Here is a 144,179-nt window from a genome sequence, read left to right on the forward strand (position 1 = left end):
TGGCTCCAACTGTAAGTAAGGATTCCTTTGAATAGTGGGTGTGGAGGGGGTCTTTAGTCAGTCAGCCACTCTGACTCTCCTTCTAAAATATTTTTCCAGACTCTTGCCCAGCTGGCATCCATTTTGTTTTATTTCAGGCCTGGCATGAATAAAGACAAGTGCCTTGCGCTTATGCTATATGAGGAAGGGTGTTTGTGATTTCATATCTATAAGCTGCCCCTCAGTGGGAGGAGGGGTCTAACTGCTAACACTAAAGACATTGGTTGGTGGTCTCAGAGAACCCCAGGCTACCTGAGGCCCAGTCCAAGAGGGTGCTCCGCAGGCCATACCAAGGAAAAATTTCTAAAACCTGGCTCTGTTCCAGGGCAAGGGAATCCATCTCTTCAGGCAAGGAAGCAGACTCCTCAGCTCAGTTACCTCTCCAACTGCCTGTGCCCCTTCTCCCCTCTATAAGCTCTCAGCAGAGAAGGCAGAGGGCTGAACTGGAAGCCAGCCAGGAACCTTGCAGTGTTAGGCCCCAAGCCAGGCTTCTGCCTCTTCACATGCTGAACAGCTGTCAGCTGAGAGGTAGAAACTGGGCACCTCGTGGGTGGTGGGTATGATTGAGACGCTTGTTTCAGCTCAGAGCTAAACTACAAGTGACGCCTGACACGGGTTGGACGCTCGTCAGCTTCCCTCAAGTTTTGATGGGAAATGTAGGCATCTTGGTCTTGCAGCCGTAATGGAGAGCCAAGCTGTAAAACAAGGATGCCTACATTTCCCATCAAAACTTGAGGGAAGCTGACGAGTGTCCAGCCTGTGTCAGGCGTCACGTGTAGCTCGGCTCTCAGTCCACCACAGCAACAGCATCCATTTCCCCTTGAAGTCTGCACTGGGAGCTGTCCCACATCTAGCACAAGTTGACCCAGATGTAGGATCTTGCCACCCAGTATGTGTCTGCAAGGGGGTGCCCTGGTTTTAACGGCCCCCTGCTGAGGGGAACTGCTTCTTTTTTAAAAGGGGGAGCTCAAACGAGCTCATTATGGCTCCACAGGGGGAAGAAAGGCTCCTGCCCTCCCCCCAGTGCTGTTTTCTTGCAGGAAAACCGCATGCAAGGGGAGGCGTTTCAGTTATTTTTCAGATCCACATGGAGAATCTATGCACAGATTCTCTACGTGGAGAAGCAAAGTCTGCAAAACACCCCCCCCACACACACACACGTGCTGTTTACATGCAGGGAAGTGGCTCGGGGGGAGGCAGGAGTGCTTCCTGCCCTTGGGGTGCCCTTCTGAGTTTGTTTGAGCTCTTTTATAAAAGAAGCAGTTCCTTTCAGATGATGTCTGACTGCATGGAGCATATTAAAACCAGTGCATGTCCCTGCGGAAATATATTGTGTAGTGAGACCCTCAGCTGAATACTTACTGCTGGATTCTCCTTGCAGGCCAACGTCTTCCCGGCCTTGCTGGGCACCTGGAAGAAGACCTATGGTGTGTTCTTCACAACGGTTCGGTTGACGGCGAAGTGTTTGCGACCAAAGATTACTTGATAGATATGATAACTAGTATTTTCCTAAGCAAAAATATCGTGGTAATGAAGGTTTCCAGGCACTGGCTAAACTGCTGTTTGATCAGGAAATTTTGCAAATGTTCTCAATACTTAAGACAATAAATCTCTCAACTACAGAATGGTTTCATACAATTCCATATTTATGGGGAAAATTGCGGTTCATTCACAAAGTCTCCAGGAAAAGTAGAAGAGGTGAGGACAGGCAGACGACTACGACAATGATGACGACGACAACTACTACTAATTTATATACTGCCCTTCAGGACAACTTAACATCCACTCAGAGCAGTTTACAAAGTACATTCTTATTATCCCCACAACAATCACCCTGTGAGGTGGGTGGGGCTGAGAGAGCTCTGGAAGAGCTGTGGCTGACCCAAGGCTTCAAGTGGAGGAATCAAACCCGATTCTCCAGATTAGAGTCCTGCTGCTCTTAACCACCACGCCAAACTGGCTCCCAGTCTGAGGAATGAAAATCTGGGTAAGAAGAGGTTCCAGCGAGTGATGAAACCAAGGGCTGGCATAGCTGAAGGGAAGAAACAGGAGAAGCAAAAGTTTGAAGATCTGAAGCCTGGAAGAAGGAGAGGCAGGAAATACAAAGGCTTGAAGATGAGAGCAGAAAAGATGAGAAATCTGAAGAAACGAAGAAAGGAAAAGAGCTGTAGAGAGAGCTGAAGGGCAGCTGACGAAGGCGGAAGAGACCAGCGAGATGGAAAGTCAGACTCAGCATCTGAGCGGTGAAAGAAAGCAGGCCTGATTGGGCTGGAAAACAGGGGCTCGAGTGGAAGGAAGGCGGAGTCCAGAAGAAAGTGGGAGAGGAACAAAGAGGGAGCCGCTGGACACTAAACGAGAGCAGCCCAAGAAGGCCTGTGAATTCCTTTAGGCACTTGAGGCACAAGGCCTCCTTCCTCAAATCAGCCCAACACAATCCCGCCAGAAATTTCCCCTGTGCAAGCTTCATTGAAATGTCCAGCAGCCCTGCAAGTGCACCGGGGAATGGGAAATCGCAGCCTAGGAAGTGTTTCACTCCAGGCATGAGCAGGGCTGGTTGGTTCCACGTACCTGACAATCAAACCCTCTGCATTAGATGCCTGCAGCAGCCCGCAAAGCATGGAAACAAACGACAATCTATCCAGAATATTTTTACCCTGCCTTTCTTCCCAAGAAGTGCAAGGCAGAACGCACGATTCTCCCTTCTCTGTTTTATCCTCATCTTAAATCTGCAAGAGAGTGACCAGACTCAGGGTACCCACTGGGGTTGGCGGTAGCGTGGAGACCTGAGCCTTGATGTCCCAGCTCCTCCTAGTCCATTACACCTCATTGGCAAGGGAGGGAAGAATGCTCTGCACCTCTCCAGATGCTGTCAGGAGCCCCAGGGCTGGATTTTAGCATGGAAGAGAGATGCTGGCGCTCAGCCTCAGCCCCGAGATCAAGTCCTGTTCCAAGTGGAAAGATGAACAGTCCCATCAACAAATCAGAACAAATATGCAAAGAAGCACAAAGATATTGGATAAAAATATGCATGAAGAGATGCAGAAGATTCTTAAATTCAGGTTTGAGTAGAACCTGAAAAATATGCTATTAAATATTTTACAGAATAATGTTACAAAAGAACAGGGAGATCTCTTCTGGTACATGGCAACAGCCACAAGAGTGCTATATGCAGCAAAATGGAAAACAGATTCATGCCCTGACATGCCTGAGTGGACAGACAAGATGTATGAATATGCACCAATGGCTAATTAACTTCCTATGTGCACAATAGACCAATATCGGAATTCTGGAAAAAATGGACAGATTTCTTCAATTATCTAGGTTAAAACTAAGATAAATTAAAGTAATTATATTATAGAGATAAAATGCAAAAGAGATGACTAATTAAAAATCACTGACATTAAAGTCTGGGTATAAGCAACTTAGGAGAGGGGAAGGTAGCTATCATATAACTTAGTTGTGCTGTTATATACTTTGAATATATATTTCTGTTAGTTTAAATCTCATTCAAATGTAGTGCTTGTGTAAGTTTTTATGCACTTTCTATTGTTATTATTTTTTCTTTTTAAATAAAAACTTTACTTAAAAAACAACAAACAGATATGCTGCTGTGGAAATTCCCTGGGCTAAACTGATGCAACACCATTGATGTGGCCCACAGGAGGGCAAAGGATCAAGTCAGCCAACCTCTGACAGCTCAGAAACAAGCTGTCTTTATTTGCTTCCACCCACTCCTCTCGATTAGCTGCCCTCTTTTACTGCACAGTTGGGGACTGGCAGCTGCTACGTGTGAACTGGTTCCATGGAGAAGCAGTATGCCGAGATGTGCGTTTAATGGCCCGCTGGCACATAGGCAGCAGTTGCGAAGTGACTGAAGATTTTCAGAGTTTAGTGTTTTAAGCATCAGGTCTTTGGCCTGAGAGAGGGAAAGCAATAATGAAGAGTGCGTGGGAGCATTTTTGGATGTAAGAACGAGAGCTTTCCACAGCACAGGATGTGTGGCTTTGGAGACTGGCATGAATTTCATCACCTTTTATTTTGAAAACCAATCACTGTAGGGCCTGACTCCTCCTTTCTTTCATTTTTTACAAAGTGCAACATATTGTTATTGGGAAAGACTAGCCCAGATCTGAGAAATGTAAATACTGTTGCAGTTTGTGATTTCGTTTAGAAAGTCTTCTGAGATTCCTTCCTTTAATGTACCGCCTTCTTTGTAGATATATTGGAAAAAGCGTGGCTGGATTTGTCTAATCAAAACAAGCCTGGCAAAGCTGCCCTTCCTCATCTCCTCAGGGATGGTGATAACATCCCAGCTGGGAAGGGTCTTGATAGAGATGTGCTTCTTTTGGAAAAGAGACTCTTTTTTTTTTTACTGATTTAAATTATAGGGAGCTAAATGGGAGCAGCCCAGGAAGGCAAGGGGGGGGGGGTGAGAATAGATCAGTCTCTAACAGAATATCTCTGAGAATAGAATAGATCATCTGAGACATATTGAAAGAAAAGCGGCACAGCCTGCAGCTGCTTGACATGCAGGCATCTCTGCACAGAGGATCAGGACCGTGGACAGCGACTGCCTGAAAAGTTACTTGGCTAGACTGAGGGCCTGAGAGCCAAGCTACAAGTGACGAGTGACACCTGAAGGGCAAGTGAACAGACTCACCTGTATTCCTCCCTGTTCACTTGTGCTCCACTTGCGCTCCACTACGTGATCAAGTGGAGTGCAAGTGAACAGGGAGGAATACAGGTGAGTCTGTTCACTTGCCCTTCAGTTGTCACTTGTCCCTTGTAGCTTGTCCCTAAGCTGCTTTAAGTCAGCTTCATTCATTTCATGGGTGCACACATGCAAGCATTAATGCACACACACCAGCCCAGCCAGTGCACACACACACAAAATTAGATCCTCTCCTTGTTAGGAGGAGCAAGACAAGGCACCATCTGTGCCAGTCGCTTCCTGTGCTGCTGTCGGCTGGAAACGGGTTGAGCCTTCCTCTTGGTGCTGCCGGAACTGTTCCTTAGGTGGCTTGGCTGGAGAACCGGCCCTGGCAAGCAGATGGGAAGCGCAACTTTGCCTTCCCTCCTAGCACGTCTGGGCAACTTGGGGAACTGGACACCTGGGGAGGGGGGGCAGGCTCCCCAGAGCTTTCAGAATTGCGAACACTTGGCATTTAGGGAGAGCCTTCAGGCAGTTCAAAATGCTGCCATCGGGGCACTAATAGTGTATCCAGTTTCAGGTGGGTGGTCCTGTTGATCTGCAGTAGATGAGCAAGAGTCGAGCCCAGGAGCACCTTGGGGGTGGTGGTGGAAAGTGCCTTCGAGCCAGAGCTGACTTATGGCGACCCCTGCTGGGGTTTTCAAGGCAAAAGACTAACAGAGGTGGTTTGCTATTGTCTGCCTCAGTGTAGCAACTCTAGTCCTAGTTGGAGGTTTTCTTCCAGTTACTAACTAGAGCTGACCCTGCTTAGCTTCCAAGATCTGATGAGATCGGGCTTGCCTGGGTGATCCAGGTCAGGGCCAGCAGCCCCTCCAGACCGACAACGAGTTTCCACGCGATATGCTTTGGAGAGTCAAGCTCCCTTTGTCAGATACTTTCCTACTTTCCTACCCCGCCCCTTGTTCCGATTGTGGCTATGGGGGAGCTCGCTTAAGAGCCTCTCCTGAGCTTGGACCGAACCCAGGACCTCCTCTTAGCCACTCACCAGACCACTGTACCTGCACTGCTCGCATTCCGTGGCCTCTGAGCAGGGGCAGCTGCCCCAGACACCATGCTGAGGAAGGGGGCTGAGGACACACACGGGGACACACACACACACAGCGTCCTGGGCTCCCACCAGCCTCACCACAGGCCAGCGGGGGGCTCGTGGGAGGGCGGCAGGACCCCAAGGCCTAGGGTTGCCAGTTCCAGGCTGGAAAATTCCTGGAGATTTGGCAGATGGAGCTGGAGAGAGCAGCGTTTGGGTAGAGGAGGAACCTTATTAGGATCTGATGCCCTCGAGTCCCCCCTCCAGAGCAGCCCTTTTCTCCAGAGGAAGCGATCTTTGTGGCCCGGCGATAAGTTGTCATTCCGGGAGATCTCCAGCTACCCCCTGGAGGCTGGCAATCCTACCGAGGCCGCCCCCGCCGCCTGCGAGGTCTGCCCAGTTGCATCCGCACAAAGGCACGAGAGCTCGAGCGGGGATCCGGGCCGGTTCGCCTCCGAGGCGCCTTCCTTGGGCCTGGGACGAATCCCAAGGCCCACAGCCGCCCCGGCCTCCCCAAGCGGCCGCCGCGCCCAGCCCAGCCCGGCCCGCCCCTTCACGTGCGCGCAGCTGCACACGCCTGCAGCACGCCGCGCGCCCGGCTCCCTCCCGGGGCTCCTGCCTGCTGCCTGCCTGCCTGCCTTTGTGCTGGGCGAGGGGAGGCGGCCGAGCGAGCGAGCGAAGGCAGGCGGCGGCTGCGTCACGCCGGAGGAGCTGCGCTGCTGCCAGTCGCGCCGCGCCCCGCGCCCCCCTTCGCCCTCTCCGCCTTTCGCGCTCGGGCAGCAGGAGCCGGGAGAGCCGGAGGCCAGGTGGGCGAGGGCGAGCAGGCCAGCCGGCCGCGCTCTTTCTGCCTCCGCGCGCGGGAGACGGGGGGCCGCCCGGGAGGCAGGGAGGCGGGCGGGCGGCTAGGCCCGGGAGGGGGCGAGGCGGAGGGGGCTTCGGCCGCCGCTCCAGCAGCTCCCTGCTCCCCTCGGGGAGCTGCTGGGCTGCTGACTCTGGGCTGGGAAGATCCGGAGGTGGCACCTTGGGAGGACCGGGGGGGGGGATGATGCCATGCGGCCCACCCTCCGAAGCAGCCATTTCCTCCAGGGGAAGCGGGCCCTGCAATTGTAATTCCCGGAGATCGCCAGGCTCCACCTGGAGGTTGGCAACCTCATCACCCCGCTTGCTTTGCGCCGGCAGCCCTGCTGCCGCCATCCGCGAGCCTGCCTGCCTGCGAGGAACGGGCTGGGCTGGGCTGAGCAGCCGCTTTTTGGCGCAGTGTGCCTGAGCCTGCCTCTGACCGGCCTTTGTCTGTCTTGCCTCCGTGCGCTCTCCAGGACGCCCTTTCGGCCGGGAGGACCCCCCGCCCCCCTCAACTCAACATGGTGAAGCTGGGCAATAATTTCAGCGAGAAGAGCACAAAGCAGCCCCTCTTGGAGGATGGATTCGACACCATCCCCTTGATCACGCCCCTGGATGTCAATCAGCTGCAGTTTCCGCCTCCAGACAAGGTAGGCTCCCTTCAGACAATCGCAGCCGCAGCTGGTGGCCGGCAACAAAAGAATCGGGGATTCCGGCACTCCCAGCTTGCCGGCTTAAGCCACCTCGGAAAATCCAGATTCTGTCATGCTAAAAGTTGGAGATAGATGGTGAAGGTAACAGTGAAAGGTACCTTCTACAGAGGTTGAAGGTAACAATTTGAATGCTTGTCTCAGAACATGACATTAATTTGTCTTTGTTGAGTCTCACGCAGGCCACAAAATACAGTGTATAGGTTTGGTTTTTCATCATATCATGTCTCAGTGGTTTATGAACTTCCAACCCCCATCTTAATTGACTGGAGCTTCAAGCCAGGCATCCCTGGGCTAGAATAATTAGCTGGTTCTGGGTGCTGCTTTCACACACACACCCCTTCTTTTCAGGGTGTGTTCAACCCCTGGGAAAAGTATGCTCTGGACACAAACAGTTCCTCTCACAGCTTCTCATTAGCTTTCTAGTCTAAGACAAAGAAGAGTCCCACAAGGGACTTCTGTGCTTCTTGCCTGGGGCTTCTGGGGAGGCTGTTTTCACAACCGACACTTGTGTTTGTACAATGCTTAGCCAAAAAAAACCCACATTGATTATGGTGTGAGAATTCTGTTTCAGTACCTGATAAACAACACTCAGAAGTGACACGTGTTTCTAGTGCCCAAAAGGCGTCCTTAGGACCTCTGTGCTGCAGATTTGACCTGATTTCTTAGATAGACCTATTCCCTGGGAACTGTATTTCACCCACAAAATGGAAGCAGGGGGGATCTAAGCTAGAGAAGGTTCAGCGCCCTTACTAAACTACAGATCTTAGGATCCTTTGGGGGAAACCACAACATATATAGCAAACTAAAACCTTTCTACATCTATATGTCACTCAGGTGGAAATCTAGAGTCTGTACAGGCCTTTTTGAACTAGCATGTTCAGAAATGTCAGACGATAGTGAGGAACAGAACTTTGGATGCTAATTTATCACATACAAACCCCAAACCCATGGATAGTAAGTTGGTGGTAGCAGTAGCTGTTGTGATGTAGGACCCACCTGGTCTTTGCTTCAGTGGCTTTTTGTGCTTTTGTTCATCGATGAATGTGACACTTGCCCACCCAGTGGTTGCCTTACCCACACTTACATGCTCACACCAGCTGCTCAAATTCTGCAGCTGTGGAATAGGCAAAAAGCTCCTCAAAAGACAAATGCTCCACAAACTCTATTAATTTCCTTATGAAATCCAGAATATGATAAGGGAATAGAAGTTATAGCAACATAGTAGGACATTTGTCTCGTTCCCTGAAGAGTGCTGCTATGCATGGGGGGCTCCTGAAGTCATTTTTATGCTCATTGTTTTTGTTGAACACTTCTTTTCCCCAACCCTGGAACCTGTAGATGGAACCTGTAGATGGAACCTGTAGATGGAACTCGCAGATGGGCATCTAGTATTCAAGAATCGGTGCCAGACTGGTTGTCTTTCATCACATGACTCAAATTATCTGAGAGTATACAAGTGTACATGACTAAAATTCTCACAGAATTGCATGTTTGTTTAAACCAGGATAATAATTTCAGGGTAACAGCAGTGAACTTCAGCTAACAGCAGGTGCCCTAAGACCGTTGATACTTATGCTCGGTTTTGCAAATGAGCCTGTAGCTCCACAGGCTCTAGATAAAGTTCTAGCTGAGTATTGCATGAACCAAACAACAGAAGGATCCTAACAGAAGTCAGGGATATTTGGCCACTCTTTTACTTTGCTTTCTGAAAATAATAACGGGCTTTTTTTTCACTCCCGTGAATGGCCACTTGCCTTTCCCTGTGACCTCTTTTCAAATTTATGGATTGGTGCTATGAATGACTTTCACTTTTCAGGGTATGCCTCTATGTTTTTTCCCCCTGTTTCTTTGTCTCAAAAAGAAAAGATGCCCAGCATCCACTGGGATCTAGAAGCATAGATCAAGTCCCAAGCTATTAATCTCTAATCTTTCTCAAGAATTTCATCCCTTTCTAGCATGAGCAGGAAACTGAGCCCAGGGTAGGGGCTGTGAAGTTCATGCCTGGTTTTTACAGCGCTGGGATCCAGGGGCAGCCAGCAGGATGAGCCGCTTAGCTTTGCAGTGCCCTTGAACGTTATTGCTTTATTCATACCTTACAAACGACTTGACCACTGCGGTTATCTTTGGAGGCCCTGCTGCAGGTGCCCATGCCTTCTGAGACTAGCCAGGTGGCAACTTGGGAAAGGGCCTTCTTGGTAGTGGCACCCAAACTTTGGAACTCTCTGCCTAATGAGATTTGTCTGTCCCCGTCTGTTGCCATCTTCTGGCAGCAGGTGAAGACTTTTTTTGTTTCCCTAGTATTCCCTCAATGATCCCTCCTGTCTGCCCAATGTTTCATTGTTACTTTTATGTTTTTGTATATATTTTACCTCTGATTTTAATTATTTTTGTTGGTTTTAATGGTTTGTTGGTTTTAATGGTTTTTATGATGTAATTTTAATGTATTTGTTAATTTGCAAGCTACCTGTGGTCCCTGTGATGGCAGAAAGCAGGGTATAGATTTTGTAAAATAAGTAAATAAATCAACTTGGTGTGGTGAACAAAACTATCATGGTGTGGACAAAACTTGTAATCCCTCCTCCTCCCTGAGAGAGTGTAGTTCGGTGTGCACCATCAGGTACCCCACAGGTGTGCAGTCCACACATACAGCTGTGGCCTGTTGAGATGATAGCCCTTTGGCTAGCATTTGTTACTGGCCTTGTAGAACACGAATGAGTTACACCAGTTCCTTCATTTTATGAGTGGGTGAAGTAAGAGGCGTGTGGGGTGGTCATGATGACAGAGTTTGGGGGTAAGAACTGAATTTGAAATTTCTTGCCCATCAAACTTGACAAGCCTTTTGCTGGTGTGTAATAACCAGAAATGTACCAGTCTTTAATTACAGGCTTCTTTGTCATTGGTGGTGCTGTAGTGTAGGAGTGACACATGAAGAATCACAAATGCCACACTTCAGAAGAATGCTTCAGCTAAATTCTGTCAGTTGGATGTAGTTTGAAAAAGTCTGAAGTTGTGCAAAGAACAACAATGAATTCTAAAAAAGTGTTTTAAAATAACTTGTGTTTGCCATTCACACCCATTGTAGGATTGTTTATTCAGATATTCAGATTTCTGAACGTGGCTGTGGTATTTGGAGGTGGTCAGCTAATGGTTAAAGAGGGGAGAGTCATGTGATTCAGGAAAAGAGCATTTTAATCTCTATATATAAAGACAAGTGTCCTGACTGACTCATCAACACCCAGCCCAAACCCCTGGACCTAGAAACATGAAATTTGGGGAGAACATTCCTTTCATGATATAAACACCCACTAAGAAGGGATTTTAAGAAATTCGCCCCCTAAGGGGGTAAAAAGGGATAAAATGTGTTTTCCCAAAGGGATACAGTTTCCCTGTGTGGATGGCAGGCTGCTGCTTGCTTGGGTCCCTGCCCACTGCCAGCTCAGTCACTCTTTCCTGATTGGGCCAGCCTTTCAAGGTTATTTGCATATGCAGCCTGATTGATCCTCACCCCCAACATCTAAACAGTATGCAGTTGCTTTTGACAGTCACTGAATGTATCCTGAGATAAAATGCACCTCCCAGTCTTCTCCTCAAATTTCCTGAGGGTTGCCAATCTTCCTGTGTGGCTGGCAGGCTCCTGCCTGCTTGCGCTCCCCTCTCTCTGATTGGTCAGCTGTGGAACTCTGTGTTCTGAGGTAAAAATCAGGTCAAGGAAACTGCAGACAGTTGAAGAAAGGTGGTCACTGGATTTAAAGTAGTTAAATACCGTAGTGAAGCATGGGTATCAATCTAGTGTTTAATAAAATTTACCTGTGAGGAGAGGGTAGGTGCATCAAGGTATTGCCTTGTTTTGGTTATGGGACATTTCTGACAAGATGCCCACTGTGCCTCTTTCTCATATGGTTGAGGGGGACTAATTCTGCTCAGTGCAGATGATTTGGTTAGGGAAATAATGAAATCTTGTAGGGCTACAACCCTGCTTATTAACAAAGCACTTCAGTCCTGTAACGTAGGCCAGTATTATTATCTTCCATATCAGAGATAGTGCTAGTGGCTAGGGGTGGGGGCAGGGAATTGAGCTGAGAGAAAACCTTTCCAAAGGCCACCAATAAGTTCATGATTGAGGTGATATTCGAAGCATGGATGGCTTGATCCATAGCGTAACTTCCTAATCGCTCTGCTTCAATAGCTGATGGATAACCTGCAATCTCCATCCAGCTTTCTGATGTTGGAAAATGGATTTCAATGCCATTTCCCACGAAATCTTAAAATGCAACAAGCCTGTAATAGCTTATTTAGGTGTCTTTTCCAGCTGAGCACATTCAAGTAATTAAAAAACAGTTTCTTTGCCCATGGAAATCTCCAAGCCAGACAGTTTACACTAACTGCATAGTAGAAGCATATCCCAGTACTAGTACAGTGGAGGTTGAAATATTAAGTCTTTTAGATCTTTCTGTGGTCAAACAATGCAACAGTTTAAGGGCTTTGATAGGTAAATACATCAGATTCCTCAGCTGCACAGTTTGAGATAGCTGGGAAATGAGATGGGATGGCTGTTGTGGGTTTTCCGGGCTGTATTGCCGTGGTCTTGGCATTGTAGTTCCTGACGTTTCGCCAGCAGCTGTGGCTGGCATCTTCAGAGGTGTAGCACCAAAAGACTTTTGGTGCTATACCTCTGAAGATGCCAGCCACAGCTGCTGGCGAAACGTCAGGAACTACAATGCCAAGACCACGGCAATACAGCCCGGAAAACCCACAACAACCGTCGTTCTCCGGCCGTGAAAACCTTCGACAATACAATGAGATGGGATCTTTGCAAGAGTATCTGTGGAAAGTTTCCTAAGGTTGTGGACTAGACTGATTAGTTATAAGTACAGATTAGTACATTTAGGATGGGGGCAAGCATCCTCCCTGTGGACATCCATCTATATATGCATCTAAAATGATTTAGGATTTGGGGGAGATTTGTGAACACTCCTGCAGATACGCTTTTAGTTCAACATGTCCAAATGCAACGACAGTAGGAAGTGCAGGTACTGTAACTGATTACACAAAACTGGTGGGAAGAACAGTGGCTCCATCTCCCAGGAACTTCTCCCAAGCAAACAGAAGAAAACTTCCTGGTAGAACCTGCACTTGGTTTTCATGCCCCACAGAAGTGGTTGAATGCTGATTTGGGCAGCTTCCTGGGTATGGGCTGATAACGCACATGTTGGATAATGCACTTTCAATGCACTTTATCAATCGTTTGAGGTGGATTTTTTGTTCCACACAAAAAAAAAATCTGTTCCAAATGATCTGTAAAGAGGATTGGAAGTGCATTATCCAATGTGTGCGGAATCAGCCATGATGTGAGATTCAGTGCACAGTGTAGCGCTTGGCTACTGCTGCCGGTGACAGATTGATGCGTTCTTCCACAACTAAGAATTTGGCTGCCATGATCTTGCTATTAATTTCTCTCTTGTTAATGTTCCTTGAAAAGGTGGTGGTCAAGACGAAAACAGAATATGAACCAGACCGCAAGAAAGGGAAATTCCGTGCTCCCAAAATAGCTGAGTTCACAATCAGCATCACTGAAGGTGTCTCAGAACGGTTTAAGGTAAGGCATAGTGGTATTCATTTTCCAGCGCAAGAGTACCAGATGTCATATTTGGTGTACATAACCAGCTTGCCAAGGCCCTCAAGGCATCTAAATGTAAACTGCGAGAGTCCTAGCAAAATGGGATGACTTCAGAATGAGGGACTGGAATCTTTAGTTCTCAGCGGAATGTTGGTCAGAATGTAATTGAACCGAGTTTGCTCCAAAGAAGAGCTCACAGAATTGGAGACAAAAATGTATGCTCTATTTGAATTATATGACGTGAGATTCCTCTTCAGTGGGTGCTTCCTCCTCCTCATCTGCCATCATGCTGTGCTCCTGTTGTTGGGGAGTCCTACGCCTCAGAAAGGAAGTGTGAGGTGGGTTGTAAAGTCACCCAGGATCCTTAGTCTGCCCTTGTAGTTTAGCTCTGGCCCCTCAGCACTCTCAACAGCAGCTCCGTGCTCCTCTTTGGCCTATTGTGGACGTACCTATTTATGCTTCCTCCCAGCCCCAATCCCTCTGCCCTGCCCCCAGGAGATGAGCTGCCACGTGGGCTCAGCCTAGAGGCAAGCCTCAGATGGGCCTTGCCAGAATTCCCGCTGGTCACGTCTCCACCCGGCTCTGCTCCTGCCTTGCCTGTGCATGGCCGGGACCAGCCAGCAGGGCTGGTTCCCTCCCCGCCACTTTCCCAGCCTCAGAGAAGTGAGAGTCGGCACGAGGGAAGCCGTGTTGCTGAGGCTGCGCCTGCTGCGATGTCCCATTCTCCCTCGGACTGCCACATCGCCTCTGTTGGGCGGGGGCCTGCAGGCATCAGCCACCACCTGTCACAATGGGCGTTAACACTGCCATGGGGTGTGGCCTCCTCTTTGTTTGGAGACAGCCTTGACCTGGCCTGGGTGCTGCACCCACTGTATCCTTCGATGCCTCGTTGTCATCGGCTGCTTCCCGCTGCTCTTCGCCCAGTGAGTGGGAGCTGCCAATGCCATAGTGGACGTTGATGGTCCCGAGGATTTGCTGGCGGTGGGCAGAAGGGCCAGCCTGGAGTCCTGCCCAAGTGCCAGGCATCTGACCTGTTTCTTTAAAGAAGGGATAAGTCCAGATGTTTGGGAGGAGTGCTAAAGAAAGTGGGAGGTGTCCACGAGCCCAAGCCCACTAATATCTCCAAGAGCATTACCTGTGTGAACTATGGGAAGGGTCTCATTTTCCCTAAGACAAACTGGTGCAGGTTTGGATACTGGTAAACCATACACATAACTTTAAGAGAAAGGGTCTGGACAGTTTATCAAATGAGTAGCAGCTCAACGGTTGTGTGTGTACAAACCTTTGATTGATACTGGAAAAAAAGAGATATGGTTGACTCTAAAGGATCCCTGCAGTAGAAATGTTGAAGATTATGACATTGTTGAGAAGTTGCTGTAGGTGTCTTCTCATCTAGTAAAATACTCTGGTGTTTATTTTTGTCAGTCAGAGCTGAAACAAAAATGGAGTAAACTGTGCAGGGTAGGTTATATCGGTGTACAGGAAGTCAAATTCAGTGTAAAAACTCAGGCAAAGATCTGAATCTCAAGAGATCTTATTTGAATGCTTAAGAAAGAGGGAGCTGCAGTTCAGTGGCACTTAGAAGGCTTCTGTTTTATTTAACACCTGGGCACTGCACAGGTCCTTAAAAGAAGGAACTCTAATGCCCTGCTAGTGGTGACAATATCTCCCTACAGATGTCACACCAAACTGAGGTTTGTGAAACTGTATAGCAGTTCGGTGTGATGGAATGGCAGAGTATAGTATGATCTTGTTGAATCTTGGTAGCCAAGCAGGGTCGGCATTTGGATGGGAGGCCACCATCCTTGGGGTGGTTCTGCAGAGGAAGTAGACCACCTTTGCTTCTCACCTGCCTTGAAAACCCCTTGCTGGGGTCACCCTAAGTTGGTTGTGACTTGATGGCACACACATACATATAGTAGTTTGGTGTGGTGTCAGAAGTGATGAACTATGAATATAGAAACTTGTTAGTTGATAACCAAGTGACACTGCATAATGATATTAAAGATATTTTGGGCCCTAGTATTTCAGTATATAAATATCTTCAGGCTAGAGGGTATCTATGAGAACTGATACAAAAAAGAGTTATATTGAGGCCTAAAACAGAATTTGAGGAACTGCTTTTAGCAAATGATAAGGGTATTATCTCTAGTATATATTCTTGCATATTAAGAACAATGCTCAAACCTGATCAAACCTTTTGAAGTAGATGGCAAAAAAATATAGGGAACATCTTAAAACGATTCAGCATGGATTCACTCAAAGCACTACCTTTACAGTTTGTCTCTCTTTTAGAGAAAACTTGTTGAAAATGATTTATATGTCGCATTTAACCCCTCTAAGGTTAGCAAGGATGTATAAGACCAATACAGACACATGCTGGCTTTGTAATGCAGACGAAGCAGATTTCCTTCATATGTGGTGGACATGTATATGGGCTTCCAGCTTTTGGAAGCAAGTAGCAAAAGTATATTAATTGGATTGGAGGTACAAATCCCTCAGAAACCAGAGGTATTACTGCTGAACTATCTGTCTAATTTACCTAGAGATCAGCAGATAATCGCCCTTCAAATGACTACAACTGCCAGAATGGTTTTTGCCAGATAATGGAAACAACCCGCCCCCCTAAACTACAAGATTGGTTGTTGAAAGTAAAAGAGATCTATACTTTAGTGAAATTAACCACAGATCAATAAAACAGAGATACCGGTAACATAGACCTTTTATGGTCAGGAGCAATACAAAGAATGGAATCTGTAATTCTGTAACTAGAGGAGGCATCGATATTATAAGTTGATGATGAGCGAGTTTGCAGATCGGTGAAGATGGGATAGAAGGTTTTGGATTAGTGATATGGTCAGTAGATGGTCGGTAGCAGTGTACTTATGTATATCCCGCATTTTATCGATGTGTACTTTTTTCCTTTTGTATATGTTACAGTCTGTTAATAAATTAATGTACACATTTTTTAAAAGTGACAAACTATGGGTTATCAGTCTGCACACCAAAATCAGTAATTATGGCATGAAACCGTTGCAAACCGTGGTTTGCAGTAGCGGGATTTGCCATGTCCAAATTGGCCAAATCCTGTTGGAGGTATTGTTTCCCTTCTGGAAGCTGCCGTGCTGGAGAGATGGATATGTTTGATGAGCAGAGAAGAAAAACATCCAAGTGGCTTTCCTTGAGTGGTTCTTTAAGCACTCCCTCCCTTCTTCAGCCCTTAATTTCACCCACAAGCAAGGCTACCTTTCTCTTTCCCTCCACAGCTGAGTTCTGAAGCAGTTCATAATACAAGACTGGAACACAAAGAAGTCTAGAATCTCTGAAGTAGTAAACTGTTTCTAACAAGAGGAAGAATGACAAGGGAATTAGGGATGCTGCGAATTTTGCCACAAACACACTTGACTGTCGAATTTATCATGTTCGAAGTTGGCAATCAGATATGAGCCGATCATATCTGTTTGGCTGTGCCAAGCAGCTATGCATGATTGCCAAATTGGTTTGTATTGGGTTTTCCCAAAACTGAGCATATGCAAAGATGTTGCTGATTCAGAATCAGCTGCCGATTCAGCAGCTGATAAGGACTATTTAAATGAACATCAAAGGGTAGGAGTCTATTGAAACACAACATTTATTGATTATCAGTTCATATAATTTGGGAGTGATCTGATTGTCTTTTTAAATGATCGCCTGCTCAGTGAATGAGTTATGCAGCAAGCGGAGGGGGTAGTAGAATTTCATTGGGCTGCGTGAAAAGCCCAGTGCACCGCACTGCATGTTTAGGAAGGAATACAGTGAAACAACCCACCAAACACCCACAAAACGATTGACAAACTATCAGATCGATGATTGAAAAGTCAGGACTCTGTCTGCAACTGGCATACAGAACGTGAGCTGAACCAGCATCCCTAAAGGCTATGTTTTCAGCTTCAACAAAATTCAAGTTTAACCCACTCATAGCTGCACTCTCACTTGCCCCCCCCCCCCCACAGGTCATCTGTGAAGCATGTGAAAATCACACGTCTTCTGACATGACAGTTACTGGTTTCAGTGCTGTGGCAACATTCTCAGAACTTCTCCAGCCAGTGAATGGCTGCAATCTGGGATTGTCCTCAGTTACACCACCAAGCTGAGCTTTGTCCTTAAAGGTAGAGTCATCTTAAGCATCCACTATGACTTTTAGTGCTTCTGCATGGCTGCCTCTGCTTTCCAAAAGGCTGTGGACTGACATGAAATCTCTGACCTGTGGATGAGCAACTATGTTTGGAAATGGTAAGTCACGTTTCTGAAATGAGGCCATCTTCAGCAGGCTATCTGAAGAGAAGATCAAGGGAACTGTACCAAAACCAGTGCTGGAGGAAGGCAGTCACTCCAAGAAACATTCAAGGAAGGGACCATTCCACCATGGAATGAGAGGAAAGCAATGCCCTTTTTTGGCACAGTGGCTTGCTTTTGGAGGATGAGATATAACCAGTAATACTGTGGAAAATGTAGACAACTGAACATTCATGGTTGAAATAATGAAAACATGCAACCAGCCACTCCAACAGTTCCTGTAACTCATTTGCAAGTGGCATCTTGGCTGCAGATGGCTGTCTTGATTCTGTGTACTCTTAGCAAACCCAGATGTTCTAGTCCAGTGTAGCACCAACCAACCAATCCCTGCACGCCGTCCTGTGCTTCAACAGACATCCTAGGCTTGCAGAAGTAGGTGCCGCCTGCCCAAAAGTTTCAGGGGCAGGTTACTGGATCAGCAATAGAAGCAGAAGCAGCTGGAATGGGAGAAAGGTGCCCGGGGATGACAGCAGTGCCTTTCTGTGGCAGCTGCTTGTCCTATCATCTGGCCAAGGAGGATGTTGAGCTTGAGGTTGGTCTGTAAGAGCGGCCCTGTGTGATGGGATACACGACTCACCCATAAACAGATGGGAGACAGAAATCTGTCCTGATCTGCTGGAGCCAGAGAAGAATGAGTCTGCTGCTTTTCGATTAAAGCTCCTTTGGAGAGTCATTCATTACATGCTGAGCTTTGAGCAACCTCGACATCAGCTTCTCACCACTCCATATTCAACAAAAAAGTACAGTCCCTTCCTTGGGAATCCATTGCTAGACACCCCACCTGCGTACCTCCCTCTGAGAGTGTGCATGCTATCCCTGGAACACTGGAATGTGCTGAAGAACTTCTTTCTGGAGCTCATGAGATCGCTCGCACCATGTGCCCCCCAAGTGCCCTGGTGATCCAACAGATCCAGACTGATTTAGGATGCAAAGACAATCATGTTTGCAAACAGAACACCGTGAGCGGTTTTTTCCAAAAATACGCATGTAATTGCAAAACCAACCTCCATCCATTCTGACCAGACTTCTAACTTGCAAAGAAAACTTTACTACTCCTCATGTGTAGTGTGCCTTAACCCCCAATGCTGTTTTCAGACTCCTCCCATTCCAGTACTGAGCTGCTACTGTGGTTACTTTTCTTTTTCTTTTTTTTTAAAAAAAATTTATTGGATGGGTTCACAAACATACACAGAAATCAATAACATTATCTACCCCATAACATTTTCCCCATCCTCCCCCCCCCCTTTTCTGGTGACTCCCAGCAGTTTTCCATACCCAACTTAATCTAAAAAGTATATCATATAGATTCTTAAAGTCTATACTATATATCTATGTTATGCATACTAATCAAATCTCTTTACTCATCTTAACTATCTACACTTACTATATTACTTATCTTAATTAAAAATATAAAAATTATGTAAGTACATAATAAGTACTACTAAATATACTAACTAAAAAAAAGATACATATATATGTGTAACATTCTGTTCCTTAAGTACCTATTACTATAACACTATAACTCCATACTAATCCAATAAAATACAATAAAATAAAATATACCCCTTTTTGACCTTAAGTAAGTTTCTATCTCCCCTTTAATTCTCCAAAGACCACAGTTTACTTTTCCTGTGAATCCAACACTTCCCTCCACCAACAACATTCACATTTTTTAAAAAAAATTTCATGCACAAGTAGATCTCTTGGAATATTAGAATTAGATAACATACTGCATGTGAAAGTAAAAGAACTGACTCAGAAAGAATACATCAAGAGAGTACGAAAAATTCTGAAGTCAGAATTAAATGGTGGAAATACAATCAAGGCCATAAGTACATGGGCGATTCCAGTGATCAGATATCCAGCTGGAATAATAGACTGGACTCAAAGTGATTTAGAAAAATTGGATCGAAAAACACAAAAATTAATGAACATGCATCACTCTTTACACCCGAAAAGTGATGTTAACAGGTTATATTTACCACGAAAAATTGGTGGAAGAGGATTGTTACAAGTACACCAGGCAGTGGAAGAAAAAAAGAGAGGACTGAATGATTACATCAGCAGAAGTACAGAAAAATTACTCCAGGCTGTGAAAACAGAAAATATATTAAAAACAACTGAAAGGCCGAATACAAGAAGAAACAGTTTGAGAATAGATTAAATGGCTGGAAGAACAAACTCTTACATGGGTAACATATAAAAAATGTTGAAGGAAAAAGTGACAACAGCCTAACTAGGGCATGATTGAAGATGGGAACAATCAAGAAAGAAACTGAAGGTTTGATCTTCGGAGCGCGAGAACAAGCATTGCAAATGAATGTTATGAAAGGCAAAATTCAGAAAATCAGCGAAAATCCAAAATGTTGACTTTGCCAGGAAAAAGATGAAACTGTGTCCCACATCTGTGAAAGCAGCAAAATTGCACAGACAGATTACAGAGCTAGACATGACAGGGTCGCAAAGCTGATTCATTGGTCATTGTGTAAAAAGTATAACTTGCCAGTACCAAAGAATTTATGGGAACATCAGGTGGAAAAGGTGCTAGAAAATGAACGTCAAGACCATGTGGGATTTCAGAATTCAAACTGATCGACACCTTGAACATAATACACCAGACATAACAGTCGTGGAAAATCAAAAAGTCTGGATAATCGACATTGCAATTCCGGGGGATGCCAGAGTCGAAGAAAAAGAATAAGAAAAAAATGATTAAATATAGAGATTTGGCAATAGAAACCACCGGACTATGGATGAAGCATACAACAGTAGTCCCCATTGTCATTGGGGCACTTGGAACCATCTCGAAAAACTTTGCAATTCATATGGGAAAACTGCAGCTTTCTGACATAACGCCTACAGAACTGCAAAAGACGGCGCTACTTGGAACAGCGTACATATTATGCCAATATCTGGTTGATTCTTAGGTCTCTGGTGGAAACTTGTATGAGCTTGGCAAGGGCAATCAATAATAACATGTGACCTCTGCTTATTGTTGATTGTATTTTGGATAATTTTACTACTACTACTACTACTACTACTACTACTACTACTACTACTACTTGACTACAGTGGTCCAAGCAATGGTCACCTCTAGACTGGACTACTGTAAAGCACTCTACGCTGGGCTTCCCTTGAGCCTGATCCGGTGGTTACAACTGGTGCAGAATGCAGCGGCGCGAGTTATTACCAGAACACCAATATGGGAACATATAACACTGATACTTCGGCAGCTGCATTGACTACCGGTGGAGTACCGAATCAGATTCAAGGTTTTGGTACTAACCTATACAGCCCTAAGTGGACTGGAACCGTTGTACCTGCGGGACCGCCTCTCCCCATATGAGCCCCAGAGGACCCTTCGCTCGAGCGACAAACATCTGTTAAAGATCCCTGGCCCTAGGGAGGCCTGCCTAGCATCGACCAGGGCCAGGGCGTTTTTGGCCCTGGCCCCAACCTGGTGGAACACTCTGTCTTGCGAGACCAGGGCCCGGCCGGACTTGTTATAATTTCGCCAGGCCTGCAAGACGGAGCTGTTTCGCCAGGCATATGGATGATGCTGGGCAGTGCCCCTCCCCCCTAGTGGGGGGGGGGTTGAGATTCTGTGCCCTCCCACCCAAAGTCATCTCACATCTTTATACGATCGCTGTAATCTGCTCTATAGACGGTGATAGGTGAATGTATAACGTGCTGCTATGTTTTTATTGTTGATAGCTGTATTTATATGGTGTTAATATATGTTTTAAATGAATGATATGTATTATTTATATTTTTAATGGCTACTGCTGATGAATTGTATAGTGTGTTTTAAATTGTTGTGATCCACCCTGAGCCCACTTGGTTGGGGAGGGCGGACTATAAATTTAAGTAAGTAAATAAATAAATAAATACTTCTAGACAGAGTAGTGCCTCACCCAGAGCGGTGAACAAAGTCAGTATTATTATTATCCCCACAATGCAGCTGGGGAGCTGGGGCTGAGAGGAGAGGCTGACCCAAGGCCACCTACTGAGCTCATGGCAGGAGTGGGATTCGAACCAGTAGAGTACTATCTCTAGAAGAGCCACCCCGAGATGTGCTTTCTCTCCCCCAAAAGAATCACTCTGAAGCATGCAGAGGGCTCTGAGCTTGACAAAGGAAAATCCGTGCAGGCCATATCAAGGGCTGGGGAACACAGGAGCTGGGCCCCGCAAGAATTCCATCAGGATGAACCAGAGGGTAGGAAAAATGGCAGCAGTCTCTGTCCATGTGAGCAGAAGAGCAACCGAGTCGTCAGGGGCTTCAGCCAGCCAAATCTGACCCCTTCCTCCAGCCCAAGGAGCTTTCCTCCAGTGGAGAAGGCCCTTCCATCAGAGGAAGACTCCAGGCTGGAGGGATGCTTCACGTGTGGCTTGGTGGAGTGGCAGGACACAAGCCGTTATATCCTGACATTGCAAAGTGATGCTGTCTTAGAAAGGAGAATGGAAAAACACTTGAAGTCTCTGGAAAGCCCCTGCATCAAGGTAAGGCACACAGTTGTATCTCTACAACCAATAGCTTATCCCCCTGTGTTCCTATCCAGGAGCCAGTGCTGCTAGACTCTTCCCCTGATGCACCTTTACAACCATCCTGACAGGTCCATCCTCCACTGCTCATGAATTGTTGCCAGCAACTCGATCAGCCTTGCCAGCACCTGATACAGGCCCATGTTGTCCTTGTATGGTGGAGGCCAGGTGCCCTTTCCACAGTGTAATGGTTCTGCAGGTTGGCAGTGCCAACAACCTCATCCCTTGCTAGGGGGCTTAAGATAGCGTTGTGTTTTATCAGGAATGTGTGTCCTACTTACACTTGTGTGTGTGGCTGGAAATGTTTGATTACAAGGGTTAAGAATGTCACCGAACAAGTAAGGTATTTCACCACGAAATGGCTAAATAGCTAGATTTATGCCAATCCGGCATAATCCAGTTACGCTGGATCACACTGGAGAATACTGGACGGGATCTGGGGATCTGGACTCTGATGGACTGGATTATTTAGTTTAATCTGGCAAACAGCTTCTCCAGGCTTTTTGTGTGTTCAGACATGGAGAGAAGTCAAGACCGTCTCCCTTGGCCCGTGCCCTTGCAGCTCTCTATGCTCATCATGACTGGCTCCCTTCCCATATCAGAAGGAGTTGTTTGCATCTACTCCGCCTTCCCCTCTCCTCCTCTATATCTGACCAGTTTCTTTTTTGCCCTCCATGCATCAGACGAAGAGAACTGTGATTCTCGAAAGCTTATGCTACAATAAAATTGGTTAGTCTTAAAGGTGCTACTGGACTCTTTTTGATTTTGCTACTACAGACTAACATGGCTAACTCCTCTGGATCTATTCCCAGCAATGGTTACCAATGGGAAAAGGGGGTGGGATGATCGTTCATTGAAAAGATCTGCAATTTTTTTGGAAAAGAGCAATAATACCCCGAGAAGAATTGATAGCAAAGATAATGGAAAATGCAGAAATGGACAAACTAACTTCATTAATGAAGGTCAAATAGAAGAAGATTTTGCAGCCCCATGGACACCATTTTATGAATGGACAAAAAACAAATACAGCGATTTGAATGTAGTAACTATATGAAGACACTACTGTAATGTATTATTAATAATCACAGTTAAATGTTTGATGAAGTGTTATGATGAAAGGATATAGATAAGTAGAATTCTAACTCGAGCAGGCTCTATGATATATATTGGATATTCCCTCCCTACCTCTCCCCCTGTCCTCCCTATTCCTATATGAGAAAACCAATAAAAGGCTATTTAAAAAAAAAGATCTGCAATTTAATTTTTTAAACCTTCAAAATTGCCTTAAACGTTTTGTATCTGCTTTGAAACTAAGCCTCAATAAACGTCCCAAGGGCAGGTTAAAAATACTTTCTAGGTAGGATCTCAGGAGGTTGACAATGCAAACCATCAGATGGGATTGATCTTCCAATGACTGTTATTTTTTTTACTGACATGCATTGGTGGGGGGTTGTAGTGGTGGAAGAGGAGCGGTGAGCAAATGCTTAACCCTTTCCCTTTGGGCACTTTTCCTGATCAAATCTTTCCTCTGCATTCGCGTTAGAGGATGGTAAAGGCAGCATGATGTCATTTTGCTAGCCGTTGGACCAGGCAGAGCAATCTGGGATGGCAGCCAGGGATTTTGCTAGAGGGTGAACAAGTGAGAGGATGGGAGAGTGGGAGGACAGGACTTTTCCTGGCAAGCTAAATCATGGTTTGGCATGACAAGTGAATGGAGCCAATGTTCTGTGCCCAGTTAAGAACTGTGTTCCAAGACTTTTTAGAATATTAATTGCCTCTCATGGTGCATCACAAAATAAGGGCTACCATGTTCTTACTATGCAAAAATAGGGCTTGGAATTAATTTGTGAATGAGAGCTTCATAGTTGCATTGGGCAAGATAGGATGCTGTGAATGTTGATGAAAAACAAACCAAGATTTGTGTGCGTGGAAAGACACAGTTGGGCTTCTTTGATACTGATACAAAGGAGGACCCAAGTGTGCCGAGTAACAAGTAAGTGGTGTCTAATTGGGAGAACTGATTGCATTGTGGTAACGGTTGATGTCAGATGAGAAATGAAATGTTGCTCAGATATTACTTTATGATTATCACTCTGGGATTAATTTCAGGCCATCGGGTTGTTGGGTTGTGCTGCTAAGTAACGGTTCATTGGAGAGAGGCTTCTGTTGGGTTTTGTGCCCCTAGGGAAGTGCTGGATGAATCGTGCTGTGGTGACGTACCTGGACTGTCGAAAAACCAAAAGGAAGGGAGGAGATCTGCATCTTGTCCAACTAAAGCCGTTTTCAGTATCAAACACAAATCCTAAAACGGCTCTTTAATTTTCTCATGATAGATTTTAAGATTCAGTTACAATCAGCCTTTTTGTAGTTTACGTGTTAACCCTCTCTGGCCTGAATTCTTCCTTTCTTCCTTATATTTTCCGTTACGACGAACACTACTTAAGACTCATAGGTTAGGAGAGTAGATTTTAAAAGAAAGAAAGAAAAGATTTAGTTACACTGCTTGTAGCGTTTTAGGAAGGTCTGCTGGTTCTGGTCGGTGACCTTCCCTCTAGTAAACAGTTCATGAATAAAGGATAACATCTCAGGGCCAAACTTCAAGTGACAAATGACACAGGTTGGACACTCGTCAGCTTCCCTCAAGTTTTGGCGGGAAATGTAGGCAGCTTGGCGGAATGTTGGACAAGTGACAGTTGAAAAGTCCATTGGACAGCAGTCGGAGAGCCAAGCTGCAAGACCAGGATGCCTACATTTCCCATCAAAACTTGAGGGAAGCTGACAAGTGTCCAACCTGTGTCATTCGTCACTTGTAGCTTGGTCCTCAGTCCCCTTTTTCTTTGAAGTACAAGAGGACTTTTCTCCTGGGTTCTTATTATTGACTTAACAACTACAATAATAACACACAAAAGGAAGCTTCTTAAAAGTTTTTTAAAAGTTTAAATAAATATTTAAATGTTTAAATATTTATTGTTGAGATGCTGTGGGTGCAATGCTGGCTTTTGTTGATATGTACACAAAAACAATTTTCAGTAATCCTTTGCTGTTGTATACCATGTGAGTGGTTTCTGGTTACTAAAATGTGTGCTGGTAGCTGACATGAAACAAAAGGATGGAGACCTGATTTGGCACAGCAGAATCAGCATCAGAAGGGATGCGTATAGTGGAAATGGGTGTGTTCCCTGTACCTCTTAGCAGACATATTTGGAGAAAGTCCGGCTTCTTTTTGTATCAGTAGCATGACTGAGAACTCTGGTGTAAAAGTACAGCTGCCCTCTCTGTCCAGGGAGACCCCTTTCTATTTGCAAATGCCAAAGGGCACTTGGGTTGGTGACTGTCTAGGTAGTTTAGAGTGGTTTGTTGCTAGGAAACCTTCCTAATGGGTAGGAGACACTCTCTCCAATGCAGTATGGTAATTTTTAATTTTTAGAGGATGGTCTTGTAGGAGTTTGCTATACATGCCAGAAAGGCTCATGGTAGATGGTGATGGCCCCTTTCCTGGAAAGCCCAGGAGAGCCTGATCTCATCAGATCTCATAAGGTCGGCCTTGGTTTGTAATTAGATGGGAAGTCTCCATCGAAGACCAGAGTTGCAGAGGCAGGCAATGGCAAAATGCCTCTGTTAGTCTCTTGCCATGAAATCCCCACCAGGGGTCACCATATGACTTAAGGGCACTCTCCACCATCACCAGCTGGTGATGGAGCCCCAGTATGTTAGTCTCATATTTGTGTATGTAACCAGGAGAGGTTTCCCCTCCCTGCCTGTCCTTTCACGCTGCTGCCCTTTAAATCCCCCCCCCCCCCGTGCCATTTTGTATGAATTTGCCATGACTTGGCTTGTGTCAGGGCACGTCTTGCAAAAGTGATTGAGTCCACCCAAACTAGAGAGAGTCACAGACAAGCGTACCAACAAACAGAGTTTTAACCATGACCGACTGACTAAAGTAATTTTAAAGATACAGTGTCATAAACAAATTCAAAAACACTTTTATCAAATTTATATAGTAATTCAAGAAAAACTCTAAGTGGTTATAAAGCTGGCAACAGTCAATTCAGAAAAGGTACAGTGCAAATGCGAGCTCACAGCGTACAAGGTGCAAAAGGCTAAATAATCAGTTTTGAAAGTGCAAGTGCTCACGACAAAGCAATAGTATCCACATATACCACAGAGTACAAAAAGGGAAATACAAAGTTAATAGTAGCTACAATCTTACAAAATAATTTTTTACATCAAATATATGGTTTTTTTGGAGGTGACAGACCAAAACTGTATAATAATAGCAGCTACGAGCTTGCATAACATAATCCAATGAGTAGTAACCGCAACGGGTTTGGTAGCAAGGAATCCCGTTTCTGGTATCCCCTTCTTCCTGGTAGTTACAACTGTGAAAAACAATATACATTTTGTAAATATTTCAACAAAAAAAAAAGTTTATAAGAACCACTGCTTCTCAAAGTATACTCACAAAGGTCAATCAAGGTAAGTCACACAAATTTTCATGCACAATGGCCGCTCGCTCAATGGCGTCTGCACAGCATAACTCCATGCTTCTCTTCAATAACACTAACTCAGAAAATAAATTTAAAGGGCCAGTATTCCCACAAAAAGTCCTCATAAATAAGCTGTTAAATCACAATTGATGTTAAGTCCATCAGGTTCTACTGCATGTAATCTGTGGATCCACCACGCCTCTCGTCTCAGCAGGTCTCTCCGTGCAAAAGAATCGTCCTTAAATTTGCTCACATATAGAACTGAATAGAGAAAGACATCTTCCTTGTGTCCCTTCTCCAGAAAATGAGACACCAAAGGGGCATCCTCCACTCTCCGGCGCAATCTGGAACGGTGTTCCTGTATCCGAGTCTTAATTACTCTGCTGGTGCATCCCACGTACAGTTTCTTACATATACAAGAAATAACATACACCACGTTCTGAGTATTACAATTGGAAAAAGCCTCACAATGCAGTCCCAGATCTTTAAATTGTTGTGGAGACATCACCAAATCACAGGTAGAACACCGTCCGCACTTAAAGTGACCCCTCGGCAATTCCCTGAGCGGTCTATGGACTGGTAAGTCTGTCTGTATTAAGTGGTCCCTAAAACTTCTGGTTCTGCCGAACGCTACCCTTGGCATGTCATTACACCCTGGAAGATCTTTCATCAACGGCCAGTATTTGAGTACCACCTGCCGTGTACATTTTGCCAGAGGAGTATAATCCAAAGCAAAAGTAAGCCTTTCCTCTGTCCTTTTATGTTGTTTCTTTAATAGCTCCTGTCTATTGCGTTGGAAAGCCCGGTCTCTACAGCCTTTTACAATATGTTCTGGATAGCCCTTCAAGGAAAACTGCCTCCCCAATTGCTCACTACTAACACGAAAATCCTGTAGTGATGTGGAATTTTGTCTAAGCTGCAGAAACTGACTAAAAGGTAAATTACAACGCAGATGTGGTGGGTGGAAAGACTGAAAATGTAAAAAAGCATTCCTATCAGTCGCCTTCCTAAATGGGCGAGCCCCCACCACATTGTCCTGAGTCCGGAAGACAGTAACATCAAGGTAATTAATAGAATTACTGTCAGCTGTCCAAGTGAATCGGATATTGCTGTTTATAGAATTCATCCAATCACAGAAGTTCTGGACTACCAAGCCATTGTCCAAAATCAAAAATAAATTGTCAATAAATCTCCTGTAAATCAAAATACCAGAAAAAAACGGATTCTGTTCTGTGTTTTGAAACACCATAACGGGCCATAAACAAATTTGCCACACTCGGCGCCGTGGAGCAGCCCATGGCCACTCCGCGGGTCTGTAGAAAAAACTGGTCCTGAATTTTAAAATAATTGTGACTAATCACTATATCCAAAAGTTCCATAAGAAAACCGGTAGGAGGGTCCCTGATATCACGTTGTTCCAAGAATTGCCTAATAGTATCCAGGGCTTCCTCATGGGGTATATTGGTGTAAAGAGAAACAACATCCAGTGTAACAAAAATAGACCGTTGGGGAATCACCAATCCTTCTACTGCATTGATAACGGCTCGTGTGTCCTGAATGTAGGAATCTGCTTGCTTAACAAAGGGTTGGAGAAAAGAATCTAAGTATTTAACTACTGGCTCTAAAATAGAATTGGACCCTGAGATTATAGGGTGGCCCGGTGGGGGGAATCCTGGTTTATGTATCTTTGGCAGTATATAAAGTATTGGCACTCTAGGAAATGGGTTGAGAAGTGCCCTATGCATCTGTTCAGTAATAATTCCCATAGCCAAAGCCTCATCCAGTGAATTTTTAATAATACCAGTAATATGTCTGGTAGGATCAGCACTAATAGTCTTGTAATTATTTTTATCAGACAGTTGACGCTCCACTTCCTTCACATAATCACTCTTATTTAAGATAACAATTACGCCCCCTTTATCTGCCTCCTTGATGACTATGGAGTTGTCGGATGTAAGTGTACGCAGAGCTTCATATTCATCTTGTTGAAGGTTACGTTTTCTCGGGCAGAAATCTTTTTCTAAGGCCTCGATGTCTCTCAGCACCATCGCTTCAAAGGTCTGTATCTTATGATTCATGCACACCGGGACAAAAGTTGAACGGGGACGCAAACTTAAGGGGACATGATGTGTTGTAGACGTGGCTCCCAAAAAATCTCTAAGTTTCAGCAATCTTACTAGTTTAAACATGTCCACCCGAGTTTGGAAGGAATTGTACGAGGGGGTGGGCACAAAGCCCAATCCCAGGTTAAGAACTCGTAATTCCAAGGGCGTAAGGCTTTTTGAAGGCAGATTGACAGCTAAGGCTTCCGCCCCCGACTCCTGGTGCCTCCGCGTTAAAAATTACTTATTCCCCTATTTCTACTAAGGTGACTAGATCTAACACTAGAAAGAGCACCTTCCTCAACAGAAGTATCGGTGTCCTCACCATCCGTGGTCTCCAGTTCAAGAAAATGGCCTTGTGTGCTTTGCACACTTTGCATGTTGCCTGCGATTGTGTGGTGTTCTCCGGTTGAGCAAAGCAGGGGGCCAAGCTGAAGCACGTTATGGCTGAACTTCCCAGTCCGCAGATGCCCAAGATGGCAGCTCAAGCAGTTCCACCAGTGGGGGTAAAAGGGAGATCTGGAAAGGTTTCTGTACCCGGCAGATTCCACCACCCCCCAGAAGCCAACTGCTGAGGCCAACAGCACTGCGAAGTGAGGACTGAAGTTCCCGTTGTTGTTCTGCTGGCCAGCCAGGTTGATGGGACTTCCCTCTGTTGAAACTTTCTGCCCCTCTTGGCTGCCCCTAGCTAGCTGATGGAGGGTCCAGTCTTGGAGCAGAGAGGCTGCCAGACATGCCTTTAGCTCCATGGCAGATGAGCACAGAGGCTGGGGGGCAGGAGGCAGGGCCCTGTCTCCTCTTTCTTTCCACTGCTTCCCCCTCTTCTCCTCCCCACTTCCTCTGTTCCCCTGCCCCTTTCTTTACTCGCTGATCTTCTTCTTTACTGCAGTCCCCAGAATGGCAGATCTCACAACATAGCATCACGAGGGCTTATTTATTTTTTTCTTTATAGGTGTGTGTCTAACCCCCCTCAAAAGTTTTCCAATGTATAGAAAAATCCCCCCTCTCTGTAGAAGTTGTATGGATTTTTTTGATCTGCCTGGTTCAGAATTGGATATAAAAATTAAACAAGGATACAAGATTACCATAGCAGATTGTGCTAATGATTCACTTGGAACCTTGCACCTGTAATGGTTGCTAGTCCCTGTGTTCTGCTTGCATAGGCGCCGTCAAGTTGTAAATGACTTACGGCAATCCCAGCAAGAGGCGTTCAAGGCAAGCAAGAAGCAGAGGTGGTTTTGCCATTGCTTTCCTCTGCAGTCTTCCTTCCTGACCCTGCTTAGCTTCCAGGATCTGATGAGATAGGGGCAGGGCTTTTTTTCAGCGGGAACATGGTGGAACAGAGTTCCGGCACCTCTTAAAAATGGTCACATGGCCGGTGGCCCCGCCCCCTGATCTCCAGACAGAGGGGAGTTTAGATTGCCCTCCGTGCTGCTCGGAGGTGCGGAGGGCAATCTAAACTCCCCTCTGGAGATCAAGGGGTGGGGCCACCGGCCATGTGACCATTTTCGCCGAGGGCGATTTAAACTTTTAAAAACTTCCCCCTTGTTCCAGCTGACCCAAAGTGATGTCATTGTGCGGTCCTGAGTTCCTCTACTGAGTTCCACCACCTCTTTCCCCAGAAATAAAGCCCTGGATAGGGCTATACCATGCTGGTTCCCTCCAAGAAGCTCAAAGGGATAAATATTTTCTGAGAGAAAAATTCAACAACCAGACCTCTTTCCCCCCATGGTTCTAACTTTTGAACACAAAGGTCATCTTTAACTTGTTGCACGTAACAGAGTAAAAACGCAGGCAAAAAACCCCCCTCTTCCATTCTCATTGAAGGAATATTGAAAGACCACAAGGTTTAGTAATATTTACTTCACGGGAAAATAAAAGGCCTTCCTTTATGTGGAGTGAAAACTTGCGGGATACTGGTTCACTTCTCTCTTCTTCGTTCAGGGAAATGTTCTCTTTAAACAATCGAAAGGATGGACTAAGCACTTGCTGTTTTAAATCGTTGCTCTTTTAACTAGTTGCTTTTTAAGTTAATAATTATACATGCAGGGCTTTTTTTCTGGGGAAAAGGTGGTGGAACTCAGGACCACACAATGACGCCACTTTGGGGGGAGTATTTTAAAGTTTAAATTGCCTTTGGTGAAAATGGTCACATGGTCAGTGGCCCCGCCCCCTGATCTCCAGACAGAGGGGAGTTTAGATTGCCCTCCGTGCCACTCCAGCACCACAGAGGGCAATCTAAACTCTCCTCTGTCTGAAGATCAGGGGGCAGGGCCACCGGCCATGTGACCATTTTCAAGCAGTGCCGGAACTCCGTTCCACTGTGTTCCCGCTGAAAAAAAGCCGTTACATGATATTTAATATAATTTTATATTTTGTCTATTATATAACTTTTATAAATTAATTGTAATTGTGGGAACTCTGTGCTTATAATTGTGTATTATATTATGTTGTAGATTCCCCTGAAGAAGACTTGTTGGCAAAATGTGCAGGGAATTTTAATCTGAATCAGTAAATATATTTTTCCTCTCTTACACGGTTGGCTTTTTTGCTTGCTTTTTTCCCTCTGTGATTGATGTGGCCGTCTTGTTTTTCTCCTGCACTTAATGGAGGATCATGGATTAAGTTCAGGAGAAAAACAAGAGGGAATAACTGTGGGCTTTACTCTGTTTGTGTCAGTTCTAGTCCATGGCAGTATCAGTCCATGGCAGATAGACCCCCAAACCCCTCACAGCAATCACTCCAGTGCATTGGTTGAAAAGGTCTTTATTCAGAGGTCCATTAAGTTCATGGGTACATCCATAGATAGGTAAGTTGGCAGGAATGGTTATACAAGCATATGCACATTTGATATATGGAGTACAATTCCTCCCTCCCTTTGAGCGGTAGCATTTATGCATGCAAATCCTACAAAAATCCATGAGAACACAATATCTTTGTCTGGACAGGTTTGGCAGAAGATTACAAGGAATCAAAACTCCCCCTTTTCCCTGTGAGAAGTTACAGTACCGCTGCAAGGTCAACAAACTTTTAGAGATAACAGGCTGGCTACATTCTCTCAGCATCAGTACTTTCGGTTTTAGGCAGGCCAAGGATGGCATGAGCATAATGGGTACATTATATGAGCACAGCATACAGTGGTCAGACCAATGTAGAGAGCCGAGCCCGAGAATACATGACTGGCATGGTTGAATGGCATTCAGACATGACAGTTTGTATTAAATTTAGATGGTAATTCAAACTAGAGTCACCAACTTCAAGCTGGGGCCTGGAGTTTTCTCTGAATTACAGTTGATATTCTGATTACAGAAATTAGTTCCCCTGGAAGAATCGGTGGACCCCCAAGACGTTTCGTCCCTGCTGAACGCCCTCCTGTCTCTAAGCTCTTGCCTTTCCTCCAGCCTCATCCCCAAATCGCCAGGAATTTCCAAAGCTGGAGTTGCAATCCCATTTAAAATAGCCTCTATTTAGAGCCATTTAACTACAATGGGAAAAGAAAATTATTATGAGTTTCAGTAAAATAAAATTTTGGTCTGACTAGAAACATCGGACCAATGTTTAAAGAAATCATGTTTGTTTCCCCCTTTTATATAGAGTTTTATTTAATAAAAAAAGGCAAAACAAAGATACAATTAGACAAAAACTAACCAAACAAAAATCAGCTAACAGACAACCAAAATAACAAAACATACAGACAGAACAAACAAACAAGAAAACACAGAAGGCAAAGAAAAACTATATAAACTAAAAGAAGACTTCCGATTTTCTCTGTGATAAATATAAGTATCATTTTCAAATTTTCTCTTACTCTTATGTAAAAGATAAAGGCTCTCTTTCCCCTAAAGTCCAAGTTCATAAACCCACAAATCATTGTCTATTTCATGTAAAAAGTCTGTAAGGGGTTTCCATTCGACAACAAAGTTACTGTCTTCTCTCTGATCAATGAAGTAAGTTTTGCTATCGTTGCAAATTCCAACACCTTTAGGAACCATTCTTCCCTAGCAAGCAGTGTTGTCTCTTCCAGTTTTGTGCATGTAATAGTCTTGCTGCCATAATCATATATAAAAACCAAGTTCCAAAGCTTCTTTCCAATGGAATATCCCATCATTTCCAATAAAAGGTTCTCTGGTTTCAGTTGTATTTTAATCTTTAAAATCTTCTGAATTAATAATTGTATATGTGACCAAAATGTTTTTGCTTTCTTAGAAGCCCATCACATACAATAAAATGATTCTTCATGTTGAGAACATTTCCAATATCAGTTCGACAAATCCTTATACATTCTAGCCAGTTTCTCAGGAGTCATATACCAACGATACATCAAATCTCTCTTGTTTCCCATTGGTTCAGTGAACAGTTGAATAAGTTGTTGGGTTGCTTAACATGAAGGCATTTTATAAAAGTGCCAGGTTTGTTTTACATTTAGGCAGAGGTTTGCTTGTCTTGGAAATGAGGACTGAAATTAACAGTGCAATCCTAAAAAGAGTTACTCCAGTCTAAGCCTATTGATATCAGTGAGCTTACACTGGAGTAATTCTTCTTAGGATTGCACTGTAAATGTGGGGAGGGGACTCCTGTGTATAACATAGCTGTGCCCTTGGCCTGTTAAGCTGGTTAGCCCCATCCAACATACAGTGGCAGCTTGTTGAGTTGCTAGGAGCAGGGCCAGCCTTACCCAGTAGGTGAGACAGCGTCACTCAGAGACAGATCAAAATGAAACCCTGCCCTCAAGTCATAGTTGAGGGCGATCTAAACTCCCCTCTGTCTGGAGATCAGGGGACAGGGCCACCAGCCATGTGACCATTTTCAAGAGGTTCCGGAACTCCGTTCCACCGCGTTCCTCCTGAAAAAGAGCCCTGGTTGATACTGATTTAAGTATACAACATGTTTTTGCAGTACTGTACTTACAGCAGTTCATATATGATGACCCAGTCCTGTTGGGTAAACATTCCACTGAAAATGTCAAATCCATAACAGGCACCTTTGCATACGGTTGACTGTTCTGACTATTGCTGTGAATTTCAGTGGGATCAACATAAATCCCTGGCGGGATTTTCATGGCAAGAGACTAACAGAGGTGGTTTGCCATTGCCTGCCTCTGCAACCCTGGTCTTCACGGGATGTCTCCCATCCAATTGCTAACCAAGGCTGACCCTGCTTAGCTTCTGAGATCAGGCTCTCGGGCTATCCAGAGTCAGATGGATTTCCTCACATCAGTCTCTCCTGATCTCTCAGCCAAGGGTTCTTCTGAATCGGCAGCTATGCATCAAAGGCAGTCTGTGAGGACAATCAGGTGTGCCTTTCGTAAGCTCCATCTTGCCAGAGGGCTGTGACCATGTGTTCATCATCTTGGTGCTGAACTACTGTAACAGTAGTTTACATGGGCCTGACCTTGAAGAGTATCCAGGGCCTTCACATCTCTGTGGACAGATGAGGCCTACACCTGATCCCACCTTTCTATAGAATTCCTGAAGTTGCTCAGCTCTGACCGCCTTGTTGGTCTAATGTGCATGAATGGTCACCGCACTGAAAATACTGCTCTGCTTTAACACCTCATCAGTTTGGCATCTATGCATTGTAACAAGTGGGAAGGAGGCAAGCAGCAGTTTCTGGAGGACCATTGAGCGCTTGCTGGTTGCCGGGATTCTTGTTGCTAAAAACTGACCTTGGGAAGGAGCAAATTCCTTTAAAAAGGAATTGGAGTTCCAGGAAATTACAAGGCAGTTATCCTAGAACCTGTTCTGGGTATGTGGATGGAAACATGTTAAAGAGAGAATTCTTAAGCATGTAGGGGAACAAACTTGATCGAGGAAGATCCATTTGCAGTCATGGGGTAAGAGGACGGATCCAGGGATTGGAAAGAGAGCAGAAAGGAAGAGTAAGTGGACACGGCTCTCAGTAGAAGGAAGGAAGTTGTGTCATTTCCCAGGAATCGGCATTAGGAACAATGCTGTTTCGTTCGTTCATAAATGATACGGAATGGAGGTCCAGAGAAATGGTCACGTTTGCAGATAATATCAAATCCTTCAGGGTGGTGAGGCTGCATCGGGAATATTATATACAGTTCTGGTTCGTTGACTTCAGTTGACTTAGGAGGACGTCACTCTGCTTAAGTTGGTACTATAAAATGCTCAAGGGAGTGGAGCCCCTCCAATACATGGGAAGTCTGGGGTGTTTTCATTTCAGAAAAAAAATTACTTAAGAGGACATGATAGAAGTTTATAAAATTATGGATGAAGTGGAGAAAGGGGATGGAGAGAAGTTTTTTCTCCAGCATACTAGAATTCTGTTAGGGAATCTTGGGGTGCTGTTTAGTTTTCTATATGTGACTCTTTGTGGTCTAAGTTGACTAAAGAACTTGTGAATTAAACTCTTTTTTCCCATGTGCTTATCAGTCCTCATTTCATCCTCTATTTTGGTTGTAATAACATGCAGGCCTTGCTGTATACAGTCAGTTTGCAATCTTGAGAACAAATGAAGGCTACGTATGTTTCCTTCCTGCCCTGTTCTCGGCCTTGGGTGTGTTCTTCTTCAGCAATGTAGAGATAACCACGGAGTCTTTCTGATAGTTTATGTTACGTGACCTGAAAGGAAACATAATCTCAACCGATCTATCAATCTATCATGTCCTGAACATCATGAGACATTCACTGGATTGTTTATATATTATTGTAATAATCCTCTGGGCTGTAAGCAATGGTTGTTTACTTGCATCATGCCTGTGTGATGGTATAAATGTTGGTGCCGCCTGATTGTTGACATGCACCCTGCTATGCATCAGGCTTGTTTGAGAACTTCTCATAATAAACATTTTATGGTTCTAAGATCACCAGGTTTGAAGCCTTGATTTATTATTCAGACGAGGAGAGGAAGGGGACCTTGTAATTGGCAACAGAGGTAATAAAAGTTTCCCCCAACAAATTTGTGGGCTGTCCATGAAGTTGATAGACAGTAGGTTCAGGACAAATAGAAGTATTTCTTCATTCAATGAGTCATTGCTTGGTGGAATTCAGTGCCACAGGACGTAATGATGGCCTTTAAAAGGGATTCATGGAGGATGGGCCATTCAGTGCCTTTTCACTGTGGTGACTGAATGGAACCACATTACATTTTATTTTGTCCTATGTATGCAGAGGCTAGAGCTAAACTTCTTGTTAATTTGTTAATGGGGCGCAGCTTTACCTCTGATACTGACAAATTGGTTTTTTTTGTTATCTGATACAGATTCATTTGTCACTAGCAGAGTATCCCTGTTTGATGGTTGTTGGGGGTTTTCCGGGCTGTATTGCCGTGGTCTTGGCATTGTAGTTCCTGACGTTTCGCCAGCAGCTGTGGCTGGCATCTTCAGAGGTGTAGCACCAAAAGACAGAGATCTCTCAGTGTCGCAGTTCTCCAGCCGTGAAAGCCTTCGACAATATATCCCTGTTTGCCTTAGCTGCAAAAAAGATCAGGGCCAAGATTGTTTCCTCAGAAAATTAACTTTCTTCATAACTGTCTAGTCTCATCTTAAATGTTTCTAATCGTACTGTATTTTAATACTGGTCTGAACAATTGGATTTACTAAGGTTCTATTTTAATTGTATTTTATTTTGTTATTCTAATAACTATATTTTATGCCTGTCCTTAACTTTGTATTGTGACGGCCTTTGGCCACATTCAATTAAACCCCTTGACTGACTGACTGACTGACTGACTGACTGACTGACTGAATGGAACCTCCAAGTTCAGGGGCGGTCTACCTCTGAATGCCAGTTGCTGGAGAACTACAATGGGGAGTGCTGTGTTGTAATAGCTGTAGCTTGTTTCATTGTTGTTATTTACAAGTTAGTCCCCCCATTGTCTGTTGCTGGGGAAACTAAACCCTTTGAAACAGGCAGAAAGGAGAAGGAAATGGAGAAAGCAGAATGGGGCTGTAAAGACAGAAGAAAAAATGTGTTAAGAATCCTGCCATGTGTTGTCTCTGTGCCTGCACCAAGCTACACAAGAGGGAGGCATTGGCCGCTGTATCACATGTTGAACAAGATAGACCATTGGTCTGATCCAGCAATGCTACCCTTATATTCTTAATGCTGGATTATATGTACCTTGATCTGATTCTGCAAATTACTTCTTAAGCAGCATTAGTTACTCTGAAGTATTAGGAGATTCTAAGTATTGTGAAGCCAGCCTTTCTTAGGAAGCACCCAGAACACAAACCTTGCAGATAGCTGCTGTTAAAATGCGCTGGTAATCATAGGAGATCAAGGGTAGAATACCCGTTTTGCCTACATGAACTCCTGAGTTCAGTTCTGGCATCTCCAGCTAGGAAGGATCTTGGTGAACCTTGGAGAGCTGGTGATTGTATGCTCAATGTGTGTGATTGTGGGAGCTCCTTCACTAGGCAGATCGGAGCACCAAGCTGCTAAATAGAGAAGAGCCCAGTAGCACCTTTAAGACTAACCAACTTTACTGTAGCATAAGCTTTCGAGAATCACGGTTCTCTTCGTCGGATGCATCGGGCGAAGAGAATGATTCTCGAAAGCTTCTGCTACAGTAAAGTTGGTTAGTCTTAAAGATGCTAGTGGACTCTTTTCTATTTTGCTACTACAGACTAACACGGCTAACTCCTCTGGATCAATGACCAAGCTGCTAAGTTTCTCATCTTGGTGTTAGGCACTATGTGGAATTAATAGCAAATTATAATTTTTTGTCTATTTGCAGGTAACTGTTTTGGTCCTTTTTGCCCTTGCCTTCCTTACCTGTGTTGTATTTCTGGTCGTCTACAAGGTTTACAAGTATGACCACACCTGTCCAGAAGGCTTTGTCTTCAAGGTAATGTATACAGATGGGCTTTTAAAAAAAATTACAGGTCTTCTGATTTCAGAAGAGCTTCAGCACACTTAAAAATATGAAAAGGGAAGGCTGAAGAGCTGGCCTGAAAAATAAACATGATTTGAAGGGTGTGTGTGGGGTGTGGGGTGGGGACATTAGGTGAGACAAACTGGAGCACACTATATCTCCCGTCTGCATCTGACGAAGAGAACTGTGATTCTCGAAAGCTTATGCTACAATAAAGTGGGTTAGTCTTAAAGGTGCTACTGGACTCTTTTTGATTTTGCTACTACAGACTAACATGGCTAACTCCTCTGGATCTAAATCTCCCGTGGATTTCTTGTGACTGGAAGTTGTGTAGGATCGAGGAGGAGAGGTTTTGTTGCTAGTGTTCTTGTAATCTGATGAAAATTCTCCGAGAAGCTGAAGTGAGCAGACTTGGGGAGAATTTTTATCTGCTAAGTTTTCTGGGCTTTGAATCAAATTGATATTTTAATAAACGTGTGTTCTGGACTCTGTGCTAATAGGAGCTTTCAAGAAGGAGAAGGAACTGTGAGAGTTTATTGAAGATGCATAATAATTAATGGCAGGACCACACCAATCCAGAGCTGAAATTCATGCTCCCTTTCTGTGCTTGAGCCTTGAGTCTTTATACTGCATTCAAAAATACCTTTCAAAACAGCCACCCCGTTCTGAAATCAGACATTGTAATTTCCTCTGGAAGTTCAGTTGCTGGGCCTTATCTGATGGTAGAACTGTGTCCTCGGACACCATTAGAAGGAAGTTGCAATTATATATAGTTAATTGGTTGTGTAAATAATGCCCTAGTTGAGTGGCTTAAACAAGAGAACAGCTGCTGACAGTATTTGGCAGTAAGCCAAGGGCTGAGTAGGCTCCAGAAATTCTGTACGAGCCACTCCAAATTCTATGCCACAATAAGTGGAATTCTGAAGCATGTAGAACAGATTGACTGTCTTGTTTTTTTTTTTTTTGCCATATCCTGCAATTCAGTCATTTTTGAATTATTTATTCCATTTTGGTGGCTAGACCAGGAGGTCTGTCGGAAGCCTGGCAGCTCCACTTAAGCCCCCTGGCAATGTTGCTTCTTCAGCTTCTGAGATTTCATCCGCATTGCCTACATCCTGTCATAAGGACCAAAAGCCTTTTAAGCAGCAAACTGGCTCTCAGCAACATGTGCTGCCTGCTGCTATCTCAAAAGATCATGTGTATCCATTGCACACATGCGCGTGCACAAACACACAGGATCGACCACGGGCTCTCTGTGGAGATGTCCAGCAAGAAGGCAGGGTGGCCCTTCCCTTGCTCCCAGACCACATTGTCTTTGTACCAGGTTTTGCAAGCACTTGTAGGAGAAACCACCATTGCTGCTCCACAGCAGCTTAGGGGGAGGGAGAGGTGGCAGTTTGGCAGTGGCAGAAGGGAGCTAACGGGATGGAAAACGTGAGATGTGGACGGTCTCTTGCAGCCCCACACTGGTTTGTTTCGGCCCCATTTTCTTCCTCCATGGGGCTTTGGGCACTATCTACGGCATTATCCCATCCACCCACCCCCAAGCCCTGAAGTAGAGTAGGCAGAATGACTGGTACAAGGTCACCTAGCAAACATCATGGCTGAGCAGACATGTGAACTTCCTGCTAGTCTGATCCATGCCACGTACCCTGGGTCCTAAAGCACAGTGGCTCTTTCTGGATAAAGAGAACTGAATTGAAATTCCTTGATGTCTACATTGTGCAGCGTGCCTGCTCTGGACAGCACAATTTAATTCTATAAATATCTTTACCAGAACTCCTAAAAGGCATATTTTCACAAGGTTATTTTAATGAAACCTCTTCAAAGTGAATGGTCTGCTTTGAAAGGCCCGTGTTAGTATCTGTTGCAGTCAGGAAAGGGGGGGGGAGTGGCTTTCCTTGCTGGGAACAAGCTTCCGCCAAGGTTTCCCTGGAAAGCGCCCCGGTAGTCACTTGCCACCACTCAGGTACCTCCTGAGAACAGCTACACTGATCACCTGGAAAGCCGCTCTTCCAGCTCAGTTCTAGCAAAATAATAAGTAACAAGGTGGAAACCGTGAAAAACTATCTTATAGCAAACTGAGTAGCACCGAAACGGCCTAGCACATAGGAAAAAGTCAGAGAAATATTCCAGAGAAATGTATCAAGGAAGCCAAAAACGCCTTTATAGAACGAAGGTTTATTATAAGAAGAAAAGAGAAAGGGTGGGTGAATTCAAAAGGGGTAGGAAGGAGGACAAAATACAAAATCCAGGGCAAAGCACACTATCACACACCACACAGTCTATCAAATAAAACTGTACTGTTGAGCTAACTCAGCTAAGCACACTTTACCTAAGTTGTAGAAGATTCCTCGGAGTATATACAGAGTTCCATGTAGTACCAAGATAGTGGAGGAGTCCTTAACCCCTGGCCCACTCGTCTTGGGAGTCTCCAGACGTTCCAAAGGTGGGGCCAGAGAAAAGTCCAGAGCTCTCAGATATTTATAGGCAATGGAGTCTGACCTAAGCCAGCCTCCTTGGTGAGATTGATTAGCAAATCTAACCAATCCCAAGCAGAACTCCATCTCTAATGTCAGAGACTATTTCCACCAATCAGAGAATTATTACACAATGGTCCTATCAATTCAATGGCTCTGCACTAACATGACAAAAAACCCAAACTGGTTGCTCTTTGTCAAAAAAGTTGGCCAGGTGACCGTAATGTGGGAATCTAAAGCGTTATTCTCATGTAAGCCCCAGGGGCCCAAGAACCCAGATGCTCTAAGTGGCACTCTTGAGTCATACTGAATCTTAGGGCTCCGTCACAGTATCATAGTAGAATATCTGGAATTTATGAAGGGCAGGGCACGGCTAAAGATAACGTCTAAATCTCATCGATCTGAACGAGAAACGTAAGCATCTGTTTCAGTCTCTCCTTATGGAAATTGGGGGTGTGGTTTAGAAGTGCTTCATTTTGGCTGGCTCATACATCGTGTTCGTCGTTCAAAATAATACAGGTAATTTTGTGGTTTGCTGATGGTTTAATCCAAGCGGTGGATTGTCTTTCAGAACAATCAGTGCATTCCGGCTGGATTAGAAAACTACTACTCTGAACAAGACTCTAGTGCTAGAGGGAAATTTTATACCGTTATAAACCACTACAACCTGGCCAAACAGACCATCACGCGCTCCGTGTCTCCCTGGATGACGGTCCTTTCGGAAGAAAAACTGTCTGAGCAAGAGACAGAAGCAGCGGAGAAGTCGGCTTAGAGTGATTGATCTTGGTGATCCGAAGGTACCGAGCGAGCTTTTCATGGAACGTCTCATTGTTACTGATAATTTAGAGGTTACTTCTATTTATGGTGTAATTGCTTCTGTTTGCTGATAACTGCTTTGCAAAAAGGAAAAATAAGAAAATGAATACTTGCTACAGATCATTAATGGGCTTAAAGCCAAGTGCATATCAGCATTGCTGTAGAGCTTTAACACCACCTTCTGCTAAGAAATCCAACTTTAGGTACCTTCTTCCAATTTAAAATTTTTGTTGGGATGGGCAGGGGTTTCGGCACAGGGAAGAATTGAGCATTTTACTGTATGTACTTTTTAAAAAAACCACACAAGGTTTTTGCTATCTGAATCCCCATTGCCATAACTAGAAAGGATGTGTTGCTTAGCTATGAAATGCACCTAAAATTGGCTTTCAGCTCCAGAAAGGGTACCGAGAAACAAAGAAAGCCTGTTTTTTGCTCAGTGTACCAGATTGTAAAAGTGGTAATTAAGTTTTTTGCAATGAGGCATGCTTAACTGTTGTTTTGTCATAGCTGTGAAAAGACTTTCACTGCGTTTCCACTGTGGCTAGAGAAACTTGTCAATGGGCGTACACCAGAACACAAGGAGATGTAGATTTTAATGATGGATAATAAAGGACAATGTCTGTGCAAGACCAGAAGGTGGTAAGACATTCTGAGGAGTGAGGGAGCCCTTATGGCCTGAACAGGCAGATGCCCTTCCCTGTAGATGGGAGCCCCCACTGTAATTTGACTGATAAGACAGAAGAAATAATTTGGTTAGAATTTTTTCTTTTGTACATTAAAATGTCTCTCTTTTCCCGTGTTGCAAGATGTTTCATGTTAGCAGCACCGTTTGCCATTCCCTAATCTTTAAATTGCGTTCACTACAACCCTAAGCAACCTTACTAAGAAATCAATTCCATTTAACTCAGTGGGACTACCCCGTAAAGATGCTTAGGTCTGGGTGAATGGAAGCAGTGTGGGGAGCGTGCATTAAATCTCTACCCGTGCCCATTGAAGTTTTGAGATGGCGTGTAGGGAGGGATAAAAAACCTGAGTCGTGCTTTCTTAAGGCAAGCAGGTGGGTGTGGGGAGAGGGGTCTTAGAGAAGCCTAGAATTGTAGGCGCACCTTTGGATTTGAAGTTTTATTGTGTTGGCAACATTTTTCAACTGTTTCTTGTTTGCTATTTGAAGACCCATCAAAATACATTACAAAGCTTCATTTGATTAACTTTCTAGTCAGCAAAAATGGCTAGACACTGCTGGCCAGCCTGTGGCACAAGCAGTGGGGTTTGTAGCATGCTTAGACCAAGACAAGGAGGACTTTATGGACCTGACTGGGTTAGCGTCAGGCTTGGACTTTTGCTCCACTTGTCCTCCAGTGCTGTGCTAGCGCATGCTTCCAGGAGCTGGGCTGCAAACTAGACGTCCAGCCCAAGCCCCCGGGGCAATCGGCCCCCCACAAACTGCCAGAATTGCTGGCCACCACTGAGCTTAAGCATTGAGTTAGTTGCTAATCGCCCTTTTTGTTCATGTTCTGAATGTGATCTTTCCCAGTGGACATGTCAAAAGTTTCATTGTTTTGGTAGGCTCACTGTACAAAAATGAGGAAGGGGGGGGGGGAGGCTTCTTCTGTCTGTAGTAGAACAAACATGGTCGGTTCCACTTCTGGCTTACCTTTTCTTCCAGTATATTTCAGCATTGCAGCCTGCTCAGAAACATCTATTGTTTTTCCATTTAGAAATTTTTTAAAACCAAGCATAGTTAAGTGTTGTAAAAGGCTTTTTTAGTAATGTTATCACTGCTGTGTGGAATGCATAAAAAGCAATAAACTATGTGCCAAAACTTTCTTTTGCATTAAAAAAAGAGTTCAATCCCATATAAACATGTTAAACTATACCATGTTTGTATTTCCTAGTAGACATGTACCTTATTGAATGTAAACTCACATGTAACTTTTGACATTTTCACTCTGTGTAAAATAAAGAACAAAAAATACGACGATGCCTCTTAAATTTAGTATGTTCATGTATATTACAGATTAAGACGACAAGCCCAAGGTCAGATCACTGCACTGTATTTACTACCCACCCTTCTTCGACTTCTGCTTTTCTGACTCTTGTTTCTGTTGATGATTACGGTGGAATGGAGACTATGGTTTACTAGTTCCTTGTGCTAAGGGTCTTTTTTCCCCTAAAAAAAGAGGAAAGAATTTGGCAGGGAGAGTTCCATTGATGTCAACGGTGATGGTGCCTATAAACCATTCCTTTTAGAAAGTTAAACGGTCAGGTTGGCACAATGCAAGCTAGGGCTGACTCTCTGCTCCCCTGAGGTCTGCCCATTTGGATCCTCAACTTTAAGCTCTGGTAGGCTGGTTCATATGTTGATACCAGGGCTTTTTTTCTGGGAACAGAGGTGGTGGAACTCAGTGGGTTGCCCTTGGAGAAAATGGTCACATGGCCGGTGGCCCCGTCCCCTGATCTCCAGACAGAGGGGAGTTTAGATCGCCCTCCACGCTGCAGCACAGAGGGCGATCTAAACTCCCCTCTGTCTGGAGATCAGGGGACGGGGCCACCGGCCATGTGACCATTTTCAAGAGGTTCCGGAACTCCGTTCCACCGTGTTCCTCCTGAAAAAAAGCCCTGGTTGATACTGATTTAAGTACACAACAAGTTTTTGCAGTACTGTACTTACAGCTGTTCATATATGACAACCCAGTCCTGTTGGGTAAACATTCCACTGAAAATGTCAAATCCCTAACAGGCACCTTTGCATACGGTTGACTGTTCTGACTATTGCTGTGAATTTCAGTGGGATCAACATAAAACAAAGGGAGCTGTGGACCACTGCCACAATGTGAGAGTGGCTAAAGAATTACTACCAGCCATCAGCCTGTGTAATTTTTTTAATTGAGTGGGGGACTGTGGAATTAAAAGCAGCTTTACGAGAATGTTGGGGGAAGTGATTTCTGTTTACACTTTGCCAACATTTTCCGTTGCAAACCCTCGAATCGTCTTCACAGCTGAACAAGGAAACAAGTTTTTGCAGGAACTGCCATTGCACTGGATGAGAATCTCCGGCTGGTTGCTCAGCTTCAGTCTGCTAGCTCAGTCACACGGTTGAACTTTTTAAAGGTGGTATTTCGTTTCAGCACATTCCTGAGTAGTGTAAAAACGAACGCGACCAAATTATTCCACGTGAGCGTGTACAAAAACACATGCCTCTGACAATATCTTTCCACCACAATGACGCATGAAGTACAGGATATCTTGGTTTGCAAAGAAAATTTCTTTGGCCAGTGGTCAGTCGAAGGGGGCCTCAGCAGACTTCAGTTGCGGTACACAAGGGCAGTAAATATGCCTGGGTTAGCTGCCGTACCAGTCCAAGAACAGCAAAGAAAAGGAACACATCACAAGGAAGAAGAGAATCCACACACGAAATCCAGCGTTATTCTTGATGGCCTGTAGAAAAATAATGCCTGTTACTTTCCCCCACAACATTCACATGCAGGCAAAGGCAGCATTCAGGCATTTTTGCCTAGTGAGGATGAACCTGTGTGATGTTCTCAAGTTCCCCCATCCTCTTGTCCACAGAACACAGCTGAAGGCATACTGCTTTCAGAAGCATCTGGTCGAATTCCAGTTTGCCATGACGTCCACTGGTGCGTGCCTGGGCAAACTGGCATGTATTTCTTCCCTGCAGTGCAGGATGGGAGGCTTCCAAAATCAGGAAATGGTGCAAGGGGAGGAGGAAGATCCCAGGCTCAGTCAAACCAACCTCAGTGCTGCCTATGGGTTGGGTCCTATATGGCGGATCTGTCCTCACTTTCCCCTTTGTTCAGCAGCCCCCCCCCCCCCCGAATAGCCAGGGTCAAGGGAGCCTTGCTGACAAAATGCCATGCAGCACAAGACAGGGAATCGGGCAATTTGCACTGAAAAATTTCCTCTGCTCCATCATTAGAGGGAGGGGTCAATTATCGTTCCTTTGCACTGCAGCCCCCCCGCCCCCCCTTGGCATTCTGGCCATGAAGCGCCAGCTTTTCAGGAGACCCAAGAGGCTGCTGGGGAAAGGGGGGGGGGAAAGACCGCTGTATGGGCACCTTTGTACTTGCCTTTCATAAGACCTGATTCAGAATCTTTTTTATTTTCAAACCTTGACCCATTTTGCTAAAGATGAGTAAAGTCAGGCCTTTAGATGCCTAATTATATGCAGGGCTTTTTTTCAGCAGGAACGCGGGGGAACAGAGTTCCAGAACCTCTTGAAAGTGGTCACATGGCTGGTGGCCCCGCCCCCTGATCTCCAGACAGAGGGGAGTTTAGATTGCCCTCTGCGCCACCGTGTGGACGGCAATCTAAACACCCCTCTGTCTGGAGATCGGGGCGGGGCCACCAGTCATGTGACCATTTTCTCCGAGGACAACCCACTGAGTTCCACCACCTCTTTTCCCGGAAAAAAAGCCCTGATTATATGTGAACATGTTGGGTAGCCATGATAAGTCTGTCTGTAGCAGTAGAAAAGAGCAAGAGTCCAGTAGCACCTATAAGACTTAAAAAAAATTGTGTTAGGTTATGAGCTTTCGTGAATTACAGCTCTGAAGAAGTGATCTGTGACTCACGAAAGCTTATAGCCTGCCACAAATTTTGTTAGTCTTATAGGTGCAATGGGACGCTTATTCTTTTCTATATGTGAACAGCATATTTTAAAGAACAGAATACACTAAAGCTAATGGGGATACCAGTTTAAATTGCCTTATCTTAAGTAGGATTCACTACATTTAGCTGAATATCTGACACAGAAAATTAAAGGTGGACACAGTCCCATTTTAAAACCCGTAAGGGAGGGTTTCTTTAGTAAAAAGTACCTTTTCTGAACAAAGGCAAACTTTGAAAAACAGTTTGCAAGTTTTCAGAGTGACCTATTTTAAATTGGAGGGGGAGCATTTGGCTGTGGAGGGTACCTGTTGGCTAGAATCTGTTACATTGCAGGTGTGTACATACACATACGGGAACTCAACACAAACAAATGCATGCTTCTATACTGCTTCAAGAGCACTCGTCAACTACTGTGCTTTGTCTCTCTATAAGTCTTTCAAATCATTTGCAAAACTCTGGGCTTGATCCAGTCTTGCTCTGGGCACAGGGCCTGCACAGTGATCCCTCATAAAGCATAACACATCCTCCTTGCCTCTCTCTCGCCAAAGAAATCTCTCTGCCTGGCTGTGACAAGGAGTGGGACATCTGTGCCCCCTTCCCCTAGCCAAGGAATACAAGCCTGTGGACTATCTTGCATTCCTTGACCAAGGGAAGGGGCAGATGGTAGCTACTGTAAGCTTGCAGGGACCCCACCCCCCCTTCCCCCAAGTACATCACGGCTGCTTGGCCAACTCGTGTGTGCTGAATGGGGAAGGAATAGAGAGCTCCCTTATATCCATTGGGAAGACAACTTTCTGGATCCAAGATGCAATAACAACAATATACAAAATGATTTGCAAGGAGAATGTTCATGTACCTGTTTATTATTTGGGGGGGGGGCACTTCCATGCTTTTGCCTTCTGTTGTAATAATTCTTTGCTCATTAAGCAAAGTTTCGTTTTACAACAAAGGACATATTCAGTTCTTTTGAAGTTCAACATGGGGAGGTTAGTCGTGGACTGATCCTTTCCCTTTTTTGTGTGTTTTAAAATGTAAGGTTTTTTTTAAAAAATAAAGTGAATAATGAATATATATATCCTGTCTGATTTTTTAAAAAAAAATATGGATATTTTTAAAGGGATGTAGAAGATGTATATGCTGCCTCTCCAGAGACCTCTTTGAGGCGGCTCCCAACTCAGAAAATAAAAGAACAGCATTACAAACAAGCCAAGGTCAGCCAGTCCAAAGTCAAAGGCTCCAGTAGCGTTCAGCTTGAAGGCCCAGCAGCACACCAGACCAGAGAGACCATGCCAGCTAAGATACAGCATGAAGAAGTTGTTTGCAGCCATGCCAGTCCCAAACCCAAAAGCACAATGCACACAATACCTTTTATTAGGACCGACCAGGGGACACACATGCAAGCTTTCAAGTTCTCCAGAGCTCTTTTTAAGGCTGGATGTTACAAAAAACAGAGCTCTGGAAAGGGAGGATGCCTCAGGACTTGACATTAAGTCCCGCTCTGCGTTAGACGCGGATGACTCAATACAAAGAAGAAGATGATTCAATACAGTAAGAAATACAAAGTCTGACAAATGTCTCTAATCTTTCTCTAAACCAGCAAATCCCCTTTTTTGAAAAGACCAGAAAATGGCCATTCCCTGCCAGAATCGAGTCTTGCATCTCCTGTAATTTGAAAGGCTTCATGGAAAGATAAGAAGCAAAGTCAAAACCCGTGTCTGTCTCAGCAGACCAAGATGGGGCACTTCAGCAAAAGATCTCGTCGAAGGTATAACGGGCAAGGTCACCAGAGTGCTCTCAAATCCCATTTTGGGCAGGCTGCTACGATGGGGCCTGTCAGACTTTAATCAAGAAACATTTGATTGAACACACAAAAATTGTTTACATTACCTCTCGTATGTCTTCATTGCCTTCCTTGATGTTCTCTGTTGCACCCACAACTAACTGATGGATATTGTCAATTTCAACTTCCTGAAATCAGATGTGTATATTGAAAAACTGCTCACAGTCAAGAATCTTGGATGAATATAAAAGACCAAACAGCACAGGAAAAAAAATCACTTTACATTCATCTGAAGGTATGGAGGCCAGAACTGGGCAGAAAGACGCCCCACATGGCTGCTATTGAAAGCAAGCTCTGCTCTGCATTTCCTCCTCTCCCACAGCATCATGGGATACTACTCAGCGAGTCAGGAGATGCCGTCATTTTACAAGGCTCCCTTGCCTGGCTCCCCTACATTAATCCACACGTGAGAGCATCACAGAGATAAACAGCAAAAAAAGCAAGCGAACAAATGCACCGTGAAAACCTTACTAACCAAGTGAAATAAACTCTATTGGTGTATGTACAGTGTATCAAGAAATAAATACAAAGAAACCGTCAATATTGCAAATCAAGTTCCTACCGCTACTGCGGTAGACATAGGAATCGTTATGGACATGTTCTTCTTTTTCATGGAGTAGCGGCTTTTGTGATAACTGCCAGAGGAAGGAATACAGAAACGGGAAGGAAATACTGGTACCCTCGTTGCAGTTACACCTCTACTACACCTCCACCATTGGAACATCTCCTCCTGGAAATGAATTGGACTCTGTCTCATTAAGACTTTGGTCTTACATAAATTTATATACTCAAGGCACTAGCACTTTAGCATTGTAAGCAGAGGTCACTTTAAATCTATGTTTATACACAGAGTCTGCTGTTTAGCTTGCCTTCCAAAGGACATGCGACCTTGCAGATACGTTATAATAAGATGCCTTAGAGTGGTGTTGCGCAGCCAGAAATTACTGTACATCAAAACTTGAATTAATTTGCAATATTGACTGTTTCTTTGTATTTATTTCTTGATACACTGTACATATACCAATAGAGTTTATTTTACTTTGTTAGTAAGGTTTTCACGGTGCATTTGTTCACTTGCTTTTTTGCTGGTTCCCCTTCATTGGCTGCCACTTGCATAGGAGGGCAAGCTCATAACCCAATTACATTACACTACCTGTTCAGCACACCCCAGATGTTACTGGGGAACGGAGAGGAGACACAAGACACAGACACCTTAGCATTTACTTCTGGCCTTATGGACTAAATTCACAAATCTTAGCAAAACTAGAGAGATTGCCAGTCCACTGCTATTGCGAACAGTCTCTCTACTTTCCTTGTTTACATCTGAATTTTACGTAATTACGTCTCATTCTGTATTTGTGTGTGTGTGTGTGTATAGATCCAGAGGAGTTAGCTGTGTTAGTCTGTAGTAGCAAAATCAAAAAGAGTCCAGTAGCACCTTTAAGACTAACCAACTTTATTGTAGCATAAGCTTTCGAGAATCACAGTTCTCTTCGTCAGATGCATGGAGGGCAAGAAGAAACTGGTCAGATATAGAGGAGGAGAGGGGAGGGAGGAGTAGATGCAAACAGAAAGCTACAGAAGCAAGTTGTAGAAGAAGCAGCTGTTTGCATCTACTCCTCCCTCCCCTCTCCTCCTCTATATCTGACCAGTTTCTTCTTGCCCTCCATGCATCTGACGAAGAGAACTGTGATTCTCGAAAGCTTATGCTACAATAAAGTTGGTTAGTCTTAAAGGTGCTACTGGACTCTTTGTGTGTGTATAAAATCATCATAATCCGTACAGGCAAGATCCAATCATAGCATCTGAAGAAGTGAGCTCTAGTCCAGTAAAGCTTATTCTAGAATAAAATCTGGTTTATCTTTAAAGTGCCACAAGATTCCTACATATACAGAATGAAAGATAAAGGAAGCACCTGGCAGGATGCTACTGAAATATGTCTGCCTGTGTCAGTGAAAGTTCAGGAAACAAAGAAAGCATTTAAGCAGAATTTCAGTACTTCTATAAATATCTGCCTGAACAATAGAAAAATATGGCACTGGGCTTTGAACAAAGGCCCACTTCTTCAATGTAATGCTTTCTTATAATTGAAGATAGTATAAGTTAACCAATAAACCCACAGGCACATCCATTAGCTCTGAGGACATGCATACAGGATGATTTCTTGAAGTGCTCTGTGCGACCCTCACACCTCTGTGATATTGTCAATGAATTCCATAAAGCTGATAGAAGTCTTTCTACAAGTTGCATTTGGCACTTCCTTCTTGCAGACTTTTCTACAACTCTAGAGATTTGCACTACGTCGTCACCAATATGTGGATGACACTATTATCTTGCACTTCCAGGGAGGCTGTGGAAACTGTAAGCAGGTGCCTGGAGGCAGTTTCAGGATGGATGGGGGCTAACAAGCTGAGACTTAATCCTGACAAAATGGGAGCTGCTACTGGTAGGGGGAATGGTTTGACCCTGTTGTGGATGGGGTTGCAGTCCCCCTAAAGAAGCAGGCTCATAGCTGAAGGTGCTGCTGGACCTGGGCCTTTTGTGAGGCCCAGGTCCAGCAACAGAGGCCAGGGTTGCCTTTCGCCATGTCCCACTGGTGAGCCAGCTGCAGCTCTTCCTAGGTGGGAAAGAGCTTGCCACTGTGGTGCATGCCCTGGTAACATTCAGATTAGATTACTTCAATGCACTCTATGCTGGGCTGCCCTTGAAGGCTGCCCAGAAACTACCGTTGATACAGAATGATGTAGCTGGAGTGTTGACTGGAGTTGGTCGTAGGGACTTGTATCACTCCAGTCTTGATCCATCCTCACTGGCTCCCAGTTTGCTTCCAGGCCTAATTCAAGGTGCTGGTACTGACCTTTAAAGCCCTATATGGCTTGGGACCAACTACCTTAAGGACTGCCTGCTCTCATATGCACCTACCCATCAACTCGGGTCAGCTCCAGAGGCCCTGCTTTATGTGCCCCTGCCCTCTCAAGCTAGACGGGTGGCAACACAAGAAAGAGCCTTCTCAGTCACGGCGCCAAAACTTTGGAATTCCCTTGCCAGGAAGATTCACCTGTCTCCCTCTGTCATAGACTTCCATAGACTTTTTTGTTTCATTTGGCATACCCCCCCCCAGTCAACTCCTATTGACCCTCCTCCCTGGTTGAGTATGCGTTTGCTTGTGTTTGTCTGTAAGCCCATATGTTTTTATTGTATTTATTATATATGTATTTTAAATGTTATTTTAATGTCTTATCTGTTGTTTGCCACCTTGGGAACCCTATTTTGGGTGGAAAGGTGGCATATAAATGTTTTAAATTAAATTTTTTAAAAAAACTCTGAGAGCTGCTCTGAACTGGGTCCCACCAAAGCCAAACAGGCACCCTAGAGGGAAAGGGGATTGAGAGTGAAAAGGCCAACAAATCACCCCCCCCCCCACACACGAGGTTTTACCTGTTTCAAGACATTTTCTGTGAATATCTCTTGAAGTCGAGATATTTCAACCACCTTGCCTTCAATTTGTCTACAAAACATAAAAGAAAGCCACACTATGGTAAGTGCAATTTCCTCCTCCCCATTTCTTGTAGTAAAATATCTATAGAATATGGTATATTTCTAATCAACTAAAGAACTGCAAATCAAACAAAGCAGGTTACCGAAAAGGTACTTTAAGTCAACAATTTCTGTAGGGATGGGCACGAACTGAAATACGAACCAAAGTTCATCACAAACTGGGCCATTTTTATTTTTATTTTGGTTTGCAATCCAGCGGTTCACTGGAGCTCATTTCTGATGAACTGCGATGAACCACTATGATTTTTGGGGTGGTTCATTTTTCGGTTCATCACTGCAGACAGCCTGGTGCTGATCAATCAATTCCCTAGGCAATGGCGGGTGGGGGTTGGACTTCTGCAGACCGTAAAATGGCCCCAAAAATGATGTAGAAATGAAGCAAATGAACCAGTTCGCGAACCAGGCAAGTTCATGGTGCTACATGAAGCGTGATGAACCACGAACCGCCATTTTCCTGGTTCATGCCCATCTCTAGTGAGGACTTACAATAGCTTATAGCACCTTCATACAACCAGACTACAGCAGTGTAGCTGGAATTAGTTCAATGACTTTGCCTAGGCATTTCTACAACCGATTTTTAATGCATGTTCAGGATTGATCTTGAGCTATTTATCCAAAAATATGGAATATGGAATGATGCAATTTTTTCATCAACCACTGTACTATCTTTTGAGACAGTTCAAGCCTTTGGTATATCCTAAGCATATCACACAAATAGCAACAATGGAAGAACGTGGAAGCTGTCAGGACATAACTATAAAATGAATCATTCCTGAGTCATTATGGTGGCATCAAAAGGACTGAGTTCCATCTTGGACAAGCTTGCTTATTACATGGGTATAATAGAAGTCTAAACCTTGTGTGTTAAGTCTCTTCTGACTTATGGTGACCCTATGAATTAATGGCCCTGACCAGTATAGCTCAGGCTAGCCTGATTTCATCAGCTCTCAGAAGCTAAGCAGGGTCAGCCTTAATATTTGAATGAGAGACCACCAAGGAAGTCTACGTAGAGGCAGACAACAGCAAACCACCTCTGAGCATCTCTTGCCTTGAAAACTCTATGATGTCACTATTAATTGGCTGTGACTTGATGGCAAAAAGAATTAATGGCCTCCCAAACATCCTATTATTAACAGCCTTGCTCAGGTCTTCCAAACTAAAGACTGTGGCTTCCTTTCTCAAGTCAATTCACCTCATTTGGGGTCTTCCTTTTTTCCAAGTGCCTTCCACCTTTCCTAGCACTATCGTCTTTTGCAAAGAGTCACATCTTCTCATGATGTGACCAAAGTACAATAGCCTCAGATTAGTCACCTTAGTTTCTAGGGATAATTCAGGCTTGATTTAATCAGGAACCCACTTATTTCTCTTTTTGGCGGTCCATGGGATCCTTACAACTCTTCTCCAACACTCCATTTCGAATGAATCAATTTTCTGCTTATTCATTGACCTGACTTTCACACCCATACATTGTCATGGGAATTAAACCTAAACCTAAATCTTAGAGCCCCCTCCCACCTCATTTCACAATTTTTAAAGGGAGGAGGACAGTAGTATAGCATCTGTTTTGTATGCAGAAGATGCTAGGTTCAATCCCCAGCTTCTGTAGTTTAAAGAGATCCAAGCAAAATATTCAGAGAAGAACACTAGTCTTCAATGGATGCACCAGAACTCACAGGCAGGGTCCTCTTTGACCAAAAGACGACCCAATAGCACTGCCATTGTCTCATTTGCTAGGGGTTTGTTTTGTTACACAAAAGAGGGGTAGGTGAAAGAGAGATAAAGGAAGACAATAAAAATTAAACAATGGCTCCCACTGTGTAGATTGGGGTGAAAAGAGGGTTCTGCATCTAAAAAAAGACAAGGTAGTCCAAGGCTCATCAGTACTCAAGTCGAGACAGCAGCAGCCACAAGACAACTCAGGTCCTAAAGTGAGGATTTGAGTCAGCTCCCCCCTGCCCCTGTGCAGCAGCACAACGAAAGGAAGAGGAGCGCTTTATGGTGAGTCACAGCAGTGCCCAGCGGAACAGCCACTGGGGCAGTATCAGAAGCAGCCAAGGGCTGGGAGCAGAGGCTCGTGTCGACACTCTTCTTGCTGATCCTACAACAGTATCACAGGAGGAGGCGTCTTCTTTTTGGTTTGTTTTACAAAGGCACTGTAAGCCACTCAGGGTGGCAACATGGGTTCAAAGGTGGACTATGGAAATTCCTTCCTTGATCATGCATGTAAACTCAAAATACCCAGTGACACTGAGCAGTTCCAGTTTTTAACCTCACTTGCTGGAAGCAGACTCCAGTCATACCAATACACACTTCCTGAACTGAACTGGTTGAATTGTCTATGTAGTATGGATGGACTGACAACTCCAGCAGCACACTCAAGTAAAGGTGTCCAATTAGAGAGAGGGACAGAAAGAGAGATCCCATGAATGTTTCCACATAAAGGGAGTGCATGCGCTGATTAGAACAACCCACAAGGGACAAGCAAATAGAAATGCATACCTGACTTCGTCAAACAGGCTGTTCATTTCCCCAACCAGGCGCTGGTTTTCTTGCTCAAACTAGAAGGAGAAAAAGGGGCACAAATATCTTAAAGAGAGATCTGTCATCCATCTTGGTTAAAGCAAAAAGGGAGGTGAGTAAAGATACCCCTCAAAATGTTGGCATGTTTCTTTGAGTCTGATTTATTAGAAGGGCAATATCGTGGTGTCCCGTTTCACGAGCATTTATGCCCTTGTGCTACTGAGGAGATCGAAACAATTGGACATGTACAGTGACCTCAGACACTCATTTATCCTGCCTATCCTCCAAAAAACCCCAGGAAGATCAGAGGAATGGTTCACCTCCTTTCTTCTAGCTGACTTTGAGCCTGGAATCTGGGACACAGTCATTAGATTCTCTGCAGCTGCCAGAGTCTACTGAGGTACAGTGCTGGTATAGTGAATTATATTTCCTTTTTTTATTGTATACATTGTATATATTTTCCTTGAATTGCTCTATTAATATATGTTTAATGTTGCTGGTCTTTGACTGTAATAAATTATTTGATTTGAGTCAAACGGCACCTATCCCATTTTTCAGCTCATCTTTCAAGGAATGGAGGATACAAAGAGTTTTCCGAGTTTATCCTCAGAACCAACAGAGCCCCATGGCGCAGAGTGGTAAGCTGCAGTACTGCAGCCCAAGCTCTGCTCACGACCTGAGTTCGATCCTGGCGGAAGCTGGGTCCAGGTAGCCGGCTCAAGGTTGACTCAACCTTGCCTTCCATCCTTCCGAGGTCAGTAAAATGAGTCCCCAGTTTCCTGGGGGTAAAGTGTAGATGACTGGGGAAGGCAATGGCAAACTACCCCGTAACAAAAAGTCTGCCAAGAAAACGTTGTGGTGCGACGTCCCCCCATGGGTCAGTAATGAACTCGGTGCTTGCACAGGGGACTCCCTTTACCTTTACCTATCCTCAGAACAGCCCTCTGAGGCAAGTTTAAATGCCACAGCCAGGCTGCGAAAACTCAAATTTTAATAACAAAATTAAAACACAGATTAAAATACACAAGCGACCAAATTTAAAACACATCTTGTATCTCCTGGAGCTTCTTCAAAGGCAGCCCCATGCACACCATTTGGAACTGAGGGGTGGGACAAGCAGGGCTTTTTTTCAGCTGGAACGCGGGGAACGGAGTTCCGGAACCGCTTGAAAATGGTCACATGGCTGGTAGCCCCGCCCCCTGATCTCCAGACAGAGGGGAGTTTAGATTGCCCTTCACACTGCCAGGCGGCGCGTAGGGCAATCTCAACTCCCCTCTGTCTGGAGATCAGGGGGTGGGGCCACCAGCCATGTGACCATTTTCTCCGAGGGCAACCCACTGAGTTCCACCTCTTTTCCCAGAAAAAAAAGCCCTGGGGACAAGATCACCTTTCTACATAGGAATATATCATCTGAGCTTATCTTGCCATAAAAAGGTGGTTATTCTTAATTTTCCCAGTGACCAGAGACTGAAAATGGCTGAAGTTGCTTAGTGGAGTGATCCTGAAATTCTGAGAACTTTTCCAGTGGCTAATGCAGAACAGAATGGAGTTGCTTTGGACAGAAAAAGTCTGTTGATTACAAAAACAAGGCTAAAATTCAAAGCTGACCAGAAATGCTCCCCTATTTACTTTCATTTATCCTATCAGAAAATGTTCAAACTGGCTAAATATGTTTTTTATTTAAGTTCCAAAATATTGACACTCTTTCATGTTATTTAGATGCAATGCGTTACCTTCTGCTGAGATGAAGGGCGGTTTTAGTAGAATTCCCCTGAGAAACGTTATTGTACTTATTGTAAGGATCAGGTCGACTCAGTTGCCCATATACTTTTTAGCTGCCCCCCATTAAAATTCACTTCACAAACAATATATTACTCCCTGGACTGAACATCTACCGAACATTTCTGAACAACAGAAACTAAAGATTTTAATATCAGGTAAGATTTTAAAAATGTGTACATGTGATCTAGCCGTATTTATCTATCCAGTAATAAATTACTTATAAAATACCTCAACGTATGGCTTGCAGGCTATTAAGTTACAGAGAAAGGAAAAGCAACCTGTGTGAGAAAAAATTGACTTTCTACAATTACACTGCCTGTGTCGCGCTTGTGGAAACCTCTTCACATTTTGTGGTAAAGAGAGACCCTTGTCACTGCCTCATCTTTTCAATAAAAAGGCCTATCAGCCTGTTGGATTGAAACAGACTATTCCACACTGTATTTCCCTCTGAAACAACAGAATGCCCCTTTCTTTGTACTTGCTGGATATTTAGCATCGACTCATTCAAAGGAACCACCACCTCAGCCTATTGGTATAGAATCTTTACAATCGATCTCCAGATATCCAGACAACATTGTAGATCAATGTTACATAAAACTTTGGCTGCTCTTCCACCACGATTTGCCCACAAACTGTCTTTACAAACATAGACATCTTCTCAACACTAAATATGAGAGTACACCCTGTAACATGTACGATGCACCCAGTATCTTGCCGTTCCCATGTTCTACACTTCTCTACTAGCAGCACCAGCTAATGTTGTTGAGTAAGGCCGGGGAGCTGTACTAAAGGCGGACATTGCCAAGAGGGGTCCGTGTGCTTACGAATACCAAAAAGGAGCAGGAATTCTCCAGCAACATGCCATATTGGAAAATGATCCATATATATAGTGAGCACAATGCCTTCAAGCACACCTTCAACCACTGTCCCCAAGCCCCCGACCACACAACAAGGCATGACTAGTGATGTGCACAGATGTAAAATTCCTGAGACTAAAACATCCATAAGTGCTCAGCAAAGAGGGGCTGTAGAGGCAAAGAGCGCACCCTAATTGGACTTCTCAATCTAACAGTTTCTTCCAAGGTTTCCACCTCTGAAACTCAAATCATTTCCATTCTGCCATACACAAGAAGTATGCCCTGATGATAATTGCTTATTATTTTATGAATATGAGTATTAGATTGGAAGAATCATATATGCTGATTTTATTTTACTTATTTTAGTATTTTACTGATTTGAAGTAGAGTGTTTCCCAATAACCTCGTGTTCTTAATGTCAGCAGGGAGTGGTCAAGATTTTCACCACTCAACTGCGGAGGACAAAGCTGCAAAAATCTACCCTGCTGAACTGCACAGCTTCTCCTCTCCCAACTTTTAAAGGCCACATATGGAAAGCACCCAAAACTTCACCTTCCCTTATAGGCGAGCCCGTTTTTCAACACTGCATTTTGCAGTCCTTGTGCCACTGAATAAGAGTGAGGTTGCAGAAAGAGCGCTACCTCTGCTGCTAATGGTGCTTCTCAGCATTTAATAACTCCAACAACAATAGCAAAAACAACAACATTCGATTGATATACCACCCTTCAGGACAACTTAACACCCACTCAGAGCGGTTTACAAAGTATGTTATTATTACCCCCACAACAATCACCCTGTGAGGTGGGTGGGGCTGAGAGAGCTCTGAAAGAGCTGTGACTGACCCAGGGTCACCCAGTGGGGAATCAAACCCAGTTCTCCAGATTAGAGCCCCACTGCTCTTAACCACTATACCAAACTGGCTCTGGTTTTGAAAGGGCAGAGTAGTCGAGTCAGTGACTGCCTAGAATTTCAAAAGACACCCATTTGCACGACCTCTGTTATGCAGTACAGGAGTCAAGAGAAGTTTACTAATCTTTCCAAACTGAAATTTGAAACAGCTAGCAAGTTAGAAGGAAAGGCATCATTGTTGTCAGCATTATCACAACGAATTATGCATGATGACAGATCCAGAGGAGTTAGCCGTGTTAGTCTGTAGTCGCAAAATAGTGAAGAGTCCAGTAGCACCTTTAAGACTAACCAACTTTATTGTAGCATAAGCTTCCGAGAACCACAGCTCTCTTCATCTGATGAAGAGAACTGTGGTTCTCGAAAGCTTATGCTACAATAAAGCTGGTTAGTCTTAAAGGTGCTACTGGACTCTACTCTTTTCTTTCTTGCCATGAACACCCAAAGGGGTTGCCATAAGTCAGCTATGACTTGATCGCATTTTACACACACACACACAGCATCTTCAAAGGCCTGGTCCCCTAAGAATCCCACCACACAACATCTGCAAAAGACAGCCGCTTCGGTTCAGAGGAATTCGCACACAACCAGCAACGTTCACAGTAAAAAAACCTGACAGAATCCCCCTGGATAGGAGATGGGTGCGAATCGGCCTGAGACATCTAAGCTGCCTTACGCCACCAGACCATTGTCCATTTGGCCCAGCATTGTTGGTTCTGATGGACAGCAGAGATCTGCTGTCTGAGATCCCATTTTCAACTGGTGACAACCAGGGCCCTGAGGCATCCAGAACATGCCATTTCCTGAGCAGAGCAGAACAAAACTGAGGGGGAAAGTGCTGCAGTGCCCTGCCAACAGGGATCAGGCCCACTGGACCACATTCGGACAGGGACACTCATCAGCGTCCGGCCTTCATCGGGTGGACACAGAAGTGCTGGGTGCCTGATCCCGTGTCATGAATGGTTACCAGCACCGCAATCTCACGCAGCATTCAAGAAGTGGCTGAAGGGCACACAGAAACCCGTTTCGGCATACCGTTCTCCCTCGGTTGACTGATGGGATACAAGGGGGGGGGGGAATAGATCCAGAGGAGTTCGCCGTGTTCGTCTGTAGTGGCAAAATCGAAAAGAGTCCAGTAGCACCTTTAAGACTAACCCACTTTACTGTAGCAACTTTACAGTACAACTTTACTTGTATCCCCCTTGGGATACAAGGGGGGGGGGGATGGATCGATGAAACCACTCCCCAAGAAAAGGCAGACTCTTGACCCTTATGGTTTCATTGAACAGAGCTGCCTAAAGTTGGATATCACGTAAGTTTTTAAGAACCCTCCTATCAAAAATACGAGGTTTTCCCTTTCTTTTCCCTTTTGTGTGATGTGGCAGGACCTAAAAAAAGACCTCTCTCTGTGGTCTCTCTCTAGTCTCTGTGGATCCAGTTCCAAATATCCCCAGTCTATACTATGGTTCCCCAATTGAGGCCTCCAGTCATTTCAGACAAAAGAAAAGGATCACATACACAATCATTGTGAAATAAAATTTACTTAGTTTGCAAATGGTTGTCGTTTATTTCTAGAAATGCATGTTGGTTTCTTTGGGAGAAGCGGGGGAAGAAAATATGCTAACATATGGGCTATGGAGTGAGAAAAGCAGAAATAAGAAGTGGCAATGTTATTCTTCTGAATACATTTCTCGTTGTTAGAACAACTTCTACTGCTTCTGCAGCTTTTGGACTGGAATAACAATTCAAGGCAACAATTCAAATTCTCAAAGCATAGACTAAGTTGCTGGAATACAGTTTCCTGGGAAACATAAATGGCTGCTCTACTGCAATCTCTTTTCTAATTATTTGGTGAGGAACTTTAAACTGTTACTGACAATCAGAATTAGGAAAGCAAATGAAAAGACTCCAATTGCATACAGCTGTTGAAATTGTGCAAGATGTCTTTTGTATTTATTCCATATTTGGTTGCTGTAAGTATGATTAGCGAGGAGTGGGGGAAGTGAATAGACAGGTAGAAAAGATCATTTACCATTTGGATTTCTTCAGGAGAAAGCTCATCTTCACCTTTGCCATCTCCCCAAAGGCCAAAATTAGCATGGTCTTCTATCACGTTCTTATCTGTATGGAGAAAATGAACTGGCCTCAACACAAAGTCAAAACTATTTCATTTCGGCCTTAGTTGGAACAAGAACCAAATACAGCTCTATTGGGCTGATACTCTACATTTAGCATTGCAGCACCAGCCTTCAACCCCACTCGCCCACACTTCCAAAGCCGAGGCAGAGCAGTAGGATTTGAGTACAGTGGCACCTTAGAGACCAGCAAGATTTTCAGGGTGTAAGCTTTTGAGAGCCAGAGCTCCCTTCTTCAGCCCTCCCCCCCCGCCCCGCTTTATTCAATGTTTGGATCCTGTCATTAGCTGTGGAAGTTTTCCTTTCAAGATCCTGGGGTTCTGTTAGCAGTGCTTCACTAGTCCTCGTTTATACTCTTGTCAATGAAAATGTTTTCAATTAGATAGACCCTGTTGCTGCCTAAGGCAGAGAGCGCAGCTTCTCTTGGGAAACTGCTCAGAGTGCTTCTGTTTGCAAACAGTTCCGAATGAGGCATGACACTAAACACTGCCTTCCACATCACACCATGACTGAGGTTACTCTTCATTTCCGTATTCAAACTAAGGATGAGGAAAGATGGAAGAGTTTTTAGAGCGAATGGGGCTGATTTGCAGAGCAGTCCTAAGCAGAGCGATTTCAATTGACTTAGAGAAGGGTATAAATCTGTTTGGGATTGCACTATGCCCAAGCATGCCGTACTTTTCCAGGGTTAAGCTCATTAAGTCCATTATAACTCTATTATGATGATGATGATGATGATGATGATGATGATGATGATGATGATGATGATGATGATTATTGAGGAGGAGGAGGAGGAGGAGGAGGAGGAGGATAAAACATTCGATTTATATACAGCCCTTCAGGATGCCTTAACACCCACTCAGAGTGGTTTACACAGTGTGTTATTATCCTCATGACAATCATTTTGTCAGGTGGGTCGGGCTGAGAGAGCTCCAGAAAGCTGTGACTAGCTGGCTTCAAGCGGAGGAGCGGGGAATCAAACCCGGCTCTCCAGATTAGACTCCCGTGCTCTTAACCACTACACCAAACTGGCTCTGACAGAGAAGTTGGCTGTACACAGCATTGATTGGTTGGGACCTGTGATGTCATGAAGACATCTCTCTATCCAATTCCCATAGCAGTTTCTGCACTTTCCAAAAGTACGTTTCTTACTTTTAAAAATCATTAGGGTGGGAAATGACTGGATGAATGTAGTAGTGGCCCCTGAAGGGGAGCGGGGGAATGGGCAAGAGAGATGGCAGCACCAGCATTTGATTTGCATGTCATTTTGGCTGAGAAGACGGGAGGAAACTGGGCTCCTCCCACGCCTTAGGCCCTTGCTGTGAACTCTATTTTTATACTGTCTGTCTTCACCTAAGTACGTTTTGAAGTGTGATGTTGCTTCTGTGAACTTTAAGCAAACAAAACTAACCAGGAAGCCCAATTCAGAATTCAGTGACAAAGTAACCCAATTCTGTGCTAAATCAAGTTCAACTCTTATGATCTGCATAAATCCTGTAAATGTCCACGATTCTCCTTTGGCACAATTTAGCCATTGGGAATGGCCACGAGCATAAGGCCTGAGGACTATTCCCAACCACTGGAAATCTTGCAGAGCCCCTGCTCTGCCTTCTGAGATTTTAGCTTGTGCTGCTCAGCCCTTACAAGCATACTCTTAAGAGGGCTTTCCCCTGTCCCCAAACTTTCTGGGGATCTGAACAGTGTACGCCAGCTCACGCTTTGTACGTTATTTGCGCTCTCTCAGAATAATGGCAGGCTTGCAGTCCTGGTTACTGAACACTGGGCATGTCTTTTCTGCCATCTGATTCTCAGGATGGACAGGGCAGGTTCCCAAAGTCTGAAATCTGACAAAGATTTATGTGGTTAAAAGTCATGCAAAAACCTGGCTGGTAGGGAGGTGGAGGAAAACGACCCAGGCAAAACTGAAAGCGGCCTTTTCTGGAAACGGATAGCCAGTTGTTGTGACTACAATCATTCAGAAGCAGACAGTCTCTCTGCTCCAAAGGCAAGGCAACACCCTGCCTGCTGAGCTATAACAAACTGTACAGTCGACAAGCCCTAAATTAAATGGCAAAATAATCAGACTACATAGGTTAGCTGGGGGATAACATTCACATCTGCCTGAATTATAACTACACTTGACTGGAGAAAAGGCTAATCTGGTTTTAATGTTAGATGTACACGATTTCACCTTCTCCATAAAGGAAAACAATCAGCTTACAGAACTAATAATCAAGAAACGGTGAGAATTCCATTTATTCTCCCAAAGGAGCCAATTACTTTTCAGCGCTGCCGTTGCTAATGAGATGCGAGATGCGGCATTTCTACCCAGGGCTCTCATTGTGAGGCAAATACAATCAGAGTAAGTATCGAGGGAGGGAAGACGAGATCCTGCACAGGGAACATCAACAACACTCGAGCTGAAGTTCAGGCTAGAGTGGGTACACTCTGTTTTGCAGAAACCACACCCAGTTCTGGGTTACGCAAATGTACCTATTTTGATTTTAATTGTTCCTGAAAGGCCTAAAATAATTTTTTTTCCTAACTGGTTTGATTCAGAAAGAAGGCCGCATGTGCCAGGGCTCCGGGGGAGAGGCAACACCTCTCTGTGCACAAAACTCCCTCCCCGCTCACGGGTTTGTTCCCTGGCAATGCCGTCTCCCTGTGCTGCTGACCAGAGGCGACTGCACTTCCATGGGAAGGCATGAAGCCCTCAGACATTGCTGAATCTGCCCTCTGCTTCTGGTAGGCCTGGTTCCTCAGGGGAAGCAGATTTCACCCCTCTCCTAAGCGCGTGGCCTCTCCAGAGGACTTCTGTGACGGCCAATCGTGGCATTCTGCACTCTGTTTGTCGGAGAAGTAAGCAAGTGAGACAGAAGGAGCCTGAGAGGGCAGGGGAGGGGGAAAAGAGGCAAGCCCTGAGGAAGGAACAGAGGAAGAAACCCAGGAGGAGGCGAGTGAAGAAAGAGGCTAGCATGTGGTAGGCTGTTCAGTGCACGAGATGGAGGAAGAGGGAGAGACCCCTTGTCAGAACATGTAGGGGGACTGTGAAAGAAAATGAGGCAAAACTGGAGCAAAGAGGAAAAACTAACTAGAGATGAAGTTTGGCTTAAGAGGGATTTGTGCTCCTCCTGACCCTGCTGGTGGTGGGTGTGGCACTGAAGGGGTCCTAAGATGTAGGATGTTCATGGATCAGATGCCAGGGCATCGAAGGGTCCTCAGAGTCCTTCGCTGGACCAATGTGCATCCCCTAGTCTTGTGCACGCTGCATGTTGTACTCTGTAACTTCCTCCTGTTTTGTGGTTTGGCAAAGTCCCCCCCCCCATTCTGAGCCATGTGGCAAGCACCTTCCTGATAACATTCAAAGTGCCCCTCGATCGTGGCCTTTTCTGAAGTGCCACATTTGGACAATGACTTGTACGCCACAGCAAAGAACGAAACCTGTCTGGGACTCCTGTTTCTAGAGGGCCAACTGAGAAGGTGACTGCTCCTCAGGATAGCTGACTGGAGAGCGGTGCTGGGGCAGAAGCGAAATCTCACCTTTGCTTTCTTCGCAGAGGAGTCTGTCCTCAGGTTCCTCAGAAGCCGTCTGAGCAGTCCGTTCGAGAGGAGAGGTTACTTTGTCTTTATTGCTTGGCTCAGGCTCGAGCCTGGATCTAAAGAAGCAAAACCACAATAAAGTCTGCGTCAAGAACAAAAACATCCGGAAGGTTGTCGGCAGCTGCAGTTCCTCCCAATGAAAACTGTCCAGGCAGTTCTACAGAACTCAGCTTTGTACCTGTCAGACTATGGGCGACAGGATATGGCAGACAGGTCTCTGCACCATTGCAACAAGAAGCCCAAGCTCTTGGTTAAAGGGTTTTATTCAGAAATCCAATCATTTTCATATATATGTCCACAGAATTACTCAGAGGCAAAAAAGCATCTAAGCAGTACACACTTCCTTGACAGGAATAGAAATGTGAAGAAAGTACAACTCGAAACACCCAATCATTTCCCCCCTCCCACTTAGACCACAGGTTTGCACAGGAAAGGGTCTGGGAATGCATCAGAGTAAACTGTAACATTTCAGACAGTGCAAGGTCACTTCTGTGAGCTTCAAAAGAAAGAGATAAGACAGCTGTGTTCTCAGGCTACTAGAGAAATGAAAGCGATGGTTAGAGCATTTGCAAAATGATATGAAGGTACAGTATTAGCAATGGTTCAACACATAGAACAACGACATGAATCTCTGGGTACAGACATGACAGTACCCATGCATGTCAGTCTCCTCACAAACTGCTGAGAGTGGTTGTTCTGGTATTCAGAGTGTTCTGACAACATACACACCTCCTTTTCTTCTTTCATCACATCCAGAAGAAGCAGCAAATGCACCAAAGACAACTAAGATGGGATGAATTATTTCAGCACATAACGAAATGCATAAAATATATCCCGGCCTCTGCAGGGTCAACAAGGGTGATGGGTTACGTGCGCTAACTGGTATAATGGAAAGAGCAAGAGTCCAGTAGCACCTATAGGGCTAACAAAATTTGTGGGAGGGTATGAGCTTTTGTGAGCCGCAGCTCACTTCTTCAGATACGGCTAGAATGTGAGTAGAATGGGGCTCACATTCTAGCTGTATCTGAAGAAGTGAGCTGTGTGTGTGTCGTGACCCAGCCCTAGACCGAGCCCTTGCTGCCTGCCAGCGAGTCCTCGTCAGAGGAGGAGGACTGCATTGGGCAGGCAAATTCAGCCCCAGAATCAGTGGAACCGGCAGCGGGGGATGAAGAGGCACCAGTGGAGCCGGCCACACAGCAGCCAGAGGTACAGCCTGTGTCTTCCACGGAAGACGCTGGGGCTGAGGGAGTGAGCAAAGCACAAACAACCCCAGCCACCAGTCAGGGGGAGCCATCAGAGCCAGCAGCCCGAAGGAAGAGCCGGGCGCGGGAGGTGGTTTGGCAAAGACGCTGCAGTGCCTGACTACAAGCGCAGAGATGGCTGGAGCCGATTCAGGATAACGAGGCAGGGCAATCAACGGACGAGGAAACACCTGGTCCGTCCGCCTCTTAAACAAGGTGGAGTATAAGAACAGACGCTGAACTCAGAGCAGCGTGGAAACAACTTCAGTCGTCTTCCGCTCTGCCTCTGGAGCTTCGAGCCTGGAAACCTTCTCGCCCCCTTTGAACCTTGTTCCCCCTTGGACTGATTCCCGGACCTCGACCTCGGCTTGAGTTGGACCTCGAACCTGCCTGCCCCTTGTTGGGACTGCCTTGGCTGGACTTTGACCTTAGATTGCTTTGGACCGCGAACCTGCCTGCCCCTTGTTTGGACTGCCTGTGCTGGATTTGACCTGGACTGTTCACTTTGGACTTGGCCTGAACGGACATACTATAGCTAGCACTAGCCTAGGTAAGCAGCCTTGCCCGGCCCCTGCCCGCGCCCCGTGCGCCGCGCGGGAGCACGACAGTGCTCATGAAAGCTCCTACCCTATCACAAATTTTGTTGGTCTTACAGGTGCTACTGGACTTTTGCTCCTTTCTACTGCTACAGACATACTAACATGGCTGCCCAGCTTGATATAATGCAATCATATCATTTGGCTGGTTTGAGGGTTGCATAGCTTTGTTCTCCTCAGTTCATGCTTAGGTGGGGAGTGACCACAGTTCAGTCGGAGGGCACGTGCCTTGTACAAAGAAGATCCCATGTTCAGTCTCTACCACCTTCAGTCAAAAAACACTCAAGTCGCTGGTGCTGGGAAAGATCTTTCCCACCTGAAATCCTGGATAGTTGCAGCCAGCCAGAAGAGACAGCACACAATACTGAGCTTGGTAGCCCAAGGGTCTGCCTCCAGATAAGGCAGCTTTGTGTCTTGTGCCCACTCTTCTAAACTTGAGACAGCAGCCTCACTAACTTTATACAAGATGGGTAGCCTTGTTAGTCTGTCTGTAGCTGGGGAAAAAAGCAAGAGTCCAGTAGCACCTATAAGACTAACAAAATTAGTGGTAGGGTAGGAGCTTTCGTGAGCCACAGGTCACTTCTTCAGATACAGCTACAGACTTTATACAGTCACTCTTCTTGAGATGACCAGGAGAAACAAGGACCCCCTAAGCATCTGGGTGGGCATAATTGCAGACCATAGAACAGAAGAAATAAGTTATCATTTTTGCAGGCAAAATACATAAAAGAGACAAAAGTGAAAAATGCAACACTATAATGATAATCTTTTATGTAGAAATTCGTAGCAAATATCTAAATTCAATTCTGGCAAATAAGATGGGACTTTCTGATCTCACTAAGATCTACTTCATTCTGAATGACTCCTCTCCAGATATATCTAAGAAGGTGGCTGTATATCTGCAACGTGCTGTTAAGCTGTGCTCTGATAACTTATAAAGAGCTATTCTGATGGTATATTTCTTTATATGTAACCCTAATGCAGTCTGTATATCATGCTTCACTCTTATGTATTTTTATGATTGATTGATAATAATCTTTGGGGGCTGATCTGAGCCAGCTCTATAAGACAGTTAAAAGAAATTTTTAAAAGTCTTAGACAAAAGTCTAGTTGGATGAAGAGCTCTGGAGAACCTGAATGCCCTTTTTATGGAAAAACCAAGTACAAAGTGCATGCTTTGAAGTTCTCCAGAGGTCTTTGTCAGACAGGATATTAAAAAACAAAACGAAAAGACCCTAACCTTCCAGCCTTTTCACTGCTCCCTGTGATCAATGCCAGGCAAGTCTGAAAAGATAAAACAGTGCTGCATATAGCTGCCATCAACTTGTACTTTTGGCAAGAAGAAAAGGCAATGGCAGATGGCAACTGGAAATATAAATGCCCATCATTTTATGCTATTTCGTTTGACCCTAGCAAAAGGTAATACATGGCTTTTGCTTTTGCTTTGGAACTGCAATCTCTGACTTTAAAATACTTTGTCATTCTATAATAAGACAACAAGCAGTAACGCCTTCACTTTCAAGTAAACAGGCTTCCAACTGGACATACCATTTTTTCCCCTGAAATGGCAGGAAGACAATTTTCCCCACTGAATTCATACATTTGAAACACGCACAAAACCAAAGCCCCCCCGCCGTACTTTAAAAATGAATTATCACTTACAATCTTTTCTTGTCAACGACTCGTTTGACCCGGATAGCTCTTTGTTCAGAATACAGCTTACATACCCCTGGTGAAACAAGGAGAAAGCCTAGTCAAGAAGCGTACTAATATAATAAGAAAACATAAACACTGCCTACAGAAAAGCATAACCGTTGATTTGAGGTCCACTTAATTCAGCAATCCGGCACGGGTCTCCTCTGGGAAGCTCACCAGCTGGGCATGAGGGGGTCAGAGGAATCAAGAAGTGCTTCGCAGAGGGGCTGGATGTCTCCCCTCACAGCACAGATCTTCAGTAATTCTATCCCACCACACTGCCCTGAGGTACTCTGCTACATGATGTTGAATGCTACTACCACCACTCTCCAGATAGTTTCTGTCCCTCCTTCCAAAGAAAAGGCACTTCCTTCATCCTGACTATCTTTTAAGATATCTTTTAAAAAAACAATCACGGCCAGTTTGACACATAGGGTTGGCTCCCATGGATCTGTTCCATTAGCAGAGGTGCTTTCCTCCAGGAGAAAGCTCTTCCGTCAAAGGAATGTACCCCTGCGAGGAGACGATGGATCTTTGAGATCCAACCCACAGCTTAATACCACCTTCAGCATGACTTCCTCAGTCTTTACCACAGACTCTGATCCCCAGGTTTATGATATGCCCAGAATCCAAATTCTCTTTTTTTATCAAGCAGCTTAACAGACTCGTCTTACTTGTAAGCAGGGATCATTTTGTAGAAAAAGAGCTGGAGGAACTCATTAGCGTAACTCATTAGCGTAACTTATTAGCATATGCCATGCCTCTTGCCAGCACCAGAAGTGTGTCATTTATATAACTGATGTGCATACGCCACACCCCCTGACATCACCTAGTCTGGCTGTTTTGGACCCAATCCTGGACATTCAGGGCCGAAATTGGGCCCAAAATGGCAAAAAGGGGCTGAAAATGGCTGAAAAGGGGCCCAAAATGGTCAGGATCAGGCCGCTGATGAGCAGGAGAGTGATCCACCATCCCTCAGAGACCCGATCTGGGCTGTTTTGGCCCGAATCCAGGCTGAAACGTGCCAAAATGGCCGAGAGTCAGGTGGGCGGGGCCACCTGACATGTGACCTCTTTGGGGAACTGCCGGTACTGCGTTCCTGTGCATTCCCCCTCGAAATGAGCCCTGCTTGGAAGGCTGACAGCACTGGTACAGAAACACATGGCTCTGGTGCCCCTTTGTCATTTTAAGTTGGAATGATCCAACAGCTCATGCGTACAATACAACTCTGAAGCTCTGTCAAGGGCCAGCACACACAACTGCACTTCAGATGATGCTACATTATACACCCTCTTTTTTGGATTAACGTGGAAATATAAAATAATCACAGCAAGTAACAGTAACAGTACATCCTCTGCAGTCACTCCAGCCTAAGCAAAGGATTGCACCATAAAGACATTAAACTACTATCATTTCAAGGGTAAAGAAAAGTACTTTTTAAATAGTCTTCGATGAAATCCAAGACTGCTTCTCTGTGCTGCTTCACTTGTGGGGAATGGATGTCCTTATGAGCTGAAACGAAAGGGCACGGAGTAAGATGTGACGCTTGTCTAAAAGCTCTTAAAGACAGACTGCAGCCATGAGCGGCGTTGCCCTGGAACTGACTTGCCTTCTGTCCGGAGTTGCTGAATGGCATCAGCACACGTTCTCATGAATATCTGGGCATCTTGATCAATCTTATCCCGCTCTGTGTCCGTCATCCGTGCATATTCGGACATGACATGGCTGCAGAAAGAAGTCAACATGTTATTATTTTTTTAATGAGCTCCGTAGAGCAAATCTGTACACTTCCTCCATCTACAGTGCCGTCACTTCATGTAGGGAAAAGACTGGCTTCTGTTGGCACCGTTTCATACCACTGTTTCCTACTCAAAAATGACAATGACAGCTTTCCTCCTGTCTGTCGCTTATGCAGTCTTTTCTTTCTATCTTAAAGAGAAAGAGATACTTTACGGAAACAGAAAGATATCTTTGTTCTTAAAGCAGGGAGAGACAACTTTCTTGCCTAAGCACTAAACTGTCTATCTGCGAGGAATGTAAAAAGAGCCCTGCAAGATCAGATACTGATCCCTCTAGTCCACCATCCTTTTGCTGAACGCAGAGGTGAGCAGAGAGAGAGTTTATAGTTCTACAAGATTCAAGTCCAGTCTCACCTTAAAGACCAACAAGGTTTCCAGGGCATAAGCTTTTGAGAGTCAAGCTCCTGTCATCTGGTTTCTCCCACTGTGTGGACGGAGCAACCCAGTTTCTTGCTACCACCTTTCTAAGAGTCCCGTTATACAGAACGGGGAGGCAGAGTTCTGGAGGCGTGTAGAGTATTTTCTTTCTCATATCAAAAACACTCCACTGGGTCGCAAATCAGCATATCAAAGAGGGAGGGGAGGTTCAGCACAGCTCACGCCCTGATGTGCTGGTCTGCTGACTGCCAGAAGCTTTGGGAGTAAGAGAGAATTCAAACCAGACTTCTTACCTGCACTCTGAGATCCCTACTACCCCCTTGCTCTGTATAATGGATAGAAATGGCTCTAAGTGCTGCTATGAGAACCAGTTTGGTGTTGTGGTTAAGAGTGGTGGGACTCTAATCTGGAGAGCCGGGTTTGATTCCCCACTCCTCCGCGTGAAGCCAGCTGAGTGACCTTGGGTCAGTCACAGCTCTCTCAGAGCTCTCTCAGCCCCATCCACCTCACAGGGTGATTGTCGTGAAGATAATAATGACATAGTTGTTGTGGGTTTTCCGGGCTGTATTGCCGTGGTCTTGGCATTGTAGTTCCTGACGTTTCGCCAGCAGCTGTGGCTGGCATCTTCAGAGGTGTAGCACCAAAAGACAGAGATCTCTCAGTGTCACAGAGAGATCTCTGTCTTTGGTGCTCTGTGACACTGAGAGATCTCTGTCTCTGTATCAGGCATCTGATGAAGAGAACTTGATTCTCGAAAGCTTATGCTAAAATAAAATTGGTTAGTCTTAAAGGTGCTACTGGACTCTTTTTGATTTTGCTACCACAGACTAACACGGCTAACTTCTCTGCATCTGTCTTTTGGTGCTACACCTCTGAAGATGCCAGCCACAGCTGCTGGCGAAACGTCAGGAACTACAATGCCAAGACCACGGCAATACAGCCTGGAAAACCCACAACAACCATCGTTCTCCAGCCGTGAAAGCCTTCGACAATACAATAATGACATACTTTGTAAACTGCTCTGAGTGGGCAAGTTGTCCTGAAGGACATTATATAAATCAAATGTCTTGTTGTTGCTGTTGTTGTTACAACAGTGTGTGCTCTATAGTCACGGGGCAAGGAGAGCAAATGGCTGCTTGGACTGCCACAGTATCATGGTTGTGAAAACACACCCTTATGGAACATCCTTCTGCCCTGGAAAGATTAAAGAAAGTGCTGCCCTCTAGGAATACGGACAGGGACCATTGCATAACGAAGTGTGCAACAGCTGGCTCCAGCCCCAGCACGCCTCCTCTACAATGGCCAGCCAGACCATTTTGCTCCTTGTACCTAAAGAGGCCACCACGGGACTGCAAGTACAACAACTGAGATAACTATCACCTGTGGGTAAACATCTAATCAACATTTATTGTCAGTATAATTGTTGTATTTATTAACGGATACCTAACAAACTTCACACGTGATCACTTTGCACTTTATAAATTATTTATTATATTTATACTGATTAGATGTGAATTATCGTTTACCAACGGCTGATAGTTATCTCAGTTGTTGTAAGACCATTTTGCTCCATCCAAGCAGAGGAGAGCACCCGCTCCCGACGTGCTGGTAGCCCTGCTGTGTGTGAGAAAAGGCAACGGCTAGGCTTAAGCTTGTCCTCTCCTCTACACAGAGGCAAACCTCTTAAGGTTCTGGTGCCATCGTTGGCGCTTGGCTTGCTTTCAACGTGTCTGGCCCATTTTAGTTGTCCTCCAGCCACCGTTTTTCAGCACACAAACATCTTGCCTCTAGAACTTTTAATCTCTTTCATTTATTTATACTTGAGGGTACCCACTGAAGTGGATGGGCAACAGGTAGAGGCTGAACACAAGGAAATACTTCTTTACTTAGTGAGTAATTATATTGTGGAATTCATTGCCAGTGGATGTAGAGATGGCCATGAGAGCAGACGGCTTTAGGAGGGGAATAGGCAGATTCATGGTGGACAGCTAAATCAATAGCTACCAGCCATTGTAAGTAAAGGAAATCTGCATATTCAGAGGGAGTAAACCTTTGACACTCAATGGTAGGAGGCAACATCAGGGGAAGGCCTTGGTGTCCTTGCCCTGTTTGTTGGCCCTTCAAGGCTGCTGAACTAGATGGACCTTTGGTCTGACCCAGCACCTCCTATGTTGTCACCTCTCTCTGCACAGGCATCCTCTTCCAGTCATAGATTGGCTACATTATTTAAGCGTGGTTGCAGAGGACAAGAACCTTCAAAGTCAACACTTGGGGCAAAGTAAGGGCCAAGACCTTTGGTATTTTGGTAGCTGGGAGCACTGAGATTGGTCTTTTCTTTGCAGGACTTGAGATGTTGAGAGAAGCTGCTTTCTCTTTGTCTGCCAGCAAGAGCAAGAAGGGGGATGCAGGAAAACGGCCCTTTCAGTTCCACAATGAAGGAAGGGGAGAGTTCTATTCTAACAATTGTGTTTGTTTTTGGTATCTGAAGCATCATAAATGTAAATGTCTCCTCATTCTTGACTCTCTCCCTCTCCCTCTCTGCTTTGTTGTATTTCGGGAGGAGGCTAGAAAGGAACTCGGAAGGCAGGGGAGAGGACGGTATTATGTTGAGGGTTGCAAAATCCAGATAAGAGGAAGGAGAATCAGAGAGCAAAAGGCTCCCACTTGCTTCTCCGAGCCCTGAGAATTCTCTGTCTCCTGTCAGTTTTCCTCCCTCCTTCCAGAAGATTCTGGCCAATGCCAGGTTGGTATCCAAGAAGCAACACCGCTACTGGATTGGTCTTAGAGGAGGGAGCAGACCCAGCTTGGTACCATAAGAACTCTTCTTTTTATAAATGGTTTTTCACACTTTTTTTTCAACAAACTAAACAAAAGCACCACAATTATGCCTTTTGCTCAGCAGCAGCAAGTAGTATCATTGAAGTATTATTGACTTATGTACCATTTAGGAAATAAAGGCCATTCTTAATATTGAACATGTGCACATTGCCACCTAGTGACCAGCGTGAATCATTCCTAAAAGGTATCAAGAAGGGTGTTCGACGCAAACACTGTCCCCATGGTGACTTCAAAGGAATGAGATCACATCTCAAAGTGGGGAGAAGACTGGGGTACGTAACTAATAGGAAGACAAAAACAAGACAAAATGGAATCCTGAAGAGAAACTGAACGTCCACTGCAGCGGACATTATACGCTGAGAAAACTCAAGGGCCCCTCTAGACCAGGATGACCTGAGCTGAGGGGCAGCTGCTCTCCAAAGCCTTGGGCAGAAGTCACATATGACCTCTTTGAATGGGAGAGGCCAGGATTTGAACTCGAGATCTCCGGTATGCAAAGCATGCACTTGGGATGCTGACTGAGCCCATCACATTGAGCTGCAGCCTGCCAGCAAATAAAATGACCTCAATATACTGGTAGGGAGATGCTTTCACACAACACACACACACACACACACTGCCCAATGAACCGAGTCTTTGAAATGGGCAGATACAGAAAATAATCTTTTCAAAATCAAAATTCAACTTTTTTGTTTTGTCACCATAACTCTTCCAGTGTGATATCCACAGAGGCGTGATATCTGTTATGCTTAGTGATCAGACTGGAAATTTAATAGGAAAGTAAAAGGAAGCCCACCTGCCCACATACACTAGTCTCCCCGCTCACACCTCCCCTTCCTTAGAATCCTAGAATCACAGAGCTGGAAGGGACCTCCAGAGTCATCTAATTCCACCCCCCATTTCCCATTCTTCATCACACAACACTTACCTGTAGGCATTAATGTAATCTTTCCTGTGTTGCAGAAGAAAATCTTTCAGTTTTCCAATGTTATTGACCTAAGTCAGAAAATAATAAGAAATATTAAGATCCCATTTTTCCAACAGAGAAACTGGATGAAGAACAACATTGCTAAATGCCTGAATGGTTCATCAGCAATGTTAGGACAACTGATGAAGATGACTCCAACTCCCTTAACCCTTGCCCACCCCCCTCCACTAGATCTTTTTTCTGGCCTGCTTTTCAATTTCCTCTGAAAGCAAGACAATTTGATCTAGATCCAGAGCCCTTAAATGCCAGCATGCTCCCCCAAGGGCACCGGAGTCCCTATCGCACGAGTCCCCATCCTCAAAGATGAGGTGGGGGGCTACTAAAGACAGGACTTCTATTTAATACCCTCCCCCCCTGCTATGCAGAGGGTCTTACCTAAAGGGCTCATAAGCTAAATCTCTTATAACATAATCGTTGACAATCATATCCATCTTGGGGTCAGGGGGCTCCGTCCCAAATGTGGTGGAGGTGGGACCTCGGGAGCTCTTCCCCATTGTGGTGTCTTCCCCTCGACCTCTGCCTGGCACCAAATTTGTTGACTTTTTGGCTCTGAGTAAATATTTCTATTTGCGTTGGCCTTTTCCCACAATAAGCCCCTTTCCTGCATTTCAACCTCTCGCTTACTACAGCCAGGCTAGCTCATGAATGAAAGAGGGTTTAATTATTTATCTGTTGCTGCTATGGTCATTTAATATTTTAAAATATGAAATGGGTTTTAGTTACTTATCCTGATGCTGCTTACAGCTCAGTTTGGACGAAGCTTGGTCCAGGTCGGAATAAGCAAAACTCAGATACTTGAGTTAGGATCCTTCTGAGGAGGACTCCCCAGGCAAAGTTTATTGCCCTTCGTTCATGGAAGAATTTGAGGCCCAGGGGGCCAGTTTCTTGCCATACTGGCTAACTAGGGCTGCTGCTGCTTCTTCTTTCATTACCAGGAAAGAGGGATGGGGTACAGTTATGACCCCTTTCTTTCTCTTGGGTAGATTTAAGCCTTTTATTCTTGCCTCCTCTTGGTAGATTGCTGCCACCAGGAATTAAATTCCAGAATAACTTGAATTTCTGCTTTTAGTAACGTGCCCAAGGGTCAGGCTTTTTCGTGGTACTACGTGCCCCTGAGGAAAGGAATGGGATATAGGAATGACAGATACTCTGGGATATACTCTGGAAAAAGTAAAGCAAACTTATTTTTATAAGAAGCGTATCGATTTCGTATTATTTCTAAAACTTGATGGTTTCAAAAGAGTAGTTCTCAATTCTTAAAGTTACTTAAACCCGGTCACACAGATCTTCTCTCAGGCTTCACACACAGTTTGCCTGCTTTTGATATTAATTTCTCTCTCAATTACGAGTAAGACCGTTTCTCAGGCGCACACAGAGTTTGCCTGTTTCCTCCTGACTGAATGCTCTTTCACAAACACACAGTTCAGGCTCCCACACGGGTTATACTTCTCTCAGACAACATACACAAGCTCAGGCTGCACACAGCTTGCCTGCTTTCTCCTGACTAAATATTTCTCTCAGAACTGCTTAAAAATACTCAGGTTGCACACAGCTTGCCTGCTAAAACCAGATTCAATATTTTTCACAGAAATGCTTAAACATGCTCAGGCTGCACCCAGCTGGCCTCTCTTGCCCTGACTGAATCTTTTCTCTCCACTCTCAGAGCCAAGCTACAAGTGATGCCTGACACAGGTTGGGCACTTGTCAGCTTCCCTCAAGTTTTGATGAGAAATGTAGGCATCCTGGTCTTGCAGCTGTAATGGAGAGCCAAGCTGTAAAAACAGGATGCCTACATTTCCCATCAAAACTTGCGGTAAGCTGACAAGTGTCCAACCTGTGTAAGGCGTCACTTGTAGCTTGGCTCTCAGTCTAAAACTGCCTTCACTCCGCCCACCCTCTCAGTCATCAACCAATCATATCACTCACTCATCCCTCTCTTTCACCCCCCTCTTCATTATACCACACCAAGCATTTAAAGACACATGCACGCATTTACTTAAAATCATCACAGGCACTCTATTGTCTTTCAAGGTGAGACAAGCCAGGGATGCGATTGCATCTCAGTCACCATAATCAGAGATGCTCTATGGGCGAGTCTGCCAGGCCTCGAAGGACAGGATTCGTGACATCCTGAGCACTGGTGGAAAGCTCTGCTCTGTTGATGAAGACTTTAGGGTGTGTATCTCCCAAAATTTCCCACATTAAGGCTCTGGTGCAATGGTGGGACACAGATGAGAACCAATGATGAGAAGAGGGAGAAAATGGCATCCCCTTCCACATCAGCCTAGGTTGCAGAGAAATGGCATGTTTGTATAAAGATATGTTGCTTTCAAAGACAGACCCGATGGCCCGTCCTTCCATCTGCCAGATCCAAAAGGAAGCAGACCCAAGATCAAGAGGGCTAATGGATAGATCAACAATTGAAATAGCAACAAGACCTTTTTATTTAAAAAAAAAAATTAAAAAGAAATTACATTAGAAAGTGTATAGAAACTTATAGAGGCACTATATTTAAAGTCAGATTAAACTAATAGAAAAATACATTCAAAGTATGTGACAGCACAGCTAAATTATATAATAGCTCTCATTCCCTCTCCTTAGTTGTTTATACCCAGACTTTAGTATCAACAATTTTAATGAATCATTTCTCCTGTGTTTTATCTTTTTATCTTTGTATCAAGTTACCTTAATTGATCTTAATTTTAACCTAAGTGATCAAAGAAATCTTTCCATTTTTTCCAAAATCCAGCTATTGGTCTATTATGCACATAAGAAGTTAATTTGGCCATAGATGCATATCTGTGGCTCTTGTCTATCCGCTCTGACGTATCAGGACACAGACCTGTTTCCCATTTTGCTGCATATAACACTCTTGCTGCTGTCCCCATGTAACGGAAAAGGTCTCCCTGTTCTTTTGTAACATTATTTGGTAAAACGTTTAATAGCATATTTGGCAACAAGACCTTTTAAGAAAGAGAGGTGTCACTTACTAGTGGCCTCACTTTCTGCTGAGCAGTCACCAGGAAGTTAGAAGATATTCCTAGTGACCATAATTGATTGCTGCCTCCTTCTGAGCCATAGAAAACTGAGTGGGTCAATAGCATCACAGTAATTTTGAGAAAGTAACCAGTAATATAGCAACCTTCTGCATAAAACAGGTTTACCCACTAGATGGCGACCAGGATTTCAGTATTGGGCTACTGGGTCTGGAATGTGTTGGACTCTCCTAATACAAACTTACTCTTCAGCCAGAAACACTCAAACAGATTTTTTTAAAAACAAAACAAAACACTGTTTCAACGTCTTTTGAAAAAATAGGTGAAATGTTCCATAACTGCATATCCGGCATATAAACACTGGATCTTTATTTGTATTTATTTTATATACTTTATTTACAGCTCACCTTTCTCATGGAGACTCAAGAAGGATTACAGAATATAAAATGATGCAATCCATAAGACATCCAAAGAACAATAAAATAGGACTTGGATCACATAATTAGACAACAGTGTAAACAACCAACTGCCTAAGGTGAAGTGTGCTATACACAATGCAGGAAGCAGAATTATAAAGGCAGAAGACAATGCAGACAAAGCAAGATAATAGCTACAGTAATTGTTGACGTAGACCAATCCAGTCCCATTATAAAGGACTCCTCTTGGGTGTTTCATTCTACTACAGTTCTAATCCCTTTCTTAAATAATGCCCGCCTGAACATTTCTGTTTGGCACACTCTGTGGAACGACAGGAATACGAGGGCCCTCTTGATCTACTCAAGCAGGCAGTTCCAAAAGGTGGGAGCCATCACAGAAAATGCATGAGAACAGGCCGCTGCTGATCTCATCCATCTCAGAAGGAGCAGTCCTACGGGAATGAGGAACTGGGGCCATTAAGAGCTTTGTAGGCGATAACCAGAACCTTGAACTGAACCTGGTAACTAATAACCAACAGAGTGACTGCAGAAAGGATGTGACGTGCATGCCTCTCCTAGTCCCTGACAGTGATCGGGCTACGGCATCCTGTACCAAATTAATTCTCCAAGATGGCTTTGAAGGCAGACCCACGTAGAACACGTTTCAATAGTCTAGCTTTGAGGTAACCATAGCATGGATCCAGGAGCCCAGATCCGCCGAGTCAAGGTAAGGGGGGCCATCTTCTGGGCTAAATGAAGAAGGAAAAATGGACTTTTTGTAGCTTAACTAACTGCTTCTCCAGCAATAATGTCGGATCTAGTAGAACCCCTACGTTCACAACCGAGTCAATGAGTGTCAGCTGGCCCTGATCTAATCTGGGATGCACGCTGTCCTTCAAGACCTCAGCCTTCCCAACCAGCACTCCTTCTGTCTTGTCAGGAATCAGTTTTAACTTGTTCACTCACAGCCATTTTACCACAGCAGTCAGGCACTGGTTCAGGACCTCAATAGTATCACTGGGCGATTTGGACAAATTAATACGGAGCTGGGTGTCATCAGTATATTGATGACAGCCCGTTCTAAAACCACAAATGATTTCTCCTAAGGGCTTTACATAGGGATTGAATAGAGTGGGGGATAAGACCAGGCCTTGTGGTACCCCACAAGACAATTGGTCTTCTCTAAGGACAACTGGTCTCTGAAGATAACTGATCTTCCATAATAGTCCTCTAAGTCCTGCCCAAGAAGAACAATGTAAACTAATCCAAAGCACATTCCTTAATCTCTCTTTTTACTTCCAAATGTCTCAATAAGATGACATGGTCCACAGTATCAAAGACCACTGATAAACCCAGTAAGATCAATAAAGAGGCACAGCCATTGTCTACAGTCTCACTGAGACCATCGTTTCTTCCATCTCTACTGCAGCCGCAAGTAGGAATGCAAACCGCGGTTTTCACTTGAGTTCCTCAGTAAAATAGGGACATCCTTGCCAGGCTCTGAGTTTTCTCTATTATTCAGTTAGAGAGATTTTGGGGCCCGGTACTTTTCAATATTTTTATCAATGATCTAGATGAAGGGGTAAACGGGCTACTCATTAAATTTGCTGATGATACCAAATTGGGAGGAGTGGCAAACACCCAAGAAGGTGGGAGTTAAAATTCAACAAGACCTGAATACTCTGGAGAAGTGGGCGGCTGTGAACAGGATGCAGTTCAACACAGATGGAAGTGCACAGTATTACATCTGGGCCACAAAAATGGGAAGCACAAATACTGGATGGGGGATACACTTCTGGGTAGTAGTGTATGCGAAAGAGATCTTGGGGTAAGAGTGGATTGTAAACTAAATATGAGCAGTCAGTGTGATGCGGCGGCAAAAAAGGCAAACTCAGTCTTGGGTTGTATCAAAAGGGCCACTGCATTGAAATCGCAGGAGGTCATAGCCCCTCTCTATACTGCCTTGGTCAGGCCGCACCTGGAGTACTGGGTGCAGTTCTGGAGGCCTCACTTCAAAAAGGATGTGGACAAAATCAAGAGGGTGCAGAAAAGAACGATGAGAATGATCAGGGGTCTGGAGAATGAGCCCTACGAGGAAAGGCTGAGGACCTTGGGAATGTTTAGTTTGGAGAAAAGGAGATTGAGGGGGGACATTATTACTCTCTTTAAATATTTGAAAGGCTGTCATTTGGAGGAGGGCAAGGAGCTGTTCCAGTTGGCAGCAAAGGATAGGACCTGAAGCAATGGGCTTAAATTACATGCAGAAAGGTACTGGCTGGATATTAGGAAAAACTTTCAGAGAAAGTTGAAAAACTTTCAAAACGGTCAGAGTAGTTCCAAGGTGGAATCAGCTGCCTAGGAAGGTGGTGAGCTCTCCTTCACTCGATGAATATTTGTCAGGGATGCTTTAGGCTCATCCTGCATTGGGCAGGCGGTTGGACTAGAAGGCCTGTATGGCCCCTTCCGTGATTCTGTGATTTGAAAAAGTCAAAACAAGCATCAATACAAAAGGAATCCATTTCAAAGAAGTGACACTTTCACAAGTGAGAGGCCTCACTGGAATGCTTTGATGACAGGCTGCTTTATATTCTGGCACTGGAATCCTACATTCACTGACAGCCACATCCTACAGTCTGGTTTTAGGGCTGCAGCCTGTCTTGGAAGCTACTTCCATAGAAACAAATAGTATTAAAGTTAATGCATTTAGGATGAGAGTGCTAATCATTACTTTCCAGATGCTACTGCAAGCCCAAGGTAGCCAGCCCTTGAAGCGGTTTGCCAGAATGGGGGCAGAGGGTGCCTTTCTGGACTTCCCTGCTCAGAACAAATACTCAACATCAGCATAAAGAATTCCTGCCATGCCCCACCGTGGCTTCTTTACCACCCACTGATTGTTACAACATCAGAAGGATCTAGTAGGACAAATAGTTGAACAGTCCTCATAAAACCCTAGGACCTATTACCGAGGGCCTAGGTAATAATTATTAATCAGACCAAACAGCAGACCAGAAGGAGTGTAGAAATCAGTTAGTACATAACTGTGGCCCAAACCATGCCCACTGTTCCAACAACCTTCCCCACGAATGAAACACTGGTACAGGATGGCAAATGGCTCAGAAATCCAAGTTCGGTTTTCAGAACGGGAACTACTTGACTGTGCATTATTTTTTTCCTGAACAACACATTAATAGCTCCAACCAACAGAGCGCTAGTCGCTGCCAACTCTTTCACCAGCCAGAATGGGCAGGGATCCAGTTTGGAAGTAGATACCCTCATGGCCCCAAGCATACCACAGATTATCCACTAGCTGTTTACAACTGATCCAGATAAAGAGAACACAACAATATTGCAGTCTCTAACCCAAGAGCTTGACCCTGACGGCCTTAAGCCAAGTAGAATATGAGCCATTCTGTCTTCAAGGTAGGGAACAGATCCACCACGATGAATGCAGACTGGTCTGCTTTAGAGACTGGCTGAAGATGCCAGCCTCAGGAACAGTTGCAAGGACTAGATAATACTTTGTAGATGTGGAGGCAGGCAAGACCCATCAAGAGAGTCACCATGACGCAGCGGTTAGGGTATCACACGAGATCCAGGTTCAAATTCCCCCTTTGCCATGAAGTTTACTAGGTGACCTTGGACCAGTCACACACTCTAAGCCTATGCTACCTGATAGGGTTGTTGTGAGGATAAAATGAGTAAAGAAGAATCATGTATGCACTCTAAGCTCTTAGAGGAAAAGGGAGATAAACGTACACAAGGCAGACAAGAACCATTTTGGTGCAGTGGTTAAGAGTGGCAGGACTGTAATCTGGAGAACTGGGTTTGATTCCCCACTCCTCCGCTTGAAGCCAGATGGGTGACCTTGGGTCAGTCACAGCTCTCTTAGAGCTCTCTCAGCCTCACCCACCTCACAGGGGGATTGCTGGAGGATAATGATAGCACACTTTGTAAACCGGTCTGAGTGGGTGTTAAGTTGTCCTGAAGGGCGGTATATAAATCGAATGTTGTTGTTATTATTATTTTCTTTAAATCAGCATGGCGGTCAGACATTGTTTCCTCTAAGCATCTGACACCTTCGGTATGAGCGGTCTACAGTTTAGGTCCAGCTGTCTCTCCTCCCCTTCCATCAGCTTCAGATCCATACACAGGGTGACTTGAGGTTGTGTATCTTAGTCCACTACTTGTCCCTAGTGTGGGCAAACTAGTCATGATTTTACAGACCCCCTTAGCAGAGCAGACATCAACATCACTAGCAAGTCACTGAGAAAAGTCATGCGATTCAGCCGGGCTCCGTGCCTCCGACTATTACTCCAACTTTATCCTCTAAGCAGGACCTCTGTCTTCAAAGAGAAGAGTACAGCTCTGACGGTGGCATTATTCCCCACCCCCACCCCAAACATTCCTTGAGCACTCAGCTGCGGTACAGGGCAACCCATCGCGTTTGTCATATGACAACGGGCCACAAGTGTTGGGACTGCTGTGACTTTATATGGAACCCCAAAAGCTCTGAGCCTGTCCTGAAATATCACGCATGCAATCTGTGTGTTGAAGTAACCCAAAGCAATACACGGGAGGAGCTGTCAGTTGCCAGTCCCGTTGAGGGCAAGGCCAAAAGGATGCCCCCCCCTTACCTGCGAGCAGCAGCTCTTCCCTGCTTGCTAAAATCAGATAGCAAGGCTGGCCGAGAAGCCTTTACAGGGTTTAGGGAACATTATCTGACCTCACTCATTGCTGTTCCCCCTAAAATTCTCTCCTTTGGCCAAATGTGTGGCAACCTAAGCCTTTCCCTAATGTGCGTCCAAGCCATTTCAAGACTGCAGGCCCGAGTTCCACAGCATCACTTTCAAGACCCAGCAGGCTCGGCCAAGGAGGCTGCTGTACAGTGACCATGCAGAGCAGACGTCTCCTAGGCCAGGAAGAGCCATTCCACACCACAAAATGAACAGTGCCCAGCACCTGCAACAGGCCGAGTAAACCTCTGAGTATCAGTCCTGCAAGGTAATACTGGGAGGAGGCCTTGTCCTCTAGGCCCTATTGGTAGCCCTTCAGGGCAACCAGCTGGCGACTGTGTAAAACTGGATAATGGACTCGACGGACCACTGGTCTGATCCCGCACGGCACCTCTTATGTTCTGCAACTGACCTTGGAGATAACTGCCACTCTGCTCCCCACCCAATCTCATCCCCCAAATTTCAATCCTTGATGATACGACTGCAGAAGTAACAGTCTGAGCATTCTGGAACACTGAACTCCACAACCTCAATTAGAGACAAAACTGTAGGCAACTTCGATTATAATTCTGTTTTGATTCTTTTCCAAATTCACTGACAAAGAAATTATGACCAAAGTACCCAGTTTGGTGTAGTGGTTAAAAGCGGCAGGACTCTAATATGAAGAATCAGATTTGATTCCCCACTCTTCCGCTTGAAGCCAGCTGGGTGACCTTGGGTCAACTGCACCTCTCTCAGAGCTCTCTCAGCCCCACCCACCTCACAGGGTGATTGTTGGAGGATAATGATAGCACATTTTGTGAACCGCTCTGAGTGTGGCATTAAGTTGTCCTGAAGGGCGATATTAGGGATCCCAGTCCTCTAGTAGGGGTAGTGGATCCCCTGCTTCCACCTTTCACCCCCCACTACAGCTTACCTGGCCATTGGGGGGGGGGGAAGCAGGGAACAGTCCTCCTGGGTGTGCTCCTGGGGCCACCACAACGACATCACTGATGTCATGGTGCTGCTGTGAGAGTGCTCCTGTGCTTTGCTGTGGGCTGATTTGGGCCCCAAACGGGTCTGTTTGGGGCCCAAATTCGCCCGCAGCGAAGCGTGAGAGTGCTCCCCAGCCTTGTGCAATGACATCACTTCCTGGAAGTGACATCATTGCACCGGGGTAGGGCCGCTCGCAAGTTCTGAAAGGAAGATAAAGAATTTAACAATAGGTCCTAATCACTCTTTATTCAGACATCAAGATCATAATGAGGGGCTCTGACATTCAGCACAACAAACAAAAATGTGCAGGCAGAAAAATCTGAATTCTACAAGCAAGAAAAATGCTGTATACCCCAAATAACATACACAGTAGTACAATAGTGGAAATTATGATGTTGCATAATTCAGATATTTATGTACTTAAAAAAGTCCTAAAGCCTGGCAAAGAAGGGTCGGGGTCATGGAAAAGGAGGAGGCAGATATTTTTGTGGTGTCAGAAAACACTTTAATTTGGAATAAAACCACTTTAACCTTTCCTGAGTGAAGAAGGTTCAACGGTATTCATTGCCTATTACATCAAAAAGGCTATTGTGCCTTTAAAACCAGTAATTTTACACCAACCACAATTCAAGACTTGGTATTACCGCTGAGGGTACAAGACCCCATCAGCTAGGAAGTTTAGCCAAGCAACCATTTTCTTCCAGTTCCATGCCAAGTATGCAGTGGAGGTGACGGCTGGACCCTCTTTATTTAAAATACAGAGTTTTAAAAAAATTAGCTTGGGTAGGCAGAGGCAAATCTCAATATGATATGGAACCAGAACAAGGTGATAATTTAGAAGATCAATATTCATTGGATTTTGGCAACCCTCAAGCTTTCAGAAATGAAGAGATGGGTCAGATTACGGATAGTATATATAATGTGGCTGAATAAGAGAAACACAGGACAACCCCCCCCCCCTGAAAACAGGATTTTTTTCAAGAATTAGATGAACATTCAGTATTCGTTTCAGAATAAAAACACCACAGAAGCACCACACAGCTCCCAGCCACAGCGTTAATTATTATATACCAAATAATTAAAAGGCATTTTGATCTGGTCATGCTATTTTGAACAAGTATCTCACTTGGACGTTCTAGGCCTTTCAGCCTAATCCCATAAATATTTACCTGGGATTAAATCCCACTGACTTCAAACAGACCGATTGTACAGAACTGCATATAGGATTGCAGCATTTGAAAATTAAATTCATATCTTCCTGCTCAAAAAGCTCTAATAGATGTTTGGTGACCTTCTCTGCATGTTAAGTAGGTACATCTGATTTTTACAGAATAAAAACTTTACCAGCAGCAATGTTTCTTACACCGAGGAGTTGACGTTAAGAATTCAAACACTCAACAATGTATACATTTATTTGTGTATTTAGCTAGCAAATTTGTTACCCCACAATTTTTAACTTCAGAAGTGGGGGGAAAAACCAGGACAGTGCAGTACATACAATTTATACCTCATTCCCAAATTCATCACTCTCTCTTACCATAAAAATTTGGGGTCTGACAGAAAGAAAGAAAGAAAGAAAGAAAGAAAGAAAGAAAGAAAGAAAGAAAGAAAGAAAGAAAGAAAGAAAGAAAGAAAGAAAGAAAGAAAGAAAGAAAGAAAGAAAGAAAGAATCACATACCGTAAGTTCCCAGGCACAGCAGCTGTGAAAAGTGTTGGAGGGCAGAGATGAATGCTTATTCTAAAGTCTTGACTGCTGCTTTGTTATGGATACAAATGGGATTTATTTCCATCCGTATTTTTAAAGCATTATCCAATGGAGGCTTAGGGAGGAAAAAAGTACAGTATATCCTAATAACAACTGACCAGTTTTTCAGATGATTTGTCTCTTGAGGGTAGACATTTGGTTTAGGTTTCCCCTGCAATGTAAAAGTTCTTAAGATAGGTCACGCAGATCAATTGCTCTAGTAATGTGAAACTCTAAAAAGCAAGCGATATCTAAACCAAAGAGAGGGTGGTTGGGCCTTTAAGTGGGGGGAACAGAAAGCCAGGAGACAGCCAGCCTGGCTGCCCCTAATCTCATGAAAATGGCTACCTTGTCCAGCTTCTGGTTTACATCAACAAATGGGAAACAAAAAATTAATCAGGACAGTCTAAAAGGGGAAGGTAACTTTGGACCTAGTAGCACGAGACACATTTGCTCAGGATTTTAAAATATATATATTTAAAGAGCAAAGTTTAACAAAAAGGAAAGCACAATAGCAAATCCTACAGGAGAGGTTTGCAGACTGCACCAAAGTTCAGACTGCAGAATCCTACATTTCTCCCTGCCCCATTCTAGTGCCTTCATAGAAGTATCAAAGCCCAGAAATATATACTGTTTACATTTCTGTGTCTCTAAGTTTCCTGTTAAGTACAGTGATCAATTTGATGTGAAGAAACTAAGAAAATACAGTTTCAAGACAGAAATGTGCAAAGTTAAGGGTATCATTCATAACTGTCCTCGTCACAATGCCTTTAGGATAAGGAACAAAACCAAAACTAAACAAAATGCATTCATTTAATGTAACCGCTGCAGGGATTCTACGAGTCAGCAGACCGAAGTGCAGAAAAAAAGAATTTAAACAGAATGAAATAAGTCATATTTTGCCCAACTGCATTAATAGACAACAAACTGACTCAGGAAGCATTTTTTTCATTCCACAGTGAGACTCTAACTCAAGAAATCCAACCATGTTTGGCATGAACAGCTTATTTGATATACCTTACATTATTGTGCAGAGACTTGCAATGGGGGGGGGGGAGATTTCTTTAAGGCCATTTTCAGAATTCATAGTTTAAAACAGAATTGCTTATCCAATGTGCTTCCCCCCTCCCCACATTCCTTTTTCCACCCCTCATACACAGATTCTCCAACGAACCAAGCTGCGGCACTACGAGCCCTGAAAGACAACAACTTGGCTAGGAAGGGGGACGCGGCAACCCCAATGTCATTCACGTATATGTCTGCACAACTGGACGGAAAAGTAAAAGACAGAAATCCCACTTGGCCTGCAAACACCGCCCCCCCCCCTTCTGTTGTTATCATTTGATGTTGAAACAAAAATAGGACTTTTCCATTTGAAGCTTTAAATATAAGGAACTCTACGGATATATGAATCGTTCAAAATTGCAGAAGAAACTTTTCCTAAAAGATCAAAATATTCTGGAACGAGGGACACCCCTTAATTTACAAGGCACTGTGCAATGCTTTTAAAACCTTTGTTCGCTGTTTACATTTGTACAGCATGGGGTGGGGAGAATCCACAATTGCATTCCTTCATCTTTGAACAGTTCTTACGTTTCGTTCTTCAGAAGTATAAGGAAGGAGGTATTTCAATTCTATTCCTTCCAGAGATGTGGAAGTCCCTTTACTACATTGCTGCAACATCGTCTGAAGGGAAACATTGCTGTCTATTTTAATTATAAAACAAAATTTTAAAAGTTAGAACATTTTGCACGTGGCTCAAACCTTTCTTTCCTTTTCCTTTCCTTTCTTAGAAGATACTATATTATTGTACTAACATCTGATCTGAAATTTAGTTTTCTTTACAGCTAGGAAAGCGAAACACACACAAACTCGCACGAATCCTTTTGGGACACAAATCATTTGGGGATATTTGGCAGTTGTTACGTATGGCTTAGATGATGAGCCAAAGAAGTAGAGAAGTAGAGAACACTTCTGCTCATGTGATGAGGAGGTAACCATTCCCTCCTCCACCACAGCCCTCGTTACTCCCTCCAACTGGCTCAAGAACGTTAAGAACCCTCCACAAAGTTCTTATGGGGGACACAGGAGCTGCAGATTGAGGAGGGAACTGGTACCCGCGCGCACCCCCCCCCCCTTTCTCACACACACACGCCTGTACTTTAATACCGGGATCTTTCGATCCAAGTCCCCACTCAAACAAAAAGCTTTTATAATTATTTATGTTTTTTTAGAGTCCACCTTTCTCACTAAGACTCAAGGTGGATTACTCAGTGTAGGTCAATACAATCAATGGCTACGACATTCAATAAACATTCATTAAAGACTACAATAAGGTAAGGTTTGCCAAAATCTGAAACCAAGCAAAAATCCGATACAAGGCTGGAAACAAAAACGTAAGCAAGTTGGAGACATTCTCGTGGCTTCAGATGAACTGTGCTCTTTTTCACAGAGCCACTGAACTGGTTTTTAGGGAAACCACAGTGAAAATTAAGTTAAGATTCTACATGGAAAATCTTGGTTACCCAGAGAGGTGGAACAAATATTTTCTTACCTTTACTCCTATATAATGTCCCCAAATTACAAAAGGGATGTATTCAAAAAGTACACTTTTTAAGTCAGGAGTTTGGAATTCAGAACATGTTCCCCCATAGAGATTCATATAATACATGGCAATGAGTTTCCCCTGTATTTATAGATATGGTTATTTCACAGTCCACAAAATTCAACAGATTGAGGGACTGCTAGCTTCCAGATGAATTAATGCAAGAAGTAATACCACAAAAGTGTTTTTTTAAGGACTGGTAGATTCTTTTGGCACTCTTAATGAATTATTTTAAAGTAGCTTAACCAAATTAATGGATTCATTAGCCATATGACAGCATCAATATATACATGCAGGCTGGAAGGAAGTTTTTATGCGGCTGAACCTAAAAAACACAAGAGGCCTAACAGAATATCAATCTGATCTGTTGAACTGACAAAATGGAAACTCCTTCACATAAGTGGAATGAAGATGCAGCTCTGCCGGAGTGTGCATGTTCTGTTTTAACAAGAGACACAACATCTGATTTTAATAAAAACTTCCCAATATTTTTTCTTGTTTTATTGCCAGCCTCTAATCATAACTTGCTTTAATATTTATATTTTCACACAAACATCACTGTCTACAATACAAAAAACACAGCAAGCAGCACAGAACATTTCAGCTAGAGAGGAAAAAAAGCAAATGGTTCAAAATACTGGTTGAAACTGAACTTTACTTTTGCCGATTACAACACAGTCCCTTTACAACTTGCAGCAATTGCATTCAACTTTACTTGCTGTTTCTTCCCCTTCTGTTATTCCATTTGTCCTCAATTAATTATAGATCTATTTTTTATTCGCTTTTCCAATGTCTCTGCAATAAATTTAAACATAATTTTCTTATATCAGTTACAGGCTGTGTGCGCGCACACCTGTGTGCATTGTCTGTTACACATGCAAGCAAGATACATTCAGGAAGAGGCTGACTGGAACACAACATAACAACATACTGAGGAAAAAGGAAAACATTTCCCCTGCTTCAACCAGTTAAAGGAAAATATTCTTTATCCTCATCCCTAATTTTAGAACAATCATGCTTTGCCTAATCCTTTGCATCGTGGCTTGGGAGCAAGTTACCACCAAATTCACTGTAGCTTACTCCCAGGTAAGGCTGCCTAGAACTAAAACCTGACCACCCAATGATATGAAAGGTAAGGTGTGCCCAAATACCCATCAAAAATGAGACCAGACATGCCCAACACGGCATAAAATCAAATGTAGGTCAGCCTCTTGTGAGTTTCCTTGTGAAAAATCTTAAACTCCATTGCAGCACAGAGAATCAATTCTACAGTATTTTCAACACACTGAACTACACTTTTATTAAATACACCTCATATACAGCATGCCTTCTCCCCTGCGGCATTTCATAACATGAAGACAGCACTGAGATATAAATATATTGAATAAGGAATATATTTATTTATAAGTGCAATATTTGATGTAAGGTGTACATATTTTTCTTTAACAAAACCACTATAACAAACTCTAGAAAAGGAGGCATCTATATAAAGATACAGCTGTTTATGCATTACTCTGTTCATGACACATATGAATAGAGATTCTCATTCAAAAAGCATTCATTTCAAAGAATCACTATTAATACAGCATAATACATCTCCTTGGGTGTAATATGCTTTTGAGTCTTACTAAGAAATAGACTATAAAGTGAAATAAATAAATACTGCCTAAGACCTTCGTTATCCTCTAATTTCAGGGTACCACCGCTTTACCCAAATTTTCAAGAATTGTTTCATAGCGAGGATTCTATAATAAACTATGTTTTGGAATGACAATTTTCTTTCTCCAAGAATTTCAACAGACCTAGGAATTCCTGACATAATAGCAACAGTGATTTCCCACACAGTGTCACATTATGAAACAGGAACAATTTCCTCAAATAAAAAATGCCCCTTAAAAAAAGGAGCTACCTACAAAGTGAGGAGGGCGGGTTTCCTTGACCATGGGAAATAGGTCTTACTGATAAGGGAACAAATGTATAAAAAAAAGGTACTCTAGCAGGAACCCATCTGCCTTCTTATCTCTTACCTGACCCATTTTGGCTCATACATCAATACATAAATGTATACAAAAACATTTCGCTGATAATAGCCTTCTATTGGGGGAGCAAAATTAGGGGCAATTTTCTCTTCTGTACAGCGAAAAGCAAAGTAGAGGGGCAAACAGTTTTTTTCAAGGCGGCGACAGTAAACGTTGCCTATGCTTATGCATTTAAAGATAGGAAATTTAAAATAATAATAGTTTCATTTAGGAGGAAGCTGTCAGTGAACAATTCTTTCTGAAAAGTAAACCAGAGATTTATATCCACCCGTAACCATAGAAGTTAATCTTTAGCTTTGACAAAACAGCAGAAAATACCATTAATTTAATGAAAATCAGAGCACCGTTACTGCAAACGAAGCCCCTTTCAGAAAGCATCTTGTATGTAGCCACAGGACTGTAGTTGATGGGCCACTTCTTACAACTTAATTACCCTCGCTGATCCATTCTTGCTCTCTCTCTCTCTAAGTGTTCTCTTCAGTTTAATTTTATTTTAAAAGGTTTCCAATCTGAAAGGCACAGATTATACCCTGGAAATAAATGCCAAACTGCTTAGGATATTCTTAATGCTTAATGCTTTCAAGCATCATATATATATATATATATATTACAATTTCCTTGCTAGGCCAGTTAGGAAGCAGTTGTACATTTAGAATGAAAATACACTAAAAGGAGAGATTTATGCTGAATCTCACTGAAGACAACACAACTATCTCAGTGAATATCTGTAAACAGAACAGCAGTGCAATCCTAAGCAAACGCACACCCTTCTAAGTCCTGTGAAATTAGTGGGTTTAAAAGGGTGTGATTCTGCTTACTATTGCACTGTAAGTATGATGAGAAAAGGGGAGGGGGAGTTTTGTTGCAGCAGGAGTTGCAAGATATCATTATGGGCTGATTTAACACCGAAAGAAAAATTCAAATCTCAGATGAGAAGGCAATTGCAGTGGGAAGAGGGAGATACATCTAAACGGTGAACTCAGCCAATTTGTTCGGAGAGATGTGCGGCTGTTTATCAGCGAGAAGCGGAAGCAGCCACTGGCAAACCCAAACGGCCTGGACTTTGTGGCTGATTCTGACTGATCAATCTTTGCACCAGTTGGATTAACTGTACATGCCGATGGGTCACTTCTCCATCTCACAGCGCAGCAATGCTGGATTCCGAGAAAAGTGATGAGTTGGGCAAGCATTAAGTGTGTGATTTGTTTGTTTTGCTTTCACTTTTGAAGAAATGGAAAGTGAGCGAGTTCAGAGCTCTAGGGCAGCCAAATAGAGGCCTTACATATAACTGAACAGCGGGCATCCATTTGGGGGAAACAGCTTTCTCTTTCCTGTACAGTTAAGGCCATACATAAAGTGGCCACTACAGGTCAACAACACCACATATATAAAATTTAAACAGAGTTCAATGAATCTTAGTCATTCTATTGCATACACATATATGAAATTCTCATTCATCCTGGAACGAAGCTGAAATTAGTTCCCAGTTCCTTCACTGCAGTTCCTGGTTCCTTTTTCACAAAGCAAAACACAAAAGGTTTTTTTTCGGGTGCAGCTACCTCCCCCTTTCTGCTTATTGATTTGTTCTGGGGGCACCCTACTTTGAAGCTGTTAACTCAAGAACTGGACTTTGTAGGAGGACCCAGTAGGGTTGCCAGTTCCAAGTTGGGAAATTCCTGGAGATCTGGGGTGTGAAACTGGGAGAAACCTGGAGAAAGTGGAGTTTGGGGAGGGAAAGGACCTTGTCATGGCATAATTCCATAGAGTCCACCCCCCAAAGTAGCCATTTTCTCCAGTGGAACTGATCTCTGTGGCCTGGAGATCAATTGTAATTCCGGGAGATCTCCAGCCACTACCTGGACGCTGGCAACCCTAGGACCCGGTATAGGTTGACTTAGAGGGCAGAGTCCACTGAATGTGGAAGCGTATGATATGTGCTTCTACAATCTTTATTTTAGGGCACAGTTTTTCAGTTTCCCCCAATATTTGTGTTTTGCTGTACAAATAAGGAACCAGGAACTGCGAATAAGGCAACTGGGAGCCAATTTCAGCTTTGTCATCCTGTCCCTCTCCAGTGGAAAAGAACAGCTCCCATAGGGGAGCTCTATGGAAATGGAAACCCTGATGCAGAAGCAAAACCTGCCTTCCTCCCTCAGCCTCAGCCATGGGTTCACCTTATATACCTGATCTTCATCTAGCATTATGTCAACCTATCAATTCAGTGTGGGATTTGAACTCGGCTCAATTCCATCTATATCACACCAAAATCTGTAATTGGTGCATACTGGATAAGGCCTGCATAGGCCCCTCCCCACTATGGCTCAGTTCAGATATCACACAAATCATAGTGCAGTGTCCAAACCATGGGTTGGATCTGTGAACCATGAGTAGAAGGCATTCACGGACCTTTCCCACCTTCCCCCATGACTCTCAAAAAAACTGTTAAAAGTCCAGTAGCACCTTTAAGAGTAACCAAGGCATAAGCTTTCAAGAACCAGTAGCACCTTTAAGAGTAACCAAGGCGTAAGCTTTCAAGAACCACAGCTCTCTTCGTCGGATGCATCTGATGAAGAGAGCTGTGGTTCTCGAAAGCTTATGCCTCAATAAAGTTGGTTAGTCTTAAAGGTGCTACTGGACATTTTACTATTTTGCAAATACAGACTAACACGGCTCTGAAAAAAAAACTGATGCTAAAGATCAGGGTGCCTTGAGGGCAAAATGTGATGGGGGGCTGCCAGGAGGAAGAAGAATGTGGCAAAATCAATTTCCTCTGAGGGTGTGCGTGTCATTTCATCTATTCCCACCTCTAACTGCAACCTGAGAACCTTTGATAGGAAAGATCTGTTTCCACGAGATCTCCCTGACTCACCATCTGTAGGCTCCAACTGTACAGCTCCATCTCCAAACAACTGATCCCTCCCCCCCCCCCTCAGGTGGAGCTGCTTTTCTGCTTTATTTTTCATTCATCACTTTTCTCCAGAGGTACACTTGTGGTGAATAATGGCTAGAACTCTGGTTTTTAAGCTCACCAGCGGTACGTCAATTTTGGCATTACACCAAACTACAGTTTAGCTTCCTTACACATGGGCTGTTTTCACATGTCTTTAAAACAGTGCGATACTCACAGAAGGCTGCTGGCTTCCTCGCGTGGTTTTTTGATGCCAGCCATGATGATGGCGCTTTCATGGCTGCCTGCCTCCAATTTGTAAATGGATGGCATCAGAAGTTGCGCGAAGAAACTGGCAACCTTCTATTGCGCCATTTTAAAGACGTGTGAAAACGGCCATGCTTTGGCGTAATGTCTGAACTGAAACTGGGACACCCATGGCATGGGAGGGACTTTGGTCTGCTTGGCTTGCAAAATGGCCATATTTGCAGAATTACAGAGGTATTGCTGGCACCATAGTCTTCCTCAGCCACCAATGTTCCCACTTGTAGATGGGGCTGAATTTTTCACTGGCCAGGCTAATCTTGAGATGTCATCTAAGCAATGGGGACCACAGCTTCTTAGAAACGTTTAAAATGCCTATTCCAGAGCATCATAGAAAGTACTTGAACTCAGACATGAACCCTTCCATTGACTTTGACCTATATCATATACGATTTTGTGTCTTCAAATGTGACCATTTATTCAACAAAAGGAAGTCATAAAGTACTGCCAATAACAGCATTCATCTTATGAACTTAGCAATAAATATCTCCTTGATGGATATACTGATGGATTCCAATTATTATTTGTGGTGTGGTGGAGAGTGCCCTCAAGTCATAGTTGACTTATGGCAACCCCTGGTGGGGTTTTCATGGCAAAAGTCTAACAGAGGTGGTTGGCCATTGCCTACCTCTGCAACCCTGGTCTTCACTGGAGGTCTCCCATCCAAGGCTGACCTTGCCTAGCTTCTGAGATCTGACAAGATCAGGCTCACCTGGGCTATCCAGGTCAGGGCATTATTTGCAGTACGACTAAAAAATACCCCGTTGTACTGCTTTGGTAACCACTACCTAATCACTAGCAAATAATGAAGTCTGAATGGTGGAATCAGTTCTTGTAGAAGAATATTTAGCCTCTTTGCTGTGGCTGTAAATATGTTCAAACCTAACCAAGACGGTATGTGCTACAAAACTTTGTGCTGCTGCATTAGGCACATGTTAAAGAACCACAGGATTTTGCCTCCCCAAAGCCCTAAAACTAACAACAACAACAATAAAAATAACAACAACAACAATAAATAGCTTAGATGAAAACACTGCTGGATCCCACACAAGGAAAATCTCCCCCAGCTGGCAATGGGATACCTATGAGTGGTAAGAAGACGCACTACTTATAATAAAGTAAATTTGAAAGCTGTTAACAATTCTTTTGAAACATAATTCAATATAAAATATATACTAAAGGCTACAGTATTAACAAAGAACTGTTAAAAGACACTGAGGAATAAAAACTAAAATTTAAAAGAAAGGGCTGAGAACAGCTCGATCTTTACCCTGTAAACTCCAACTTTATTCCTTTTTGTGGGGGGGAGGCAGTGAGCATCACAAACAACTCCAGCAATTAGCAGGCATTGGGACCCAGAGTAAAGGTTTCCAGGATCTGATAGCTAAGTAACAAAATGAATCTTTTAAGAGTTATCAAACTGAACAAAATAAAATAAAATTAGATATAAATCCCCTTTTAGACTGTGGTCAACGGAGGTCTAGACAAAACCCCACGCTTGTTCACTGCTTAGTCTCCAGACTGCTCCAAGTTTGAAAAGGTAATTGAACTCGGTCTGTAATTACTGGATTAGACACAGATGGGTTCTATACACTTCAGGGGGAGAAGCAGGGTTTGCATTCATTTTATGATTGCCTGTAAGGTCAAACTTTTCAAAATGTACTTTCATCTGTTAAATGGTTTCTTAAATTCCCCAGGGTAGATCTTCAATAACTGATGTTTTAAGCAATTTGAGCCTATCAGATCCTGTCTTTGAATGTAATAAGCTGCCCATTTTCTAGTATTATAAACGTACATGTAGGTTAATTGCTACATCTCTTGCATATTTTCAAAATTGCATTTTTAACTGAATATTTCTTCCAGTTTATATACACAGTCAGGCAGTGTCTTTTATTTTATTTTAGCAGAAGGACCAACTAACTAATAAATGAATTACTAAAACCAGAGTCTTATTTGTTTAGGTAGTTTTAAGAAAAATTAACACTACAAACATCAGTCTCCCACACAGTCACTGCAATCCTAAACAGTCTTGTACCCTTCTAAATTCATGAGACTTAGAAGGGCGTAACTCTGTTTAGAATTACACTGTAAATAAACCGCATTTTACAGCATGCAGAAGTGCCAAGTGTACTCTAACCGGAATGTGTATCTGCAAAGGCGCTGCTAAATAAAAAGAGTACATTACTACTGTTGCTGTTTTTAAAACTCTCTAAGCTATAGATATTTTGCTGTTTATAACCACTATCCAAAGCATTCAAGTAACACGGAGGCAGTGAGATTCAGAAGACAGAGCATCAGACATGGGCTGGGGAGGCCTAGGCTGGAAGATCTGCTTTGCCATTAAGTTCCTGGGTGACTTTGGACTAATCTTCCTAGGATCGCCACCTCCGGGTTAGGAAATTCCTGGAAATTAGGGGAGTGGAGCCTGGAGAGAACAGGGTTTGGAAGGGGGGGACTTCAGGGATATAATGTCATACAGTTCCTCCCCCCCCCCAAAGCAGCCATTTTCTCCAGTGAAACTCATCTCTGTAGCCTGGAGATGAACTGTAATTCTGGGAGATCTCCAGCCACCACCTGGAGGTTGACAACCCTAAGGATAAGATGAGATAAGGCCTCCATTCTGTATACTTTTGCAATGTTCCTTGGAGAAAGGACAAGGTACTAAAATGTACTTGAGTCTTCAAGGCTATGAGACTATTTGGAAGAAGAGCTCTTTCCAGGTTGGCTAACTATTCAAAACAAAGAGCCCACTTTGCACCAAATGTGGTAAATGTGTTTGTAGGTTGCGGGGCATTTTTTCTGTGAAAAGAGGTGGTGGAACTCAGTGGGTTGTCCTCGTAGAAAATGGTCACATGGCTGGTGGCCCCGCCCCCTGATCTCCAGACAGAGGGGAGTTTAGATTGCGAGGGTAATCTCAACTCCCCTCTGTCTGGAGATCAGGGGGCGGGGCCACCGGCCATGTGACCATTTTCAAGAGGTTCCGGAACTCTGTTCCACCGCGTTCCAGCTGAAAAAAAGCCCTGGTAGATTGGACCACTTTAGACTGCAAAGTGGAAATGCATAGGACCAAATGCCCTTCCTAACAACAACAAGAACAACATCATCAACAATAAAACCCTTCACATAAAAACCAGATGTTACAGAGAACACTATGAATCTCTCTCAACATAGGGTTTCCAACCACCAGGTGGTGGCTGGATATCTCCCAGAATTGCAACTGATCTTTAGATGACGAGCATCACTTCACCTGGAGAAAATGGATACTTTGGATGGTAGAGTCTATGGCATTATATTCCACTGGGGCCCCTCTCTCTTCAAACCCTGCCCTCCCCAGGCTCTACCTGCAGATCTCCAGGAATTTCACAACCCAGAGTTGGCAACTCTGTTTCACTGACATCTAGCTTTGAGTTTTTGTATGTATGGAGAAGCACAAAAGTCCCCTACCTGTAGTCAAGCGACATAGCCCAAATAAAGATTCCCTCAATGAGATCTTGGACACAGTTTCAGTGTGTTCTAGAATAACTCAAAAACAATGGCATTCAGCCTTGCCCCAACACTGTAACGGGCAGAATAGTGGAAAGAGAAGGCACAAAGCAACATGGACCCGTTGGGTGATCTTAAGCTTGCAGATGAGAATTCCTGCTGAAGAAAAATAATAAAAAGGAAATCCATGTATGTGTGTCCATAAGACTGAAGTATAAATATTCTATTTCCCTCATGTATATGAGAAATGTGCATATATTTCCTATTTATCTAGTTTTCAATGCCATGATGAGACACACATTTAAAAACTTCAGGGAAAACTAAAGTCTTAGCCATGCTTTATCCTTGATGTGAATAGCAAATAAAGGCACTCTTACATTCCAAAGCAGTTACTGTAAAACAGGGCTTTTTTTCTAGGAAAAAAGGTGGTGGAACTCAGTGGGTTGCCCTCAGAGAAAATGGTCACATGGCTGGTGGCCCCGCCCCCTGATCTCCAGACAGAGGGGAGTTTAGATTGCCCTCCGAGCTGCTCAGCGGCGCGGAAGGCAATCTAAACTCCCCTCTGTCTGGAGATCAGGGGGCGGGGCCACCAGCCATGTGACCATTTTCAAGAGGTTCCAGAACTCCGTTACCCCGCATTCCCCCTGAAAAAAAGCCCTGCTGTAAAACCATTTCAAGTAGATTGTACGAAACCATGTGCACTGCCATTTTCCATTCAGGAGTAATATAATGTGAAACAACCTTACCCACCATAATTATACCATAACAGAAAATAATGATTTCAAATAGTCCAAGTATAAAATTAACAGTGAAATCCTAAGCCGCGTTACTCAAATCGCATTGAAATCAATGGGCTTAGACTCAAGTAACTCTGCATAGGCTTTCACTGTAAAAAACCCATTTTATCCAAACTGTTGACATTGCTTATTTAGCTGTCTACACTCAACTTATTTATAGTCACTGAAATTGTGGGATGTTGCCCATTTAAAAAAAAATGCTTAAGAACATGGAAAATTGGATACACTCTTCTTAACATATCACTTTAGTAGCTGAAATCAAGGTGAAAATAGGTAGCTGTTTATCAAGAGGTAATTTAGGAGGGTGTGCAGGTAGCTGTGATGGTCATCCGTAATGGCCAGACAGGTGTGGAAGATAATTTAACCACATATCTGAATACAACAAGAAATGGCGGAAGGTTTCCCAATTGGTCACTATACTTAGGTCAAGAATCTCAGAACAGTAAATCTAGCTGTACAGACCCAAGGGGGCTTTTGATTTGTGCTTCTGGAGCAGCAGGCCCCCACCTCTAAAATACTGCAGTCAACAGACTACTTTGTTTCAAAAGCAATTTGCAATATGGCACCGTATTAACTATAAAAATGTAAATGGGGACCAAAAAATTCCAACTTTAAATGAATACTGATGAGATCTGAATTTTCTAAGAAAGAGACTGAGTCTCTCTTTACACAAGACGAATTACATGAGGATGCTCAAGTGAAGGGAGATGCAATGTTAGCTGGGAAGCCAAGTTTAAAAGACAGATCAGATGGCTCTGTCAGTTTCACCTCTCTAGAGCAGGCAAAGATCACTCCTCAGAGGGTTTGTTAATTTCCTCTTCGCAGAAATTGACAGAGCCTTCAGGGATACAAAGAGGAAATAAACAAACCCTCTGAGGAGCGATCTTGAATGTCCTTGTGTAATTTGTCTCATGTAGAGAGACTCTGAAAGAGATGTTGGGATTGTAGTAGAAAGCTCAATGAAAGTGTTGACTTTGGGTGCGATAGCAGTGAAAAAGGCAAATTCCATCCTGGGGTTCATTAAGAAAGGGATGGAAAATAAAAAGGCCAATATTATAACACCCTTGTTCAAAGCTACAGTGTAACCTCATTTGAAAAACGGTGTGCAATGCTGGTTGCCGTATCTCAAAAAGGATATTGCAAAAATTGAAAAAGTACAGAAGAGGCAACCAAAATCATTAGAGGGTTAGAGCAGCTTTCTTATGAGGAAAGACTGAAGAGTCTCAGCATTTTCAGTACAGAGAAAAGACAGTTAATGCAGGACATGACAGAGGTTCATAAAATTATGCATGGGATGGAGAGAAAAGATAATGGTTTTTTTCCTCTCTCCCCCAGTGGAGTTGATGGGTAACAGGCTCAGGACAGACAAAAGGAAATTTGCTCAATGAGTATTTAAATTGTGGAATTCACTGCCAGCAGATATAGTGATGGTCATAAGAGCAGGTGGCTTTAAAAGGGGATTTGAAAAATTCATGGAGGAAAGGTCCATCAACAGCTATGTTGAGATAATGGAACTTCCATGTTCAGAGGCAGTAAACCTCTGACTACCAGTGTGGGGAGGCCAGCAGCAGGGTGTGTCTTGACCTGTATGCTGTTTGTTGGCTTTCCAGGCCACTGTGTGAAATAGCATTCTGGAATAGATGGGCATTGGTCTGATCCAGCAAGGATCTTCTCATCTTACATTACGACAGGGAAAAAAGGGGGGAGGGGAATCTTTAATAAGCTGGCAATTCCAAATCTGCTGATCATGTATGTTAGTGGAGAAATAAGATAGCAGTACTTTGGAATACGCAATGGGGGTATTGTAGACATCTGAGCCCTCCTTGGAACTGGAAAGATGAAAGGAGTTTGGAAGGGAATAATTTAATTACTAGTCATCTCGATCTGTAAATGCTCCCCAGCCTTCACACCAAAATATTCTTTTAGTAACTCTTCAGCTGTTTATGCAAAAATTGCTGTATTAATAATAAACTAAAATAAAGCCGCTCGTCGCCAATTACTAACATAAAGCAAAAAATAAAAAGTACTGAATTTGATATTAGTCGTTCCAAAAGAACTCCTGTGATTGATCATGTCATTTCTTGGTGGTCTTATGATTAAAAAGGAAGCAATGCTGTAGTGAACTAAATTTCAATCTAGGACGCCTAATGATTTTCTGTTGTCTATTACAAACTATCTCCAATCAACAAAGCTCAAAGTGGACCAAATCCTGCTCCTGCATGCGTATCAGTTACACCGACAAAAATACCGGTTGTTCAGCGAGAGCCAGAATTTTGCCTAGGGACTGCCAGCCACTCCTTTAAATACCATTTTAATTCTATCTGATTGTAGCTAAATTCAGCAAAGGTCTTATTAACACCCCAGTATTCAAGGGAACCCAACTGGAGCAAGAGATTCCCAAACAAAAGAGGTCTGAACGTTAATAAAAAATCATGTCGCTGCCTGGTTTCTTAACCCTGGCAACAAGGTTTTGAAAGAAGACTATCCCAAAAACATGCACATCTGTTTAATATTACAAGCCAACTGTCAACATCCTAAGTGAAGTTTTAATTTAATATTTTTCCTTTCTTGATGTTTTACCTTTAATCAATGCCTTGTGAGAGTATCAGCTTTCTATACGAAACTGTTAAATATAAAGAAATGTTATTGCAGCATGTTTATAAAATCATAGTTCGAGAACTTTGTATTTTTCTAAAGCCCAACCACAACTTAATTACGTGCAGGACATTCCAAGCTTGCAAATGTAAGCTCCAGTTCCCAAGCAAATTTGGAATATCTACTGTACAGGACATTGGGCTTTCCAAAGACCGCAAGATGGTTGAGTTTCCAAAAGACCGCATTAGGGCTTTTAGGCATGGCTTTTATTTTCATTAAATATTCGTTTCAGCGCTAATTGTTAGATTGTTTTCATGCTGCTCTTTCATGTTCCTTTGCTGTCCTCAGTTGTTTGTTTTACCACAAAAGCGAAGGATCCCTTGTGAAGAAGGGAGCCACATCGTCATCATCATCACTGTAGGGCCAATACAAAGACAACAATTACAGCGTGTCGACATTGGGTGCCTGCCTCCTCTTCAATCGAGAGGCATCTAATTCAAAAACAAAACCTGTAAAGAAATTCTCGGGGAATTCTATTAAGTAGGAATTTAAAAACAATCTAGCACCTACTGTGTCTCAGTCACCCCTTTTAGTCTTGTTCCACACTATAATTTTCTTCCAGGGGAATTTCAAGCTAAGTCTTTTGGAAGGTAAAAACTACTCAATCTGAGGACACCTTCAAAGCAATCACACAGTTTAGCTTCTGAAAACACAACAAACAAATTAATTCAATATTCACACTATGGAAAAAGTTACTTCCATTATTAAAATGAAAGATAAACCACACGAGACGAATTGACATGAGGACGCTCAAGTGAAGGGAGACGCAATGGGCCAAGCTACGACTGACACTTGAACGGCAAGTGAACAGACTCACATGTAGTCCTCCCTGTTCACTTGCGCTCCACTTGATCACATGTGATCAAGTGGAGCGCAAGTGGAGCGCAAGAGAACAGGGAAGAATACATGTGAGTCTGTTCACTTGCCGTTCGTGTCATTCGTCACTTGTAGCTTGGCCCAATGTTAGCTGGGAAGCATAGTCTGAATTTCACCTCTCTCTATAGAGCCCACAAAGATCACTCCTCAGAGGGTTTGTTAATTTCACCTCTCTACTGAGCTGGCAAAGATCACCCCTCAGCGGGTTTGTTCATTTCCAATTCCTCTTTGCCCCCTGGGAAGGCGCTGTCAATGATAAATAACCCTCTAAAGAGGGATCTTTGCCTGCTCTGTAGAGAGAGATGAAATTAACAAACCCTCTGAGGAGCAATCTTTGCCAGCTCTGTAGAGAGTGACTGGAAACTGAATTATGTCAGTCACCTGACAGGAAGAGGAGGGGCAGAGTTATGCCTGACTAGTGTCAAGGGCAGCACCATAGGAAGCAAAAGATCTGTGGAGAGGAAACACAAGCCAAGCATCAGGAGGCATATGTCATTGTGCAGAATGTGTCGTGGATTGGAGCCAATGGAGTTCTTCTTAGCAATGCATGCCAAGAGAGGCAGAACACACGGCACCACTGATCTCTATGCAGCAGGCCCTTCTCCCAAAGCAGGAAAACACAGGGCGCACCATTCAGCAGGAGAGACTCTGCCAGCCACCCGAGGGTCCCAAATAGAGTTGCCAGGTCCCCCTACCCCCGAATAGGAGGGGGAAGGCCTAGCACTTACCTTTCAAAGTCTCCTCGCATGCGCGCTCCTGGCCTAAGCAAGGACATCACTTCCGAGAAGTGATCTAAATGAAAAGAACTATTCAGCGAACCATTAACTTCTGTAGAAATCTTACCAGGCATTATTCAAAATTATCACAACTTGGTTAAAATTTGTAATTAATTAACTGGGTTTATGAAGCCTTTAAATTAAATAATTAGAATAATTTGCTGATGATTAACTCAATTACACTAACAGAAAGGCTCTTTAATGCTTTAAAAACATTAAATTTGTTCTGAGTTTAACTAGCTACATTTGAGTTATAAATCTACCCCATGTTTGAGAAGGGAAGAGGGGAGGAAGTTCTTACCCTGATTATATAAACTTCGCGTTCCATCAATTTTTACCCTTTGAGGAATGTTCTTGTATGGGACATTAGTGAGATCCCATGCTTTCAATAGCCCCATTTAAGCAAAAATCTCACAGTCACCATCAATATATCCAGACTAGAGATGGGCACGAACTGAAATAGGAACCAAAGTTCATCACAAACTGGGTTGGTTTTTGGTTCGGCAGTTGGTTGGAGCTCATTTCTGACAAACCGCTATGATTTTTAGAGCGGTTTGTTTGATTTGTTTTTTGGTTCATCACTGCAGACAGCCTACTGCTGATCAATCTGTAATCTAGGCAACGGGGTGGGTGGGCTTTCTGCAGACCTTCTGCAGCCCTGGAAGTGACGTACACACGAATCAAACAAACCTGTTTGCGAACTGGGCAGGTTCATGAAGGGTCGTGATTTGTGAAACGCGACAAAACATGAACTACAACGAACCGCCATTTTTCTGGTTCGTGACCATCTCTAATCCAGACTACAAAAAAAAACCCTGCTGGACTGAACTGCAACCTCACATTTCCAAAGGTTTGTCCTATACTCACATTGTATTACTCTGGCTAACTTCGAAAGCCTCCCCCACCTCCTGGGAGCATTTATTGTTCTGGAATCTAATTTACTATTAAATTAGGATTGCTTTTATTTCTGGATTTGGTTGATATAACTTTACAGATGGTTGGGCATTTTTTTGCCATTTTCCCTCAATTAAAAAAAGATCTTCACCAGATGAACTCTGATAACTATATTAGAAAGCCCTGGGTTCTTTTATTGTACAGTTTAAATGTGTGCTATGAGAATTACTCCAAAAAATAAAATAGATGGGTATATAAAAAAATAGTTGTATCAGTGAGAGTGCTGTAAAAAATGTGTTCAAATTGTTTCATGAGGGAGAACGTGAGAATAACTTCTCATGACCTCAACTATGAGACCAATTTATAAGAACTTGCTTCTCATTAAAATCATTAACAGAAAGATGAACTGAAAACCATTTCAGCTCCCAGACTAAAACAGACGTTAATTTCTCCAAAGAGCAAGTTAGGAATACCCAGACCTGCTAAATATGAGACACTGCAGACAGGCATGTTCACTTCCCAATGACCCTAACAACTGGAACAAAACTAAAATTTCCTAAATAGTATTCAATTAAAATAGGCTTTGCAAAGCGCATTGCAAGATTTCGGCTCCTCCGCAAGCAAAGATGATCAAAATAAGTTTTAAAATCTTAAACTGAAAGCATTCTGGTTTATTAGTACAAGAGTTTAGCTTTCCCATAATCCCAAAATTAAGCTCTTGACAAGAAAATCCCGTTTCCTGACAAGGTAAATATCAGACGACACAGTGTGAGAGTGTAATAGTCGCAATCAGAATCTGAGGTAAAAATCACATTCCAATAACTTTACCACATCAAAAATGCACGTGGTAATCGGCCCTTGATATCATCTTGCTCAGCATCCTGTTTTAATCCATTTTCTCTGTTCAAACTTCATCACTCTGAATGATCACAAAACCTGAATAGAGAACTGGTTATGAAGTAGAATTTCCTCCCATATCCCATAACACACTTCCACCACAGAGGGGGCATAAGGCCACATTTCCCACCAATTTGGAGTTTGGTCTCTCAGGTGGCTTATAAATTTTTTAAACCAAAATGAACTACAGTCTATGAAGCACTTGAGGACTTGAGAATGCACACCCACAGAACTCAGACTGAAACACTGTTTACCGGCCCTGCTCCTTTAAAAGCCTCTCACAGAAAACAGAGGTGGCGAAAGCCTGAAGATAAAAGGGGAGAGAAGGATTATCCGCTTAATTCCTTTGTGATGAACTACAATGAAAAGCATGAAAACCACAGGAGCAAGATCAGGGGGAAAAATGCAAATATTCAACACAAAGCAACAATTTGTATACAGTTACGACTTCAAAGAAAATAGAGCATGTGAAAGAAAAGGGAGAATTCTCAATTCAAGTGAGCAAAAATTTGGCCCTATAAGAGAGGCCTGCAAGCCATGTTGCAGACATTTGGAATAACAGTAAAGGAGTACTGTGTTCATTGCACAGTGCACAGCCTTCATTGCTGAATATTCAGCCTCTGCCAGGAGTGAAAGTAACTGCCACTGGCCCCGCCCCCACATTCTGGCTCTGCCCTCTGGGGGGCGGCGGGGTGTCCCATCCCAGCTCTCACTTCCCCAATGCATTGCATATGAAACTCAGTGGGTGACCTTGGGCCAGTCACACTCAAACTAACCTACCTTGTAAGGTGGTTGTAGGAATATCACAAGGGAAGGAAGAACAATGGACACCACTGAGCTCCTTGAAGGATGGGATAAAAATGTACCACATGGGAATACAAATAGATCTTTCACTTCTGAAGGCTGTTCTAGGGCTTACTGTCTACACTAATCAGGCCTCACTGTGCTGGGGGAGGGGTGGGATTCAATGTAAGGGAATCTACCTCTCTGTTGGCCATCGGCAATACCTTCCTCTGACCGCCACTGGGTAGAAGAAGCGACGGTCTGGCATAACCCATGCTATCCTCCTTCCTCTCACCTTTGCTACCAGGAACAATTAGTTAGAAGTATTTGTTACAACCCCCTTTCTGGCAGCAGGAGAAAGAGGCTGTTAGTTTCACAGACCCCGTGCTGGGTTCAGCCCATCCGCGCGGGGTCTGTGAAACTGATAGCCCCGTTCTCCTACTGCCCGGGCAGCAGAAGAAAGGGGCTGTCTGTTTCAAATGCCCCGCATCAGTTTCAGCAGTCAGTGCAGGGCGGTTGAAATGCCATGAACCACGAACCGGGAAAAGGTCGGAAGTTTGTGGTTCGAGGTTCCGTGGAATGCTACAAACCATCAATCGCGTGGGTTTGGGGTTTTTTTGGTTCATGCCCATGTCCACCTTTAACCGTCTTCTTACACCCTCTGGGTAGATTGCTGCCACCAGGAATTATATTCCAAAATAGTTTATTTAAATTTCCCCTTTATTATTGTGCCCAAGAGTCTAGCTCCTTCATAGGACTATGTGGCACTGAGGAAAGGAATGGGATATAGGAATAACATATACTTTGGGATGGAAAAGAAACAAATAAACTTTTATTTTTACAAGATTGGTTTCACACTATTACTTAAGTTTGATGGTTTCAAAGATAGTTCTCAGTTCTTAAAGTTTCTTTTCATATTTCCCTCTCAGGCTCACACAGTTTGCCTACTTCAGATATCAATTTCTCACTCAAATACACATAGACTTTCTCTCAGGCGTGCACACAGTTTGCCTGCATTAGACAGAATGAATGTTTTTCTCTCAGACACACAGAGTTCAGATTTCCACACAGGTTATTCTTCTCTCAGAAATTCATAGGCACTCTCAGGCTGCACACAGCTTGCCTGTCAAAACCCAGACTGAATGTTTATTCTCAGAAACACACAATTCAGGCGTCACTCAGATTGCCTGACTGAACTAGAATCCTTTTAGGTTTCTTCTACACATCGCCTGTTTTGCCCAGACTGAATGTCCTCTCCTTGCTCAGTAACTAAAAACAGCAGTTGACTCCTCCCACACTCTCCGTCATCAACCAAACATCTCACTCACTCATCCCTCTCTTTCACTCCACTCTTCACCTGAACAACACCAAGTATTTAAAGACTCACACAAACACTTAAAATTGTTACAGCGTTCTCCTTAGCCATGACACTGATGGTTTTGAAGAGCGCGCAGAAGTCAGTGGAGAATCTGTGTGGTGCAGTGGTTAGTGTCAGACTAGGATCTGGACACCCAGGTTTGAATCCCCACTGTAACACTGAAACTTTTGGGGTGACCTTGGGCCAAACACACACTCGCTCAGCTTAACCTACCACACAGGGGTGTTGCAAAAATAAAATGGAAGAAAGGAGAATGATGTGAGCTATTTTGAGTGCCCATTAGGGAGAAAGATGGGGTATAAATGAACCTTCAGGTCCTGCGGAGGTTTGCACCCTCTCGCAAGCGCAGCTACTATCAAGAAGTCTGGCAAACTGTGCCCTGTGGGCACCTACTTCTGGCCACCACCTGCATTAGAACAATATTTGATTTAAATACCGCCCTTCAGGACAACGTAATGCCCATTCAGAGCATTTTACAAAGTATGTCGTTATGATCCCCACAACAATAATCACCCTGTGAGGTGGGTGAGGCTGAGAGGGCTCCAGAGAGCTGTGACTAGCCCAAGGTCACCCAGCTGGCTTCAAGCGGAGGAGTGGGGAATCAAACCCGGTTCTCCAGATAAGAGACCTGCTGCTCTTAACCACTACACCAAACACCCAGAAAAGCCACAGCGTCTGTCTAGATGATGAGCCAGCTGCCATATGCAGCTCGGAGGCACTGATATAAGGAACCCCAGTCACCTATTGTGGATAGCTGTCTTGTCTGCTAGATGGCTGCATTTCAGGGCATCTGAAAGGTCAGTGTGGGTTAGGATTTGCACATTTTCTTACTAGCATAATATATCTTCCCATACCAGCTGACTTTCACCTTTGGTGTCCCCATACGTGGAAACAGGGGAAGGGCTTTTGAACTCAAGCAACATGTGGTCTGACCCAAAGTCCCAAGCCACAACATAAGCTCTGTCTCTGCAGATCGGCACCCCAATTACTGATCTCAAAGTTCAGCATTATGCTTCTTTTAATATGGCATATGCATTAAATTTTAAATCTTTTTCCAAAGACCTAGTTAGGATTTTGTAACACAGAACTGATCATGTTTAGGGGCTGGAGTTCTGAGACACAGACACGCCAACTTTAAACTTCTTTCCTTAGAAAGACCATGGATTTCAATGGAACTTATTCAATTTGTGCCTGGCCAGCATGGCAGCCACCCAGCCAACTATAAACACATTTATTCTGCAATCAGCTATATGACAGGATCAAACTGAATAGCTGTTTAGCCCAACATAGGCTTGCCAACTTCCAGGTGGGGCCTGGAGATTCCCCAGAATTACAACTGATCTCCAGGCAACAGCGATCAGTTCTCTTGGAGAAAATGACTGCTTTTGAGGGTGGACTCTATGGCATTTATCCTGCTGAGGTCCCTTCCCAAGCTTCACCCTCAGATCTCCACTAATTATCCACCCTGGAGTTGGCATACCTAGCCCAACATTTTGTTACCAACAGTGCCCTTCAGATGCATGCATGCAGGTAATTCCTGTTGCACATCCCCAACACCTCACATTACAAGATGCAGTGTTTCTGAATGTTCAGCTGTCACTGGTTTAATTATACACTTTCCCAGAACAGTGCATCCCAACCTGTGGGTCACGCAGCATCTGAAAATGGGTTGCAGGCCAGTCCTTCCTAACAGCAGTTCCTGCCCTTTGCACCCTTCTTTTTTTTCTTCTTCTCCTTCCCCTCTAGCTGCTTATATTCTCGTCTTGCCCCCCCTCCCTGCAACAATAATGGGGGGGGGGAGCCATCTGGAAACTAGTAACATTATAATAGGTGAATGAAGGGGTGGAAAGGCTGGAAAGTGGGCAGGAGCTGTTCAGCATACGGAAAAGAGAGAGGAGAGAAAATAAAGTGTGCAAGCACAGGCTCTGTCTTGGCGCTGCTCCTTAGCAGCCTAACCTCTTGCCCAGACCCCTGCAGTGCCTCACTGTCCTCTACCTGCTGTGGGAAATATACTGCTCTGAACCACTTACTCCCCACCCCCATCTCTTTGCCGACATCTGCCACTTTCTTGCTTCTCCTCAACCTGGTGACCTCCCAGCCCTTTCTCAATCTCTTAGGCCATCCCTGGACAGGTCACCATATAAAGTAAATTTGGACTTGTGAGTCACCATACCAAAAAGGCTGGGAACCACTGCCCCAGAAGATACAAACGGAGTTTTGCTGCTTAATGAATCAGTAAACACACAAAGCTTTCTTTTACTGAGTCAGCCAAATGATCTATCCAAACAAGTTCTCCAAATAGCAGCTAGGCTGCCAACTTTGGGTTCAGAAATTCCTGGAGATGGGGGGGGGGGTAAAGCCAGAGGAGTGTGGGGTTTGAGGAGGGGAGGGCCCTCAGAGGGGTATAATGCCATAGAATCCACCCTCCAAAGCAGTCATTGTCTCCAGGGGAACTGATCTTCTGTAATTGCAGATCTCCAGCCCCTACTTGGAGGCTGGCAACCCCAATGGCAGCAGCTCTTCAGGGCCACAGGCAGAGGCCTTTCATGTCCCCTTATTCTTTTAAATGGAGATGCTGGGACTAAACCTGGGACCTTTTGTGTGCCTAGCAGATTCTTGACTACTGGACTATCGTTGCCAACACTGAGTTGGAAAATTTCTGGAGATTCAAGGCACAGTTTTAGGACAATGGAGTTTAGGGAAGGGATGGAACTCAGCAGAGATGTGATCCCATAGTAGGGTTGCCAGCTCCAAGTTGGAAAATTCCTGGAGATCTGGGGGGTGAAACCTGGGGAAACCTGGAGAAAGTGGGGTTTGGGGAGGGAAAGGACCTTGGCATGGCATAATTCCATAGAGTCCAACCCCCCCCCCCTCCCCAGGAGCCATTTTCTCCGGATGAACTGATCTCTGTGGCCTGGAGACGAGTTGTAATTCTGGAAGATCTCCAGCCACTACCTAGAGGCTGGCAACCCTATCCCATAGAGACCAAACTTGGAGGCTGCCATCTCCTCTAGGGGTACTGATCTCTGTGTCTAGAGATCAGATGTTATTTTGGGAGATCTCCAGGCCTCTCCTGGATGTTGGCAACCATATCAGCCTCACCCCTCTAACCATTATCATTTGGAAGTTCCACTGATTTCTGTGGGACTTTCTCTCCAATAAGTACACTTGGGATTTGCAGCCCAACCATAAAATCACGTTTATTCTTAAATACACCTGTTTTTACATTCCATTGGGGCCTACTCCAAAGGCTTTTATATTGCAGGGACAGGGTCTCAGATGCTTCACTAATGAGTGAAGGACCTTAGACTTCAACACTATGTTGCCTTATGTACTATCTGTTGTTTTAAATATGTGCTCCTAGGAGTTACCTGTGCTTCATGTTGTCTGTCAGCCCTAGAATTGCTTATGTTCTGTTTCAGCATTTCTTCAACTTTGTATTGGATTCTAGCTAATGCTAAGTCTTTGTAAACTTGTGTTTCTTTACCCTATGGCATTGTTTATGGAAATGTCCTTGATATTGACTATGCTGATCTCACACTGTGTAATTTGCCTTGAGTTTCACTGAGAAAGGCGGACTATAAATGACTAACTGACTGACATACATGTGCACGCTCGCTGCTCGATCCTTAGCATATTTCCTCGGAAACAAATCACCCTAAATTCAGTGGTAATTACCCCCGAAGTAAAACCCATTGATTTCACTTTCTGGAGTGCAGAGGATTGCAGTCCTACAGATTACAGTGCAATCCCATACACACTGAATACTGCAGGCTTTACTGCTTAGGCGCTGCTTTTAGGGCGGAATTAAAGCTTCTCCGTCGGAGGGCCGGCCCTTGCTTATTCTTGCTGATTGCACAACCCGGGCCCCTGTCGGCAGGGGCCCGATTTCAGCCCGGGCCTTGGAGGGCGGGCACCCTCTGCGCCACCTCCTAAACGCTCCGCTCCTTCCCCACTTACCACTTCGCGGGCGCGGCCGGAAAAGTCGCTCTTGGGCCGGGCGTTGCTCGCCCGCTTCAGGAGTAGGTCGTCGCTGCTGCCGCCGCCCCCCAGCGGGACCCCCAAGGCCTTGTTGCGCGTCTTCACCGTCTTCACGCTGGCCTTGAAGAGCAGCGTGATGTCCACCGCCATGGCCGGACGGAGGCGCCTCTGCTGCCAGGCTGCGGGTGGCCGCCCTCGCGTCCGCGCAAAAAACGCTTCCGGCTGCCTCACCAGGCCGGCGCACGAGGGTTCCGCGGTCGCCCTGCTCCGTCCACGCGGCGAGGCGCTCGCCTGACAGGCGTTCCCTTAGCAGCTCTTTTTCTTCCTTGCCTGAGCGGCGGTGGCAGCTGCCCGCAGGGAAGAGGCGGGATGCCGGGATGCTCGGCTGCGCTTTGGGCAGCGATCTCCCTTGTTCAGAGCGCATCGCCCTAGGTTCTCTTGTTGGGAGCTCTACACCAGCAGAATGATCGCAAACGTGTGTGTGTGTTGTGTGCCCTCAAGTCGCCTCCGACCTATGGGACCCTATGAAGGAAAGACCTCCAAAACGTCCTATCATTAACAGGCGTGCTCAGATCCTGCAAATGGGAGGATGTGGCATCTTTGATTGAGTCAAGCCATCTCGTTTTAGGTCGTCTTCTTTTCCTACTGCCTTCCACTTTTCTCAGCATTATTGACTTTTCTAGAGAATCTTGTTTTCTCATGATGTGACCAAAGTATGATAGCCTCAGTTTTGTCATTTTATCTTCCAGGGAGAATTCAGGATTGATTTGATCTAGTACCCACTTATTTGTCTTTTTAGCTGTCCATGGTATCCACAGAACTCTCCTCCAGCATCACATTTCAAATGAATTTTCTACCTATCAGCTTTCTTCCTCGTCCAACTTTCACATCCATACATAGTAATGGGGATTAACATCGTTTGGATTTTCTTGATCTTAGTTCCCAGACAGAGAGGCATTTTTATCTTTAAGGATCTTCTCCAGCTCCCTCACAGCTGCTCTTCCAAGTCTCAAACCTGAAAGGAACCGCAATCCATTTCATCTGTTCCTGCCTGAGGAAAGAAATACCCCTTACGGGGCCAATTTTAGGGGTGTCTTGGTCCATGTTCTTTACAAACAGAAAGTCCACACGTCCCCGTTCCATTCTGATAGAGCTGAAGGGCAGGCGCCTCAAGACTCTTGGCCCATAGATCACAACCCATGGCCTTGGCCAGCTGGATAAACCTGGTGCGCGTCCTGCTGAGTTTACTTTTTGCTTTTTATGCTGCAGTTTCAAAATAAATTTGCTTGAAGTGTATGTTTTAGAAGCCACTTGGGGTCCCCATTGGGAATTTAGTATTAAAATTGCTAAATAAATAAATATCAATAAAATACAGAAAGACAAATAAGCAAAAGTGGAGTGTGCGCAGTGGGGGAAGTTGTGGTTATTTTGTGCCATTCATAAAAGTGGATGCCCAGCTGACATTAGGGGAAATACTTGCATAGATCTGTGATGCTTGGAAACTTGAAAGTGAAACAGGAAAGAATTCCTGTCGGAACTATCCTGTTCAACACTGTGAGGGAAAAGATCAGAATAGTTAGCCATGTTAGTCTGTCTGTAGCAGAAGAAAAGAGCAAGAGTCCAGTAGCACCTATAAGACTATCAACATTTGTGGTATGAGCTTTCGTGAGCCATAGCTGACTTCTTCAGATACCTTTTTCAGAAAGCTCCTACCCTAGTCTTATAGGTGCTACTGGGCTCTTGCTCTTTTCTACTGTGAGGGTAAAATATCCTCGGCTGCTCCCTTGCACAGAAAGGGCTGTTGATGCTGCGAAATTAAGCAAGTGTTATAGAATGTTAATTATTTTGAGGGTCAAAGCAGATAAAAGAAGGCAGGGCTTTTTTTCTGGGAAAAGTGGTGGAACTCAGTGGGTTGCCCTCCAAGAAAATGGACACATGGCTGGTGGCCCCGCCCCCTGATCTCCAGACAGAGGGGTGTTTAGATTGCGTGGAGGGCAATCTCAACTCCCTTCTGTCTGGAGATCAGGGGGCGGGGCCACCAGCCATGTGACCATTTTCAAGAGGTTCCGGAACTCTGTTCCACCGCGTTCCCGCTGAAAAAAAGCCCTGAAAGAAGGTCAGTATTACTGATGCTTTTTAAATAGCAATTTGGGGGGTTGTCTTTCTGAGTCAGGTGGGATTTAACCCTCCCAGGTTCTCTTCCCCCCTCCCCCAATAGCCATTAAAAGATTAGTACGAATCATTTTCCTTCTCTAAAAAGCTAATAACAGAGGTATATGATTTCAGTTCGTAATATATAAAGTCCTAGAGTTGGATGCCATCCAACAATGTTGGAAATCCCAGACAGATGGTTCTCCAGACTTCACTTTTTAGTTGAGTTAATCAGCCTTCGGAAAGTTCTGGTATTTAACCAGATCTATCCTCCTATAACTTAAGCCTATTACAGTTAGTCTTGCTCTGTGAAAAAGGAGAGGACAAGTCTCTGCCCTCTTCTATGAGTCTCTCGTAGTCTTTTCTGGACTAAACATGAACAGTTTCTTGAGCCCTTCCTCATTTATGTCTGACTTTTCTCCCCAGTAGAGCCCCAAAACAGCTTATATCATTCTCTTCCCCTCCAGCTTATCTTCACTACACCCTTGTGAGGTAGGGTAGGGTGAAAGTATGTGACTGTCCTAAGGTCAGAGCAAGAGCAAGGATTCAAACCTGGGGGTCCCAAATCCTTGACTGAGAGCCAAACTACAAGTGACGCCTGACACAGGTTGGACACTAGTCAGCTTCCCTCAAGTTTTGATGGGGAATGTAGGCTTTCCTGGTTTTACAGCTTGGCTCTCCATTACAGCTGCAAGACCAAGATGCCTACATTTCCCATCAAAACTTGAGGGAAGCCGACTAGTGTCCAACCTGTGTAAGACGTCACTTTTAGTTTGGCTCTGATGCTCTAAACCACTACATCCCAATAGCTCTCTTCATTGTGCTGTTCTGAACCTGTTTCTGTTTCTCTACATCTTCTTTAACATATGACACCCAGGACTGGACATGGTATGCCAGATGAGATTGGAACTAATGCAGAGAAGAGTAGAACAATGACTTTTTTGTGACTTTGATCCTATCCTTGGCTTAATGCAGACCACAATCATATTATCTTCTGTTGGATCAAAGTTAGACTGGCTGGAGTGTAGTTTCCTGGCTCTTATTGCTCTGGTATAACTGTAGGTCATTTTACTGATATGTTCAAAGCAAAGCAATTGATTGTGTTAGTTCTTATCTTATAAAGCCCCAACAATGCATTTCCGTACAGTTACTGTAGGTCCACTTGCAGTGTCAGTAGTGCAATACCAGGCTACTAGGGCTGGTAAAGGACTGCTTCTCAATGGGGCTGTCCAGATGTTGTTGGAATTTAAAGTCATGTGCCTTTTGGAGGTCTTATGGGTGGTGATTGATCACTGGGCCTTCTTTATGGCGGCATCCTGAGTTTGGAATCTCTGCAGTGGCTCGGCTTGAGCTGAACTGGCTAAGTTTTAAGTGCTAGGTGAAAACTAATTTATTCATCTGCACATTTAGTTAATTAGACTGCTCTTACCATCCTGTGCCCTTTTATTAAATTGTGGGCATTTTTACAGTTCTTGTGTTATTCGTGCTTTTAACTATAATGCTACTACTTTTATCCTTGTTTATCAGATGTTGTTTTAGTTTTGTATTTTGCTTTTTCATGCTGTAAGCCACTCAAATAATAAGACTCTGTTTCCTGGAGAGCTAACTACACATTAGGTTATTCCACAGGCTGTGTTTCTGTTCTCCACTCTTTTTAGTCAGACATCAGCTGCAAGTTCTCCAATAGGAACCCAATCTTGCAGGAACCTAATCTGGAAGAGAAGGGACTTCAGCCCAACAGCCCTTCCTTCACTGCACCATTTTCCAGACCTGAAAAGACTTCACAGTGTTCTATTTGCCCCATTGGGGAAACCTACATGTCCCCCATCAGTACAGGTGCAACCCTCAGGAGGGCAAATAGTGCCTTTCCTAGAACTGTTTCAGGTTGGGAAAATGGTGCACGTGCACACGCTCCTTCTTCCTGTGTACCATGGTCCCAATCCAAACTCAGTGCCTGCATACGTAGGAACTGAGTTCCCAGTGAGGGACTCATTATTGAGGTCTAAGTGAAAGAGCTTGGGGACATGTGGAAAGTGCAACGTGTATTTTGGACCTTAAGATTCAATGCTGCAAGTCAGCCCTAACTGTATGCTCTCATCTACACATCTTGGCATAGTCCCCTGTAAATGGGATAGCAAAGTCCTAGATTGGGGCGATTACTTTCTGTGTAAATCTGGGCCAGCTGCTGGTGTTACCTTTTAAAGAGATGGATGCACTCACACTCCTCTGTCTTAGGAAGTATGCAGATATCAAATCTAAAGGTTAATTTTGTTAGGCTCTTGTAACAAGGGCTGCAGAATCATATAACTGCAAAATCATCTCTGTAACCCATACCATATTGTATTGTTTATTGAATGGTCCAGCTGTGGATTGTACGGACTGATACTGTATTATCTGCCTTGTGTCTCAGTGAGAAAGGCAGACTATAAATAATGTAAATTAAAAAATATGGTACCTGAAAGGCTAACATTTATTGTATCTTATAGGGAATTTCTGTCTTCAGGATATCTGGAAACTACAACTGGTCCAGAATGCGGCAGTGCGGGTCCTGACTGGTATATCCTACCAGTCACATATCACACCTGTCCTGCGCCAGCTGCACTGGCTTCCAGTTGAATTCTGAATCAGGTTCAAGGTGTTGGTTCTTACCTTTAAAGCCCTGAGCGGGTTGGGGCCGGCATATCTCCGGGAACGCCTCTCCCTATATGTTCCCCGAAGACCACTTCGATCAGTGGATAAATGTTTACTGGTGGTCCCTGGCCCTAAGGAAGCCCTCCTTGCTTCAACCAGGGCCAGGGCCTTTTCAGTCCTGGCCCCAGCCTGGTGGAACGCTCTGTCAATGGAGACCTGGGCCCAGCGGGACATATTATAATTCCGTCGGGCCTGTAGGACAGAGCTGTTCCGCCAGGCGTTTGGTGGTTGAAGGGGGCGGTGCCATGTCAGCCTCTCACCTTTGGGGTGGGGGGTTCTCCCCACCATTGCACTTTAATGTACTTGGTTATTTTATTTTATTATTGCTTATTGTATGTTGATTTTAGAATTATTGTTTTCTTTTTATTGATTTTAACTGTTGTTCACCTCCCAGAGCCCCTGAGGATGGGCAGTTTATAAATCGAAATAATAAATAAATAATATATTCTTACCTCTATGGGATGTACGCAGAAACTGTTCATGTTCAGATTCAGCACATTTTGTTCATTAATAATTTGGTTCAAATTCTTTAATATCACAAGGATGTGTGTTTTGTCCTTAATCCGGTCAGTCGTTGCTCTCTTTCCACCTCAAACTTCCCAACCCATCCAGGTTGGATGACATTTTCAGGGGTTGCATCCATCCTCTCAAATTACAGGAATACAGGAGAAAGGATTGCTGTTTTACTTCCATTAAAATTCTCATTTGTAAAGTGGGCACATCAAAGTGTGGTGCTGAGTTTTTTCTTGGTTCTTTCCCAGTGCCACGATCCATATATATGTGAGTGGGCTTAGCTGCAGAAAATTAAATGCATTAAACAGTAGAACACATCAAGGTAAAGTAAAGAATCTTTATATCCTTTCACCTGTGTACATACAAAAATACACCCATTCCCATTAAATACTCTTTACGTATGTACATAATCATTCCCTCCCAATGGGCAGTTTTTACAACGTGCTATAGTATGAACATCAGTTAAGAGTTGTGGTTGGAGAGTGTACCTGGCAGGCAAGTACCTTCTGAATTGCTTTTTCCCCTTTCTGCCCTCTTCTACTCACCACCTTAAAGAAATGGGAAGTTAAAAAAAATTCAAGGAATGAAATCAGAGTGCAGAAAAACAGATCTAACCTGTCTGGCTCCGATCCAAAACTAGGAGGCCCTTTCCTTCAGATTAGTTGCCCTTTCGTGATTAGATCTGGTATATAAATCGTTACATAGGCCCCAGAAAGCGAATTAAAATTCCATGTTTAGGCCAATAGCAAAGTCTATCGTTTGGCATAAGAAGCGTGATTATAGGTGGTTATGAGCTCGTTCTGCTGGCTGGTGTGTGTGCAGAAATGAAAATAATAAATCGTACACTTTGTATTTAGAAAGAAAATGAGAGTTCTTTATTGTAGGAACTCTGATAGAAAAGGAGGAGGGACAGATCCTAACTACCTATCTAGTCTAAGGATGGACATGGATGCCAGGACAAGGCCTGCATCCATGTTGCCAAGATAGAGGGAGGATAAGAGGCAGATATCGCCTGGAACAATACCAGGAAGAGAAGTGAGAGGGAGAAAGTCCGGAGGCGGAAATCCTGAGAATAGCAATCTACATATCAAAGGATAGTCAGAGCAATAAACAGTAAACAGAGTACCCTGACCTCTCTATCTTTCTAACTCTGGTTTGTCCCCCTCTGAAACCTGAGGAAAGGGACAGCGTTACATCCTCCTTTTCCAACAAGATCTGTATTACAGACATCTCAAATGTACATCTCTGTTAGGCTCTTACTATTAAACCTTGTCAATATTCTACCGAAAGAGTGTTGTTTCTGCAGATATTGAGGGTTATTTGTATTTCTTTCCCAGGAAAGGGGGACATATTTCTCCTTAATTTCAGGAGTTTTGCCAAATGTACCTCTTTACAGTGAACTGATCACCCTCCTAGCTGATACAGGCATATTCATATATGCAGGGCTTTTTTTCTGGGAAAAGAGGTGGTGGAACTCAGTGGGTTGCCCTAGGAGAAAATGGTCACATGAGCGGCACATGAGCGGCACGCTGAGCGGCACGGAGGGCAATCTAAACTCCCCTCTGTCTGGAGATCAGGGGGCGGGGCCACCAGCCATGTGACCATTTTCAAGAGGTTCCGGAACTCTGTTCCCCCGCGTTCCAGCTGGAAAAAAGCCCTGCATATATGTTAAAGAATGATCTCAAGAACACCTCCATGATTTCTGAATAGTTGAGATTTGCCCAAGCATATATTTCAGGACTTGGGTGAAATAGAGGGCCAGATATATTACATTTACGTGCACAAAAGCTTGTGTCAATCTTTATTACGGTCATAGACCACACAATAATAGCATACAACCTACAGTCATGGTAAGTCATATTATTTACAAATCTATTCACTAAAATTTCAAAGTACAGATTCTTAAATATTTAAAACCTTAAAACCTGAGTGCCTAAGACCAAATTATTAAATATTTAAATCCTTAACATTATAAAATATTTAAATAGCTTGTGTTCAAAACACTACCAAAGTACCAGCAGAACTATAATTTAATGGCATAGCATGACAGCGCTAAGTTCCCGTCTCTTTTACCTCACCAGCCAGAAAAGCTCTTGCTAGTATGGCGGAAGAAAAGTTTCTTTTTTAAAAAAAATCACCCCACAGGGAAGACTATTGAAGTGGTCTGCCTTATTAGGTCCATAGTGCTTTCAGCCCCCTAACCTCTCCCCCCTCCCGATAAATAGATAGCTTTGAAGCATGCAACTCCTTCAAAAAGTGCTGCTAGAAACTGGTGTTGAGGTGCATTTGAACTTGATCTTCACTTCCTGTGCATAGTAACTGCATTTATGCTGGGGTGATTTGCAAATCCACAGACTCCTTGTTTTGAAAGATTTAAAGCTTCGTTCGGGGCAGATAGGTTTCAGGAGAACATGTTAGCGCTTCCCTTATAATGGCCTTTAAAAAGTCTAACCTTGAAACTCAAGCTTTTCAGTTTGGATTCTATTTCTACAACAAACACACCCGCACAAAGAACGACATTCTTTCCTCAAAGCACTGCAGGTAGATATATAATCGTGTCTCAGCAGAGATCTCAGCGACCGTGCTGTAGCGACAACCCCAGACGTCCAAAAGTCATGAGTCAGGCCAGCTGTAGCAGCTCTCCTTTTGCGTACTGTTCCTGGAACAAGAGTAATTTGGCCTGATTCTTTAATAAAATCACATTCGGTATATTTTATTTGTTCCACATTTTTCTGGCATGGGAAGAACTGCTCGACATATGTTGAATGCTAATGCTGAAAACATTTAGAGGCAGTTTAGCTTATATTGCTCAGTTGTAATAGACCAGGCAAAAAAGGAACTCATCATATTTGAAAACTGTTGAGTTATTTAACTAAGCAATATCAGGCAAGTTCATTGGCCCGCATTCAAGATAAACTCAGCAAGTTTATGGATGGGAAAAAGAAGGCCTCTTTTTGTTTGGGGAAACTGGCAAACACGGAAAAACAAGCTCCCTAAAAATGCATGGAAAGCATGTAGTAAAGTAAATGGGAAAGGCCTTCCTATTATCTTGATAGTAAGCAGGGCTTTTTTTCAGCTGGAATGCGGTGGAACAGAGTTCCGGAACCTCTTGAAAATGGTCACATGGCTGGTGGCCCCGCCCCCTGATCCCCAGACAGAGGGGAGTTGAGATTGCCCTCCGCGCCGCTCGCAATCTAAACTCCCCTCTGTCTGGAGATCAGGGGGTGGGGCCACCAGCCATGTGACCATTTTCTCCTAGGGCAACCCACTGAGTTCCACCACCTCTTTTCCCAGAAAAAAAGCCCTGATAATAAGTGTCGGATGGGAGGAAAGGCAGCTTGGTATTGATGGATGAGTGCAAATAATGCAGCGAAATTACGCTGTGCTGATTAAAGAGGCAAAAAGTTTTATTTGAGGAAATTACATACTTGAGAGTAAAGAGGAGAGAGAGATTCCTTGCTATCTGACTACATCTTGCAGAGAGAGATAAGAAGTGTGGCAGGAGAGAGAAGAAGCAGGATATTGCCCTGTTTTAGCCCAATAGGAGACAGGATAAGGAGATGACCCCCAGGAAACGAGAGGTGCTGCTCTCACTGTCCTAAGTGATCCTTGCTGCCCCCTGCATGAAAGGCTCTTCTTCCTTCTTGCTGCTGCAGTACACCAGACATTGCGATTTCCAACAGGTATAACCAGTCTTGTCAGATCTCGGAAGCAAATGAGAGTCAGTACTTGGAAGGCACTATAAGTGGATTGCGACTTGAGGGCACATACACCCGCAGACGTGTCTGACAGTGTGATCCTAAACAGAGTAAAATGCTTCGAAGCCCACTAATTTCAATGGCCTTAGAAAGGAGACACCAAATACTACTAATATGCAATGGGGCAGAACTTACCAGAACACTGCGGCCCTTGTGGATTTGGGGTTTTTTTGGTAGTAACTAGTTTTAGAGATCCCCAAATATACCGAAGGTGTGACATGCTCGATATTGTATTGAGCAGTTCCGAAGACAGCATGTGTATTCATGGCCAGTTTTGTAGTTACTTTTTTCAGTTACTATTTTAAGACACCAGGAAGAAGTAGCCTGAAAACAGTCAACACAGATTTTTTTTTTAAATGTGAGAACTGACCTAGATAATCTCAATTGTCCAAAGAAAAAATGCTCTCCATCTCTGAATCATTTAAAACATCAACAGGAAGGAAACGATTACAGCTATGACCGTAACTCTTAATTGTGGCAATTTTATTTATTTATTTATTTATTTATTTATTTTATTTTTAACCCGCCCTCCCCGCAAGCGGGCTCAGAGCGAGGTACAACATTGATTAAAATACAGCTTAAAATCAATTATAAAAACAGATAAAATACTGTGCCCCTTTCGGGGCAACCAGCGGGAGTGGACTCTCCATACCCCTTGTAGAGGGAGACCAGTGGAAGGCTCGGCAATGATGAGCTAAAATTAGCCTCCACCATACGCCTGGCGGAACATCTCCGTCTTACAGGCCCACCTAAATGATACAAGATCCTGGCGGGCCCGAGTGTCCTCAGACAGAGAGTTCCACCAGGTTGGGGCCAGGACCGAAAAGGCCCTGGCCCTGGTAGAAGCCAGCCAAGCCCCCCTGGGGCCAGAGACCACCAGCAGATGTTTTCAAGCTGATCGGAGCATTCTCTGGGGCACATACGGGGAGAGACGGTCCCTCAGGTATGCTGGTCCCAGTCCGTTTAGGACTTTATAGGTCAAAACCAACACCTTGAACCAGATCCGGAATTCTACTGAATCCGGAATTCAATCTCTCTAGAGCATCTAAAAACATGAGATTAAAAATTTAGTCTCCTTTCACAGGGATTGATTCACCAGCATAGCAGCCTGGTTTCTAGCCCCCACTCCCCCAAAAGTAGGTCATGTGCTCTTTTGAGAGCAAAATAACAAAATCTCCAAAATAACAGACTCCTGGCACCTCAGTGACTGACCAACTGATTGTGGTCTGTGAGCTTCTGTTATTCTGTCTTTCCTTGTCCATTCCCTGGAAGCATTTTTCAGAAGCCCTTCTGTAAATTGCGGGCTGTGAGCAGAGGTAACGGAAGGATAAAAGAAACATGGAAAAGAGAAAATGTGAAATGCGAGAACAACGGGGCAGACCCAGATAGGCAGCGAGATGGTTGGACTGTATGTAGGTCAACTCCTCGCTATAAATGCCATCGATGATCAAACAGCCAGGAGAGATCAAAAGGGAGACCAAAATTGGATTAAACAGGTGAGACCGTCATGTGGCTGGAGGGAAGACAAAGGACACACTTTGGATTAGGCGTTCATGAAGGACTTGTTTAAAACCAAATTGACCTTTTGAATTTCTCCCTGAAAGTGTGGTTGGATTAAAAATGCAAAAGAGATATCTTAAAAGACTTGTGGTCTGGACGACTGTAACGCACCACAGCCTCCTGGCTTCTTGGGTAGCCTTGTTCTTAAAAGACAAGAACTTCCGAGACATTTTTTAGACCTGTAGCCTTTGCACAGGGTACAGAGGAGGCCTGAACATCTTCTGGGCTACCAAGTCAACCATTTTCCATAGGCCATGTATGGTGGGCCACCTGGAGCTTGATAGGTGTACTTTGGTTGAATACCTGGCCTACAAAAACTGGCATGGTTGAATACAATATATAGTAGGCAGGGCTTTTTTCCTGGGGAAAGAGGTGGTGGAACTCAGTGGGTTGCCCTTGGAGAAAATGGTCACATGGCTGGTGGCCCCGCCCCCTGATCTCCAGACAGAAGGGAGTTTATAAAAAGAAAAGATACAACAGTAGAAAGTGTATAGAAACTTATACAAGCACTACATTTGAAATTAGGAATGTGTAGCCAACTATATCAGGTTTTTGTATATATATAATTTTAATTGCTGAATTTTTGTAGAATCTGCTATGTAATTGTATTTTATGACTGTTGTACCCCATCCTGAGCCCACTTGTGGGGAGGGCAGGTTAAACACCGAATAAACTAAACTAAACTAAACTAAACTAAACTAAACTAAACTAAACTAAACTAAACTAAACTAAACTAAACTAAACTAAACTAAACTAAACTAAACTAAACTAAACTAAACTAAACTAAACTAAACTGTCAGATGCTGTGCATCACCTGTCGTACCCACCTTGCTGTTAGGATGGTAGTCTCATGCTTATGTGATGGTTATGGCTGAGGCTATTCTTTGCTTGAGCTCTTTGGAACCCTTGATGTGAAATTATGCATGGGAGGTGTTTGCTCCTGCTGTTATCTCTGTGATTCTACCAACTGCACCAGGGGCCTCCTTACTTAACTTGGGAAGAAGTTAACCTATGCCACCTTGGAAAACCCCGTTCATCATTTCTGCTGTTTTTCCCAGCTAGAGGCTTTCCCCACTGAAATCAGAGAACCGTTTAGAAGATGCGGCACTTTGGAAAACCTATATATGTTTGATGCTTGCATGTAACCATTATTCCTGGCAAAGGTGGAGTCAGATCATGATTCTGGCAGTTTTTCAATAAAGTGCTTCTACTTCCTGTAGTAAAGCCTTTTGTGAGTTGCTTGGCAGATCTTTACATGAATAAGAGATGCAAAGTTTCTGATCAAATGGACAGGGTGGTTAGATAAAACCAGGAAGAGCGAACTTGTGGTTTTGATATGAGCTCAAGAGATAAAGCAACCATGTGATCTGTCGCTGCCATGACATCAGGGTTCTTTGGTCTGCAAAGGTATTTAACCTGTGCTGAAAATGAGTATGCTATGCTCAGGGCTGGATTGAGGGGGGGCAGGGGGGGTAGTCTGCCCCCGGCGCCCCCAGGGAGGGGGCACCGGGAGCAGCTGGCAGCTGCCAGACGGCGCAGGCAGCCTCGCAGCTCCCCCGTGCTGCCTTTCGCCTGCCCCACAGGACAGGAGGCGGACGGCTTGCTGCACACCTCCTGTCCTGTAGAGCAGGCAAAAGGCAGCGCGGGGGCTGCGGGGCCGCCCGCACCACGCTGCCTTTTGCCTGCCCTGCAGGGAAGGGGGTGCACGGCAAGCCGGCCGCCCCCTATCCTGCGGGGCAGGTGAAAGCAGCGCGGAGGGCTGGGAAGCCACCCGCGCCATTCGCCAGAAACCTAAGTGACGTCATCACGCAGAGTGGGGAGTGTGCGCGCACGAGGTCGCCAGCCTAGGGTTGCCCCGGGCGCGGGCAACTCTAGATCCGGTGCTGGCTATGCTTCCTAGGATGAGAGCTGTAGGTCCACTGCTGTGAAACTTTGTGTGCATGTGTATCGCTGTCTCTGTGAATTTTTGTTTATTCTGAGCTTGCTCCTGTTTTCAGATAAAAGGCCTTTCACAAATCACTGTATTCAGGTTCATGTGTGAAAAGTGCCACCACAAGGAGGGGAAGAATGCCTTGGTAGCACCTTTCTCTAGGGAAGCTGCATACTTTCCACATGTTTCCATCCAACTGATCTCTCGGTCCAGCTTGGTGCCATAATGGAAATATCGGTCCTCGCGTCCTTGGCCGTTTCCACACGGCTTACCTTGTTCCAGAAAACAGTGAAATCTCGCACGAAATCGCGCGAGAAGATGCTGTTATCGTGCAAAATTGTACGAGAAGACACTGTTATCGCGCGAGAAGATGTGATAACAGCATCTTCTCGCAAGATTTCGCGTGAGATTTCGTTGTTTTCCGGAACAAGGTAAGCCGTGTGGAAACGGCCCTTGTGTGGCCCTTCGTGTTTACCTTTGAAAATAGAGAAGTGGCTTTGTGCTACAAAGGGATTTGTGCTCCTATGTGCTTCACGGGGTTACCAACTCTGGATTGGGAAATTTCTAGAGATTTGGGGGAGATGCTTGGGGAGGAGCTCTGTGGGGATGTGAGGCCATAGAGTCTGCCCTCCCAAACTCCCATTTCCTCCAGGAGAACTGATCTCTGTAGTCTGGAAATCAGTTGTAATTCTGGGAAAAACCTCTAGACTCCACCTGGAAGTTGACAACGCTAAGACTCCTTCACCATCATGTGGAAGACAAGATGGTCGGTCCCTTGTGGCTACCACGCTGTGCTCTGTGTGTGTGAGGAGAATGATAGGGGGTGATTCTGCTGTCACTGTGCTTTGATTGCTTACTGCCAAGCACGGGTGATGTGGGCTAACCAGCAGTTTGTGACACTGCAGTTGGTAAGTGGTTGCGGAATAATTGCTATGCTGTTGCTGGTGCAGAAGAGCATGTTCCTCGCTCCTTTTCTGATTCTATAGGATCCTCTCTGTGTTGCGCTGACATTACACCAAAGAGATTAGACTGCACTGCCTGTCTGTTAAAACATCTAATCACTTGTTCTTTTTTTTTTTAATATTTACAAAATAAAGAGGGTACAGAAAGAAGAGGGGGAGTTACAGGGTCAAAGGAGGGGTAGGATTTTGCACTACAAGAGTTATTAAAATACAGAGTACTCAAAACATATCTTAATCAGAGTTAATCAATATTAAAATAAAGAATACATATACTCAGGGCTTTTTTTCTGGGAAAAGAGGTGGTGGAACTCAGGGGGTTGCCCTCAGAGAAAATGGTCACATGGCTGGTGGCCCCGCCCCCTGATCTCCAGACAGAGGGGAGTTTAGATTGCCCTCCGTGCCACTGGAGCCATGGGGAGGGCAATCTGAACTCCCCTCTGTCTGGAGATCAGGGGGCGGGACCACCACCCATGTGACCATTTTCTCCGAGGGCAACCCACTGAGTTCCACCACCTCTTTTCCCAGAGAAAAAGCCCTGTTTAACACACAGCGTATCAGAAATTAAGAACATTTATTGAAAGCATTTTTGCTGTTATAGAGAAAGTTCAGGTGGACTGAGTGTGCTGCCCCTGAAGATTATTCATGAAAATGAGGTTTAAATAGTCAGCGCTTTGTTGGACTGGGGGGTTCTGGCATCTTCTATACCCCCCATTGTTCATAGTCCTACCTGTAAAAGTGAAGACAACAGGATTATAGACTGTGTGGTTATTATCAGAGACTGACCTTGATCACTGGTGTTCTTTCTAGAGCATCTCCCTTCAGCACACCTAAAAGAGAAGAAGAGATTACATTATTTTAAAAGATTGTGTGGGGGGAGTTTGTCATTTGTGTACAGCTGATATCTACCAGATACTGTTTATGAATTTGTAAACTGTGTACTCTTGAGTGTTACATGATTTATATTGCATGATTTGGAATGCCTATTGAATTTTGCATGAATTTTTGAAATATTTATGAGCATTTATATAAGCACATCGTCATTTTGAATGTTTGCATTTATAAATTCGTATTTATTATTCTCTTTGGTATTCGTTTACACTTTTGATACCCCTATCCCTCTGGTTGTGGGTTGCCCACTCCTTTGATTCACGTCATTACGCTTCCAGTCTATGCCAACTGAGATGCTACTTGGGCGATTCCAAAAAAATACCCATCAATCAGCGGAAATGTATCTGTGGAACCTCAACTGAGGACTTACCGCACTATGTTTTAAATTGTCCCTTATACCAGGAACCAAGGGGAAAACTTCTTGCGAATATTTTATCTGGTCTCCATCTTCTGTCTGACTTTGATAAATTAAATCTTATTCTTTGAGCTACAGACTCTTTTATTTCAAATAGGATGCCCCTCTATGCCCTGGCTGCTAGGAAAATAAGGGCAATTGTGGTAGCAGGAGAGTAAACACCTGACATAGATTAGAAAGTGTTCGGTTTTAATGTTGTTTAATTGTTTACATTTTAGGTAAAATGCATTTTATAGTAATTTTATTTATATCTATGTAACTATATCTGCATTCTTGTATTTTTCCCCCCTGTTCTTAATGTTTTTAGATTGTGAAGGCCTATGGCCACATACAATAAATTCGCAGTATCACTCCTTTGATTCAAACACCACAAAAGCTATTTCTTTTCTTTTTTCTGTCAGCGATGTGCCTTTGAAAATTTTCAGAAGGTGCAGCCTCCCCTTAGACATTCCTTCCCCTCTCTGGCTGCAGGTTTAAAAAGCATTGATTTTTTTTTTTTGCATCAGGAGTGCACTTACATAAAATTCCTACTGGGCGCCACCTTTATTTTTTTAACTAAATCCTGGAATTTCCAAGATTCTTCCAAAAGTTTTGCAAACCGTACAAAATCGCTGCTGGTACGTGGGTGGGAAGGACAGCTTCAGCGGTTCAGCCCTGGGAGAATTAAACCAAGCCAAAAAGAAACCAGCAGTACATGCGTGAGGTCGCTAGAGGGAGCCAAGGGGAAAGGAAGAGGGCAGCTCCTATTTCGCCGACTGAGTGCCGACTCCGAGGCGGCCTTCCCAGGGGCGTTGCGTCCTTCAAGCCCGGTCATTTGATCTCTCCCGTTCTGGGATATTCTCATGTACTGCAGTATTTCTCAAAAGAAAAGGAAATGGTTTATAAACATATTTGGCAAGTAGAGTTTCTGACTTGCAAAAAAAAAAAGGACAAAAATTGTAGCTGCCAACATCTTCTCCACACTGCCTTCTTCTCCAAATTACCTGCCAACATCTTCTCCACACTGTGACACTGAGAGATCTCTGTCTTTTGGTGCTACACCTCTGAAGATGCCAGCCACAGCTGCTGGCAAAATGTCAGGAACTACAATGTCAAGACCACGGCTCTGCAGCCCGGAAAATCCACAACAACCATCAAAAATTGTAGCTGTTTGTAGAGGTGATACACAGAGTTGCCACTGAAACAGCCCTGGAAGAGCCCAGCCCTTCTGTTCCTAGGGTTGCCAGCCTCCAGGAGTTCTCCTGAAATTACAACTGATCTCTCCAGACTAGAGATCAGTTCCCTTGGAGGAAAATGGCTGCTTTGGAGGACAGACCTTATGGCATCAAATCCCTGCTGAACTCCATCCCCTCTCCAAACCCAGTTCTGCCCAGGCTATGCCTCCAACTCTCCAGGAATTCCCCAAGCCAGAGCTGGCAACCTGCAGATAATATCTTGTAATATGAAGCTTGCATCCCCGTCCTGGCAGCCTCTTTAGAGATGGAGAAACTTCCAGGATGGGACACTCTTGTCTCCTCACGTGTTTTCTATTACTTGGTAATATTGGGGAGATCAGAGGAGAAGATGGGAGTGGAGGGGGGCACTTTTGTTAAGAGCCACACATTTCCCATAATCCCTCTCTCTCTGTTTAGAGGCACACAAAAGAAGCCGATTTTCCGTTTATTTTATTGAGCTTTTGCAATAGCATTGGTGCGTGAATTTTATTAAAAGTATACAGAAAAATGTCTTGTTTTTTGTTGGTTGCTGTTTCCATACATAGATTTGGAGGGGATGGGGGGGGGGATGTACCAGTCATGGATTTCTTCTTACACATAGTAACAGCAACAGTTCTCATTAGAGACCATACACATAACAAGAGGCAGTGAGTGGGGCTCCCCCCCCCCCATTTAAATAGATGTTTATGTGAATTCTTTTGTTTCTGGTCACTTGGCTTCCTTCTCTGAAGTACGATACTTCATCTAAACGAATGGAAGAGGACTGTGAGAGCATTTTGGCAAACTGTATTTATACATCCCCTAGGAAAATACAATCATCTTTGGTGAAGGCAGCGTAATGAGGCGGTGTCTTCTTACATAATTGAGGAGACAATGTCTTTTATAGGCATTTTGGTTCACTTTTCACACTAAATTAATCTTAATATGCATCTGCTTTGAATAAAGGGAGTTTTGGGATAATTCAACCATGACCTCTCTGGAAGTCCAAAGGATTTTGCTTCACTTCTCAGACTGAATTACTCGTTTGAAATGTGCCCTTTTTTACTGCATGATAATCAGTGTGTTAACATGAACTGATTAAGCCCATCAGCTCAGCTCTGATATTATGGCTCAAGTGGAGGTTTTCCAGCAAGCCCCTGGCGATGACGTCACTGGTGTCATCACCCGCAGCTGAAGGAATTCAGAGGTGTTTACAGTGTCAGTCAGTCTGAAGGTTAAGAGCGGAAAACTGTTCAGAATAATGTAGGACACGCTCAGCGCAATCCTAAGAAGAGATGCTCCCAGTCTAAGTCCAGGATTTCAGTCTAAGTCTTTCACCTAATCATAGAATCATAGGATGGGAAGGTACCTCTGGGATCATCTAGTCCAACCCCCTGCACAATGCAGGGAATTCAAAACTGATGCATTGTCGAAGGCTTTTTCGGCCAGAGAATGATGGTTGTTGTGGGTTTTCCAGGCTGTATAGCCATGGCCTTGGCATTGTAGTCCCTGATGCCAAGACCACAGCTATACAGCCCAGAAAATCCACAACAACCAAATTCAAAACTATTTTCCCCACATACCCCCACACCCCCACACAGAGTGACCTCTGCTCCATGCCCAGAAGATGGCAAAACACCATCAGGATCCCTAGCCAAACTGGCCTGGGAAAAATTGCTACCTGATTCCAAGGTGGCAATTGGCATTACCCTGAGCATGTAAGAAGGGGCCACGAGAACTAAGCCCAGATGTAACCCTTCTTGCTCTCCCTTTCACGATCTGCCCAGGTTCACAGAATCAGCATTGCTGTCAGCTGGCCATCTAGCCCCTGCTTTAAAACCTCCAGAGAAGGAGAGCCCACCACCTCCCAAGGAAGCCTGTTCCACTGATGGTCCACCCTGTCACGAAGTTCTTCTTAATCTTAAGACAAAAACTCTTTTGATTTAATTTCAACTCATTGGTTCTGGTCTGACCTTCTAGGGCAGCGAAAAACAACTCTGCCATCCTCTATATGACAGCCCTTGAAGTACTTGAAGATGGTTATCATATCTCCTGTCAGTCATCTCCTCTCCAGGTGAAGCCATTATTAGCAATGAGAGGGTTCCACATTGAACTGGGCCATATTGTGCCTCTCTAAAAGCTATCTTGGGATGGGAGAGTTCACATGAACTCCATGAGACTTCTGAATAAAATGATGTAGGTATTTGTTGTTTGAATCCTACCTTAGTACATCATGGATTGTTGATTTAAGAAAAGGCCTGCTGTGAAGTACTGTTTTCTCATACATTTCTGCATGGGAGTTAAGATCAGAGTGAAAGTCCCCCCTGACTGACTTATCCACCAAAGAAGCTCGGTTGGTGGGTGCATGGGGAAGGACCTTTTTGGTGGCAGCCCCATAATCGCAGAACAATCTCCCCAGGGAGGTGTGCCTGCCCCTCACTCTCTAGCTTCAGGAGGCCGCTGAAGATCGTTTTATTTAGGACAGCTTTTAACTGTGTTTTAACTCTTTTAAAAATATATATTTATCCTTTTATATTAAATTTATTTCAGTACAAAACAATAAACATAAAAGAGAAGAAAAAAGACAATCATCTAAGAAACAAACCAAACTAACAATACACATAAACATGAAAGAAAAAACAGGAAATTAATAAGAGGAAGAAGATATAGAGAAGAAAAATAAAAGCAAGTTGGTTCCGATTTTCTCTGTGATAAATATGTATCATTTTCAAATTCTCACTTATTCTACCTTAAGAATAAAAGCCCTCCTTTTTTTGTAGTTCATATTCCTGAATCCATGAATCCACATACCATCAAATCATTATTGTCTATTTCATATAAAAAGTCTATAAACGGTTTCCATTCAACCAAAAATGTAGACGTTGTCCTCTCTCTAATCAGTGAAATAAGTTTTGCCTTCAATGTAAATTCCAAGACCTTTATCCTCCATTGTAGGCAATATATATTTTAAACTTATATATAATGGTTATATTTTACATTGTAAACTGCCTTGAGCACTTTAGGAGGAGAGGCAGCTAATAAATATTTTACATGATATTTTAAATAAATAATTTATCTAGTTCATTATTCTGTCTCTTACAGTGGCCAACCAGTTACTTTGGGGGGCCAGCAACAGGGTGTAGAGACGTTCCTTGAAGCTGCCTCCTGGCACTGATATTCAGAGGTTTAGTGCCTCTGAAGCCCTGACCTGGACAGCCCAGGTGAGCCTGATCTAATCAAATCTCAGAAGCTAAGCAGGATGGGCCTTGGTTAGTACTTGGATGGGAGGCCTCCATTGAAAACCAGGGTTGCAGAGGTAGGCAACGGCAAACCACCTCTGATAGCTTCTTGCCATGAAAACCCCACCCGGATTTGCCATAAGTCAACTCTGACTTGAGGGCACCACACACACACAGTGCCCCTAAATGTGGAGGGTCCTTTTAGTCACCATAATTCATAGACACTGATAGATCTGTCCAGGGCTTTTTTTCTGGGGAAAGAGGTGGTGGAACTCAGTGGGTTGCCCTCAGAGAAAATGGTCACATGGCTAGTGGCCCCGCCCCCTGATCTCCAGACAGAGAGGAGTTTAGATTGCCCTCCGCGCCGCTGAGCGACGCGGAGGGCAATCTAAACTCCCCTCTGTCTGGAGGTCAGGGGGCGGGGCCATCAGCCATGTGACCATTTTCAAGAGGTTCCGGAACTCCATTCCCCTGCATTCCCCCTGAAAAAAAGCCCTGGATCTGTCCTCCATGAATCTGTCTAAAGGCCACAAACCAATATGCTTTGGGGAATGCGGCCCAAAATCCAAGTGGCATATCCATAATTAACATGGGACAATGAAATGGACGGATGCTGGGCAAGAATATGACACTGTGTACCCCTCAGGTCAGATCTCTCTCTCCTGCCCTCAACGGGGCTCTAAATCGGCCACCTCAGGAAGCTGCTTTGTCTGACTTTGTGCTGGGCCATTTTTGCCAAAGGAATCACGTGAATAGGTGCCCTCTTGTTTCAGTAGCATTTAAGGGGAAAGGAGTTCTCTTGATGTGTAGGGAAGAACTGGCCCAGTTGCATACCAGGAAAGCTTCTGAGGGTGGGCCAATGCCCTGGAGGACCTCTGGGGGTCCGGAGCAAGCGGAGACCAATAATCTCTGTGGCACTAACAGAGCCATGGGGGCCGTTCAGCTTGGACAATGACAAGAGGGGGAGCTGTTGTAGCACAGCGGTTAAGTGGTTTGGCTGCAAATCAGCACTCTACTGGTTCGAATCCCACTCCTGCCATGAGCTCAGCAGGCGGCCTTGGGTAAGCCTCTCAGCCCCAGCTGTATTGTGGGGATAATAATAACACTCACTTGTTCACCACTCTGAGTGGGGCACTAATCTGTCTGGAAGAGTGGTATATAAGTGCAGTTATTATTACTATGATGGAATGGAATGGAAAATGGATGGAAAGAGCTTTTCCTCCCTCTCCCATTGCGCTCACACTTGGTGGCCAATAGGTTCAAGATAGACAAATGGAAATATTTCTTTACTCAATCAGTAATTAAACTGTAGAATTCACTGCCTGTGGACACAATGATGGTCTTGAGAGCATCGTGACAGTCCTTTAAAAGGAGGCTAAGCAGATTCCTAGAGGAGAAGGGGGCTTCCAGTGGCTATAGCTGAAAGGAGCCTCCATCTACAGAGGCAACAAACCTCTGAATACCAGACCTGGTTTCTTTGCCCTGTTTGTTGGGCCTCCATGGCAAGTGGTTGGCTACTGTGTGAAACGGGATGCTGGACTTGATGGGCTACTGAGCTGATTCAGCAGGACTCTTTTTCTGTTCTTACGAAAATGCATGCGGGCTTGTCCATCAAGCCCACGCCAGTCGTCACAGGCGCAGCCTGGGTCTGATCTGAGCAGCCCCCGTGACTTTCACAGGGGTTGCCAGACTGCACTTGTCCCCATCCATCCCTGCCAACGTGTATATAAAGCTTTTCAACCCACACACTCTTAACTTCGAAGCTTTCTGACGCCTGCTCCCCAGGCTTTCTTCACACCCCTCGATGCAGAGGAGTTAGCCGTGTTAGTCTGTAGTAGCAAAATCAAAAAGAGTCCAGTAGCACCTTTAAGACTAACCAACTTTATTGTAGCAGAAGCTTTCGAGAATCACAGTTTTCTTCATCAGTTCACCTCCTTCGTGCATCTCCTCAGGGAGAGGCTGAGGCTCAGCGTCAGCTTTGTATGCAGAAGGTCCAGGTTTGATCACTGGCATCTCCAGTTGAAAGAATCAGCTGGGAGGTGATGTGAAAAACTTCCCCATGAGATCCTGCCAAGCCACTGCTAATCAGAGTAGACAACACTGACCCTTAACAGGATAAGGGTCTGACTCAGTAGAAGACAGTTTCATGCGTAGATGGTCAAAATTAAACGCTTCCACTGTTGGTATCCACCCAATAAATTAGTGGGTGGGGCAATATCTTTTACTACCTGGAACATACTCTGGTATGTATACCACAATGGCCACCTCTCCTTGCAAAGGCAAAGAGTTTCTTCTTGCCCTCCATGCATCTGACGAAGAGAACTGTGATTCTTGAAAGCTTATGCTACAATAAAGTTGGTTAGTCTTAAAGGTGCTACCAGACTCTTTGATTTCACACCCATCAGCTCTAGAAACGTTCCACCTGAGGGCATATTTAAAATAAGAAGAGGTTACATTCTGAAATGAAAGCATCCCTCAAACACTGGGACACAACACCCCTTGGCCTCTGATTAGCAAACCAAACACGGCCCTTGTTTTGGATGCTAATGGTTGTTGACGTCCCTTCGTGGGAATGACTTTTCGTCATCTCTGCTTTTGTCTGGGCCCGCTCCTCCTTCTCCGCTGCACTTAATGGCACTAACGCTGGCTCGGCTTTCCTGATGTCCTCGGTTGGACTCGACGCTCAAAAGTTTTCCAAAGAGAAGGAAAGAATTGTGTCGGTTCGAGTTCTGACCCAAACATTCGAAAGCTCGTGCTAGGAGATCCAAGCCTTGGGCGCCACCTGACTGCGCCAATTAAAAGGCAAAGAGCAAGATGGATGGAGTCCGTTGTGATCAGCAGGCTTCGGCCTCCCGCTGTGGGCCAGTCTCTGCCATTGTGCGGCCCTCTGGGTACCAGACTTGCCCGGGCCCTCTCGGCTCTCAAAGGAAAGCAGGCGTTGCTTTGTTTGCAGTAAGCATCTGCAAACTCTTCTGACACATGATCTCCCCTCTCCACAAGAGCCCTCATTAGGCTGATTATCACTTCAAAGTTTGCATTATCATCCATCTCTAAAGGCAATTAGGAATGGGTGGCTTTGAGGATCAGGCGCTGGGTGACACTAAGTGACTCATCTTTATTGATCCCTTTGTGTCAGGAGACAGCGATTGAGATGATAGGATTGCAGCCTACCTGCCCCTTTGACTGGTGAAGGCTGGAGGAGAAAACGGTGTATAATTAACTGACAGTTAATATAGGTTCTGCTTAGGGTTCCGGGGAACACAATAGGAGAAGCTGCCCGAAAGGAACAAAGTAATGAAAACTCCTTTGACAAGTTAAACTCTAAAGGCAACTGTGTAATTATCTGACAGTTTTAAAAAGATGGGGGCAAAAGAAGACCTTCTTTCCTATTAATGAGACCAAAGGGATTCCTGGGTGTGGACAATAAGGGGTTACAAACAATAACACGAGCCACTGAAGGGGGGTGGGTGGGAATGTTTGTATAAGTCCCCAGTGGAAGAACCATTTTTGTAAGACGGAAGATTAAAGAAGGGCATGTGAGTGAGAGCAAGGAATCAACGTAAGCGAGAACAAGGAATCAATCTAAAATTGGTCCACTCCCAGGATTTGATTCGAGGCTGGTGTTTTCGTAGTCCCCTCCTTTTACTCCTGCAAAATAGATCTGTGTTGTCTTACAGCAGGCAGCGCAAAGTCGTGGCCACCCTTCATTCCCTCCACAGTGGATCCGCTTGACAATATAACAATAGTTAGCAAGGGTCCTGTCTGTGACTTAAGATCAATATCTAGTGCCCGTCCCAAAACAAACTGCAGCCCACACAATACCTTTCATTAGGGCCAAGCAAAGTGACACAAGACAGCCAGAAAGCTTTTGAGTTCATCAAACTCAAAATGAAAAAAAAAGGGGGGGGGGAGAGAAAAAAGATCTTTCAGGCCATGATTTTAAAGTTTTTTTCTGGCGGGTATTCCTGGACCCAGTGCCAGTCTTAAGTTCCTTATACCTTCAGCGAGGCTAGTCGGCACAAGGGCAGGGGTCTTCCGGCTGCAGCCCTTCCCTCAATTTATGGAACTTCTCAGGAAATTTGCCCCACACCCTGTCCCTGTTTTTGGCCTTCCAGAAATCTGTTCTGGCAGAAGGGTTGCCAACCTCCAGTGGGAACTAGAGATCTTCTGGATTACAACTGATCCCTAGACTACAGTTCCCATGGAGGAAACGGCTGCATGAAACCCTGCTGAAGTTCCTCCCGTCCCTAACCCCCCCCCCCACCCTTTCCAGGCTCCACCTCCAAATCTCCAGGAATTGCCCAACCTGAAGCTGGCAATCCTGTACAGCCTGGGATGGCATGGCTCTTTTCCACACGAGCATTGTTGTCCCTGAGGACTAGCCACACCATCGCATCATTTATGGGAATCACACTGCAGGGGCCAGCTCTAAGACTGCTGAAGTAAAGCCACACAAACTGCTGCATCATGGCTCAGACCAGAACTGTCCTTTTTGATGTGGTTAGTAATTGGATGGGAGGCCTCACCAGAAGAACAGGGTTGCAGAGGCAGGCAATGGCAAACCACCCCTGCTAGTCTCTTGCCATGAAAACCCCACCGGGGGGGGGGGATCGCCATAAGTCAACCATGACTTGAGGGCAGGATTTCATTTTTTTTACAGTTGTATAGAACAGGAACTGACTGGGGTTCCTACTGAACGCCTGCATGTCCCCCCCCCCGCCCATGGGCTGAACCTCTACCCCAGAAGCATTCTGTCATGGGCAATGTGAATTTTTTTTCTGCTTGCAGATCAAGAACAGGGTATTTATTAAAGATTTTAGGATCACATAGCGGAGATAGGCTCAGAACAATATCCATTTATTAGCAAAAAGATAGCAGGATGGGAACGACTAGTTTCAGGAAAAGGGAGCTCAGGCAGCCTACCATTCTAACTAAATAGTACAGTAGCACCTTTAAGACTAACCAACTTTATTGTAGCATGAGCTTTTGAGAACCACTGCTCTCTTCATCAGATGCATCGTCAGCTTTCGAGAACCACAGCACTCTCTTTGTCAGATGCATCGTCAGCTTTTGAGAACCACAGTTCTCTTCATCAGATGCATCATCAGCTTTTGAGAACCACAGCTCTCTTCATCAGATGCATCATCAGCTTTCGAGAACCACAGCACTCTCTTCGTCAGATGCATCGCTAACATTCAAGAACCACAGCTGACGAAGAGAGCTGTGGTTCTTGAAAGCTTATGCTACAATAAAGTTGGTTAGTCTTACTATTTTACTCTTTACTGTTTTGTGACTACAGACTAACATGGCTAACTCCTCTGGATCTGTGACCATGGAAGGCACTGCATTCTAACTAACAAACAGAACCCAGCAGGGACTCTACCCCATGAGAGACTAAACTAACACACACACAAATATCAGAGGGGGAAAACAGACTGTTCCATTTTAATTCATACAATAAATACCCACAGGCAACATTACCTAGAAATGACTCACTGATTTCAGAGGCGTTTGCTTCCCTCTACGCCTAAGAACAGAGCATTTAATGAACTCAGTTCTTTTCAAAGGAAAAAGCAATGGAATATGTGTTTAACACTGTCATCTCATCCCCTCTGAGACTTGCAAAAACTTTTCTATGGACACGGGAGCAACTGCAATTTGCAAAGAACTACTGAATCAAATGTCCAGAAATTTCAGCAAGCAAATGCCCACCGTCCGCATTAATGACAGATCTCGTGATCTCACTAAGATGCTCAGACTCCCTTAGGGGTACTTTCCCTTTCTACCCTTTCCTTGTTTTGTGATTTAATCTAACCTAAGCAATTATAAGCAAATGGTTGTTTTTAGTCTTGTTCACTGAGACTCTGAACATCGAGTCAACTGAAGAGCAAGATACCAACAGTAAACAAAGATAAGGCTTTGTTTAGAAAGAGGGGTCGCAGCTAAAGGTCTGTCTGGAATAAGCTGCTCTCCTAAGAAGAGTGCAATCCTAAAAAGAGTTATTCCAGTCTAAGCCCACTGAAATCAACGGGGTTAGATTGGAGTAACTCTGCTTAGAATAGAAAAAGAGTCCAGTAGCTCCTTTAAGACTAGCCAATTTTACTGTAGCATAAGCTTTCAAGAACCACAGTTCTCTTCGTCAGAGGCATCCTTCAGACATCTGACGAAGAGAGCTGTGGCTCTCAAAAGCTTATGCTACAGTAAAGTTGGTTAGCCTTAAAGGTGCTACTGGATTATTTTCCATTTTGCTACTACAGACTAACACAGCTAACTCCTCTGGATCTGCTTCGAATTGCACTGTTAGTCTTCTAGTCCTCAATGAGGTCTATGTGTGGACTCCTGTCCTATTATGAGGAGATTATGGGCTTGAGGGAACCATATAGTAGGCTTGATGAAAACAACTTATAAACAGCTTTATTTCAGTGTATGCTTGGCTTGGTTGTTGCTTTTTTATTAGCTATGAATGAATGAATGAATGAATTTATTTGCAGTTAGAGACCATAACAATGACAATACATCCTTATCCTTATCAATCAATAAAATAATTAAATCCAGCGTAAAAATGTAAAGGACATTAAAAAATACATTTAGCATTTAAAATCTTATCTTAACATGTATATAGTTCTCTGGGAACCGCAGGAATTCTAATATTTAATATTATTAGCTATTATCGAAACGCACATCTCTAGAAAATATTAGATTGAGTCTAGGTTTTAGCAAAGAGGGGGGAAGGGCGAACCAGAAGGATGGGACTACTTGCTCAATAATATTTTCAAATGGAAAATATTTTACTCAAACAACTGGCAAAATGTTTGTTGCTAGAAATGCCTTCCTTAATCAATCCAGCGATATGTCTGTGTTCTTCAGTGGGAATCATACGGTTCCAAGACTGTTCTGCCCTTCGGGCTCTTCTCTTAAGGGTCTCTCTCGAGCTGATATGTTTCTTCACGGGCAGGCACTGTTTTTGATGTGCTCCCTAAAGCCACATGTCAGCTGAAAGGAACTAATTCTTTAAAAAAAGAGAGAAGGAGGGCTCTGAAACAAGCTCAGAACACCACCCCAAGGGAGCACTTCTGCCTTCTCTCAAGCCATTTTCCTGCACAAAAACAGCACGTGGGGGGAAGTTATTTTGCTGCTCCACGTGGAGAAGCTGTGCATAGACTCTCCCTGTGGAACTGCAAAATCACGGAGATAACTCCCCTCACACACAGTTTCATGCTAGAAAATGGCATTGGAGGAGGACTGGAGCCTTCCCTTCCCTTGGGACACCATTCTGAGCTCAGTTCAACTCTCCTTTTTAAAAAAATAAATAAATAAGCAGTTCACTTCAGCTGACCTGTGGCTGCAGGCAACACAACCAGTGCATGACTGTGCAGAAACATATCCTCTAAAGAGACTCTTAGAATGTCTCTACATGAGACGCCTTGGCGAAAATTTGTCAAGTGTAGGGAGACGCAATGTTAGCTGGGAAGTGTAGTTTAAAAAGACAGAGCTGGCGGAGATTGCTCTTCATAGGGTTTGTTAATTTCATCTTCACCTCCCCAAAGGCTCTGTCAATTTCACCTCTGCAGTCTAAAATTGTGTGGGATGGCAACCAGAGGGCAGTGAGGAATAGAAATGGGCTGGAGCTGCCTCCCAGAGATGGGATTGGACCTGGAAAGGCTACAATGGGCTCATGTTTCCCTTCTGGCATTTCACAGCCCCTTCGCACAGCTCCAGTTTATAGTAAAGCCTTTGCCCTGCAGTAGACTTTGTCTTTTTAAACTACCCTTCCTGGCTAACATTGCATCTCCCGACACGTGTTCTGCACGTGTCAGATGGAAATACGCTGAACTCCAAATAGCAATGCTGCTTCTAAGTACATATCATTAGGACAGAGGGGTTTGGTTCTAACACAGCAATGGTCACAGAAACAAGTAAATGCAGCTATTACTGGGCTCATTTCAAAAGAGGGTTGCCAATTCCCAGTGGGGCCTGGAGATCTCCTGGAATTGCAACTCCTCTCCAGAAGACAGAGCTCAGTTCCCCTTGAGAAAAAGGCTGCTTTGGGGGGATGGAGATGAGTTGTAATTCTGGATCTTGACGCCCCACCTGGAGGTTGGCAACCCCAGTCTTGGCTAGGCACCCATTTGCTGGCCGATACCACTGAAAAGGCCTAATCTTGCTTTTCACTGGTCTTTGATGGGATGTGCAGTTGGCACTTAACTAATGCGGTGATTAGAATGTCAGACTAAGAGCTGAGACACCATGATTCATATTTCCACAGGCAAGTTTGCTGGGTTATCTTGGGCCAGTCACACACTGTCAGGCTAACCACAGAGTTGTTGTAAGGATAAAATGGAGGAGAGGAGATGAGGTAAGCAGATGTGGGTCTCCATTGAAGAGAAAGGATAAAAATCCAACCTGAAGACGATAATTAATCGTGATGTTCCCTTTTGCTTGCAGATCAGGAATAGGGGACTCACCTCAGGTTCCTGCTGTTACATTCACACAGCAGGGAAAATATTATGGCTTGCAACAAACAGCACTTGTTGCAAGCCATAACAGTCATTCTATTAGTATATGTATATAATGCAAAAGCCTCACGGCAAATATAATACTTTCCAACTCAAAGGCCAATACATCCCAATATCCAATTTTTACAAATGATTCGCATCCCCCCAACAAAACCCCACCAATTTCAGTGACAATTTTGCAGATGTCGTTGTTACATCTGTTAATGATGAGCGTCAAAGCCTTTAGTTCAATGCCTTATCCCTACACAAGGAGAGCATTTTTTGGATGAAGGAATGGGTAGAATTGCAATAAACCCCCCAAAACTGGAGGAAAAGGTCTGTGCTTTGCATACCTCGTAACTCAAACAACAAAAAATGCTGACTACGGTCTTGTGAGATCACGGTCAGCATTACAGCTGGACGTTTTATTTAAAAAAACAGTAACAGTCAAGAGGAGAGCAAGAAAGCAGAAGCAGGAGAGGGATGCAGTAGTAAGAGAAATCAAAAAGAGTCCAGTAGCACCTTTAAGACTAACCAACTTTATTGTAGTATAAGCTTTCGAGAATCACAGTTCTCGGAAGTTTATGCTACATGGACTCTTTTTGATTTTGCTACTACAGACTAACAAGGCTAACTCCTCTGGAGTAGTAAGAGAGGCAGGCAGGGCTCATTTCGAGGGGGAACGCACAGAAAGGCAGTTCCAGCAATTCCCCAAAGAGGACACATGTCAGGTGGCCCCGCTCACCTGGCTCTCGGTCATTATGGGCCCGTTTCAGCCTGGATTGGGATCGAAATGGCCCGGATTGGGCCTCTGACGGGTGGTGGATCACTCTCCCACTCAACAGTGGCCCGATCCTGACCATTTTGCGCCCCTTTTTGGCCATTTTAGACCCTTTTTGCCATTTTGGGCCCAATTTCGACCCTGAATGGCCAGGATTGGGTCCAAAACAGCCAGGATAGGTGATGTCAGGGGGTGTGGCACATGCAAATCAGTTATACTAATGACACACTTCTGGGGGTGGCAAGGGGCATGGCATATGCTAATGAGTTATGCTAATGAGTTCCTCCAGCTCTTTTTCTATGAAATGACCCCTGGAGGCAGGGGAGGTGGCAACAGCAGCAAGGAGAGGACGGAGGCAATAGTGTGGGAGGCTTGGAGCTGAAAATGCAAAGCACTCTAATCTATCTTCTATATATATATATGAAGACAACTGTCCTGACTGACTCATCAACGCCCAGCCCAAACCCCTGGACCTAGAAGTGTGAAATTTGGGGAGGACGTTCCTTTCGTGGTGTAGAGGCTCACTAAGAAGGGATTTTAAGAAATTTGCCTCCTAAGGGGGTAAAAAGGGGTAAAGTGTGTTTTCCCATAGGGATACAGCTTCCCTGTGTGGCTGGGAAGCTGCTCATCCCCCTCCCGCTGCCAACTGCCAACTCAGCCACTCTGCCCTGGGATCATTTGCATATGCGGCCTTGATTGGTCATCATCCCAACCTTTTAAACAGTATGCAGGACTCATGCAGGACTCAGGACACATTCAATGACTCCCAGTCATTGAACGTGTCCTGAGATAAAAATACACCTCCCCTCTAGGGTTGCCAATCTCCCTGTGGGGCCTGGCTTTCCTGTGTGGCTGGCAAACTGATGGGTCAGCTGTGGAACTGTGTTCTGAGGTAAAAATTATGTCAAGGAAACTGCAGACAGTTGAAGAAAGACAGTACAAGACTCCTGAAAAGGGATTTTATATAAAAGTCAGTATGGCAGCTGAGTTTTTAAATGTTCATGGGGAGATGGTGCACGACCTTTCTATGGGTCATTTCAATTCGAACCTCTCACATGAACCTGCTGAAGGGCCCACCATACCACCCCTCCCTCAGTCCAACTCCACCTCACACCTATTGGAGCCATCACCTCTTACTGTCCCCAAGAAGCCTCCTGGCAGACGTTGTGCAAGATATACCAATGCTAAAGGAGGAAGCAACTTAGAGATGCGGCAAGGAAATATGCACATCGTACTCCTGCAGTGCACTGAGCAGCAGTGGGCAAGTACCAGCAAGTCCTGAGTCCAAGGGAAAGGTGACCATCCCTGCAGGCCTGGGCACAGGAGTGACATGACCCTAGCAGACCTAACAGCCACGATATATCCTGATATCATCACTATCATGGAGAAGTTCATGGACGGGCTGTGCAAGCGTGCCACTCTGACCCCCCAAAAAGACAAGGCTGCCATCATTAATGAAACACAATTTAACTCCCTTGAAGGGGCAGAAATGGAGTACAGATATGTGGACTCAGTGGTGCAAATGGGTGATGCGGTCCACTGCCCTGTGGAGTTCCTCAACATGCTCAACCCTCCTGGCTTCCAAGCCCACAAGCTTCCCCTCAGAGTGGGGGCTCCAAAGTGGGGGAAAACTACCAACGAGATCTACGAAGAGATCATTCAGTAGAAAAATAAGGTTGTAGGTATTTTTCACTTTATTTCTTGCACTACAATCTTTTCCTTTTAATAATCCCTTCAATAAATGTTACATTTCAAAATTCACTTCACTTTTGTGAAGCTCGAGTACTATGCTATTATACTACAAAACCAACTCAACCCACCCACCCCCCAAACCAAAAATGTTACTTACCCATAAATATTATAACTGGATTTCAAGTAGTTAAATACCGTAGTGAAGCACGGGCATCAAGCTAGTATATATACAAGTGTCTTGACTGACTCATCAATGCCCAACCCAAACCCCTGGACCTAGAAACATGAAATTTGGGAGGAACATTCCTTACATGATGTAAACATCCACTAAGAAGGGATTTTAAGAAATTCATCCCCTAGTGGGGCAAAAAGTGATAATATGTATTTTCCCAAAGGGATACTGCTTTCTTGTGTGATTGGCAGGCTGCTGCCTGCTTGTGCCCCCCCTCCCACTGCCAGCTCGGCCACTCTTCCCTGATTGGGCCAGCCTTTCAAGGTCATTTGCATATGCGGGCTGATTGGGCCTCACAAACATTCTAAACAGTATGTAGTTGCTACTAGGAGTCATTGTATGTGTTTTGAGATAAAATGTACCTCCCAGTCAAATACTGTAGCAGAGCATGGGTATCAAGCTAGTCTCCTAGAAGCCACCACCTTGCACATTTTCAGCTGCATGCCTCCTCCCATCAACTGACTGGAAGGGTGAGTTGGCTTGGCCTATCAGCATCTCTCTACACAAGACAACTTACACGAGGACACTCAAGTGTCTTACTTTCTGTGTGGTCTTATATTTAAGTGTACTCTGTCTCTCTAGCAGTGCATGGGTATCCACAATGGGAGAACAAGTGTAAGATCTTTCACTTGAGCATCCCCTAAGAGTTTCTATACACAAAACGCAGTTCACGAGGATACTCAAGTGAAGAGAGATGCAATGTTAGCCGGGAATTGTAGTGAAAAAAGACAGAGCCGGAAGGGCAAGATCGCTCCTCAGAGGGTTTATGATCTCTTTGCCTCCCTGAACGCTCTGTCCATCTCCCCTCCCCTTAATCTCCCTCCAGGCTGCAAAGAAAGGTGCTGGGCTCGCAGGAGTGTTTATGTCCTCGCCAGGGGAATGGGTAAACATCCAGGGGGGAGGAAGTTGTGCCAGGAATGGAAGGGGAAACTTTTAAAAAGATCTACGTATATCTAATTGATCTATTGATCTGTCTCTGACTTCGGGGAGAGGAGGGCTGGTCTGCGGAATGATGGGGAAGGGATGCCTCCCTCTGCACAAGATGCCTCTCCCCCCCCCCCCCCGGCCCTTTACATCAATCAACTCACCACAGGCGTCCTCCTTTTGCTTTGCAATGGCCTCAGTAAGCCCCTTTGGAAAGGCTGGGAGAAAGGCACTGGTCCCCCTCCACTTGTGAACCAGAGTGGGAGAGTAAGGAGCACTGGGGGGGGGGACTGATCCACCTCCTGGGATTTGGAGCAGGTGAGGTCCCCCTTCTCTGATTTTCAGAGCTGGCCCACGTGCAGATGCCCGAAGGGGAGGGGAAATTGACAGAGCCTTCAGGGAGGCAAAGAGAACATAAACAACCCTCAGAGGAAGCAATCTTGTCCTGCTGTGCTGGCTCTAGATAGGTGAAAATGACAGAGCCTTCCGCTCTGTCTTTTTACACTACAATTCCCAGCTAACATTGCGTCTCCCTTCACTTGAGCATCCTCGTGTACTGTGTCTCGTGTATAGAGACTCTAAGATGTCTTGTGTAGAGAGACACTCAGGGCCAAACTACAAGTGATGAATGACACAGGCTGGACCCTTGTCAGCTTCCCTCAAGTTTTGATGGGAAATGTAGGCAGCTTGGCAGAATGTTGGACAAGTGACAGTTGAAAAGTCCATTGGACAGCAGTCGGAGAGCCAAGCTGCAAGACCAGGACGCCTACATTTCCCATCAAAACTTGAGGGAAGCTGACAAGTGTCCAACTAGTGTCATTCGTCACTTGTAGCTTGGCCCTCAGTCTTCCCTGGGAAGATGGGGAGAACGAGGGGGGAAAGCAGGGACCACCCTAGCTGGGGTATGGGATTCCTTTCCCCCTAAGAGTTTCATAGGTCCCCTTTGTTTCTGTACCTAAATCCTAAATGTAGGTGCATGCAGATGTAACGTAGTGGTATGTTAGACAGATATGAAGGTTGGGTGTAATGGACAGAGATGTGAAGGCCCACAGGGAAAAAAATGGAAAAATTCATGAAAATGTTTCTCTGAGTGTGGGGTGGTGATGTTTGTGTGTCTTCCCCAAGCATTATTTTACTAATTTCCAAGGCAGAAAAATGGAAAATCTGAGGAACACTGGAAATAAAACACCTCCTATGAAATATTTTCTCTCTCGGAATGAGTGAAGTCATTTTAAGACAAGATTTTACCCATTCTGAATTATGTATCTATTTTTGTTTATACGCAGTTGTTATGCCCAGTAAGGCCCCAAAGCAGCTTACATTATTCTCTCTGTTTTATGTTGTATTAGACTTTGATGCCAAACAACCTACAATATTAGAGAATAATTTCTGTGTATATTGTAGTGTAAACATATTTTCAAGCTCCTATTATGATTGTACTAGCAATAAAGCCCATTGTGGGGAAAATACAACGGGCTCTAGAAAGGGGAGGGCAGGCAGGTGGGCATTCCTTCTTCCTCTGTCATTGAACCCGGCCCAATGAAAGTGTGTGGGGGGGCAGGAATGGCCAACTCCTCTGCTCCTGATCCTGGCCAAGTGAAGGGGGGCAGACATTGCCACCTGCTCCGCACCTGATCCCGGCTGGGTGAAGGGGGTCAGGCATTGTCACCTGCTCCACTCCTGATCCCGGCTGGGTGAAGGGGGTCAGGCATTGTCACCTGCTCCACTCCTGATCCCGGCTGGGTGAAGGGGGTCAGGCATTGTCACCTGCTCCACTCCTGATCCCGGCTGGGTGAAGGGGGTCAGGCATTGCCACCTGCTCCACTCCTGATCCTAGCCAGGTGAAAGGGCAGGCATTGCTGCCTGCTCTGTGCCTGATACCGGTCGGGTGAAGAAGGGGCGGGCATTGCCTCCTGTTCTGCTCCTGATTCCAGATGGATGAAGTGTGGGGGGGGAGCATTGCCGCCTGCTCCATGCCTGATTCTAGCAGGTTGAAGGGGACGAGCATTGCCACCTGCTCCACACCTGATCCCAGCCAGGTGAAGATGGAGGGGGTGGAAATTGCCACCTGCTCCACTCCTGATCCCAGCTGGGTGAAGGTGGGGGGTGGGCATTGCCACCTGCTTTTCTCCCAATCCCAGCTGGGTTAACCCAGGCGTTGCCCCCTGTCTGCTCCTGATCCCAGCTGTGTGAAGGCGGGGGGGGGGGGCGAGCATTGCCACTTGCTCCACTCCTGATCCCAAGTGGGTGGTGGGGGATGGGCATTGCCACCTGCTTTTCTCCTGATCCCAGCTGGGTTAAGATGGGGGTGGGCAGGCGTTGCCCCCTCTGCTCCTGATTCCAGCTGTGTGAAGGCGGGGGGGGGAGCATTGCCACCTGCTGCACTCCTGATCCCAGGTGGGTGAAGGTGGGGGGGGCAGGCATTGCCACCTGCTCCACTCCTGATCCCAGCCTGAGCTTCCTGCTGTGGCATGCTCTCTGGAGGTCTGGTTGCCTCATCTAGGCTTCCCTCCACAGCAGCGCCCTCTGGAGGTGCACCAGGGTAGGAAGTGAGTTGTCTTGAATATGCTTAGTGTTTTATATAGGAGGATTATGTTTCTCACTAAATAACACTTCTTTTTCTTTAGTACAACTTTGGTGTTTTCTCAAACAGTTGAAAAATTTCTTCCTAAGTCTCAGAAAGCTAACATAAGAGCTTAACCAGGTCTTCCTTGGGTCTCATCAGACTAGACATATGTTGGTAGTTCCCAGTGATTTTAAAAATTTAATTCTCAGGTGCTCTTTTCCCCATGGGGGAAATTTCCATGTATTGATGGGTTAGACATAAGTTTCCCAAACAGGGCAAATAGCAGCTCGAAAAGGCATTTTCAGGTTGGGAAATTGGTACAGGGGAAAGGCTTTACTCTGTCCCATTTTCCCCCACGACCCTGAGAATTGTTTTAAAAATTGCCGGGAGTTCCAAACACATAACTAAGATGTGCATGCTAAGGAAGCGGAGGGTGTTTCAGTTTGCATTTCTCTCTCTCTTACTGGATTTTGCTTCCAGAAAACTAAGCCATTGATACTTTTTAGTTTCATAAATATGTCAAAAAAGTACAATTTTACATGCTATTCATTATAAGAGATACATGTAGTTAAAACAGTATAATAAGTTCAGGCTTAATAAGAAAATAAACATTACATGTATTTCCATTTCCCCTAAATCCCATCCCCAACAGTTCCACACAGAATCAAAATGTCCAGACATTTTATCTCCCTTTTTACAATAAATATTTTAGTTTTCCAGCACAAATGACAGGAATGACAAGGAACTTTCAATCAGGGACTGGAGTCGGTGTCATAGAGTAGTTAGGGTATCAGATTAGTACCCAGGAAACACTCATTTAATCTCCCCTCAGCCATGCAGCCTGATAAAGAATTCATTATGTAGGCCCCAGAAACCTAATTAAAGGATTCCATGTTTGGGCCGTTAGCAGAGTCTATCATTTGGCATAGGAAACGTGATCATAGGTGGTTGTGAGCTGGTTCTGCTGGCTGCTGTGTGTGTGCGCGCGCAGGAATGAAAATAATAAATCATACACTTGGTTTCTATTTAGAAAATAAATAAGAGTTCTTTATTGTAGGAACTCCATACTTTGATAGGAAAGGAGGAGAGACAGATCCTAACTACTTATCTAGTCTAAGGATGGGCATGGATGGCAAGGCAAGGCCTAGATCCATGTTACCAAGATGGAGGGAGGAGAAGGAGAGAGGTGTTGCCTGGAACAATGCCAGGAGAAGAAGAGGTGAGATGGAGGAAGTCAGGAGGAGGAAATCCTGAGAACAGCAATCTACATATCAAAGGACAGTCAGAGCAGTAATCAGTAAACAGAGTGCCCTGACCTCTCTATCTTTGGTTTGTCCCCCTCTGAAACCTGAGGAAAGGGTCAGCGTTAAATCCTCCTCTTCCAACACAGCCTTAGACTGATTGCATGCCCTCTCAGCCAAAACTACCTCACAGGGTTACATAAGGATCAAGCCAGGGGAAAGCTATGTACACTGCTCTGAGCACCTTCACGCACAGGTGCGATTAAAACATTGATTAAATGAAAGGTGTGCTTAAACATCTCATTGAGATCACTGGCCTTTAAAACGGCTTAGCTTTGGCTGGCTTGCTCCACATACCTTCTGCAGAAGGCAAGGAAACAATTGTTTTTGCTTAAAAGTTGTGCCGAACCCTAGCCACTCCACTTCCAAGTTCTGCACATGTTTCTGGGTAAGGGCCTGCGCTTGGCCTTAACACATCCTTGTATGTGAAAGGGCTTCACCTTTAACCGTCAGTCGCTGGACTACAAGAGGATGCTGTTTCTGCTCCAGAGCTGCGTGAGGAGGGGTCTGTGACCTTGGAGCCTTTGAGCTGGACAAGCCCCAATCCCCGAGCGTTGGCAGCCTCCCTTCAAAGCATCTGTGGGTGCTCAACCAGCAATTTCCTCCCCTATAATCAGACAATTATTACGTAGTCAGGGTGGCTGTTTTTCTCTGTCTTTCCTCCCCCCCTGATCTTGGTGCCTTTTCCAGCTTTAAGTTGTTAGAAGTCTGGCTTCTGTAGTCTGAGGGGAGACAGAGACTGATAAATTTTCTTTTGATCTATTCTGGGGGAAAAAGAACTCCATCCTTGGAAAGAAAGCAGGACTTGTATGTATGTTGGAGGAGGGAAGGTGTGAAAGGCATAAAGCACGCTCCCTTGCTTAGGGTGACTTCAGCTCCCATTTCAGTGATCAGGCAGCAGCCTCACCAAGCTTAATTAAACTGATGTGACTAAGTGCCAATAATTACAGTGATTTTTCTTCACTCATCTAATTGCTTTCTTTCAAGTATTGTTTGTATTGCTCAGAGCCAGAGCCAAGTTGATTTGCTTGTTTGAGGGCTGAACTTGTCAAAATGATTGAAAGGCTACCTTTATTTTGGAGAAACGGTATCATTCGCAGGCACGGCTCTCATCCATCTGTACTGAGTCCTATTGGTAGCCTCAAGGTGGGGCTTGAAGATCGGGATTTGCAACTGATCTCCAGACGACAGAGATCAGTAGCTCTGGAGAAAATGGCAGCTTTGGAGGGTGGACTCTGGAATTATTCCCTAATTAGGTCCCTCCCCTCCCCAAACCCTGCTGATCCCAGCCCCCCCCCCCCCCAATCTCTAGGAATCTACCATCTAGGAGTTAACAGAAAAGGATTGCCAACATCCATTCTCTCCAAATTCCATTCTTTTCGAGAGTGACCAAGGAACCAATGAGCCTGTATGGCTAGGAATTGGCTCTGTCTAAGTGGCTGGACTTTCTAGGGCAGGGCTTTTTTTTCAGCAGGAACGCAGTGGAACAGAGTTCCAGCACCTCTTGAAAATACTCAGCAATAGTGTGTGAAAATAATATTATTTCAAAGAATTCCGTGTGTTTCTTCCTCATTTCCCTCTTGAGAGTTCCGCCACCTCTTTTCCCAGAAAAAAACCCCTGCTCTAGGGTAAACCTTGGGCCCCATCTCAGTGACCTTCTTTCTTTCTTTCTTTCTTTCTTTCTTTCTTTCTTTCTTTCTTTCTTTCTTTCTTTCTTTCTTTCTTTCTTTCTTTCTTTCT

At 44.4% G+C, this 144,179-nt stretch overlaps 2 protein-coding genes across 3 annotated transcripts; one reads left to right on the top strand and one right to left on the bottom strand.

The window, feature by feature from the left end:
• The first annotated feature begins 7,128 nt into the window (after positions 1-7,128).
• On the top strand, positions 7,129-40,581 carry NSG1 (neuronal vesicle trafficking associated 1). Its single transcript, XM_054999548.1, has 4 exons — positions 7,129-7,267; positions 12,810-12,926; positions 37,114-37,224; positions 40,303-40,581. Exons 1-4 carry the CDS (start codon positions 7,139-7,141, stop codon positions 40,501-40,503), a joined length of 558 nt encoding a protein of 185 aa, XP_054855523.1. The 5' UTR covers positions 7,129-7,138; the 3' UTR covers positions 40,504-40,581.
• Positions 40,582-43,416: 2,835 nt separating this feature from the next.
• On the bottom strand, positions 43,417-107,427 carry STX18 (syntaxin 18). Of its 2 annotated transcripts, none has more exons than XM_054999411.1 (11): positions 107,128-107,427; positions 71,850-71,917; positions 67,516-67,631; positions 67,341-67,418; positions 65,874-65,940; positions 62,315-62,430; positions 58,672-58,760; positions 53,074-53,132; positions 50,455-50,524; positions 47,064-47,144; positions 43,417-43,985 (listed from the first exon to the last, which is right to left on the bottom strand). In XM_054999411.1, exons 1-11 carry the CDS (start codon positions 107,296-107,298, stop codon positions 43,890-43,892), a joined length of 1,011 nt encoding a protein of 336 aa, XP_054855386.1. In that variant the 5' UTR covers positions 107,299-107,427; the 3' UTR covers positions 43,417-43,889. The 2 variants fall into 2 exon arrangements, with proteins under 2 accessions (XP_054855386.1, XP_054855387.1); XM_054999412.1 differs by lacking the exon at positions 107,128-107,427 and adding an exon at positions 82,708-82,799.
• Positions 107,428-144,179: the final 36,752 nt, after the last annotated feature.

Source organism: Eublepharis macularius, chromosome 15 (genome assembly GCF_028583425.1).
Source record: "Eublepharis macularius isolate TG4126 chromosome 15, MPM_Emac_v1.0, whole genome shotgun sequence".
In the NCBI taxonomy this organism is placed as follows: Eukaryota; Metazoa; Chordata; class Lepidosauria; order Squamata; family Eublepharidae; genus Eublepharis; species Eublepharis macularius.

Coding starts and splice junctions, on each gene's coding strand:
- NSG1 (XM_054999548.1), top strand. CDS start 7,139: ATGGTGAAGCTGGGCAATAATTTCAGCGAGAAGAGCACAAAGCAGCCC. Junction 7,268..12,809: donor AGTTTCCGCCTCCAGACAAG/GTAGGCTCCCTT, acceptor TTCCTTGAAAAG/GTGGTGGTCAAGACGAAAAC. Junction 37,225..40,302: donor CAGAAGGCTTTGTCTTCAAG/GTAATGTATACA, acceptor ATTGTCTTTCAG/AACAATCAGTGCATTCCGGC.
- STX18 (XM_054999411.1), bottom strand. CDS start 107,298: ATGGCGGTGGACATCACGCTGCTCTTCAAGGCCAGCGTGAAGACGGTG. Junction 67,632..71,849: donor GATTACATTAATGCCTACAG/GTAAGTGTTGTG, acceptor TTCTTTCTGCAG/CCATGTCATGTCCGAATATG. Junction 53,133..58,671: donor CTCCTGAAGAAATCCAAATG/GTAAATGATCTT, acceptor TTCTCCTTCTAG/TTTGAGCAAGAAAACCAGCG.